General features: G+C 33.3%; 5 protein-coding genes and 5 long non-coding RNA genes across 16 annotated transcripts in view; 5 read left to right on the forward strand and 5 right to left on the reverse strand.

Annotated features, from left to right (window-relative positions):
- Window positions 1-1092: 1092 nt before the first annotated feature.
- On the reverse strand, window positions 1093-65923 carry LOC128678838 (lachesin-like). 4 transcript variants are annotated; one of them, XM_053760689.1, is made up of 9 exons: window positions 65663-65923; window positions 53852-54044; window positions 31223-31356; window positions 27084-27269; window positions 26675-26867; window positions 19448-19576; window positions 11797-11916; window positions 3582-3752; window positions 1093-2660 (listed from the first exon to the last, which is right to left on the reverse strand). In XM_053760689.1, exons 2-9 carry the CDS (start codon window positions 53961-53963, stop codon window positions 2431-2433), a joined length of 1275 nt encoding a protein of 424 aa, XP_053616664.1. In that variant the 5' UTR covers window positions 53964-54044; window positions 65663-65923; the 3' UTR covers window positions 1093-2430. The 4 variants fall into 4 exon arrangements, with proteins under 4 accessions (XP_053616664.1, XP_053616670.1, XP_053616653.1 ...); XM_053760695.1 differs by having other exon boundaries at window positions 31250-31356; window positions 53852-54047; XM_053760678.1 differs by having other exon boundaries at window positions 53852-54047.
- Window positions 29982-34371, forward strand: LOC128678852 (uncharacterized). The gene is made up of 3 exons (XR_008405694.1): window positions 29982-30040; window positions 32071-32116; window positions 33171-34371. It is a non-coding gene; the product is annotated as an uncharacterized LOC128678852 (long non-coding RNA).
- Window positions 43565-44288, forward strand: LOC128678856 (uncharacterized). Its single transcript, XR_008405695.1, has 2 exons — window positions 43565-43662; window positions 43791-44288. It is a non-coding gene; the product is annotated as an uncharacterized LOC128678856 (long non-coding RNA).
- LOC128678847 (uncharacterized) lies at window positions 49270-53193 on the forward strand. The gene is made up of 3 exons (XR_008405693.1): window positions 49270-50274; window positions 50444-50595; window positions 52802-53193. It is a non-coding gene; the product is annotated as an uncharacterized LOC128678847 (long non-coding RNA).
- A 9518-nt stretch (window positions 65924-75441) lies between the features above and the next one.
- Window positions 75442-76577, reverse strand: LOC135309983 (uncharacterized). Its single transcript, XR_010370255.1, has 2 exons — window positions 76501-76577; window positions 75442-76204 (listed from the first exon to the last, which is right to left on the reverse strand). It is a non-coding gene; the product is annotated as an uncharacterized LOC135309983 (long non-coding RNA).
- Window positions 76578-86554: 9977 nt separating this feature from the next.
- On the reverse strand, window positions 86555-105900 carry LOC128679610 (lachesin-like). 2 transcript variants are annotated; one of them, XM_053761983.1, is made up of 9 exons: window positions 105734-105900; window positions 101183-101301; window positions 100995-101101; window positions 100479-100664; window positions 98445-98637; window positions 97771-97899; window positions 96719-96838; window positions 89371-89541; window positions 86555-88365 (listed from the first exon to the last, which is right to left on the reverse strand). In XM_053761983.1, the coding sequence occupies exons 2-9, from the start codon at window positions 101250-101252 to the stop codon at window positions 87974-87976; spliced, it is 1368 nt and encodes a 455-aa protein (XP_053617958.1). In that variant the 5' UTR covers window positions 101253-101301; window positions 105734-105900; the 3' UTR covers window positions 86555-87973. The 2 variants fall into 2 exon arrangements, with proteins under 2 accessions (XP_053617958.1, XP_053617966.1); XM_053761991.1 differs by lacking the exon at window positions 105734-105900 and adding an exon at window positions 101459-101557.
- Window positions 94316-95339, forward strand: LOC135309956 (uncharacterized). Its single transcript, XR_010370228.1, has 2 exons — window positions 94316-94685; window positions 95015-95339. It is a non-coding gene; the product is annotated as an uncharacterized LOC135309956 (long non-coding RNA).
- Window positions 105901-107979: 2079 nt separating the features above from the next.
- LOC128679623 (NADH dehydrogenase [ubiquinone] iron-sulfur protein 3, mitochondrial-like) lies at window positions 107980-108962 on the reverse strand. The gene has a single exon (XM_053762004.1). The coding sequence runs from the start codon at window positions 108884-108886 to the stop codon at window positions 108092-108094; it is 795 nt and encodes a 264-aa protein (XP_053617979.1). The 5' UTR covers window positions 108887-108962; the 3' UTR covers window positions 107980-108091.
- A 595-nt stretch (window positions 108963-109557) lies between these two features.
- LOC128679603 (sodium-dependent noradrenaline transporter-like) lies at window positions 109558-111551 on the forward strand. The gene has a single exon (XM_053761970.2). The coding sequence runs from the start codon at window positions 109625-109627 to the stop codon at window positions 111485-111487; it is 1863 nt and encodes a 620-aa protein (XP_053617945.2). The 5' UTR covers window positions 109558-109624; the 3' UTR covers window positions 111488-111551.
- An 18749-nt stretch (window positions 111552-130300) lies between these two features.
- Window positions 130301-144179, reverse strand: part of LOC128678456 (monocarboxylate transporter 12-B-like) — a 14530-nt gene continuing 651 nt past the window's right edge. The window contains exons 1-8 of one of the 3 annotated variants that reach the window (XM_053760031.2): window positions 141852-141986; window positions 136615-136822; window positions 134745-135015; window positions 134263-134465; window positions 132938-133229; window positions 131676-131839; window positions 131217-131382; window positions 130301-130984 (exon numbers count right to left, since the gene is read on the reverse strand). In XM_053760031.2, coding sequence (XP_053616006.1) covers window positions 130635-130984; window positions 131217-131382; window positions 131676-131839; window positions 132938-133229; window positions 134263-134465; window positions 134745-135015; window positions 136615-136743 — 1575 coding nt within the window. In that variant the 5' untranslated portion in view covers window positions 136744-136822; window positions 141852-141986 and the 3' untranslated portion in view covers window positions 130301-130634. Of the gene's footprint in view, window positions 130985-131216; window positions 131383-131675; window positions 131840-132937; window positions 133230-134262; window positions 134466-134744; window positions 135016-136614; window positions 136823-141773; window positions 141987-144179 lie in introns of those variants that run through there. The other 2 variants (XM_053760037.2, XM_053760041.2) reach the window with 2 other exon arrangements.

The raw sequence follows: 144179 nt of genomic DNA on the forward strand, positions 1-144179 counted from the left end.
GCCGGATATTCTAGTGTGTGTTGGGAGAAATTTAATATTGTTATAGATTTTGGTTTTGTCACAAATCCATACTAATATAAATAAAATAGATTTATATATTTGTTTGTATTTGTTTTAAACTCAAAAACCATAGGACTGATTTTGATGAAATTGAACACAGACAGACAATACCTTCAGGAGTTTCACTTATATTATAGGCTTCTTTTTAAATCATGGTTTTACCAAGTTAAACGGGACGGGCCTCTAGTAAATAGTAAATTGATTGATCTAAAACGGAATATATTCCCGGTTGCATTTCCGATCGTGTTGCTCCTAAGCCCGGAGTAAGCTTAAATTTAAACTTTGAAAATTTGGTTTTAGTTTTACGACCGATCGTCTGCCTGACATCGACCCATGGAATTAGTAGGTACTACGAAGTACTTACTAAATCCATGCATCAGTTTATTTTTTTAAATAACTTGATAAGTATTCGCATTACTCGGTAATTTTGGCGATGAGGCCGCCAATTTGCTAAATAGAATTTACAGCATACCCAAATTATATTCCTTACAAGAATATATGAATTAAACAAACTTGTCTCAATCAACAAGTGTCCATTTAGACCAGAAACTCCGTGCTTATTGGTTGTCGCAATGAAAATAATAGAACCCCAGGTAATTTCGCTAATGCAGCGGTTACACTCTGTCGGCATCGCACTTACCCCCACGTCGCCCGAAGGTGCCTATTAAGAGGGTCGAGACGGGATATCGTCAGCCCTTTCTCCAAATTGTCTATTTTGACTAAGTGTTAAATTAAGGCACGAGCTCTGGTGGCCGCAGTCTTCAAGATGAGACATATATAATTGAATTATAAGTAAGAGTATGTTCCTGACCTAATAATTTATAATTGCATGTATATAGAGATATACATGCACTATAAAATATTAGGACATCGGTGAGTATCGTGGACATTATGAATGGAATTAACACGCATGACGTTTTCCTTTACCGGATATATATTTCTTATTTTTTTTTAATTTGAACAATGTCACTAAACGTACAGTAAGACAACATCGAGCTAAATCTTTTGGAACCTTTAAAATAAAACATCATAACATTATTTCGTTTATATTTGTTTCGCAGGCAATATCATATCGTACATAAGGCTGTTATATAAAAAATGACAGACTAGTTACAGATGTGTTACATATGGTAGATATTAAATTATATTATGTAACAAAATACCTACTCCGAATATTATTTGGAACATTGTATAGTAGGTATTATTTTGAATACACACTCAATATTTTTCACATCTTAGAAATAATGATCATAAAATTCAACAGTATTAAAACATTAACAATTTACAATTACCCTATGTATACATTTTAACGTATTGTTAAAAATTTACATCCCGTACGAAAATTAAGTAACGCAATATTCGAATTGCAAAATATGCAAAGTAAACAAATTATTGGAATACAGTTTTATCAAAATAATGAAGCAAATATTTTTTTACTTGAATATTTAATAAATTTATGGCTAAGTTTAATATTTACACGTCAACATTTCATAATTTCGTTAAGTATACAACATCACAACAAATACTTTTGCTAATCTTGTCCTCATTCATATAAATTTTGGAACCATTTAAATTATTTTAAAGTAGGTAGTAACTTTTCAAATTAACACGGCCTTGATAGCATTCTATTTTAGAGTAAGTAGGTAAAAAAGTTTAAAAAGTTAAAACTTGTTTAAATGATCCGCACAGGGAAGTTTGGCGAAATCGATACAGTTCATATAAGGATACATTATGTGGATCTAGATAACAAATAAGTTAGATTAGTTAATTACATAGAAGGAAAAACTGCTTCAAAAATATATAATAAAAAAAAAAATTGACAAAAAAACAGATTCTGACTAATGTTTGGAAGATATTAGATATATATACATTTCTTTTCAATGGTTAATATTGTATAGTCATTTACATTACTTATAAGCTTGGTTCGATAACTGTTTACTATTTTTATTTTTATAATGCCACAATCACTTTAAATTTGTCCATACAGCGATAAATATGTATTTACTTCATTACTCATTATTTTTCATTAACACTATTTGATATCTACTCCATTTAACGTCCATTCAGGATTATTTTCTCTACTGTTTGCACTGTACAAAAAGCCATGCAAAATTTTACGTATTCTTTTCCGGTGTATTTAATGTTATATTCTCATGCTTATTTTCCAATGAAAACAATAAAAACAGATTTCGAACTTTTCTAAAAATAAAAACGTTATATACAATAAAATCTGTACGATATTGAACATATTTTTTTATGAATGTCAATATCGCAACGAGAAACTCGTGTTTGGAGTTGAAAGAACAGTAAACATGCGATATAAGCGTTTCTTTACAGAAGTTACTTTTGGCATGGCTTTAAAAACAAAGTTTAGAATGCGAGTACTGCTGCTGTAACCAAGAAGACTGTGAGCGGGGCCCGGGTGCTCTGGGGCCCTGCGGATAGGGAGGGCCCGCCGCCGCCGAGGAAACCGGCGTCCTCCGTTCGGGGCCCTCCTTCTCGTAAGGAACCTTGGAGTGTGGATCGCACGTCATTCGTTTCTTCTAAGGAATCACTCCGGTCTTCGTAGTCCCGGAACTTACGATTTGGTAGTTCCATTTCTGTGTATTGAAATGAAGTTTGAACAATATGGTTAGCAAAATACACATAGTAAATACGCGAAGTCAGTAAACATAAATCATAATCACAGTCATGGCTGTGTATCGTGATCACCAAGTAGCTCTGGCTTTTTTCTTTTCTGATACCTCCAACTTAATCGGAGTCTGTTTTTACTATTCTCAGTCTCAGTTATTCCAGTTCTCGCATTTATGCTCTGGCTATTATTAAGTAGCTCTGACTAGGGTCTTCCAGGTCGAAGGCCGAAGGTCAGCACGATACACTTAGGTTTAACAAATAAAGCCCCGCTGCACCTGGGTCTAGCTGAACATCAACAGGTTACAGCTACTATTAATTAAAATTGCCTAGTTGTAATTAATTGAAACCTTGGCCTAGCCGGCTTAATCTAGGTATAGCCGCACTTACATATAAATGTAGATATTTTTATTTATAAATATATCCCTATATAAACGAAGACGTAATTTTATTTCAAAAAGTTAATATAAATATCTCATTCAGAAATAATATCTAGCTTATAAATATTTTACTACTTATACAATTACAATTAATGCAATTAATTGCAATTATCAGAATGGCGAGGAATATTTTAATTTCCATAAAATTTACGCCAATTACGATGCGTTTGTGTCTGTTTTTGTATAATTGATAAGTGACTTAGGATATAAAGAATAATATCAGTAAAAAAATTATTACTATTTTTTTTTACTTTAAAGCATACAAAAATGTATGTAGTGTAGCATAAAATGCAACGAATGCAAGCTCGATTGTCGCTTTTTATTGCTGGCTCAAAAAGATTACCCCTTACCCCCATTTAAATGATCAAACAATCTCGACAAATCTAAATTTAATCGACTTCTTCGAAAGAGATTTTTATAATATGGGTGAAAAAATAGGTATATTCTTACCATATAATCTAATATTGCCCTCGGCGTCGCCTATGGAGTTCTTGGAGATACACTTGTATCCTCCAAGGTCGCTCCTCTGTATGTTCCTGATGACCAGCCTCATCTGGACACTGTACGCTGAGCTGTTGATCTCGCTCATGTGGTACTTGTCGTTGGATATTATCATCTCACCTGCGCACATAATATTTTATTAGACGATTTTGATATCGACGTGAGCCAAGTTCTATTGAACTAGTGAGGGTATTATAGTTTATTTCTAAATCGCGTTTTGAATTAGTAAGTAGCTTGCTTAGTTTGATTTTATAATATGTTCTAAGTATGAATTTAATTATGTACATAGATTTAGAATATAACTTGTACATAATTCTAAACTCATAAGTCACAAAAAATCCTGCTAGTTTTTTTATTAGGAAAAGGTATATCAATGAGGTAACCAGCTACCTAAAAAAATTTTAGTATGCTCGTTAATTTAAGGGAATATGACGACTTAGAAATTTAATGTGAGATTTTAAAAATGTTACATAACTTCAATATTCTATAATATTTATGATCCTAAACCTGCTGAAGATTCCGCTGGTGTTTGGAAACTACCGGTAAACAATATAAAATACAAATAAAATCCGCTAAGCGAATCAATCGTATCTAAACTGTTGGTGGCTTTTAATCTATTTCAATATAACTTACAAAACATTTGGCGAATTATCCCTACACGAGCGAACTCGTAACACTCGTTACATCTTCGTTAAGTAATGCAGTTATTTGGCCCACCTCCGATACGAACCACCATTTATATTCGCTCTCTTCCGACCGTTGTCCCGATATCGAATTGAAATATGTTGCGTCCACGTCGGGGCCCTACCACCCAAACAATAGCCTATCAATATGTACTGATACATAAACATAAAAGCAGGTTGAAATGTATTCCATTCCAGCCTTGTTGGTGTTGCAGTATTGGTAATACTTTTATTAAAACGATTGGTAAAAACGAGATTGTTTGGGAAAATGTACATAAGTTTAAAAAAAATCATCAACACGTCTCCTATCTATCCAAATAGATATTGGTTAAAACTAAGTGATTTATATAATTTCTGGTATTGTATAAGTTCTTGGATTTTAATTTTTAAACAATTGACAATCTGCTCGAGTTGTTAATATATATTTTTATGTGGTCAGCGTTGCTCATTGGTCATCATGCATTTCAGCCTTCGGTCGACTACGTCTATATTACAATATACTAAAATGTACACATTTTAGTATTTTTTTCGTCTTCATAATATTCATTCATTCTCAAATTTCAATTTGCAATGTGGATAGACCTAGCACCGCGGATTCCGGATAAAAATTGCTCAAAAATAGGAGAACAAATTGGATCTAAACTACTTCATGAGTCAGATTGATGATGGTGGTTACAAAATCATTTGACACGAGTTGGATTCAAAGTTGTAACTTTTCAACGCAGACAGTCTTCACCACTGGATCACCTCACCTACAATTATGTTTGTTTATACGATTATAGTTAAAATTAGTTAATCGTCTTCAACGATTCGGCCAAATTTGCCTCGTTGGCTACATTATAGCGCGCGGGTCACGTCGCTCGCGCCACATTAAAAATTGCTTGCATTCTTCTTTCTCTGCTTTATTTTGCGGGAGCAGTTTTATTTTTATTTTCATCCAGCCACCATGGTTTATTCCGCACAAAGATATTTAATTGAAATTTTTTGGCTGTAGCTATTTCATTACGAGATTCTTGTAAATTTTACAGTGCAGTGTCTATTCCAAAATTCTTTGATATTATTTGAGCTTTCATAAGATGCCTAGTTAAGATTAGTTATAGTTTTAATATATTTTATATACCCATTTTATATTTATATTGATTTAGTAAACTAAATAAAATTATACAAAATATCTACGGAAACAATCTGTAAGAAATATCTAATGAAGAGATAATTTCAAAAAAATTTTTTAGAAAAGAACAGAATTTTATTAATGCCCCTGGAGTAAGAAAAAGAGTCCTTGTGGAAGACAAATACAACTGGCCCAAAACGATATAATAGCATGACACAACAAAATTGCATTATCATCTCCCGTCCTTTAAATAATAGACGTAAAAAACTTATGTGAAATGCGTTTAGAAAACTTTAATAAAATTACAAAAAGATGCTCGAAATTGAAAAAATATTATGATCACAGAAATGGAATATTTTAAAGAAATTCTCGGCTCTGATGCCCCAAAGGCAAAAATTTTAAATAATTAAAGAAAATTAAGAAAAAAAATTATTTTTGACATCATACCTCTTTTTCTTACATCCGCTATGCAAATTTCCATCCCACTTACGTACTCATTTTGACAAAGAAGCGGAAAGGGATTGCTTGCAAGATATGGTTGCACATAAACGAAAGGCTAAATAATGGACAGCCCGACACAAATTCAAAAATAACCCACTGTGCTAGCGTTTGCCGCAAACGTGACTTTTATATTTTCCTCTCTTGGTTTCTAAATACATTGTCGCACATCGTAGTCTATTCTCAGAAAATGCGAGATAGTCGTCTCTACTATCAAGTTCCTTGCAGCAAATTCAAGCGTATTTTTGGTGGTGTTAGTTTTATTGTATAGACTTCATATAAAATACTTCGAATTTTTAATTCACGATATAATTTAGTGGAAGTATCGTATAATCTGTGTTATGACCAATAGCGTATTTTGACATTGACAAGTCTTCAAAAGCATGAAGCAAAATTAACTGGTGCATCATGGTAACGGGTGATTTTTGTGCATGTTTCTGTATGTATTGTACGAGAAATTATATACATAGGTGTATATAATTAGTGTAATTACTAAAGTACTTAAGTATTATTTTTAATTACATTCAGAGTCGGTCGACGCTACTTTCAAGAAAATTCAAAAGTAAGAACAAACAGATCATAACCATTAAGTTTCAGATTTATCTCACTATAATAGTGATAGTCATTAATATCTGTCGCGTGCTAAAGGGGTGGTCAAGGGCCATAGTCCTGCGTCGCGCCGGCGCCGGCCACGGATCTGTGGTCACTGGACCTGACACCTTGATGTCACCGCAGCCACGCCCTCTTTTGTTTATTGCCTGAGTTAATTAATTCGTATTGTATTTAACAATGATTGTCTAGAATTATTCAGCTTATTTCAAATCGGTGCTAATTTGTATTGTATTTAAGAATAATTATCTAAAATTGTGATTAAACAAAAGTTTAGTAAATTATTAAAATCAATGTTTTCTTTCTTCCTAAATAAATCTTCAAAAGTTTCTCATCGTTACTTTATTGTTGTTAAACAAAACAGGACTGTTGACAAACTGAACTATTTAATTTAGTTTCTGTAAACGCTTACGAAATTGTATACTCTCTCTCGTCTGAGCATGTTCCCGGTTTCTTTGTCAGCCGTTTAGCGTCGGAGCCCACGGTCCATTTCCTACATTTTCGTCTCCACTTCGCATCCCTGGTTGTCAGACCATTGGCACGCAAATCTATAGGTATATTATGTAGGGTTACTGGTATCAAACGCAAAATCTCCTAAAGACTACTTGGGTACATCAAAACAAGCAACTTTTATTCTACGACTTTTCGTGATTCGTAGTTTTTTTTTATATAAAATAAAATCTAATTTGTGATTCTACACATCTTAATTCTATGTAATAGAATATACAACACGAGACAGTACAGTAGCGTTATGTAGCGGAATCGAATATAGAGTTAACGTTTTATAGAAACGACATTAAAACTAAAAAAAGGACAATGTATGTGTAGACAAAAGTCGTAGAACAAAAGATGTTAGTCTCTATGTACCTTATGAGCCTTTGGAATATAGATACCAGTAACCCTGTATATATATAAAATCCTATACTATACACAAAAGTTTATAAATGTGTCACATCGATAAACGGTAAATATATTTTAATTAGAATTTGTTATTAAAATGGCAACAAAAACATCGGATCGTGGCCGCCCGGGCCCGGTCACTCCCCTTTCGTGTCCCGGCTGGTCCCCTCTGTTGCCCGCTCGTCACTGTGTATTACCTAATTTAATTTGTACTCTCCACAATTTATGGTCACAGCCTACACCCTCTATTTGTACGTCTGGCTCCGCGTGCGCTTGATTGAAGACTGAAAATGTTATTGCCTACGCTTAGAAAATGGTTGAGTAGGTACATGTGTTCGAAAATTTGTTGAATACCCAGTGTTTAACTCCTCCATTTTTTATATTAAATATTGGCAGGCTGAGTAGACGCGTCCGTTAAAAATATAATTCTATTCGTTTTCGTTACACAGTAGTTTTGTCAAGTAAAGGTATTGTCGTGGGTAATTAAGGGTAAGTTCTATGGAGAGATACGTTAAGATATTCTCAAGTTTGTATTGGCTTTTCATGAATGAATAGACCTAGATTGTTAATACTGTCAAAATGATCTTAAGTATTATAGAACTATTAAACTAGATATTTTTCAAAAATGCTTTAAATATGAAAGTAAATAACAAGCGTATCTAAACCATAGAATTGGAAAATATTTTCCACTAAATTAATGACTAAAGCGGTCCAATATTAGCGGACGCGTTGCAGTTGCAACAAGCGTCGTGTCGTGCGGGGCGGGTGGTTAGGCGACAACGCGCCACCACTAAAGTCGAGTTAGGATCGGATTTACTGGCAACCCTGCCGGCGCGACATGTGTGAGCGCGGCCGCAGCTGCCGGAATGCCAACAAAACGAACAAAACTTTTTCGCAATGCGGTCTTTAAACTTATATTTTTCTGTGGTCTAATCGAACAGTTTATGCGGTCAGTGTCGGCCGCTTCTAAGCTGGGGCACTCTCAAATTAAGCTAGATGCGAGCGTGTGCGAATTGTGTGCAAAAAGTACAAGGAAATCTTGAAAATCATCTAAATTTGAGGATTATTATGAAGCGTAAAAAATTAAAATATTATTTCTATCAAAGTGTATTACAAAATTACTTTCAAAAATCTAGAGATGAGGAATACGTTTTCATAATTATATTGAACGATTGTTTGCAGACCTGAATTATAAATGTCAATACAATATTTTATTATTGTCAGAGATGTTATTGCTTTCGCCACGTGAAAAAAAATAATTTCCATGGTGTAAACCGTTGGGGAGTTTTGTCATCGACAGCTAATCCTAGGTGCTCCATTAGGTCATGCATGCCATAATAATAATACATCGTCATCTAAACTAAATGTGTGTACAAGATTGCAATGTTGAACTGCTGCTCAATCAAAATTCAAAATTCAAAATTCAAATCATTTATTCAGAAATTAGACCTTCACAGGCACTTTTTCTCGTCAATCTTTAAATTTATAGTTATTTCTCACAAGCTAGAAACTACTGGTTAAGTAATCGGTTGAAGATATCTTGTTTCAAGATTAAGTTGAAAAATTCCACACAAACAAACAAATTTACCATACATACATGATTACATACATTACAAGTTAAATAAAAGCTTGAACATATTAAATAGTATTTACCACATTATAATGTAACTAACAAGGTAACTAACCAAAAACAAAATAAACATACGAAACAAATGACATTATTAATACAATTAACGTCATCGGATTACCGAATAATGCAGATATATAGCCGGCAGATTCGGTTGCATTTACAAAGGTGCCCCGGGCGAGTGACCGCGCAAAAAGCGGACCAAATTCTATTACCGCCTGATATGCAACAAAGACCACTGGCTGCCCGCTGCAAATTGCTTTAGCCCACAGTCACTATGTATTTTACTCATGCCCACCTATACAAATCAAAACTCAATTCAGTAGGTGAAGTTTAGTCCGGTTACCGTTTTTATGTAACATAAATGTTTGTAACTAGTGGCATCGCGTGAGAATTTTGATAATCTGGATGGTTTAATTACTTTTGTACGTATGAAATGTTTGGATTACCAAACCAATACTATTTCTTTTGGTTGATTAAAGTACTAGTGTCTAGTCTTATTATTAATGTAGTAATCTGAATTTTTTGTAGTTCAAGTATCAAAACTTTGCTGGTTTAATATTATTACTAGTACTTATTGTAAGAAGTTGTTAAACCTCAATAGTGTAGTACTACATTGACAAACAAACGAACAACATTTTGTATAGTTTGCGTCTTGAAAGAAATTCAAATAAATTTAGGAATTTGTGAATTTAGGAAGATTCAATAACTGCCTAATGACAACATGGTGTTGGAACCAATGCCATTAGTCAGTGAACGCAATAAACAATAATGATTAATTAACTAATTCGACGATTCCACATCGATAGGTTTATACTATACTAATCGTCGAATACGTAGCAGTTTACTATCTCGGTCATAATGTAATAATAAATTTAAACAAGAATTTTGCTGAAGACAATTATGTCAAATATTTTACTTATATTCAATGATTAAATAATATCCCCTAGCTACGAGAGCGTACATTTTTTGGATCCATTTGTGGAAATTGACCTGTGACTTAAGCCATAGTATGAGTATTGATAAGTATTTATCATCATCTCAGCCACAAGGAGTCTACTCTTTCTATCAGTCCACTTCCGGATATGGGCATCTCCCAAAGACTGATTAAAAGTATCTTGCGTCCGGCAGCGTCTATATACAATATATAATTTATTCTTATTTTTGTAATAGGTAAACTACTCTAACAAAAGGAGACATCTTAACGATTTTATAAAAGCTTATGCTCATTTAATCTCTAAAGTTATAAAGCCAATGGTTTTAGTTTTAAACAAAACGATTTTCCTTTCATTAAACACGAGACTCGTTGGAGTTTGAACTTTCCAGAGTAAATATTAAACGTGTCTCCACTCGGCGCCTTTACAAAGCGAGTGCTTTGTCCATCTGTCACCGGACCACTAAATAAGCAACTTTTATCCCGGAGGTGCCATTTTAATGAGAAATAATGAAGTAGCCGACCCCTCGGCCGATGTTTTGTTAGGTTAAGAGTCTTATTTGTATTAGTTACTACGCGTTTTCATTGAGACCGTTTGTTATCTTTAATTCGTTTTTTATTACTTTTATTTCGCTTTGAGATATACATACTCAGATAATAGGTTACAACTGCCTGTGGATAACAAAATCTAATGACTTTTTGGTTGATTAACCAATTAACCAAAATCTATCTAAGAACTTCTAGTAACTGCATTCAAAAGCATTTTTTTTATTGGGAGCGAACTATCATGGAGAAATTGGGAAGTTACAGTTAATTCGATTAATGGTTTAAATACGAATATGTTATTATATTACATGTGTTTCTTAACGAGACGATGACACCTATCACACCGTTGTTATAGAGTTTCACTTAAGGCCTTTTCAGTAGCAACCTTTCAAGTCATCGGACAAATAGGCACGCACTTAATTTTTTTCTGGAAACATAACTCGCGATTTCCTTTCATTAATTCCGAGTAATATTTTACGTTGTCATCTCGGTAATAATTATGGGGTCGTTAATAAGCCGTAACATCGACGCGGTATAATCAAAGTCAAAATAAATCTTGGGAAATGAAAAACGGACATGAAATAACCGCATAATTTTTCCCTTTAAATACAACCATAAAAATGCCATAACTTGTAAACCACTAGCGCCAGTGGGCTGTCGCGGCGGATAGTAGAATTATGAATAACGACCAGTTTAATGAGTGCCTTAACGCTTCAAATGTGCTTTATGGATAATGAAATTAGTTGCTCATTCCATTCTTAAGGTTCGTGCTTGCCCCTTAATATGGTTTGTGAGTTACAACCTCGTAAACATCATTGCTTTTGCAAAGCCGTAATCAAAGATTACAGAAAGAATATTTATTTCATTGAAATGGTAGTGATAGTGTTGTCTCAGATTGTATTAACTTTTTGTTTCAGAATTGTATCTATAATATTTGATTAAGTCGTTGATAAAAATGTAGACAAAGTAAAATCATTATTTTTACAAATTGTAGAAGATTGTTCACAATCTTTGAAATGTTAATGTTAAAAACTCACAAATTTTCGCATTGTATTAATTAGTACTAGCGTCCTGTCACGGCTTCATTTGGGTAAAATCAAAATAAATTATTCACATAAATTTTCCTCAGGAATCACACTATAAAAAACTCGTATCAAGATAAGTTGCGTAGTTTTAAAGATCTAAGCCACACATAGGAACAGACAGACAGCGGGAAGGGATATTGTTTTATACTATGTAGTGATGAATCCTCTCACCGTTTTCTCTAGTCCAGTAGTTGATGGCTTTTGGTGAAGCCTCCACGTGACATTGCAGCGTGACATCCGTCCCGCTGGGCGCCCCCACTAGCTGATTTGGCACTTGTACTAGAGGATGGACTGTGGACGAAAAATGGCTTTTAAAAATCAAATTTCACACATGGAGTCTCAAAATGACTAACTTATGTCTGCACTGTCAAAAATTGAAATCATAAAGATTTTTTACTAAGTAAATTGAAATTAAGTAGCGAGCGACGTCCTCATGGGGTCTATATGTTTATTCCTTGGTATACGTATTTATGTTGAAAGAAATGAATGATCTACGTAATATGACATACTTTTATTTCAGGAAATTACTACGTCTTCACTTATGAATTAAATGTTAAGCTAAAATGTTTTCCCATTTGATAAGCTTATTTTTTTATATATATGAACATTCAACTTTTAAAAATTAACTCGAATAAAAACAGGGAAAAACAAACGTCTTATCAGTCTACTTTTTATCATCTAAAAATATGGAACATTCTTACTTGCTTTGCTATATAGCTTTTGTATTGGCTAGATGGCCTTACTTAATAATAACTTTTTCATAGTAGTATTTCTCATGGTTGAGGGTCGTGGTCATTACGTTGAATGAAACACATACAACGACTTTCTTGGCTCTATTAATGGAGTGGTTTGTTATTGCCTCTCCCATTGCACACACAAGTTGATAGTCAACCAGAGTGCAGGATTTTTCACCATATTTTTCTTAACTGGAAAAAGTGGTGGTGTATGAAACACAATATGGTATACAAACTTATTTGGCACGAGTATTATTCGAACCTGGGACCTTTCGGTTCACAGGCGGTAAGTTATTATTGAAGATGCTGGTAAAGACGCCCGTCCTTACCAGCATCTTCAATAATAACTTATCGTCTCATAAAACACAAAGTACCTGCTGTACTAATTGATTTTATATCTTTTATCGTAATAATTTATACAATAAATTGTTTATTGACAAAAAACAGCTGCAAAATACTGCTTAATTGCCAAGTCCTATGAACCAAAACAAATTTGAAATGTTTAAACAGTTTTGGGATTTATTGTGTAAAACATTAATTGCATTGAACTAATTTTGAATGGTTGTAGCCCGGTGGGCATTAATTTGCGGATGTGGGCAAACGTTTCACTTATATTGCAGTTTCAGTTGCATTTTGTTAACATAACTTTCAATTTGTGTTTATTACAAATGGATTTTTTTTTGTTATCCCAGTTTAACCGCGTGTAAATAGCTATGCAAACTGTGCTGAAAATAACCTGAATTTTGATGAATTTGGTAGAAACCAAAGTCACTCTATGCTTAAAAATGTATTTTTTATGTTTTGAATTTTTACAGAATGTAAGTTTTTATTTGTATGTTATCCAAAAAAAGACAATGTTAATTATTTAATTACCACGTTTTTATATATTTTATCCTAATTCTAACTAATATTTAAATGCTAAAGTAAGTTTATTTGTTTGTTACCTTTTAAGCTCTATCTACTCGACCAATCTTCTTGAAATATTGTATACGTGTAGTTTAAAGTATGGAGAAGGTTATATTATAGGGTCTAAGGACTTTTCATTCCGGATAAATAACAGTTTCCGTAGAAAATTTACGCGGGCTAAGCCGCGGGTAAAAGCTTGTTCATAATAATTAAACCAAAGTTGATAACTAGTTCATTATGTTCTTTATTGAATCAAGTTTGAAATCCACAAATTCAGTGGAGGAGCGGTATCGCATGTTTGTTTGTTTGTTCGCTTCACGCCGCCACTTTGGCGGGTGCATTGCTGTGACTGTCAGGTGTTTACTCAGAATATTATCCCAGAGTTGCATACTTGTGTTTGTACTCGCTATGTATCGGACTGTGTTTGTCCGCAATTAAAGTCGAGTTAATAGTACTTACTACCAAAACAAATGAAGACGCAGTGGATTTTTGGATTTTAGTCAGATTACACGGATTAAGAACTCAAACGCTAAACATAGCTCAATACTATTTCACAGAATATAGGTATGTTTTAATTTTTGTACTTTTTTTCGTGCAATAAAGTTAATAGAAACGAATAATATAATTAAATATCCACGGATTTATTGTGAAAATTTTCCAATATCGAATAACACCAATGCACTATCTAGCAAATCTTTTTAACCATAGACTACTTTACTAAATACTACTAGGTACAAATAAATTCAAAATAAACAACGATTAAAAAAAAGTCTAATCTGATTTAGGGAAATAAGTTCATACTTACATAATTTTTGTTTAATTTCTTGTTTTCTAACAGACTGACGAAGACGATTTTCTATATCAAACATCTGTCTATTAAATCGTTTTATCCAAAACTAAATACAAAGGCGATCAAAGTCAGAATTTAAGAAAATCGTTTCGTTTTCGTAATATCTTAAAGTAACAAGGTTTGGTTTAACACAAAAGCTTATGAAGAGCAAACATCAAAGCGTTAAACCGTCGCCTTTAAAGAAACAAAAGCGTCAAATTGTTTCTAAAAAGAACGGATTATTTCACAAAATGTAAACAATCGCACCAGCTCGAGTCTGCTTAGGGTGAATTAAGGAAAACGGAATTTTCTTACTCTGCCTTAAATCGGAGCTTATTTGCGGTTATTCTCTTTGACCGTCGTTAAGTTCCTTTGAATAGCTTTTACGAGTTCGAGTGGCCAATTTAGCGAACAAAATCTCAACGATCAGAATTTTTGTTCTAATTAATAATTGGACAAGCGACGCAAAGCGTTTGCTTATTCAGCAAATCGGAATATGTATCGTTGGGATGTAGTACCAATAGAAACTGCAAAGCCGTGTGGAAATTTACTAATATAGTAACTTCTCAAAGTAAAGATTACGGGAAGTTCAAAGACGATTTAAGGAACGTGATTAAGCAATCTGTAAATGTATAAGTAGGTAGGTATTCTCCACAGCAATCAAAAGTTACGGGGAGTTTTCTCGGGAAGGATTCCGCGCGGAATTCTTGAAGTGACAGTTTGATTAACCGAACGGCGCACACGCCTCGCCCGTTTTCGGATTTCTTCGCGTTTTATATCTACTTGCCTTGTGCTTTAGTTATTTCAACACTCGCAAGTGAGGAATTTCGCACACAAAATACTCTCCCCTATTTGTTTTTTAAATGTTGTTTGCTTTTAATTTAAGAGCCGTGATAGTAACGCAACCTAAAATTAATTACTACAGCAGCAGGATTCCCAACAAATAGATTGCAATTTGTTTACTCTGTACTTGTTAATTTTCTTTTTTGTCTAAATTCAATTTACCGTCGCCGTTAAAAGAAACTCATCGCATTACGAAGCACTAACTGTTACAAATGAACTGTTGACTTTCTGAAATTCTTTTTATGCTGCCACCGCGGTCACAAGTCTCCGGCAGTCGCTGTTATCATTCGTTTTCGGGGAAGAAAATTTAAATTAAATATTTGAGAGCGTTAATTTTGTCTCCTCATCGAGCGAACGCGACGCATTCTTTGTGAAGTAATTAAACTGAGTGGAAGGGTTTCAGACGGCAGTAGTTTGTTTGTTCGCTTCAAATTGCGTTTCCTATGAAGTGAATTTCTCTCAGTTGTCGTCGCTTCCTCGAGCCATTGTGTCTATAAGTATCTGCTTTATGGATATTTAAGTTAATAACTTAGGAATAACTTAACCAACAGCGAATTAATTTTTGATTGTTCGAACTTTGCTTTCGTTTTGACAGGTTTCATAAGTAATGTCTAATTTTAGATTGATATTGGAGGAATTTTTTTTGCGTTGGTGAATCATCTTCAATAAAAGTTTACAATTCCAACAGAGTGATTCAAAAATTTGTTAGAAATGTTGACTTTTTTCTTATCAATATATCACTGGTGTTAGATCTTATTCATCATGACTTTTACGAATACCGTCATCTAGTGACAGTAGACACATACATGTTGTGAAAGTGAGCAAACATATATTTATCCAATCAGTGGAGTGTTTACATCGGAACTGCCAATAATCTGTTATTGGCAATGCAATGCAAATGCTATCTGGACGCTGTGCATCTGGCGTGTAGTTGGCCACCAAAAAACTTTAATATTGAACTCCAACAGCGGGGTTGTTCGATTCATGAATTTAGAACTGTTAATTAATTTACAAAAACACCCGTGGGATATACTTCTCAGAGACCACATATGGTCTTATTCTGGAGTGAAACTACACGCCTCAAAAACATTATGTACTATGCAGTACCCATAATTAATTAACAAGAACAGGAGTATACTTTACTTATAATCAATCAAAAAGTGAATTTGTTTTTGAACAATTATGGATCAAGTATTTTATTCAAATATCCGTTAACACTTTGATAAAATAAGGATAAATATTTATATAATAATTGGCATGAAGAGCTCAATGCGCAGTAGTTCGTGAGTTCGATCTGCGATTTGCAATGGTTTGGCTATGTATTATAAATAAGTAATTTTTTTGAAACGGTGGTGGTCTAGTGGTCAAAACCATCGGTATGTGATCGAAAGGTTCCAGGTTCAAGTCCTACTCGTGCCATGAGTTTGTATATTAATTCGACTCGTGTATATTTTTCATAAAAACAACCACTTGCTTCCAGCGAAGGAAAATATCGGGAGGAAACCTGCATACTGGTTGATAATTTAAGTTCACTAGTGTGTATGCGATTACTTGACGGGTAGAAGGTACTTGCGATAGGTAGTCGATACAAGTCCCCACCGACGGGTTCCCATCTTGTCGCGTTGGTGGGGCTTAGTAACCGGGGGGGCTGGTCTGACACAACCAGCCACCCCGGTGAACCAAGAGGAACCCAAGGCCAGAGACTTTGCTAGGTGCTTTGGGCGTGGTGGACGGTCCCCTCGGTAGTACTGCCATTGGCTGGTGACCCGCCACCAGCCTTTGGATGTGGAAACTAGAGGGGACCAGAGGTGGGGTCGCGGGGTTTTGTCCTCCGCGACCACAGCGCGGCCGTGGCGCTGAACACGGTGCGGTGGGGCCGCAGGGGAAGAGGAGAGTTGGTATGTCTCTCGACGATCCCCCTGTCCTCTGCGGCCGAAGGGTGGCTGCCTCTGTATAGGGCGCAATGTGTGGGTGTCACCTGCCTATCACCTCTTGCGCCCGTACAGAGGCAGACTTGGGTGCCCTGTGGCACCCAGGATTTTGTTGTGTGTGTCCTATGTGTGTTGTGACCACTGGTCCCTTCAGGACCAGTGGTCGGTCATGCCCGCTCCCCCGTCAGCTTTCTGACTGGTGTGCGGAGTGGGCTTGATGGTCCACGCCACGCTCGCGTGGCGTAAGGGGCGGGTGGTTAGCACTTGTGCTTGCTGCCCGCCCAGGTCGGGGCCGGAAGGCCGGCTGGGGGGCGTCGCGGTGTAATGCCTAGCGACCCCGTGACGTCTCCCATAACGGCAGCGTGAAAACGCTCTAGGGGTTTAGTGGGTAGGCTGAGCCGACTAGCGGCCCAGGAGTCCCACACTCAGTGCGTAACAAGCATTCCCCTGGGTAAATAAAAAAAAAAGGTAGTCGATACAAGTCATGTCAGATGCCTTTAATGACTTAAATAAAATCTGACACTCGAAAAGAAAGAAAAAAGTGAAATATTTATATAGGACAAGTTAGGTACATAAATTAAGTTAGCCGTAAAGAAAGTTTGGGGCTGTTATAGGTAGTAAACTCAAGTATACTATATTTGTAATGATAAGCCAGACCCAGGTCAAAGTGAACAAAATCATTTTCCATGTCAACGCAATTAACTCGAAGACCATACTTTACTAGATGTAACATTACTGGTACATTGTAAGTTTTTTGGTGCTCCCAAAATAGCGTGCAAACAATAAATAAAAAAGAAGCTGGTATAGAAATTAAAATATAATTCAACAAATCTGTTACGGTATAAAATCCAAACAATATATATTTTTAAATATTGGTAAGTTAGTTGCCAAAGACAATAAACAAATTCTGAAATTAGAGTTTTAGATTCATGAATTGTTGCAGCGACAATCCCCACGGTAAAGCACACAATATGTGCAGATGGAAATGAGCACAACAGATTATAATACTACTAGAAAACCGCCCTGGCTTCGCACAGATGCAATATTATGCATTTTATGTATATGGTTTATACGTACATACCTCTCGAATCACTTTATTTATAACAAAACAAACAACGAATTAATTTCGTTGCGTAGTTTTAAATATTTAAGCATATGTTAGAGGGACAGACAGCGGGAAGCGACTTCGTTTTATACTACGTACTGATGCTAGTATATAGGTAGGTATAATACACTTGTCAAGATATATTAAATAGTGCTAGCTCTCCACTTATATTATTTGTGTTGTAATTAAGATTCATAACATAATGCAGTAAAAACAAGTGATAACAATTTTGACAACTTAAATTGTAATTTTAAGTTTATTGAAACTATGTTTTCATAAATCATATGAATAATTTCATTGTGACTATAGTCGAAATCACACAATTATATGCTATTCTTATTTATTACTAGCAGTATATAAGTTTATTTCTATTAAGTGAATGCGATGGGAAAGGGGCATATAACCTTGCCGCAGACTATAGTATGATTTAAAAGTTCTCCAAAATCCTAACTTTCTAAAATTTTCCAAATGCGGTAACGAATTCTGTATTTACACCGGATTGTGGTATTGGTGAACACGAAACTAATTTGTCAGAGTGGCCGGTTATCAAAGAATCTGTACGTGCACTCGCCTATCAGTTTGATGATTTATCCACAATAATTACATCCACTTAATACGAGATGAGGCAATTACAGCACACCTAGATGTAAAACAAACTTACTAGAGTAAAATTTTAATTATGTAGCAACCAATTTTTGTATTGAATTAAAATAAAAGAAAAAAAATAAAAAAATATTTTTTATTATTTTCATACGTACATATCATGTATATACAAGCTAATTCATTCTAGTTGTCTTCGTGACATGCAAATGATGGATTATGAATTCACGGCGCGGCTCAATTCAGCCGATAAAGCGCTCATCTCACAGCGCAAAAAGCGACATAACGCTCACTTATCTCCCGATCTCGAGACTAATTTATAAGCGAGTTATTCAATGCTCGGTTAGTGAGGAGCCCGCGAACCCGGCCCCGACACGTAAGCAATTGGGAGATTTTCGTGTTATCACGTATCATCTTTGGCGCGTGTCCCGCATCTGAATTCGACGCCGTCTGTACTCGGCAAATGTTTAGTGAAACTTAGTGACTTGTTGACTAGCCGGGTGTTCTGTTTTGTTTGGTATAAGCTGTGTAGTATTTAGTAATTGATATGCTACACGAATAAAGCAATCGGGTGATGTTATTGTCAGGTAAAACTGACATTGCGCTTTCATAGGCATTGCTCTTGGTCCTAGCTCAATATGATGTAACCAATAAGAACATAGATAAGATTACGAAAAATAGCAACCTGCAAATAAAACAAGGGGTGGTAGCCCTATTTACCTAAATAACTGATCAATTCACAAAGCATAATTATATTCATGATAAATGGCGGCATTCTAGTGACGGCTATGCACATGTATGCGCTTCTTATCATCAACTTCATTATAAATAATCATACAGTAACGTCACTAATAAAAAAAGCAATTGTACTCACAATGCACGTGGAGCATTATCCTTTTGCTGACGGAGGGCGGTACTCCATTAGCGGCGATGCACAGGTATGCACCCATCTCCGAACGGGTCACCTTCGTCAGATTCACTATATCGCCTTCCAGTGACGTCACTGGGAATGAAAAAATCAAATCAACATCATCTCAATCTTCCATAACCGTAACTATTCTGATGAAAGTAATGTTCAATAAAATCTTCAGTACCTATTTTATAATTTATGTATTCAGTAGTCTTGTAAAGATTTAATTCAAAGAAATCTGTAAGTAAAACATTAATGTACAGCGATTAAACAAAAAGAAGATAAGCTATTTTTCATCTTGTTTTATAAATACAAAATAAACGTAAAATATCTACTCCATCTATCTTATTCTCTGGAAAATTACAAAAAATCTACTTTAATCCTTAAATATCATAAAATGAAAACCAATGTGAAAAACATCACAAAATTTTACTAACAAATGGTATTAAAAACTGGAATTCGTCGAAATCTGAACGATAGTATTAATTGCAGTTAATTGTATTAAACGAATTTCGATGTAAATATTTTGGAGTCAATTTTACGAAGAAATATAACAGTATTTAGTTAATTAGTAAATTTATACATGTAAATTTGGTAATAACATCATCGCAACTCGTTTTGCCGCAACATTATGTGCGGAAATTGACAAACTTGGTGTTAATTCAAAATCATCTTCGAGGACGTGAGCCAAACTGTATAAGCGTTTTATATTTTGCCAACAAACTTTGCAAAGTCAACTTAGAGCCTTTTGCACACTACAACCCGTTCTAGTGCTTACTTTACATTTCCCCAGAACTGTCGGAAAACACTTTCAACCAAAAGTTGACTGGTTTTATAAACAAGTACCGTTAGTGGTTTGAACTCGACTTGTTTTCATGACACCTTTCCCGGCACCCAGTACGTTTACAGCCATTATTCAAACAAGAGGATAAAAAGCTAGGGCAATATTTTCCGAAGGAGCTGAAGGTTGATGCTTTAAAGTGTAGGGCTCTCGAGCCGTCGGTTCGTTAGCAAACAATGCCGAACCAGAACTATGGAGTAGTGTTGTAACTTAATTAATTGGCAATATCTTAGATAATATATGAAGTGTTTTCAAGTAATTGCGCTGCGAGATTTAAATAGTTTAAGTACTACTTATTCGCTTCTAAAGTGCTGGCAGTTTCTAAATTTAAATGTATGAGCGGGCAAACTATTTTGTATAGTAATTAAGCAGCTTTATTCGAAAAACAATCAAAAGATTATTTGATTTTAATGGGTGGTTTTTAATCAATCACGCCAAATTTGTTATACATAAGTATTTTCATAACGAAATTCCTACGAGGGCAGTTTCGAAGTGCAGCTAGTACATTACCTAATCTTTACCAATTGATGATAATTATGAGAAAAAATAATGATCTACAACAAAATGGATCTCAATTAAGACAGTAGTTTTAAAACAACAGTTAAAAAAAGTTTGCTACTCTACGTTTTTGTGCGCTAACTTCGGGTGGGCCGTTGAATAAACTTGGGCTGTCGATGTGTCATAAGTCAAGTGACGCTCAGGCAGCGGACTCTAGTGGTTGTTTACCGTCGACTTAAGAAATAAACTATAACATATTTTGACTATGCGAATATAGGAAGTTCAGGAGTCTTTTTTTGCACGTGGCACGCCATATTACTAAAAAAAAAAACATTATTTTTATCGATGTCAAAATGTTGTCTACTTATAATATTAAATACACAGATTAAAAATGATAAAATATTACACCTTTTCGACTAATACCTAATACTCGTAGACAGCTTCCAAATGCCATAAGTACTAACTGTTTTACAACAGATGATGTTATTGTGTATTTTGAGAACGAGAGTTTACAAAGGCGTGGGCAAAATCGAAAAGCCGGTCCTGGAGTGTCCTCAAATGAATTGAATAACAACACTCCCGTCACTTTGTTTCAAAGTTAAAATTTTAATTAAGAACTTGAAAAGTGTTGTACTGAATAGGTAATTATTGCTTTCTATTAGGGTGGGCGTAGTCTGAGAAACGCGAATTTAATAAAGCATGGTAACAGATAAGTCTTAATGGACTCTGAGTTAATTGGGCCGGCCATGAATACCTTTATCTGATTCATGCAAACATTAAAGTTGTTATTAAATATTAAAGTTATTTAATAATGGGGATTAACAAGTCCGGAAAACGGGGAAGCACCTCAGTATCTGTTGCCAACTTTGTAGATGAAAAGCGAATAGAAGATGGCGTAGTTAATTTGCATCAGTCTGCGACTAAGTTCCCGCCATTCTACCGCTTATCTGCATAATTTGGTGTAGAACATGAAACAAATAGGCATGCGACACGCCGTTGTCAACGAAACATGTTTTATGCGAAACAATAAACGCGAATTTTGAATAATACCCATTGTTTGTCGACGGTATTATTATATTGTTACGTTGCTGTGTGGATTGTCATATTATATGTATATCGTGTTTGGTGATGCATGGTTACGATTTCTAGGAACATATTTTATATAGAATTAATTTTATTTATAATAAAAATTGCTTTTTTTTAATATGTACATATATGTGTATGTATTTACAATTATATTTAACGGCGGTCAAAGTTGTGCTACGAGAAAGAACTACGAAAATTTCGTAGCGGTTAAAAGTGCTACGAAATTAATTTACCTGATTCTTCACTACGAATATGAGTGCATATTCTATGCTACGAATTTTCGTTTCCAACTTTTTACATAGTATTTGTATTCAGATGCATGATTATATTTCTAGCTTTTACATAAACCCTTAATATGAGTCTCTAAAAGTTTACATACATTTTTGCGTTATCCAAACATAAGTTCTTATAATTATCATCTAAATGCACTATCCCATTTGTAACTGGAGATACATTGTGTCGATTAATTATTACAAGAGCTGAAACTTTAGCATCATTATGTAGTCCGAGAGGGTACAATATATTAAGATTAAACACTTCCAGTGGAAATTGATTTATGAAACGAAACGAAGCAAGTCGAAAGACCCTGTTCATTAAAAAACTATGTTGACTCGGATGGCCCCAACTTTCCTCATTGGAATATTAAGCGAAGAAACAGTGGCCTACGTAATGGATAGCCTGTATTGTTTCCTCAGATTTATGGAGGTAACTTGTAACGGCTTCTTTAATTAGACTTCTTCACTCAAATTGATGATTGTTATTGATGTTAGTTAATTTAAAATTGGAAGTTAGGCTCCGGGTATACGCAATAAGAATTAGGTACCAAAGTTAGGGACGTACATTGAATAAATTCATACTTTTATTAGATTCGTGCGCGTGTGCGTTTTTAACACTTTTGTTATTCAGTTCAATGTCATATCATAGCGAAACTAGCGAAACTATCATTTTACGACTAGTTCAAATATACCGAATTCGAGGAATAAAAAATAAAATATAAAAAAATAAATTTTTATATCGAAAATTAGGCAGAAATTGTAAATACCTGCATAAACACATAAGCAACTTCACGATTTGCGAACCAATGCATAAAATGCTAGGCGATAGGTGGGGAACTTACATCACTGATCTTACTATTGAAGTGGCAAGCCTTTGGGAAAGTCATTACTGGCAGTACTTTGTTAGCTTAATGAATTGACTGATGGCTCGAGAAGGTTTCAACAGTGGTGGGGTTAAGAGGGGCTGCTGATTAATCACCCTGTCAGTAACGCTTCCAATTGCCACCCGTCACGAACCCTTGTACTATAATTTTTCCGCTGACACTTTATAGTTTTATTTTATTGGAAAAATATTTCATACTTTTTTATAATTGGATTCGCGACGCGATGGGTCGAAGCCCAGGGTTCGTATTAAAGTATAAATAACCATATAAATGTTGAAGATACAGCTGTGATTTCATGACCTGCTTGGCGTCAACCCAATTGGGAATATTGTTGTTGCTAATCCTAACTAATATTATAAAAGCGAAAATAAGTTTATTTGTTACCTCTTCACGCTTTACCAGCTTATCCAATTTTCTTGAAATTTTACATATATGTAGTTTCAAGTATGAAGATAGGACTAGGTTAACTTTTATTACGGAAAAATCAATGTTCCCGTGTGAAAATCATGCGGGCGAAGCCGCGGGCAAAAGCTAGTTAGCTATAAAGGCTTTATTTTCCTTATACGACATCGACGGATGGATATAAAATGGTACTTTTTGAAGCAGTATCCACGCCCTCCAGTCGATTATGGTAAAGAAATGGATGGGTAGATGTAGTACCTATCTATATGTATTACCTACCTTTAATTTTAGAACTTCAAAAATTAAGTTCCAAATCGTAAATATTAATAATAATATTATTGTTTATTACCTTTTCACGCATTATCTACTCAACCAATTGTCTTAAAATTTTGCATACATGTTTGAAGTACGGACCTACCGTACTTCAAACATGTATGCAAAATTTTATCCTTTTATCCCGGAAAAAACTACTCCCGTGAAAAATACACGCAGGCGGAGCCGCGGGCCGGAGCTAGTATATGAGAAACTAATTGTTAATTTAAACATCTTTATCAGTTTATTTGGTGGAAGTGAAATACAGAGATGAGTAGGTAAGTAAGTGATTATTCCCGGACTGTCTAGAGGTATAGTAATCCAGTGGGATTAGGCGGGGCGGTGTGAATGGTAATAGCAGTTGCGGTGTGATTTACTGCTAAGATTCAATAGTGAATATTTTAAGCCGAGATTTATCTTACCCGTTAGTTAGTTCTTCAAATAACGCTTGTTAATTGTATCGCTGTTCGGAGAACGTTCAATCTGTCCCGCTTCACGAATCGCTGATTTAGCATCTGTTTCGAAACTTTCTGATAAAATATAATATTGTAAAACTAACAGATAAACTGAGTAATGGATAAATCTGCCTGAAGTTATTTGTGCGTTGCCCTATCCAGCACTTGTAAAACACAATTTTTAACGCTATATGTTCGATACATTGCTTAAAGGCAACTTTATGACCAACCTGTGAAACATGTCCTGGAAAAAGCCAGCAGCCAGGAGATAACTATCTACCATTTTGTGGGTTTGCTGAAAGAAAGTTACCAAGTAAAAGTCCTCGCTGGCATCGAGGAAAGACGATATACCAGTATCTTATTGGCACGTTTTGATTCAAAGATGATAAAAAGCGAATGTATGTAGGTAAATTTTGGAGGTTTATTATACCTTAATACAAAATCGACGACTGAATGTAAAATTACATACATACAATCAGTTGAAATAATTAGCGGCCGCCGGTGACTTTGCATTCATGCAGCATTTTTTTGTGATAAAAAGTAGTCCTACTAAATGTCTAGTTTTTCTCTGCGTCGAATTTCATAGACAATGATATAGTAGTTATTGAATTTATTCGTTACAAATATTTAACTTTATTATTTTAGCGCTACAAATTTTTTGTCAGATTTGAAAAAAGTTGGTTACAAAAATAAAACCTAACGGAATATTGAATTTGAAACAGTGAAAAATAAAAACAAGGAAATTCTCCAGTGCAGATTGCAATGCTTTGTATGTTTTTTTCATATACTAGGAATCCATACTAATATTATAAAGACGAAATTATTTTTATCTTTCTGTCACGCTTTTACGGTTAAATCGCTGGGGTTTATATTTGAAATTAATATAGTTTACTCGAAGGCTTACATGAGCTACCACGTGCAGAGTTGCGGGCAACAGCTAGGATCATATAATGTTTCCATGATATTGGTTATTGTCACTTGATGAGTACTGCATATCAACCCGCAGTTCCACTGGACTGCGGCGGCATTTAGGTTAAAGTTAAGTCAAAGTTGACTGGAACAACCGCGTCTAAATCATACCTTTGTCAAATTATAGTTATAATAATGATAACTTAGAATAAATATTATTTAATCTAGACCAATGATTGTGTTTTAGTGTGCTCTGTCTGCTGCTAAAATAGATATTTGTTACTCTTTCACGCAAAATCTACCTGGAATGATACATAGGGTACTTTTTGTCCTGAAATTACCATGGGAGCAAAGCCCCGGGGCGCAGCTCACAAAAAACCGCGTAGAAATTCACGAAGAAATACTTTGTACTTAATTTTTCTCATGTTTACAAAATCAGTTAGATTACTGGTTTTATCAGGCGAATTACGGTAGTAATTATTGTTGTTAGGGCGAGTGCAGACTCATTAAAGTAAATTATACGGACATGGCACGCAATCGTTAAATAACTTCAATGATTTCTTCCATTTTTCAGGTAATAAATACCTAAATAATGTATTTTTTTTTAATAAAATAAAATATTATAGGTAACTTTTTTGCTACTAGTGAAATTGATACTGTATTAGCAACTTTGTTGGTGCGCCGGTAGTAGAAGAAAGTAGTTAAAAGCTGATTGAAACTGTTCAAAGAATAGTAAAATGTACAGTAATATACGGTAAGGTGTGCTAAAACCTGATAAGGCCTGATAAGGATTTTTTTACATCATCAATACATATAATAAAACAGTAGAAAAAGAATCCTGTACATTGAATATAATTACAAAAAAAAAAAACAAAATTAGGCAATAGAGTCATAGTAACAGAGAATTGAGCCTGATGAGCATTTTCTGTTGAGATATAAAAATCGAAGATCTGGAACACCTGATGTAAACCCATGATTGAACAGCTAAACTATAGGATTATAGAAATAACGACTTAACAAAAGTTGTTCAGCCTGATGAGCACTCTTTCTGTTGGGGTAAAAAAATCGAAGATCTGGATTACCTTATGCAGACCTATGATGGTCCAGCAAAACTATAGGAAATATAGAAATGACGTCTTAACAAAAGTTCAGCCTGATGAGCATTTCCTGTTGGTGTATAAAAATCGAATATCTGGAACACCTGAAGAAGAGTCATAATGATCCAGCTAAACTACAGGAAATATATATTTCAGTCGTATGAGCATCTTCTGTTTTTCTAATAATTTTAACTCTTTACCAAAAATTTTTCGGCCACGCGAACGAAGTCGCGGGCATCAGCTAGATAGATATAATACTTGCTAGTAATATTCTAACATGTAGTATTCTAATATGCTGGTAGTATTATTATAAGTGGCAAAGTCTGTCTGTCTTTCTGACTGTCTCGCTTTGACGGTAATAGATAGCTAATGGACCGTCTTCAAATATAAGCTATCGCGGAGGTAAGGCTAAGTGATATCTAAATATAAAACCTTTCGTTTTTCCCTGTGGTCCTCCCCTGGATATGATGTCGCCTCCATCTTCTCTCCGCCACACGATTTTCGGAGGAGGATACCCTCGCGCCTTGCAGACCAGCTTGGCTGACCCGCCTTCAGGCACCATCATGTCTCCCGACGTCTCCTCGTAAATTATGTCTGGAGGGATCACGACCTCTAGGAATGCTGTCTGCAATATATACACATGTGAGATTTTGAACATATAAAAAATAAATAACTGAAGAATACATCACACAAACTTATTTCGCATCTGTTAAAATATGAAATTTTACTCCAAGAGCAATAATTATACCAGTAATAACAAATTCGTTATTTATTCACTGTATTCCCCGCGTAAATTTGCCGCAGGTATAATTAAAACAGGGGTGTGGGGGTAATATTTTACCTGCATTTTCATGGGATCTGTATTAACTTGGCACATATATTGTCCTCTGTCCTCCCTTTTGACCCCTCGGATGTTGAGTGTCCACGTGTTGAAGTCATTGTGGGTGACGCTGAGTCGGGCGTTGTTTGTGATCACGTGTTCGTGTATCGCCAGGATCGCCTTAGTGTCCGCCTTGATCCACGCTACCTGCGTCCCGACGCGACGCGTCAGCAACACGTGATTTGACATCCCAATGAACGCATAAGCAGAAAGGTTAGAACACGAAATTTATTAAAAGAATGCCTAGTTATATTGTTTTTTAAGCTTCGAAGATTGATAATAAATAGTTATTTTTATAGGTCTGATTGACAGTCTGATTCAATTTATTTTTTCAAAAAATATCAATGTGCTAATGCAATTACACAATAGGTACCAAACTTGACGTTAAATGTTTTCGCTATATCAGATCACAAAGAACTGGCACAGTTTGGCTGCACAGTGGTGTTAAAACGCCTCATTCCCGCCGCAATAATCGCAAATTGTGCAAATTGTGAAAAATTCCGATGGAGAATTTTAGAGGCGAACAAGTCTAATTACAAGCGGAGGCTTCCCAGGAGGCAGTCATGGCGATAGCTGCAACACTATCTTGTTGTGAACTCCCCAGCAAAATGCTCGAGGAATTTTTAATTACATTTTCGTCTGGTCGCCGCTATGAGCCGGCACGGGCGTTGTGGAAACGGCACTGACACTGAATACAGAGAGCACAGAGAAATACTTTGTGGTGGTAAGGTTAATTCTACGTATACTCAAACTGTTTACTGGCGCTCGTAATTATTTAGAGCATAAATAAATCTGTAACAAATGAAGTATGTACCAGCTATGTTAAGAAAAACACTTTACGTAATATTTCCTTTTGAATTGATCTAATTTTATTATATTATAAAGTTGTTTATTTTTATTTTAAATAGATAACATTTCAACAGGAATGTGTTTTCCTTCTGTGCTTTCAATATTACGTGACATGAGCGTTGTGAAAACGGTACTCGTTTCGCCCGCTTTACCAAAAGCGTCGACATCGCAATAGAAGCTAATTTCCTGCATAGCGCGTAACAAAAAAGGAACAGAAATATGGCGTTTTATTCTACACACTGGTCCGCTACATACAACTTGGATATTAAAACTTTATTGTTGAAAATTATATTCACTTGCCTGCGAAAATGTTCACGTTTATTTTCATCTAAAAATATTTAGTTTTGAAAAATATATCAACAAAACTATCATAGGAATAATTAAGATTATTATGCAAATCTAAGGTTGTGTTCGAAATATAAATGATTACAGTAGATATCATAACACATATATTTTAAATACTATTAGTATTAGTAGTATTAGTGACTATATAGGTACGAATAATCATGTGCAAAAATAACACTACAGAAATTTTCTTGTGCAGTTCAAGTAACATAAACCGCTACGAGTCAACAAGAGTTTTATTATAGTGCTTGTGCAAGAAACAACACTAGCTGTGTGTACTAATAGGAGTAGTGGAAGTTAACATTTAAAACATTAAAGTGCGGCATAAGCGACAGAAACACTTTAATGCTTATGTTTTGTTATCAAAAGACTTGTTACCCTTTCATTTTTGTTCTAAACTTTTTGCTTGTTTGACTTCATTTTTGTTAGGTACCTCATACATCAAACGAAAGGATTACAAGTTTAAATATTACGATGCAATTTCACATTTCGGCAAATATTCTTAAATGTCATTAGAAGAAAAATGTATAGTAGTTTCATGTAATCATATATGAATTTGCCTCGTAAAAAGAACACGAAATAAAATAAAAACGAAATGAATAATAGGAAGATATAGTTACCAAGTTTGAACTCATCCATACCAGCGGTGCATATCGAAGTGAGGTGTTTCTATTGATAGTGTATTTTGTGCATGCGATTACTGTGCTATTAGAAATATACCTACTTATGACTTGGAATTACTATTGGTATAAATAAGAGATTAAAAGTCGAGTCCCTAGTGACTACCAACCTAATATATAAATCTTCCCAAAGTCGGCACTAGGGAAAGAAGCACGTCCCAATATGTTATTAGTGTTGTGTAATTACTTACGAAAATCGATATGTGAAGCAAATAAGTGACGATATAGTGAAGCCAATAGTATATCAGAGGAAATCGAGTGACCGCTCTAACGGCCCCAAAGAGACTATTATCGAATCTTGTTTCTTAGCGGAACGATTCACTATTGCTATAAGTATTTATCCCTTTCGATTCGTACTGTAATAAACTTGCGGATATTTTCCTTTCCGCTTGTGTTGTTATTATGTTAACATAAGTTGTTATGACGTTATAACAAGAACTGAAAGAAAATATTGACTGTTGTAATTAAGCGAAATGTTTCTCGTTTTCATTTCAAATAAAAAGATACAAAGTGTTATGTGAAAATGTCTTCTTCTATATTTATATAGGTTAGAAGTCGTTCAGAAATAAAACACGAATAATTTATAGGTTGTCGAATCGAATGGTTGGAAGATAGTGTTCTAGATTAACTCCCGGGACAGTTTGAGAGTCCTCTCGAAATGATTGAGCGGGGACCGAGGGGGTTTGCCCCGGCTTTATTTTAATTTCCTAAAGTGACTATTTGGCAACTTAAATTCCTTATTTAGCGAAAGTCGCCTTTGTGATTTTATCCGTACTATGACTTTGACAGATTAGAATATTATAAAAAATGCAAATTTTCTAAATTCTAATAGTCTGTTCAGAAAGGATCGTTTATTGGTTATTATTTATTGGTGCAAGTATATAACATGCTTTACGTCAAACGATAACATTTATTGTGCATTGGGAAATTCAAGAATATCGCAATATTCTACTCAATATTCTCAAATTTTAGAGCTAGTTAGTATCTAGTGCACAAGTGTAAGTCGGTGTGCTAACTCTACAACACTATTGTGGACAAACTTAGGTACAAGTTTATTGTGCAAATATTATTATTGGTGTACTCTATGCTAGGATAGAGATAGCCTAAGTGCTCGTAGGTTTAAAGAGTGCTTAAGAAGTGCATTGAAGGTTGTGTGCTACAGAAGTGTGGAAGTCAGTGCAGAGGTCTAGTGGGAGAGATCTATAATGTTGACACGTAACTTATTACAAAAATATACTAAAGTTACATAATTTTTAGTTCGATTTATATTTAACATGTTGTTAATGAGTTTCATTGTTTTAAGTTTTTCTGAAAATATATTTTTAAAATCAGTAAAGATAATTTGGTCAATTAGATTATCTTTTGTGTGAATAAAAGATTACATCTTTATATTTCGGATTTTCCAAAAAGGAACTACGATGGTGGTGGATTTATAGATAATTGGTATTATAGATAATAAATAGAATTATCTGTCTGTCATATAAGTGCAGTAAAACAGCGGCTAATGATGCTACGCGGTAAGCAGTGTTAAAATGTAACATTTCCGACATCCACAATTTTGAATATTGTGCTTACATTTTGCCAGTAATGTAGCTAGGCGAATTTTAATGCTGCTGGTTGGAATTCTGAGCCAAAAATGTTTCAATATTTTAGAGCATAATTCATTATTAATATGTGTTTAGGATATTTATCAATAATTTATTCATTTATGAATAGACAAGGGTACGAACATTTTGATATGGTCCATTTAAATTTATAAATGTGAAATGACTACTAGTAGTAGTTGGTGGTAAAGTCGCTCGATTGGTTGATATCAGCAAAATAGCTTTTTGTAAAACAACTGACAATAAACATGATTAACAAAAAAAGGGAAATATGTAGAAATATTGAGATTAGAATATGAATCCTAATTTACTAATATTTGTTGACTTACTTACGCGCCTAAGTTATCTTAGACAATTAAATTGCTGACCAATTATAAGCTGATTAGATGAAGATTTTACTTTTATTATATTTTATTTTGTTGAACAAAAAAAAATTCTAGACAAAAAATTTACTTTATGCTTTAGAGTTAAAAATCTAATTTTAGGCGGTTTAAATCTAATAATAATTTCAAACTTTACGAGCATATGAAGTGAAAATTTTATATCATTATAGATCTCTTCCCGAAAGTGCTCAGTGGAAGTGCTCCTCTATCGGCTAGTTGTAGATCAGTCTGATACACACCCTGGCAGTGGCGGAGTCGCCACTCACCCTGTAACCCCCGAGGTTATTTACCACGCAGGTGAACATGGCGTCCCTACCCTGGGCGATCGTCACATTCTCCAGGGGATAGAGGAAGTCTGGCTCCAGACCTAGGGCTGGAACAAAAAAGAATATAATACAAAGTTATTGTTACACAAAATGTAATAGATTTTACACTAGACATTTGACACAAAATGTCTTTTTGAATATAATTTACGTGGCTTATTAGACCTACCACAATTTTTTATATCCAATGTGCACACTGGCCTTTTTTCTATGAATTTGTTTGACACTACCTCTACGTAGGTAGGTAAAACCTTTGTGATCAAATTCTGCTAGTCTAGTGGAAATGACGTAAAAAACCTGTCTGTTTTTAATGGGAAGTCGAATAGATCATTACCATGTAGGTAAGGTCCAATAATTACGATGGGTCAGTGGATACTAGACTATATTTTATAAAGCGGAGGTTCAAATATCAGTCAAATTAAGGTCACTAGCAATCTCTGTTCGGTCTAGTGGTTGCCTGGTAGATAATGTCAAAGCAATCGTAGATAAATTTATCTAATTTTGTGCGATATATTTTATATATAGACTAATTAATTAATAAGAAGGAGATCTGGCTAGATTGAAATGACTATTAAAATTACCTCAAGCAGAAATATTATGTAAATTAGCTTATTATTTTAAATTATAAATTGATAGCCGGCATGGGCACGTAACACAATCGGATATTAACGTAACACAATTGCTTGTGAAGTCATACATTGTAACAGCACAAATATTGAGATGAATAAATAATCTCTTTGGTTATTTGATTTTTTTGTATTCAGGAGGGTTCCCTGGCACTGAACGGGATATCGCTAGCTTACTGAAGCGGTAAGTGATTTTCGTCCGCCACCGTCTGCGACGATTCAGATTTGCATAAATGGCGCGAAGGAAGTTCGGAAACGACTGCAAAATATTTTAGCGTGGATTTACCAGTCGACTTTGACGTTAACTTTAACCTGTGCAGAATAACGCAAAGTACACCATTTTGTCAAAATGTCGGTGGCGCGCAGGTTAAAGTCAACTTTGAAGTTGTATCGTGCAATCAACTCTTAATTTCATAATAATATCAGTTTCGAAAGCCGAAATATGTAAAAGTAGTGAACTGAAAATGTTAATTTTGTTATAGGTATATCAAAATCAATTTAGTTTTAAATAACTTTGTTTGTACAAATTTTATAAAATTAATTTTATCATTGACATCACGACGACATCGCATCACAACATTTAATATATATTAATAAAGATAAAGATTCTTTGCCAACAAATATTTTGTTCACAAAAGTCGAGTTTTTGTAAAATTCGAATAGCGCATTATCAGCAAATGAAATCGGGCGGTCGCATTATACAAAATTCTTTACGGAAAAAAACAGTAAAAAACAATTGTAGGTAGCATTATTTTTTGTTATGATTCAGAGGATGTTTATTTAATACTCGAATTTTAATTTTCGATATGTCTGATAATTGGTTATGTCCACTGAAATCGTATATAAACTGTGTGCAGACAAATGGACCTATATATATATATATATATATATATATATATATATATATATATATATATATATATATATATATATATATATATATATATATATATATATATATATATATATATATATATATATATATATATATATGAGAAATTAAGTTTGTAGAGGTACATTTGACGGACCTAGTTCTCAACAACTGCGAGAAGATTAGAATTGGAGAAAATATACGAGTACATTGTACATTACAACATTCACAGCTTACCTAACTGTTAGGAGGAAGTAGCTGTATACATTACAGGGCACTTAATTATTCCTTTTTGAAGAGAGAAGCTCTTTAAGTGGCCAGTAATTATAAACAAACAATACTAAGAATTTATTTTTCAAATACACAGGTCTCACCGTTGATTACAAAGTAGCACTGTAACTTGGAAGCAACCCAACAAAATATGAGAGTTCCAAATAAAAATGTGTCTTTGGACTCTGTAGGTATTGTCGCGGCAAATGGATAGCTGGGGGCGTCAATATTCTACGTGACCAGCTCCTTGCCGTCCAAGGAAACATGTGTCGGAAGTGAGGACTATCTATTCGTTCGTAGAATGGCGATCGTACTATTCGTACTACTGGTAGTACTAAATTATTGGTATGTACGAACGGCGCGCCAGATTGCATCTGCATTCACCCGCTTTACCGGCCAGATAAGTAGCGTGATTTATTTATTTGCGATGTCGTCAGTACATTACTGTCGTGTAATATGCGAAATGGATTTTATTCACGCAATTTGATAATATTGGTATTATGTACGCAATTTATCGGATATTAACGTGTTTTAAGTTTTGACGATCTCTATAGCCAAATGGTTATCATGCCGGACTGTTACACTGGAGGTTACTTCTGTTTATGAAATATAATAAAAAAGAAAAAAGGCTAGAGGCTATAAAGAATCCTTTAAATCCCATGAGAGCAAAGCAGTTCGGACAGCTAGTGTGACATGTTTTGACGAAGACAAATGGATTGAAAGCTGAAAATAAACTCCTTCGTGTAAATAAACACTGTCTAAAAGCCTTGCGTTTTACGGTGCGAGTACTTTCGAATGAAATGGTTTTTGGGATTGCAGTGAATATCAAATAACCAGACGGTTCACACTAAAATGGGAGTAACGTGATCCTTTGTAGGTAACTAAAAGGCGAGTTGTTGCTAAATTGACGTAGTGTACTCGTAGCAGCATATTTGCGGATGCTGGCATAGATTATTTTTATGCCATCATTAGCATAATGTCAAATTCGAAGTTTCTGCGTTTAAAAGGAAGGTCTTATAGCAACTCATAGACGAGAGCATGTTATAAGAGGCTCTAACGATTGGCAAGTGAAACTAACAGTTATCAAACACGGTTCCGTACTCCGGAGAGAAGTTTCACACACCAACGCAGTTTGGAAAACATATCTACGTACGGCGTTTTCAAACGGCCGCTTTATAATGACTAGTAATTTAGAAACATGTTTAATTTTTTAGATATATTTGGGTTTGAATGTTAAACTAATGTACAAATATTATTTACTAGGAGCTTATAATTCTATTTAAAAATACGTCCAGAAAAAGAAGATAGATGGTAACAAATAAAACCCAACACCAGAGTCCGCAATAACCTAAGGAAATATACATATTTGTATACAGTTTCTGTGTTTGGATTTGTAATTTATAAATAAAATATATCATATATATTAACTAAATGTTTAATAAGGTTACAATTTTGTGTATTCCCTTTAACAGAAGTTGCGGGTAACATTTCAGCGGAACCAATCACAGTCGGCCGTCCCTGGCACCGCTTCATTTGCAATTTGGTTCAGTGATTCGTTCGGCCTCTCTTGCCGGCTTCGAGCATACTGAATTATGTTCTATTGTTGTAGTTGCACTAAAAGATCGGAAAGTTCTAGTATTAGATTGCAGACCAAATTGATGATTATCTTGTTTCTCTTATTCTTTAATATAATATGATATATCATATAAAACAATAAGAATATAATCTGATATTCTTGTTCTATGAATTAAGATTGAGAATATGTTTGATGTTAATAATTTAGTTTTAGAAAATAAATACTGTAGGTATATATAAGAAGTAAGATCGAATAAGATTTTTATATGGTATACGTCACTAGTGCAGAAATGATTAAAATCTATGACTCAAATTATAGTTCACATTTAGAGCGAGTTCGCAAAAGTTTTTTTACAATAGACTTACTTTGCACCACTGTATAAATGATAAAAAGTAGGAGTTCCATTTTATTGAATAAAACGAGTAGGAACAGATAAATAATTCACAAGATTAAACCAAATCGGCCAAATAAACAGGGCAAAGTAAATCTGTGGCAATTTGCTGCGGTGGTGTCGATACCGAACGCGCCGTACGGTTACCAACGACTTATATGGTATAGACAGCAAATAAGTACACGCATATCGATAAAGTCAAAATGAGAAATTTTTGAGTTAACTTCCATTACCACTTTACATTCCACTTTACTTAAAAGTAAATTGTTCTATTGTTCATTAATGATAATAAAAAGAAAAACACTGTGGCATATTAATACATGTATACCACAGAGGCAAACTTTTGTTGATTCAGTAAAATCACGAAAATCGAAGTTACAAAAAAAAAAATACAAATTCAAATAACGAAATAGGTACGTAAAACATCTTACATAGATAGTCATATATGTATATCTATAAAAGTAGAAAAAAAAAACGTTGATTCATCATTAAAGCGATTATCCACAGGAAACTTCTTCTGGGGGTACCTAAGTTAATCGTCTGCGAAATTCCATTCTGGTTTCCTGATATATTTAGCTGGTCATCAAAAATCAGATGTAACATTTTTTAAACGTTTGTTGTATTCCAATAATCGCATACTGGTTATAAGCGACTACTTGCCTTTAGGCAATTTGAATAAAATCTGACACTAGTGATAGCTATAATATACCTACACTAAAAAATCCCAATTGGTCTTTCAAGAATAAGCCGATTACCTATATACTTGGTACCACAGTTACAACATTTTTTATATCTCATAATTCATACCAGTTTAAAATTTAAATGAGCTTTCGCCCGCATTCAGTACCTTAGCGATGGAATCTAAAAATCCTTTCGTTTCTAGTTTTATTTCCTGTATTAAATAGATTGTGCGCATAATAAATAAGTAGATTGTACGTGAAAATACAACCTCATTCGTCCTAAATGGTTCTTTCTTAACGAGTGAAAGAAGATTTAAGATTCGCAGACCCGTTGTCATTGACCCATTTGCCTTAGCAAATCACATAGCTTGCTTCGAAGTTGATAAATTATCTTTCTTACTGACCAGACTTCAAAGTAATTCAATGTTTGCAGTGTCCTAGCCAAACTGGAATTCACCCTACAAAGCGTGCGATCTCCAAACAAGACCGTCTAGATTGTACCACAAATTGTCTCGCATCTATGCATAAACTCGGGTGCATTCGGGGCTGTGATGCCGTGAAGCCCGCGTAAGCGTAAGAAGAAAGGAGCGTAAGAAATAACCATAAAATTTTGAACATTCGGCCTCCTGCCTTACGTCCATGCTCATCGGGAACGCTATTGTTGCCTATCAGCTGCCTAGGCTAGTGGGAAGACATATAGTGGTCCGATTCTACGGCGGAGCCACACGACACAGACTGTACCACAAACTACGATCGCAGTGTAAATAACTTAAAAGGTAATAAAATCAACGCGAAAAAGAACTAAACGCTCTCTTGAAAACAAACTGTTTTACAAAACAAATATTGAAATGGTCGTTTTTGAAGTCGTTACGTGGAAGTTCTCCGTGGCGAAGCTGCACTTCACACTAGTCTGCCCCTCGGCTTTGCCCCAACTAGTTAAATGTTTGAACTAACTTATTTCGGACGCAGTCGAAGATGTGCCCTTGTTATTGTTGTTTGAGTATTTTAGGTAGAATCAGCCTTCGTTGATGATACTCGAAAGTTGTGTTATTATAATTTGAATACCAATTTCGTGTAGGTTTTGAGGTCGTAATGATATATCATTAAATTGATCAACAATTCTGGTATTTTTAAAAATCTGTCTGTGTAAAATATTAATCAAATTAATTTAAGAATTGGCGTTAAAACAGACTTGAGTAAAATGAGTAAAAATATATTTTATTTATTAGAAGTAGCTCTAGTATATGGTAAAATTCTAGTATGGTATTGAATAAAAAATAATTCAGCAGAGTTATGTCAATTTTAGATCAACTTATTATTAAATATTTAACAGTAGAATTATAACCTGTAATGTAATATTATCATTCGAATCTAATATATCATATAATTAAATTTACAGTTTCCCCAAACTAACTCTACTAGATTACAGCGCATTGCATATACAGTTACAAATCTTAATAATGCGAAACAATAACTACTAACAGTTACATAGTGTGTGTAAGCGTAAGACAATAATCTAAGATATATAATCTAGTTATCGACGATGTTTAGAGGGAAATTATTGTAGATTTAAAATTTTATTGCTCAAATGTAGTTGTCAATTTTACAGTGCTTTTATAGGAATACCTTCTGTTAACATGATGACGCAATACAAGTATATGTTCAATTCACAGTGACCATTTATTGACCATTACTTTCAGATATTAACAACTACTAAGTACAGTATGCATACTATTTATAGATAGAAATACAGATTTTTTAACGTTCATTTTATAAATACCTGTTTAATTTCTTTTAAAACTGAACCATAAAAAATATGTAACGAATTCCTAACAATATCAAGTGGGCATTAATAACAGAAAAATTCCTCGGGCGGAGCAATAAATGAGAAACAATTCCGAGCAAAACCGACAATCCTGTTTGGGGTTTCCAAGTTCACTTAGAGCGGGGAATTCTTTAACAACATTGTTTATAAATTAAAACAATCTCATAATTGCACATTCTCCAACTTCTTTGATGCAGTAGATATTAAGAGGGGATGCTAGAGGGGGAAGAAGATCGCTGGGTAAGTTTTGAGGCGAAGTTAAGCCGATTAAGTGTCATTTCCGCCACGAACTAGCACTGTTCATTAAATATTTCGAGTGACTTAATTGCAGGGTCGTCTGCTAAGTTTTGAAATGTGAACAGATTCTGTCCTCCTAATTTTTAGAAACAAGAAATTTAATGCGACGAGCTTGTCATATTAATGAAATAAGAACCCCTTTAAATTCGTTGTACCGTATAACTAAAATTATAGTAATAAGACTTCCTAGATTAACCCCTTTGTTTCTGTAATGTAACGTGAATATGTGACATTCACGGAAAGTATTGTAAGACCATATTAGAATTTTTATATTTATTGTGTTTTTTTCAATCGAAATAATAATTTTTAATGTACGATTACAGGTTATACACTATTTACAGTAACGGGCAACATTATATAGTTAGACACATCATGAGGCAGATAATGTAATATCCACAGCAGGATGTGGATACAAGAAATCCACGTTATAGAGAAATCTCTCATAAATTCCACAAAACCCGATCTAAATCTTAACAGGTAGGTAGACACATAAATGTAGTAATTTAAATATGTCAAATTTATCATAAAACCCTGAAAAACTTCAACGGATGTTTAATTTTTCAAAAGAAACTTTAAAAGTAGCAGTAAGCCGATATGATGGAGCCACCGCATTTGTGCGGACAGAAAGTCCATTACAGTAGATTCGTCGGGACGTGGCACGTGTTGAAACTATTCTCAGGGGTAAACGAATTACCTGCGCTGGATAAATATAAGAAACTGCCGATAAAACCGAATAACAATTAAAGCTGGGGAAAGAAAATTCACGGCTAGTGCATTGTCTGTACAAAAAAACAAAAGCTTGGCTTGCCGTGTAAATGTTTTTATATCTGTGGCTGTGTATAGGTATGGTGCATCGAGAACATTTGGTAAATGAGGCTTTATGGAACAGATTTTGATAACTACATATATTATGTTTTCAGTGTGAGGAGCTTAATGTTGCGCTAAGCGCTGTATTTAGCGCGCTCGGCCTGTGATAGTTGAGGTTAAGACACTCTCACAATGTTCGGTCATTGGATGGGTGATCAAAATTATCTTGAGCTCTTATGTGCTTCGAAAGGTACATAGAGCCGTTGATCTCAGTTGTATTTGCAGTCGTTAAAACCCGCCAATCCACAATGGGCCCGTGAGGTGGGCCATGGCCCAATCTCCTTTTCATCCGTAAGGAAGTCCAGTGCCCCAGCAGTGGGGACATCTAAATGGCTATTGATGATGAGAGTGCCTGATACCAGTATACTTACGTATAATTATAGCATGATATTTTGTCATCATCATTTCAGTAAGCTTTTTTTACGCCCTTTATTAAGCTTTCATAAGCCTCTCTTCTGTGATAATTCGTGTTTATTACATTGTCTCCCTCACTCTTCATACCGGAATGCAAGTACTGCATAAATAAATGCAAGTTAGGAACCCACCCACACCACGACCTTTGAAACAAGGTCTTCCTCTGAAAATATAATACCTTCACCTGGTTCTATATAAACATCTACGCATTTAAATCATTTTTTATGATAACTACCTACGTCAAAGATTAAAAATATGTACGTCTTCTTTTCTAATTTGCTAGTAGTAAATAGTACTTAGCAATAAGGAGATAAAATGTCAAAATTTAGAACTTCCCTTAGCAAAAAAGTATAAGCCCGTAATTGAATTTAATCAAAACGGATTTATTATACTTATATAATGACTTAGAACTTTCAATGAAAATATTCCTAGTATTTTTGTATTTTTGTAATTAGGCACTGTTTCAATGAAATAATGCTCGATGAACAAATATATATTATTTTGACAATTATTTTTGGCAAAGTAACTAAAAGTAAAAAATAAATAAATACATAAGCAGTTTTATATTCTTTGAGTTATATATACGTTATATATACGTTAAAAATATATTACGTTTACAATATATTTTTAACGTATATATAATGTGGCTCAGTTTTGCGCATATTCTCAGTTTTAAGTTGTTGATGCAGATTATGTTTTGTGCGCACTAAAGTGCAATTAATTGTTAAAAAGTATTTTTGTTAATACAATTTAAGAATACATAAGATTGATTTTCATTATGACATATGAATGGTATCGAAACTTGGATATCCCAAAGGATTTTATTTCTAAAATAAAATAATTTCACATGTATAGATTTTGTGATATAAAAAACAACATTTTTATTCCTCAAAATCAGATACTAAAGCAGATATTCGTATTGTGTGGGGCGAAGCAAGTGTGCCCCACATACGTGATGCGGATTAAATACATGTTTGCGGATATCAAACCAATTTTCCGCCGGTTATCATATTAACAGATAGCCTAGTATGGTTAGAATGGATTTATAAGGTGGATATATTATTCATTGACTTCTGCTGTAATAAATACAAGTTAATAGAAGTCTCGCCCAAAACAAGTTTTGTCTTCCGCTTTACTTTCGCGAAAAACATGCACTTTAGGAATTTATAAATTATAAATTCTATTTAGCAAGGGTTTAAATGATGTCGAACACCATGAGAAGTGGAGGAGAAAAAGTTGGAAAGCTAACCCTGGGCTCCGATCCTCAAGGGCGGAAGGAACCGGGAAAACGTTAAGATGAGAGAGAGATTTATAATTAAGTTTTTAAAGTAACTCATCACACATAATGTAAAAGTTAATAAATAATTCGAGTAGTTTGAGTTCGAAAATATCGGCAACACATGTATCTCTAATATACTACACATTATAGCTATCGGTCGGCCGGCCACTTTTTCAATATCCAGGATCTAATGGCCGCCAGCTGGCAAGTTGGGCAAAGTGATGCTATCAAAAAGCGATAGGCTGCGGTCGCTTCGGTTATCGAGCACTTTGCGCTTCAACAGTGACGCGGGTCAACTTATACAGCATGTTGTACGTGTGTTTCGTCGTTTCTATTCGATTATAGTGCCATTTAGAGTTAGTAAATATAAATGAATAAATAAATATATGAAAGTAAGTTCTAGACTTGTGTTATGGGATATTAACTCAACGATACTATATTTTATAACATATACATAGATAAATGTCGAAGACCCAAGACCAATCAGAAAAAGATCATTTTCCATCATGACCCGACCGGGGATCGAACCCGGGACCTCTCGGTTCACAGGCAAGCACTTTACCACTGCGCCACCGAGGTCGTTAAAGTAATTAGAGCTGTCTTGAATAAACGCTCGGGAAATACTTAAGTATATTAAAATATTTTGGTAACTAGTCTTATGAAAACAGAGTAGGCAGATGATAATCATTTTGCGTGTGAATCAAGTTCTTATAGTAAATTCATCGATGTAAAATAAACAGACATAGAAGTATGTGAGAGTATTAATAAATAAAAAAGACCTATAAAATATTTCTGTAATTACATTATTTTATGCTCTCACCAAGTTATGTTTACTAACAAACCCTTTTAATTTGTGTTAATTGTATTTACCTCCGCACGTGATTGCTGCCCGTCTTTGTTTTTTGGGTTAAATTACAAGATTACATGATAGCACATACTATTTGCATTGTTTCAAACGCTTTGTCCTTTCGGGTTTGAGAAATTAAATTGCAAAACTTATGTACGTTACGTGTTAGAAATTTAGTATTATTATAGGTACGCAGTCAATTTAGGAGTTAATAAACTGAATAGGATAAAACAATATGATTAATTTCATCAAAATACGTTAATGCACAAATATTGGTCAAAAACACATAGCGTGTTTTACCCTAATAAAACCGATGAAAGTAATATCAAAACTATTGTAGTTTTTTTTTAAATCAGCAATACAATTTTCTTGAAAATTTTAACGCAATTTCACTACACACCCGCCAGGAAGGCCGTCACGACGTGTGACGAGATGAGGTATAAAATTTTGCTAAAATGCTGCGCGAGCACTGGATATATAAATGTATTATGTACTGTACTCATTCATCTTGAGAAAACTATACTCAACATCTTCGTCAATAATTACGCGAATGTTTACTTAAGTGGCATCAGTTAATAAATAAAATCCTTCTAAATGTTGAAAGCAAAAATTTTAGGAATTCCATTTCTACAGTGGTAAAAAGGGGCTTAGAAGTTTGTATGAGACCTTGTCATTTTTAAAGTGATACATTTAAATACGAAATTTTAGGTTTAGGTCTGTACCTGCCTGTATCTGTGTTTGTCGGAAAACCATACATTGGAATTTGAACATTACACCTTGAGGGTGAAAAAATATGGTTGAATAGTTCATCCAATTTATAATTAAAACAATAATGTGCGATCAATATTTAGCATGTAAATTGGACTAAGTCACTAATGGGAATATAAGTATGATTTTTTCTGATAAACTATTCACACATGAGCTTGAGTTTCAAAGATTGTAGTTAGCAATCTGCGTTTTCATAGATTTCTTTTGTGTGACTTATGGTGATATAAAAGCGTGGTTTTAGCGCGCCACTGCATTGTTATTCAGTCGACGAACTCGCAGGCGCGCACGCTCCACAGCTTATCGGCGGCCCCCAGCCGTTGTAAATTAAATAAATATACACCTAATGAGCGAAAATACAATGCATGACTAAGCTAAATAATTGCTTCATCTTATTCCCGAAATTACTTTAGCGACTTACAATCTGTTTCGTCATTTCAAAGACGGTTTTGCTTAGGTTTGGTCATATTTTATAACGCGTAAAAATATAGGAAGAATATACAATGGATGACACCATTGTATGATTACTTGTGATTATTTGGGATAACTGTAGTAAAAGGTTTATCAAGCATGAATCTAAACTAGAAAAAATATAGGAAGTTATTTAATAACTAAAATAAATAGTTTTTACATTATGAACTGAGCATAGATGGTCACAGTTCTTTGCACAGTAACTGGAAATGCGGTTGAATATTACCCCTCGAGCGATGAGTGAAAAATAGCCTGAAGAGGAACGATAGTTACTGTTTTCCTCAATGTATGTAAATTTATTCCATCCGAAAAAGAGAATAACTACAAAATTTATTATTCGGGCATCTCAATTTTTAAGTTATTCAAGCGAGCTCCGAAATGTTTGCATAAAATATCATATTATTTATTACTTTCTATTATGACTCTTGTTTAATTTTTATTTTTATTCAAAGCAGCGTGAGAACATGAAAAATATACCTAATATAGTTTAGTTCAACTCTTACGGTATCGGCATAAGTTATGATTAAAATGACTTTGTACGGTTTCATGTAGTGGAATGAATACTCGCTTCAGATCGTCTGGAAGTCATAAAATATTATACTAGATCCGCATAATGTTTTTAAGTCATATGTAATTCATTTTTTCAGTGAGAAAAACGTTATGATTGACAGAAGATTTTGCTCACCAAAATCACAGCGCATTGTTAACATTATTATAGTTGATACTACACAAAGATTTTAGAAAAGTCATTTTAATATCCTCAATGTTTAGGTAGCGACCTTAACTTACAGTTTGAGAAGGTGAGGAGTATTTGGCAATGACTCACCACATAGAATCACTACAGATTGGCGAGTGTCAACATACTCCATAATATTTTGCATTATTTTGTATATAGGAAGTAAACAGCCATAAATCCCAATGTTATCGATATTATAAACAGCGCGTTTGTATTCAGACTATGGTAATTTTAAAAAGTTTCCACGCGATTCTAAAAGTTATTTCGATGGTGGTTAGGCGATAACCGCGTGTATTCTAACAGGTTCAATACTACATAAATTCTGTGGTTAACAAAGCCTAGATAAAAAGATTTACTTTAAAATGGTTCTATTGTTTTATTTACGTATAACATATATAACGTCTGCGTAGTTTAACCTAGCGGCCGTCCCGACTTCGCTCGGTAAAAACATAATAAAATACACCACAACCTTCCTCAAGAATCACACTATCTCTTAGTGAAAACCGTACCAAAATCATGTATGGTTTTCACTAAGTCATGTAGTTTTTGAGTTTATCGCGTTCATACAGGCATACGTGAAACGGGATTTCATTTAATACAATGTAAAAAAATCAAAAATAATTTTTTGGTGATACAATCAAAATATTATATTAAACCACTGACACACTGATCTTTCAAGTAAGTTCACTAACAAAGTAATATAATATAATAACACAGAGAGAGCATCAAAGGATGACTACGGAAAAACATTCTTTTATCTGGTTTATTTTCGCGAAGCCTCCAACAGGATGATATAATATGCATAGAGTCTTTACATATAAGAGGCCCACGGGCGCAGTTGAGAGCAAAGTGTACATAAAACGGTATAGAATAGCTGTAAATTGGTTTGCTCGAAAGAGTTTGCAGTAGTGTGTATTTGAAGTTGATGCTCGCCGGACGGTGCATAGAAGTTAGAGACCCTAGCAATATTATGACTATGAGAGTTTGTTCGCATGTTTGAAATTTAAATCCGGAGTGTTCTTTCATTTCATCTGGTAAACAAATAAACTGTGTCACGGAAACGTGTTTATTTATTTATTTATTTTTAGTGCATTTAGTATAATATTTACCCAGTCTTTTGATCCCGGGCTTCGTGGTATCACAGTCCCGAACGAAACCGGATATGAGAGAGAGAGGAAAAAACTCATTTAGAGATTAAACATTTTCTAAAAAAAGCCCTTTTTACCAATAACAAATAGATATAAAAATAAACACCTCGAAGCAAAACCAAAACAGTGCTGACGCCAGATAAACTTCAACAAACGGATAAGAAAGGGTGTCTACAAGTGTCCAGTTGTAAACAAGATCTCGTACTCTACAGGAACGTACGCAATAGGATCGCGCTTTGGTACCGTATACTGATCCGAAAGCGCACGGAACATCCTTTGAGGGCTGGCCTTTGATCGGCCACTGCATTTTGATAGCGGTATTGATTTTTTCCACTGAATAGAATTTTACTCTACTTCATGTGTATATTCAAGTGTGGACGTTATTTAATAGGAATAAAAATACGTTTTGATCATAGATAAAATAAATAAATACTTGTGGATTTACCACTTTATTTCTTTTGCATAATTTAGTAGCATCAATGATAAAATGTTCTAAATGTAGACATTATCCTAATGTTACTTACACTTTTTACCATCATACTATGAGAGATTTTCACAGAAATAATTAAATTAAATAGATACATTAGGTCTAATATATTATTACTTTTAATTTTTCCAAATTAATTTTCCGAGAATAGTGAAAAAATCCGGTATACGATTAAACAAACATGTGACTAAATCAAAATATTAGTAACACTGTTAATATTGTACAAGCGAGCAAGAAAAATTATATTTGATCACATTAATCGAACATTCAAATTGTCTTTTGGCTCCTGACCCCATCTAGCTGAAGGGAACGTTCGAGAATTTCAATTTAGGAGAAGAATGTGCCGACATAACGTGTTGCCCGAGATATTTTGATAGGACATGTTCTCCGTGAATAAATTTCTTTTCACATATTAAAACTTTTGAACGCATATTTATTATCAATTTACGAGCAAAATCGAGATTGAAAATCGACAGGCGACACGCGTAGTGTCGCCGGGTCATTAATTTCTGCAATATTTTCATAAATGAAGCGATCGGTACCTATGTACTTTATAGTGGAAAATAACATGGATTTTATGGTAAAATGTTGATTGTCAGGTCAAGTATACAATATCGTTACATGTTATAAAATAAGTTAAAGGATTATGGAAATAGAGTATTAGTTATTATTAATGAGAGATTAGAAAATTAATTAGTACACGTTCTGCTTTTATCTTTATCGTATAATTTGATGAACAATTATGTTTCATTCATAAAATATACGCTGCACATACTTTATAGTACGCCCTTTGGAATTTTCAATTTGATCAGGGAATGCGGCCGACGAGAAGAAAGGCTGAGATCTGCATGGGAGCTACCTACCCGCATTTACAGTAGCGTAGCTAGAATACCATAGGCTCTAGTGTAAAACAATTTGAGACACCAACAAAAATATGCTGAGCCTTGAATACCTTCGAATCTGTAGAGGCTTTTATTGCTTTGACATAGGCACAAGTGCTGGAGTCAGAATTAAGGCCCTCACTATCATTTTGTAAAAACACAATTTTAGAAAAGGAAATAAATACATATCTTTTTTTACTTGTCCACTTGGTGCAGAAAAGGTCAGACTCCGAATTAAGCCGTTTAAGCTTTGTTATAGTGTTACATTGTAATTAATTTGATTTGGGAACGAAAGAAAAATATAAGTGTGCTCTTCGAGTTTCGAAACTCTTTCCTCTACTACTCCATAAGAAACAAAAATGTGGCTATTTACAATGTTATAACTGATACATGTACTTCGAAAAAAATTCAGAGTACGATTGCTTCTGAGCATAGGAAGCCTATGCACAGCACCGTCTAACCCTAAGGCAGCTACGCCACTGCACACATCGTACCGCCAACCGGGTTAGTTTCCAATTTATTGTATCAATTCCGAAGGCACCTAGCTAGAATAGGCAAGCCACGTTTGAAACTCGACTGCCATAAAATGTCGGATTCTAGAATTCCAGATCAAAAGATTAATTTTATTGAACGAAGTTTTATTACAGAGTGTTTTATTGTGAGCTGAATTGGATTTGTAGTTTGATATTATGTTCCCAGCTTCATTCGGCCATGTGACACCGTGAAAAACAAGAAGAATCAGCTGTGATTTTCCAATCCACCGGCTGCCTGACGTTAAATCTCCTTAGGAATGCTGTTATTGTCTATTAGGTGCTAAGGCCGAGAACCGTATAGTGTGGACTTGTTCTAAGTCTAAGATATACATATATATATATATATATATATATATATATATATATATATATATATATATATATATATATATATATATATATATATTGAATAAATAATTGTATTGAATGTACGCCGCTGTGTATTACTCGTATAAACTCTCCCCAATAAAAACAAAACTGATAGGAGAACTATTTTAGTACACAATCAGAAGCAACTACTATTTGGTTAGCAGATAAGCCTGTTTTCATAAACCATATCAAATTCATTAGAACAATAAACTCCAAAATATATTTACGAGGGATCACGTCATGAATAAATTTTGTGAACGGAAAGTTTGATGCGTAAAATGGCGGCATTTACTTAGACAATGCTTTGTAAACGCCCATACGAGTTCGTGCTTTTGATAAAGTGTGAATTATTTTTCCAATATGTATATTATATAAGTTTTAGTCGTAAAGTATGTTATTTTATGCGAAAAAACATTTCGACATGAAATAATATTCTTGGAATTACTTTCATTAATGTTCGTAAAATATATCCCCGGTGGATGTAAATGTGTTGAAAATGTATTATACTGAGAAGCGAAGAACGAATTTAGCGTCATCCCGGGAAAATACAGGCAAAGTATAATTTTACAAGTTAATTCATCGGACCGTTTTCTCAAGTACTCATTAATTACAGTAGTTAATCTGAGTTTTTGATAAATTATTGTCAATGATGAAACAATTTTCAATAATAATTTCCAAATAATTAAAAAGAAATTGTAGTTGTCTTCAAAAAAGTACATAATATAATAAAAAGTACATAATAAGAAAAATTATATCAGCTTCTGTCAGATGTGCAGACATGAAAGCAAGCGTAAAGTGACCTCAGCTTCAAGATCTCATAAATGTTCACTAGCACTATAAAATAGACCAATAAAATAATATGCGCGTAGACTGAAAATTAAAGATAAAACATAAAAGTTTACGTGTAATAAATAAACAAAGCTGGTTGGGTGCGCGAAGTAGATAAAACCCTTATGGGCTCGGACGACAAGTGATGGCGGTCACGTTTTTAATTACTACAGCCTCATCCGTAACGTGTCACTGGGGCTGAATAGAACTAGGCACAAACACCGTATGGCTTCAGTTATTGGTTGCAATTTTATTAGGCGTTTAAGAACTTTTGGAACAACGAATCATAGTAACTAGAAAGCCGAATATCACACCAATGATAATGAGATTTTAGAACATTAAAATTACTTCATTATGGTAACGTAGACTTGGTCATGTTACCCTACACGGGTATTTACTACGGTGATAATTATTTTCAAATTTGCAGTGAACTTCTGTAGGTATTCATGTGCTGTTGACTAAGTACATTATTTTTTACTTTTACTGATATATGTGATTTGTATTTACATTTTGATAATTTACTGATGATTTTATGTATGATACATTTTGATTATACATTTGATGGAGGTATTTTAACTTTGATAGAATTCCTCATAAAATCCTAAATCAAAAGTAACAGACAAAGAGTTAGATAAAATCTCGAGCTCTAAGAATATTACTCCAGTTCAACTTAACGGCATTTCATTAAAGCTATTTAGCTGAACTACGACTAACAAGACAAAGGCCTTCAACTTGTAAAACAAAATAGACTCTTCAACAAGTGCAGTACAAGGGAAATAAAGCATTAAATTGTGCAACTAAACGTGTTATTATGATCCGAGCGGGAAACTATTTTCAAGATTATTTGTGTAACTTCAAGGTTGGAAGTTGTTATGAAAGAAGTTACAAAGTTACCGCGCTTGAAAATTTTAAAAGCTTTTAAATTTCTTAGCAGGTAAGGTACAAAGTTGTTTACAGAGGTACATTTCTTTACGACTAGGCAGAACTCAGAAGGTGGCTGCTTACAAAATTCCGAAAGCCACAGATGACTTTGGAGTGCGTCAGGAAAAAAAATTTAAAATTAGATGTAACAATTTTTATCCAAAGTAAGAATTTTATCTAGAAATCATCACCTGTGCTTGCTAACATTCTTGATTACAAAAATCTGTGTGTTATCTCTTCTATAGTTTTAAAGATGAAACGTTGGGAAATTCAATTTTAGTAAATGGAACAACAGTCCCAAACCATTTGTAAACCATAACCACAAAGTGCATCCATCTATTATGATTGCACCCTATTTTAATATGAACTGGAAGCAATCTCTCACTTGAGATCTGACGCCGAGTCAAGAGGGTAATAAATAAAATGGCTCCCCTTTTTGCCCAATTTTACATAAAAACGCGTCCCATCCGCAATCTGCATGTTTATGAGCAAATATTCTATAAACAAGTCGGAAGGCAATACGGCTTATAGTGTATGCTAGAGACAGCAATATTCTGAATTACATGCAAATACGATAACAGCAATATATACAGGATTTGTCTCTCAAATGTATTCCTCACGATTTCCTTAATGCTTAGATTTTTTATGAGTTCTTTGAACCGACTTTTTGCATTTTTTATTTGGTATATTTTGCGCAAGTTTAAATGCTTAATTGAAGTGAAAAAATGCATTTCATTTGTATATATACGATTTTATCTAATTTAATATTTATTTACAAATGTTTTTCTTGATTGATTTTTTGTTTATACCTAGAAGAGAATACTTCTGTTAGTACATAATATTTTCAACTTTTCGACAAGAAAGTAAAGGAAATATTTTCTCCGAGCTTACAATGGATAAGTAGAGTCATCTTTTAATTATTTTAATTAATTAAATTCTAAAAGGGACACCTCTGTCGCAATTTGGTACAATAATACTTAAGACAACTTATTATTATCAAAAACGGCACCAAGCCAGAAGGGAATATAAAATATTATGTTCTAATTTTTCCTAACGAAAAGCTTTCAAGCTTTCATAATTATTTGCTTCTGTCAGGAAGTCGCAAGGGAAGGATTATTCATCCGCTGTGTCCAAACAAAATGGCTCATTGACTCGCTGATTAATTGCAAAGCAAGCCGCAGTGACATTCTGATGCAGAAAATATTCTGGGGCTTTTTTGATGGTTTGGGTCATTAGAATAAGAATATCCTTTTTTAATGTAAGGGAAAGCAAATACGCAAATGTTACCCAATACACTTATTCACCTTTTAGAAAAATCAGCACCATACCGAACCTAGTGCGATCGGAACGCAACCCCGACCCTCCAAATCCTAAGCTTCATCATTCTGCGTCAGCATGTATTTGTCATTCCAAGTGGCTACAAGTGTGCCATGTTTCACATAAGTAAGGATTTGCAAAAAGGTGGTAATAAGGTATGCAAGCCCTCTTCCCTTTGTCGGCCAGTCCGACGTGAGGGGAATGGTCGTGCGAGAGATTTGGCAAGTCTATGCGAAGAATTCTCCAGTAATGTACACGTCGTAAAAGCGTTTATTTATTCATACATTTTCGCTTTTATTGTTGGGTTAGATTGCTGCGTTGTGGAATAGCGGGTGAAGTAACTAGGTCTACCTATTAAGTATTTTTATTTTATTCTTGAATGATTCAAAGATGACTAGAATCTGGAGAAATGTTGTAATTCTCTTATACTTTTCACATACAAATACTAAAGTCTACGTTACGAAATATTTAGTCTTAGAATATTTTTAATTGAGCGAAAACCCCTTTCTACTTTGCAGGAAGAATCGGGATTATGAGTCACTTTGTTTACAAACGAGGCTGACCCAAAGGTATACAATACACATATTCCCCGAATAATACTAGTACGTAATCTCATTTGTTATAGAAACTGAAATTTGTATCGTAGCGTAAAGGTGGGTGTACATGGAGGTCGAGCGGCCGCAGCATTGTGGCGCGCATACAATGCCGGCGTTGTGACATTTTCGCTAATGGTTTCAGGGTAGGCACAATAAAACGACAATACGACGGGAGATAAGGTGGCAAGTGAAAATTTCACAACGAGATTAATTTAATTCCTCTGTTCCGCCGCGATGTGACTAGACGGGTACAGGGATGAGTTGGAGGACATCTCGTGAGTTCTTGGACTTATGGTAGGTACTTTTGTATTATTTTAACTATTTGTTCCTTGAATTTGGTACAAATAAAGATTTCTTTTGTAAATTTTATTTTTTTAATTTTTGTTTGTTTGTTTAAATTAAAAATGATTATTTTAACTGATTGGTGGAGAGTAGTTTATGAATAGCATTGGCTATTTGACAATTTCAGATATTTGAGTGAGCTTACATTTTGTATGCATATGTAATACGGATGACAATAGAATATTATTATGAAATGGAGCTGATCAAATGATGGAGCCGAGAGGTGGCCATAGGAATACTGTAATAAAGCATAGTATCTGCACTGACTTTCCACACATATAGTTCATCTTGATGAAGTATAATTCATCTTATATATAGGATAAGTATAGTTCGCCTTGATGAACTATATGTGTGGAAAGTCAGTGCAGTATATCTTGATATACACATAGGCCTTTGAGGATTTTTAAAACATTTTGGCTATAAACTTGTTTTTGCCGTAAAAATATTAAAGTCTTAAGTCTGTCTCTATCACGAAAAACATTCTTCTGTATCATATTAGTGTGACAAAATAATGTGACAGAAAGTCCGCACTACAAGAAACAGACGAATATGAGTACATTAGAGATGATATAAAAAATCTGGAATTACGAATACGATATAGTATTTTTAACACAATGACAAAAAATCCAGACACTCTTACGTGTAAAAATAGATGGAAATATTTACAAACACGAGAATAGACTCCCAGGAGATCCAGCCAATCCATCTATAACCTTTTCATTGGGAGACACGCGTGTTTTACGGAGCGTTCTGACATTTTGACCCACGGGTCGTTTTTCAATGAGGATTCCACGCGACGCTTCCACTTCTGAAAGGGTTATCCATGTTACTCTGCCTACGCTTTAATATTTTTATCATCGCCGAATGAATTACTTTAAATGTGACTACAAAAGATCCATCTGAAAATTCGTCCGTCTGGACTTATTGTGACTACTTTTCATATTTTTTATTTTATGTTTTATAATTAGTTTTACTAACGCTGTTTTCAATGGTAACGTAATGTTACATCGAGAATATTTACCATAACTATGATCTAATCTTTACAATGTCTATGATTTTTATGCAAAAGTACATTATTGTTACGTTTGGATTTGTTTCTTTTTTCTTCTGCTGAATCTCTGAACACATCAACCGCAATTAACATATAAATATTAGACCCGACATCTAGTTGGACCAGCGAACTAGATCAAAATCGAAATTTTTAAACAGTTTTTCATTTATATTATAACATCAACATTAATATGTCAATATCAATATTTTATATTTAGTGTCATTTGTGTTGTCACTAATGTTTTTTTGTGCTAATAAAAGTCCTGTAACCTTTCTTGTAAGTTTTGTAAGTTTTAAACCACAAGCAGGCATTACTGCCGCCAAATACAAACGTTTGTTTACAATGTAAATAGCATGTTTGGTGTCATGAGGACTTATTCACGAGAATTGCGAAAGCTTGCACTTTGTGAAATGAGACCCGATGCAAAACAAAATCGTTGCGGACCGTGGACGTTGTAAAGGCGACACAGTGAAATTCGACTATCAACGAAATTAGACTGTCCGGCTTTGAAATTGTTTCCAATATTACTTGACTGTTGAACAGACCGTATTTTAGCTCCGTGTATTACAAACTACACGACTTGGGCTAGGATGTTTTGGAAGATCTATTGTAACATTACTACTGTTGTGTGATTCGATTATTTCGTGTAGTCAAATATTGGAATACTATTTTGTGTATCGTCAATGTTAACTTATTGTTTTGGAGTGTACTAACTGTCTGATTGTTGCACGTTGTTTCCGTCTTCATCAAACAGTTTTGTTCATATTTTTATCTATATGAAAATTTAAAAAAATTAAGTTTTATCTATATACAATTATATAAGTCAATCTGTCAGTCTAAAGGCCTCAATTATTAAATTCAGAAATTCATTATATTATTGGATATGAGAGGCAAGCTATTATCTATCCAAAAAGCTAGTAGAGTCATGAATTAATTAATCTTTGCTTATTGATATTATGCAGGTAGTACTTATTTAAATAGACGAATTCAACTTAGAGCGCCTAGCTGAATAACACCTGGCGAATAGCACCCAGCTTATGGAATCGCACAGTTATCCTTTGCACGTGGTCTTTGTCGACTAAAATGTATTTTTACATTTTGTTCCAGGAAAAGCACCTTAGATAGCCTGGAATAGCGCTGGAATTTAGGTTTTTAATTTTTTTTTAGATAGATAGATAGATTATTGTAGAAACAACAACACAATGCAAAACCAGACTGAAAACACAAAATAAAACACAGTATTCACAAAGCACAATTGAAGAGCAAGTGTACTGTACTAATTTTTATTCTAAAAACATATAGATAAAAATCTCTACAACTTTTGCTGATTTAAAAAGTCATTTTTAAATCAGCAAATGAACATTATATTTTATATTATCACTGTTAAGATGAACAATAAAAAATCCATAATATAAACTTTTATTTTTATGGGTACGAGTCTCACTAGAATTCAATATCTCCATTATCTTTATATAAGTAGCTCTTTGAAATACTAACGTATCATTATGCCTTGGAACTTGACTTTACTCAACATGTTTTGCGGTTCATACCATGTCTAGGCTCCGACGTCGTGCCCACACAAATATCTTCTGCCAACAGTCGCTACACCGTAATTTACTTAATTCTACGATCCCTGATCAACATTTACCAGTACTTGTCACTGTATTAATCAAAAGAGTCGTTATTTTATTTTATTTTTATAATGCCCATTGTTATTTTCAGTTTAAATTTAAAAGAATTAATTAACGATATTTCATGAAAAGGTGCGCAAGATTTCCCCGCCATTTCCCCCTTAGTGAGTTATTGTCACAAATTTCTGAAGTGGTCACCGTCCTTTGTTTGGAAATATCTTACAGAGAAAACGAGTAAGAGCCATGTTCCATTGCTTGGTCGTGTTCCGTTAACATGTAACACCGCGACCACGAGTAGGCGTACAAGGAGATAGCCATCCATGGAATCGCCGTTTTATATTGCCCCTTAGGTCATTGTCACTTTATAAAGTTATTATCACCTTCTTTAAACTGCAATTTCGAGTAAGGATACCGCCAAACCGCGGGAGCGCCATTTTCCTTCGACGAGTCACGGACATTAATTTATGAAGTGGTAATCACTTTAGAGTTCAAAGTGTTTATAGACTACTGCTGTAAAATATCTCACCAATAAAATTAACATGTAGAACCGCGAGCACGAGAAGGCGCGCAAGGGGACCGCCATGCCGCGGGAACGCCGCCATATTGCCCCTCAGCGGGTCACCGTCCTTTGCTGCCATCCGCCATTGTTTCTTATCCTTCTTGATCTTCTCATGTTTATTGCTGTATTCTTCTGTGGTATAAAGTCATGCTTTCAGATGCTTCTGAAACAAAAAAAGTTCAATTTCAATCGAATAGATAATAATCTTAATTTTAGACCTATTATAAATATACTTAATATTTTTAATGAGAATAATGCTTTGTTTTAATTTGAAATACCAACTTGTAATTTAAATGTCCGCTGTAGCTACTGATTAAGAATAAGATATCGTACTACTAAACTTATAAACAGGAACAATAAATTCTTGCAGTATCTTTTCCGTTTGGAGAATGGTAAAATATTCGTATTTTATTCACATACCATGTGCGGGAGTAGAGAAACATTCGAACGTTATCTAAAATATGAGTGGTTGTGAAGTTACGTGCGGTCGGGTCTAAAGAATTTGATATCAAAGATTCTCCACAGAGCGCGCTTGCTTCGAGTCCCGAAGTATATATTAAAACAAGAATCCCTGTTTTCAGTGACATGTTTTTTCGTTTAATTTATGAGCGTTATATAAAGTTTAACCTTGGAACCTCTAGTATTAATAAAAATAACAAGTCTATAACTACTACTTACGTTTAAAACTACTTATTTTTTTATGGACCTTAGTAAAATTATGAACTTACATACTCAGGCTACAGAAGTGCCATTATATTTTGAGCTCTATGAATACTCGATGTTAAGGGTTTCAATATATAGTTTTATATTATAATACTGCTTGCATGGAGTGTATGATATAAGATGTGACCTATAAGCCTTAATATATTCGTTTAGCGTGCATGCCGCGTGCGCTAGCTCCTTTTGCATATAAACGCATGTTAGGATTATTCGGAAGTACTAAATATACAATGTAATTCTCTTTTATATTTTAATATCTTACTCCATTAAGACGGGTGGTATAATATTGTTGAAATATGCTGAATCTGTGAATCCATGTAAAGGATGTTGTCAGGGTCTCTGTATAGGTTTTCAGTTTAGTTATTAAAATCCATTGGCCGCAAATAAATTAAAAAATAAGAATATAGTTTAAAAAATAAAAATGACATGTAAAAAAAAGAAGTATATTTTCCCGTATATTTTCGCTAATTTTAGTTCTTTGTGATCAATTGAATTGTTACATTTTCGCTCTGATTTTGGAAATATATCGTAGTTCTGTTAACTTTTGCACTTTTGGAGTTTTATTTAATAGTAGCTTATGCCCGCGGCTTCGCCTGCGTGAACTTCATAGCAAAATCTTAGTAATTTTTTTATCGCGTACTCTGTAAGACTGGTAAACATATATGATTCAAATTCTCATTTTTTCTCTCATCTTTAGTTCAATTTCCTGTTTCCCGCTGCGTGTCTCGTCCCGCAAACTCGCCCAATCCCGATTTCTGCTATGTAATGTAGATATCCCATAGCATTTCCTACATATTGTACCATCATATTTTTCGCAATGTGTCCCGTCCCGTTTCCCACTACGTGTCTTCTTCCCATTTCCCACTCCGATTCCCAATCCCGCTTTCTGCAACGCGTGCCGTCCTATTTTCCATGACGTTTTACGTCCGGTTTTTTTATTAACCACAAACGTAAAATAAACATTTTTGTATTTACTATTACTGTTTACTACAAAATTTAAGTTTTTTTCATCTTTTTATCTTGGCAATTGTACTAAGTCCCAATACAATTTTTTACCCCCTTTTTGAAGGGATTAAGGGTTGATTTTCAGAAAAATCTAAAACACGTATTCATTTCTTTGTTGTAAACAACTAAAATCCAAATTTTCAAGTCGCTAATTTCAACGATGTAGAACTTTTACATTTACAGTTTTTCACCCCTTTCTCGCTCACCTACACGCCAAATTTCAGCTTCCCGCCCAGCAGTTTCGGGTGCACGTTATCTGTCAGGGAATCAGTCAGTCACTCAGTAACGGAAGAGTTTTATATACTTATATAATATATTGATACATACTGCGCCCACCCTCTTCTGTTATCCTCTTTCACTACCCAAAGGCTGGCTGGAAGATCTGGATTATGGTGCCAATGGTGGGCCTATTGCTTAGCATATGTATGCACAATTGTATTATTTTGTACTAATATTGTTTTTATGGGCAATAAATATAGTTTGTATTGTAATGTAAATTTAGTTTTAATAAAGAATTAAATAAAGTAGGCAGAAAAAGTCGTTCTGACAACTGATAACAATTTTTGTATGAATACAACGAAAATAAATAAAATTACCTTGTGCACATAAATATCAAGTAAAAATCTTACGATTTCGTGCGGGCTATGACCGCGCTCTGCGTTACACCGCGAGCCGCCGTCGCCGCGTGCCGTGTTCAACAATATAAAAGTATCTACCTACTTCAAATAATTCGGCGTGCGTATTTTTTAATTTCACGATATTTCAGAATCTATTAATCCAATTTATGTGCTGTAAAGGACAAAATTTATCTTCGTGAAATTCTCTTGATGATGAAATAATCTAAATACTTACTCAATACTCTTAATCATAAGGATTAAGAATATGCTTGTGTAATAATAATTATAAAATTTCACCTTTTACAATATTTTTACATATAAAATGCCTTACTTAATTATAAAAGATGGATAGTATTGTGTCGCGGACTTTTTTATGGATCTACTAAAAACTTATATTTTTGTAGTACATTGTATGTATGTATAATCAATGGTAGGGCCAGTGCACGAACGTAAAGATATTCCTTAGCGCTTTTTTTTTTTCGAATTACTTTATAAATGTTGATCGATCTGGCTGAATACTAATCTATTTCAAAATAAAAATGCCTATAACAATTTCGGATAATGTAGCTCTCTAATGGCGAAATAATTTTTGAAATCGGTTTGGTACCTTCGGAGATTACCCGCCCTAAATATACAAACTCACAAAAGCTTACCTCTTTATAATATTAGTATGGATTTATGAGAGAGAAACCATAGCGTGATTTAGAGATTTAAAAGTTTTAGTGGCGCCATCTAGTGATTTATTTCGGAAGTATAATTTATATATACATCATTTTGTCCGAGCGAAACCATAGCTCGTTTTAAAAGTCTTGGTGGCGCCATCTATTATCTTTATGTTCAAAACTAAAATATAACAAAATTATATTGAAAATTGATACCTTCTAATTATATCTATATCAGACTTTCATCGATAAAAAAATTTTGTTTATAATTATTCTGTTCACACCTTTATACAAAATTTTAAAGTAAATCGGCTCCGTGGATTGTTATTTTAATTTTCCCACAGGACCCTCCTCATTTTCCGGGATGAAATGTCTATAAGATGTTAACCCGGAATTCCGAGGAATTTTTGATTCATAATTAGTTTTTCAATTATCCTACGGGAATCTGACCATTTACCGGAATGAAATGTATTTAAGATGTTAACCCAGTATGTAAGGTACCTACATACCAAATTTCAAGCAAATCGGTCCAGTAGATTTCGAGTGATGCGCGTTCAGACAGACAGACAGACAAAAATTTCCAAAACTATATTTTCGTAATCTATATCAGTAACTAAGTATATTCCATGAAGAATAAAAAAAAATATCCAATGTACAAATTTGGCCTTTCTTCAATTTTATTATATGTATTGATGATGATGATTTGAAATTCAGTTCACTGGAAAAATACTTATTTTTACTTAGTTATTCGAATATCCAGTCGCCATGTAAAGGAAAGGATATGATATGACATGTATAACAGTGGTTACTGTAAAAATCTTTTACACTAATCGTGCTGCCACAGAATGTTACAACATGATATGACAGATGTTATCTAACAAGATAACACTTGTGGTATCTATCATATATTTAATTAAAAATGTTGAAGAAAAGTGTGGGGAATCTATAATTAAATTCCGCGACATATACTATTTACTACACACGCTGTAGTACGCGAGTGTAACTTACATTTGACAGTATTATAGAAATTGATATTAGCTAACTTTGACATTAAACACTAAGGTTGCAGCGTTAACTTTAACATGCGAAGAAAAATTCAAAGTACGCCTTTTTGTCTAAATGTCAAAGGCGAAAATCAACGTCAAATTTCAAGGTGCAATTCACCCTTATAAGTACGATGTCGAAGATAAGACAACAAAATAAAAAATATTTCTTTCTTTTTCGAAGTTGGTAATAGAACGTTGAAGTAGTTAGAAACTGAACTGTTAAATTGACCATTGTACAGACACTGGCTAACGAAATAATACCCCTAATTAATAACGAGTTAACTTCGGCGTATTACTAGAAAAAGCTTTTAACACAGAGCACATTGAACTATCCATTTTTAAACTATTCAAATTAAAATTGATGTTTATTAGAATTCTAGATTGAAAGAGAATACGTGGCGATAATCGATTCTATCGAGCTTACGAGTATGTGAGATCCAGGGGCACTCATTCAAATCCTTACAACGATCAATGAGGTTTCGAATCTTTCCTATGCCACATGGGTTTGTACCAGTCTGAATATAGTAAAGTTTTCATAGACCTTCTTTGCCCCCGTTTATGGAAAAATCATCTAGAGAAAATGCTTGCCAATTTGCACTTGATAGTGAAAAATATCACACTTGTCCGGAAACACACTCGATAAAAAGAACTTTAATGGGACTAACCGAATTGTAAAAATAACGTGTAAAATTATCTTCTAAAAATAAAATAAATGTCTAGTGATAATGTAAATTATATTAATTACAAGCTTCTATTATCTTACAATGTCTTATAAGTTGTGGTCAAAATAACTAAGTACCTACTCTTACAATTTTTTGTCATAACCTTAAAATATTGTTTGCACATTTTTACGCTTCAATGTGTTTGCCATCGGTTCACAGGGTTTTTATAACAGAACTCGGGGTTTGGTTTTCATTTGTTTTTATAGTTTTATTACCAGTTTCCGCGAATAAACAAGAAGCGCTATGGCTTTGCACAACTGCCAGTTTTGTAAATTAAAAACTACCAAACCTCATGTTTTATTTTCTGTATACCTACAACTACACACAGGTTTTCCTGGCGTCCTATAACAGTGACGAACGCTGGACGACGCGATGTGTAACTTTGTTTATTAGTCTTTACGACCATAGCACAGGTCATAAGTAAATACCTATATACAAGAAAACACGCATCGTACCGCGTTGCGCTCCCTTACCGCTTTCGTCGCTCACCTAGGGCGCTGGTTTAAAGTTATGCACCGAACCATAGTGAATTATTCCAATTTGCAAGAAGCGGAATAGTTTGTAGGGAAGTTTTTAGGGTTGTCTCGCTTGACTTGCTTTTGTAGAGGGCAAAGACGGCCTACTTTGCTAATACTTTCGAGCGAAATAAGTGTGATGATTAAAATTCTTTGAGTCGCTACGTGGCGTGCCCTTCGAAGGTTAATGGATATATAAACGTTTCTTTTCTAGCTATTTATACAAACATATGAGGATTCATATTTGATGATAACATTAAATATAAAATGAGAATTATAGTATATCCATTATTTTTTTTCATTTATAGTCGGCAGTGTGGGAGAGTTAAAAAAGAAGTCGGCAGATATAACAGTTTGTTAAAGTAATGTGCTGATTGCATAACGAACCAATACGTGTAATCAGTCATCAAATGAATCTGCACTTTAATCAGACAATTGTCAGGGCTGACAATACTCAAATTAATGAATACTCTCGAGCAGATATATGTAGGTTTTGCCCCGGCAAAAATGTTTCTGCCCAGTTAAACACGGGCGCAAGCTCATTGATGAAATGGTTTGTGCCCGGGCAAAAGTTTTATGTCTCACCACCCGTAGCAACAAAAATTAAGTGCCTTACAGTAAGGTTTAAATCTTTATTTAAAATGATATAATTAATTTTCACTCATTGAAGAATAGTAAAAAATCCACAACACGCGTCGTCATAAAACTATTGTTTTTCTTTAATAAATTCGCTTTCTATATCTGGCATTGAGTTCATTTATAGGAGCACCAATTATAAACTATGTAATCACGATACAAAATATTTAAATACATACTAATATTTTGTAATTTTGTGATAGAAATAAAGGCTATTTTGATTTTATTTTATCATATTTTTATAATCAGGTCACAACAACTGATGCTGTCCATGATTTCGGTGCAATCAAATCAAGTGATATAAGCAGTCGATTCATCCCGTTGATTCCATCTACGTGAAAGCATTGTGATTATTTAATTGAATAACTCAAATTTATTTATTTGCAAGAAATTTGAGTTATTTAATGATTAGTTACAAACTACCTACGTTTTTATTTGAAATATGAGCGAATTAACAAGAATGTTTGATTGAAAATAAAAATAAACTTAAACTTTCAAAGTCTAGGTACGATTTAAATAAAAATGTTATTGTTTGTCTCCTTCGGAACATTTCAAGGTATTCTCAATAATAGGTACTTACAATAGAGAAAGCAATAAGAACTTTTCTGATGTCACTCTTTTCCACCAAGTTAAAAAATGCTATAACAATGTCCTCCAGTGGTGGACAACGAGAATAGACGCCTGTAATTAAAGCGGACACAACGGATCCTAATGAATGGCTGATGTGCCATGGTTCTGTGTCATGCAAAAACTGGCCCGTCATACAACACTGGGAGTAATCTTATCCATGTGAGCTTAGGGCGAGCACACACATACACATTTACATTAGAATATGACAGTTCGTTCTTTTTCTATGTTTTCCTAAGGAGTGTTAAAGTAAAAAAATTACAGTTTTTTTTTCTTTAGCTATTTAAGTTCCACAGTTGGGCAAAAGTTTATTAAACATTACTATACGTACAGTCGACAGCATATTAGTATTTCGAAATTAATAGCAAATATGCCGATAATACCCCTCCATAGAGATCCATGTAAGTGACGCATGACGTACAGTTCACTGTACAATCAACCGCATGTCAACTCTGCATCTGCACACGATAATAAAAGTGAATTTTAATGGTTTTATGTGGTTTGATGTGTACACGTTTTAAAGATAAACTAAAAAAAACAAAATTAGATGCACATAGCTGTAAAATACCTTTACAAAAGGTTTTCAAATATTACAAATTAGCGCGTGCAACTTTTATCCCGACTGTTCTTAGCCATGTTTCATGAAAATCGGTTCAATCGTTCAAAAGTTGTAGCGAAATTAATATTGAAAGTCAGGAGATTTTAATTAGTCTAACAAATATACTTGCGACATTATTGTATCACTATTCACGAAAAACACAATGAAATGACGGTATGACTTGGGTCTAACTCCCACGGAACTGTAGATGTCAAAATGATATTGCACATATTGGCTGGCTATATCGATTTTCGCCGGACACTGACTGAAGCTGCAAATTTATTTACGGTGAATCAACTTTATCGACGCGCTTTTTATTTTCAAAGTATTTGGCGTTGAATATTCGCAGTTTCTCTTGTTGAATGGGATACTGTATGATGTATAATTCTCTTAATTGTTAAGTCGAATGAATGTAATTTAAGCCGGAGCGCGTGTTTTGAGCATAGACCAACAAAAAACCGATCAAGTGCGAGTTGAACTCGCTTGAAGAGGGTCCCGTACGATGCCAAAGTCGATGTTTTTATTAAATTACTAGGTTTTACCCGGGACTTATCCCACCTGAATCTACGTATATTATGCTAGAAATTATGTTTATTATTCTTTACGTTTAGTCAATTCAATAATATTCATCAACATCGTCAGAATCTAAGAGCTAAGAGCTAATTCTTATCGGTGGAGTTCCCTTAAATTTCACCATTAAATTATATCACATATATATTATTTGATGAAAATACAGAACACTACAAAACACCAAGTTTTAAAATTATCTAGAACACGAAATTCGAAATTAACGCGATCAGGAAACGTTAAAAAACAATTAACATGCGTAACAGCGATTAAGGTGATTTTTATCCTTAATCTTAATAGTGTGAGGAACAAAGTGGTTCTGTAGTCAGGACCGAGTCTATGTTTCCTGCCCTGTGAGTTATTTAAAGACGGCAACCACTGATAACTGTGAGCGCATCCATTACTCCAGCTAGGGGGTGCTCCATAAATTATTAGGAGGAATACTTACTCTGATAGCAGTATATTATCGATCGTGACTATTACTTTGGTTTTGCGTCGCATGTATGATATTATAATACTGGATCGTATGCAACGTGAAGTATCTTCCATATGTTGTGGTGTAGCTGGTCTTCTAGTTACTATATAGGTATAGTTATTATTAAATAAAAAGTTTAATTCCAATCAGCCCGTACAATACATTATTAAAAAGTAAAATGGAACGCTTATTATTATAGAAAATTCTAGACTTAAAAGGGACAGAATTCGTAAATAGTTTATTTTCGGATTAAAAAGTTGTATTATCTTAATACTTAACTACTATTTTAAAATATAATCCACGTAGTTTATGTTTAGTATAATTTTTAATAGCGTATTGCAGCGAGAGACGTTATTATTCAATAATATAAAGATCACTTTATCCTGAATTTCCTACGAGAGCAAAGCCCAGAGCGTATATACATCAGTAAAAGCATTGAAACACGAATATATATAATTTAAATTACTTTATTAAATATATATACTTACCTTCGTATGAAACTATATACATATCATATTGTTCTATACCAATTACTTTATTAAATGAAAATAATTCTCAAATACGGGCAGAGAGTAATAAAAAGCCCGCAGCATTTTATCAAAGCTCTCAAATTTTTCGGTACACAGAAATTCATACAGAAAATGAATAGAATATTAAATTATGTTGGTCCGCATTTTGTAAAACTGACGAGGCTTCTTGTTAAGCTTTCAAGAAGCTTTTAAGTTAATGAACAACTTAAAAATATGTATTGACTCTTACGTGAAATCTGCCTAAGATATTAATGTTAAAGAAAAAAGAGAAGATATCATTAAATTAATTATTTGAACATAGAGAAAATGTCAAAAAGCTATCTAAAAGTCAAATAAGTAATTATCTAAAAGTTTTTAGAAGCTTTAAGATGCGCCTGTGAATTGAAAGGTCCCAGGTTGGAATCCTACTCGTGCCACATGAGTTTGTATGCAAATCTGACATTATGTATGATAGTTTTCATCGAACCGCTTCCGGTGAAGAAAAAAAATCGTGAGGAAACCTGCACATTGGTGGACAGTTTAGTTCACTAGTGTGTTTGCGGTAGGTCATGTCAGATATTTTTGGGCGACTTGAATAAAATCTGACACTAGTTTTAGCAATAATACCTACTCTCGATATGATTATGATGATCTATTGTATCTCGATTCTCTGCGATTGACGGGTTATTAATATGTTGGAAGGCTTTCTGACGTCGTCTGTTCTCACTGTCATGATATCTCCATTTACGTTATTGATTTTGACATTTGGAAAAATTGTCCGATTTACTAAGGTGAGGTTTTAAATCTCGAATGCAGGCATCTGACATGATTGTTAAAAATATAACCACCAGATGGACGCTTTTGGATCTAACAGTTTCCTCGCGATATTTTCTTTTGCCGGAAGCAAGGTGGTGGTCTAGAAGTCAGGTTGATATAAGTCATGTGGCAGAGGAGGAATCGAATCTGGGTCCTTTTCACGGTTTGGACGGTCATCTTGACTCGGCTGAACTTCTGCCGCTTCGTCATTTATAATTATGGTTAGTAATTCCTACCTACACATAATACTACTAATAGCATAATTCCGCATGTAATATTGCAAAACAGCGGTTCAGGTGCTTTTAAATTCAGCTGGATTATATCAGACTTATTTATGGGTTGCATTCTGCACCGTTGATATTTTATTTTATTTGACTGCAAAAATAAAATACATACACTAAATAATATAAATATCGTAAAATATACTTTATGCTTCAGACAACATAATTTTATGGTGTGCTAATATAGTCAAAAAATATATAATGCTGAACTTAATAATATATTTTAAAGTTATAAATTAGTATATATTAAAGTGAATTATATTATATTGATAATATTAAATATTAAGAACAATAAACTAATGGTAGAAGATCTAAACATGCAATTATCATTAATTAGAAAAAAATGCAAAAAATGCGTTTTAGAATTTCATTTTATTCAAAAAATAACAATTAATAAGAAGCACGAAGTTGGATATTTAGGCCTCTAGAGGACAAAAAGTTAAAATTAAAAGCCTTATTAATCTCGTGGCATACCAGGGTACCAGCTTAATTATCACATTTCGAATAAAAATAATAATAAACTACTTTTGTTCAAAAAGGTTAGATTTTCGATCAATATAATTGAGTTACAATACAAACATAACTAGCCATTTCTAGGGTTCCGTGTTACAGATCCCTTATGGTTTTGCCAGTCTTTCCATCCCCGGTCTAACTCAAAAACTATTACTAGTACTAATGTAATTTGGTACAGGTATACCTGCACATGAATCACGCCGATAATGTGATCAAATGAAATCAAAGTTTTAGGGGAACCTCCCCTACACCCTGAATTGGTAATATTCTTTTTTATTTTCATCCTTCTTATAGTGTTGGGTGTGTTTCGATAAGTATTTAAAAATAAATCCTGGAAGACCGTCATTCGACTAAGTAAACCGCGCGTAAATTATTAATGCTTTAAAGTGTCAATTTTAATTAGAGTAAACCCCTTTGAAGCGGCTGTTATTAGGAATTCAAATGACACGGCATTAGTATACGTATATAATGTAATTAGAAGGAAAACTATCACACACACACAATTGGCTTTGTAAGTTTACGAGTGATAGTCGACCAACTGTATTTTACTATAAAACAACTCCATGAAAAATATTTACACTTACTTTCTATTATCCATAATATAACAAAGTTTAAATTAAATTTATATTCAAATAATCTTAAAGTTTGGTAGTTGTAGTAAACTACGGAACCCTACACTGTGCGTGGCCTGACACGAACTTGGCCGGTTATTGTACCAGTTTAAATTTTTTTAGTTTTAAAATTGTTTACGTCAGTTTTTGTCCTAATATTGGGCAATGGCGTCCCTGCTTGGTTTATTCCAGGTTATATTATACCCATGTACCAAATTTCATAACAATTCGTCCAGTAGATTTTGCGTAAAAGAGTAACAAATATAACATATGAGATGCATCTCACAAACTTTCGCATTTATATAGTTAGTAGGATTTTTGTTTTAACCAATTAACCACACAAAACGCGTGGTTTGTTTCATCTGGTTCCATAGTAAATAATCCGGTTTATAAACCACGACTTTTGTGATTTATTTGGTTTTTTTATTATGGTCTTTATTATGGTTAATTAACTTTAAATTTTATCCTTTTTTTGGAATAAAGTAACTATTTATTTTTAACTTTTTACTATCGATAGTGAGATGAACTTTTTATTGCACCATTTTACAGAAGAATCATAAGTTACAACTGTTATTTGAATATTAAATGGAATGTAATGTTCCAAACAAAAATTACATGTTTAACCAATGCAATTTTTTAATTAATGTTTTAACATGCACAGATAAAGTTGAAACGACAATGTGCTAATAAATTTTCCATTATCATTGGAATTGAACTTGTGTTTTAATTACTCAGATATTGTGTTTCGACAGTTTAAAACTGATTGGCAAACTGAAAACTGGCTAAGCATAAATTTCGTGCAATTTGTTTTTTAATTTTTAACAGTATAAGTTAATATATTGTCTAAATAGATCTTACCTCAATAAAATATATAAACAGACGATCATCTAAACGTGTTAATCATGATGACACGATATGTTATTTCCACAAATCACACAACAAGTTTTTCACCCAGCATCCCGTAACCGTTAATTACACTCCGCAACTCGCATGAATCCCACAAAGTTCGCCGCGAATTGTTATTTGCGTTTTCCAACACTAACTAGACTCGTGAAAGCGTACAGGAAAGTTGTGTGACGTAGTGGTACAGTCCTTCACTGAGTCGCAGTCAGTACTGAGTTCGCAACGCGCGACGGAGCGACTTCGCTACGGCGATTCATGCGCGGATCACAGAAGGAGGAGTCTCTAAACCACGCCTACCAAGGAGCTACACATTTCTTTTTCAATATGTGTAATTCAATTTCGCTTATGTCTTCGCGGGAAAGTTGATGCCCCTTTGTCGTTCAACACGATGTTTTTATGTAAACTGTAATGTAGTTCGTGAACCGAGGCGGCCCGCGATGCTTCGCTCCCTGTGATTTTCCCTTCTCTTTTTACGTTGTCAATTTCACGTGCTGTTGCTTTTTTATATTCAGTGGAACAATACAGTAGGCGAATAACTTTCAAACTTCAAATTAAATTGTAGTTTGAAAACTATTCGAAATTAGATTGGATTTAAGTACACATGCAAAAATGTTTATTCTCAATAACTGATTTTTGCAAGAGTGGGCGAAGCGAGTAAACCTTGAAATTTAAAGGTTTTGACTTCTGATTGAGGAAATTAGACTTCACAGGCCCTTCTTATCTGATCCCCTATCAGTTCCTCGGGATCAAACCGAAATAAATCTTGTTTACGGCAAAATTTAAATTTTATAGTATTTCTCAAAGTCTACTGTCGAGAAGATAAGGAATTTCAAAAAAATATTTTTGATATATGGATGTCTCTTACCTGATCTTCACGCAAAACGTCTTGACGAGCTATGGAGAAATTAAATATATATGGAGAATAAAACTAGGAGTTATTACTCGTATTGATATTATAAAAGTGACGTAGGTACTATTTTCCCAAAATTCCCGCACTAGCGGAGTACAAAGGCGCAGCTAGTAAGTCCATAATGCAATCAAAAACACGCCGCAGTTCGCCCCAGCCGACGTCTGCGCAGGAATTCACTAAATTATAACAGTAAATTTAGCGGCAGTTTCATTTGCCTTACAAAGTGAATTATGTGTCGGTGTCTTAGTTCTGTCACCACGTAAGTTACTACGGTTCAAAATTAATACAGTGCCATAAGCCAGTGTTAATACCCTGCGCCCTCAGACTCCTATTTACCGTATCAAATTTTAACTAACCGCGCACAGAAAATTACACTTTATTTAAACAGACATAAGGTTTTTATTACCTCAACAGCATAATATACACATTGGTCGTTTTATCAAAATTCAATCATTATTAAGTGAACACCTATTTGTTTGGTGTCGTATGTAACAAAGATCCTAATGACGACTGACATCAATTCTATAAATTAGATACGTGTACCGATTTGCGTGTTCTGACAGCAAACAATACACCTTAGCGCATATTGTGATGTGAACGTTATTTCGAAAAAAATGTGATGTTTCATTACATAAATTTTAATGCAGTGTATTTGTTTTTAAGAAAAATATTGTTTTGTGCTCCAATGATAAAAAAAACGTGCAGCTCTGCATTCCACTATCTACGGCCGTAGCGTAGGCATACTTGGCGTAGCACATCGTGTCTTCTCTCGTAGCACTGCTACAACCAGAATGCTACAGTGGTTTACATAGAATTTAAAAAGAAGTTTTATCTGCAAGGGTTTTTATCTATTCCATAAGTAGTTATTTGGTGATGTTTGATTTCTAAACTTCCGTGTTCTTATTATTATTATTTTATATTTGCCAAGTTTTTATATTTGTCCTTCTAGGTATGGAAAGAATAAGCGTTTTACAATCTGATCAAACACTATTCAGATCTGTGAATGAAGTGTAATTTCAACGTAACGTTGCCTAATCAATATCATAAAAACCGAATAAAAAAACTACATATTTAGTAGCAAAAGTTAGACATAATAAATCAACATTCCTGTAAAAAAGAAGTACATCTCGTCGATTTTCATAAGAGCCAGTCTTGAAAATAGCTTTCTCCAACGAGGCCCCAGGGAGAGCCGTGTCGTTTTGCTCGTGGCGCGAACCTAAAGACTGGATTACACCGACCTCCGCTGCTCTATGGAAACGAACCGTTAAAGAGGAGAAACTTTCTACTTTTTTTTACAACTATTCGTCAGAAGTTGGGCTCTGCTTTACTTTCTAGTCAGGAAACTGATGACTGCAATAATTATTTATTGTGACAATTAAGCCTAAAAATAACGCCATTATTTTTAGGCTAACCCTATTTTTTTTTTATATTTTACAATTTGGTAATATATTTGGAGAGTAATATTTTAGTTTAATGACAGATCATAAAAAAGTTTAAATTGTTATTAAATCTATATATAATTATTACACGCATAGAATCTGCTTTTGCTGACCTAAATACTATAATACCCATAATTAAGAAGAAATGGAAAAGTAAAAACGTTTAGTACTCCCTAAATATTTAGGAAGTTCATACCCAAAGACAACTACCTACTCTTCACAATAATTTCAATAGTAACACAAAATTTTTGCTCATATCTATTACAAATGATAAAAGTGCGTTACTATTAAAATATTTACGTTGTAAAATGATATCGCTCAAGATACAAAAAATTATGACTGGCCGAAAATATTTCCTTTTTCACTAGTTGCGATAGGTTTTTTTTATTATTGAAACTTTATGAGAGGTTTCTTGAAAGGAAAAAAACACAAATTAGGTAAAAATACGTCGATACTATAGAGAGGATGAAAGATTTTCACCTTTTTTTGTCGGAAAGTCAACGAGGGAAGCCTGGCCATTCTGCCCCATTAATCAATCAGGTCCACTCAGACGCTAAGCCCCAATCGACCCTAAAAGATTAGCACCTTTAATAATCCTCTTTGAAAATGTTATAAGAACACTATTAAAATAATATTTTCATAACGTAATTTGTATTTAGGTCCACCTATTTCCAGTATCCACTTAGTTTTAATTTAATTACATGTGTTAAAAGACGTTTTTGGAAAAAACGCTGCGGTGAAGTTTTATGTGGACACGCACCGTTACTTCTTCAACTGCGCATTGAAAGTCGGTGGTAGACTTAGGGTGGGTTGCATCGTCAACGTTGACGTTAAGTTTAATGTGCGCAGAAAAACCTAGAAAAGTACGTACGCCATTTTGTCTAAACGTTAACGGCGCGCCGGTTAAAATCAACATCAAATTTGAGTGTGCAATTCACCCTTACTTTTAAATACATTAACTACGGAAAAGAAGGGGTTTTAGGTTTCTTTTCCTTAGCTAACTCAATGTCGTACAGCTTTTCATCAAGAGTTTTAGAATTGTCAAAAAAATTGTTTTGTTCTGTAAATAAAACAAAGAAAGATACTCAGTCAAGCATTATTAAATAGAGAGTAGAAACTTAATGATTAACATATTTTATTTCCAAAAATGTTCACGTATAATATAAGGTTCTCTATAAGATAGCGGCATATACATTCTCAAGTAAGTAAAAAGAATACGATATGCCCTCATCTACAATCCCCAAGATATTCATCACCGCAAATTATCCTGTTACTGTTAATCACCGATCGAAAAATTATTTTCGAGTGAACATTTTCCAACTGTCAACACAACGAGCCAAAACAAATGAATTGGCACAATACGTCATATGGCCGCGTTCCGAAGCAATAAATAAAGCTAAATTCTGCACAACGTTTGCAAAAACTCGGGCAGTTTAGAATTACGAGCGCAGAATAAAGTGGATATAAGAATCTGATGGAGCGATACGTTAAGTGTAAAATGTTATCAAAGTAACCATTCTCTTTTGCAGTTTAAGTGTCGATAAATGCAAAATAAGATTTTTGAGGAGAGTACCATAACGCTGCTTTTTTGGTCGGTTTTCCTAATACTGCTTCAGTGTGACCACTGTTATGTTCCTATATTTGGCGTTTTTCACAAAATAAAAAATGGATTTGTTTTGTGAAAAACGAAAATTAATAGGGAAATGACAGTGGTTACTCATTTCATTAATTTGGATGGATTGTTTTTCACATCGATTATGTTATTGCTAACACTGGTGCGAAATTTTATTTAAGCCGCCTAAAAGCGCCTTAATTATTACAGTCGGGGTTTTCATATGGTTGTGTAATTAACTCATGGCGTGTCTATTGAAGTATCATAAAAACTGAAAATATATAGTAATATGTGATAGTATCTCGTTGCTCATGCATAATCAAATATCTTTCAATTCAATCAAATATACATCATATTAATTGCAACTTCTTCTCTGAATAAATATGTTATGCATTTTAATCCCGAGTAATTTGAGACTTGGAAGAGCAGCCAGCATCCAGATTGCGTTGGCAAAAACATGCATAATATATTAAAATCAACTTGTGTTCTGCTCTCATCCGTCTCATAATTTTATTTGGTGAAATGCTCTTGCTTGAAACTTTTTCCTTTTGCGCACATGTGCTATGCTCTATAGTATCTGCTGTATTTAGGTAAAGAAATATTATTTTACTTTGTTGTCTTTAGTTTTTTTTAATCGTCATTAGAACCGCTCAATAAGCCACAATTGAGCTAAACACTACTGTATTTTCTAAGACTTCACATATTTCTTTATTGTATTCAATCCATGGGACAGTAGACCTACAATTAAAAATACTATAATATACGTAATTAGTAAATTAGATAAAGATATAAATATAATATTGTAATAAATAAATTAAAAAAGATAAATGAAATTTGCTACTTAACACTGTGATATAACACAGTCAATCGAAGCAAGTGATTTCTCAGACCACCAACATAATAGCTATCAAAAGTTTAAATTACACCGAAACAGTTTCGCAATAAAAACACAGACGGTATCGAGCTAAAGCATCTAATTTGAACGACGACGGACCAAAAACGGGAAGTTCCCCAGTTGAAAACTAATAATGTAACTTACGTGCCACTTACGCTCCTGCAGCGGTCAAGGCAACAAAAAGAGTACTGACTTTCATCTATTTCCGCCATTATTTCTAAGAAGAAATGTTTTACTCGGAAATTGAATTTTACAAGCATTTATTTGTCTTGCAACGTACGTATGTATGTCATGAAAAACTTCCCAAAAATATACTAATAATAATATATTAAATAATATCCTCGACCTCCGTGGCCTAATAGTCATCACGCCGGACGGACACTGGATTTCCGGGGTTCCGGGTTCGATCCCCGGTCAGGTCAACATGGAAAATGTTTTTTTTCAGATTAACTTGGGTCTTGGATGTTTATCTATTTATTTTTCTGTTTTAAAATATAGTAACATTGAGTTAGTAACCCGTAACATAAGTCTCAAACTTCGTTTGGGGCCAACTCAATCTGTGTGAATATATAAAAATAATATTATATTTAACCCATTAGCGATCGGTAGTTTTGTGCCTCATATAAAATACTAAAAGGGGTCGAAAAGCCCAAGACAGTGGTTCAGGAAGCGAACGATACAACTTCTCTATCGAAACGGGTTGGGGCTGCTGCCCCTTGATGTAAAATAAAAATAATACAGAAAAATTGCAAAACAAAATTACCTTTCTTCATAATATATAATCTATTTCTCAATCATTTTCATTCTTCCGCAAGGTATTCAAAATTATATTCCAACCGTTCCTAAATCTTATTCCAATTAGCTTTGTATCCATGACTAGCTTTTGCCCGCGGCCTTGTACGCGTTTATTTCATGTTTTATTATTATCTATATCTCGGGTTCTAAGCCATGCCATTGCGATGCAATCTATACCAGATTTTAAGCTGGACCTTCGTTTTTATAACTGTGAAACAGCTTCGAATTCTATCGAGTAATTTTTGTGTATTGCACGAACAGAGAGAAGAAAATAAAAAAAAATGTTTTGGTTTCTGTTATCCCCAAAAAGACCCCCCATAATATATATTTTTATATGTACAGATATAGCCTACTTACACTTTTCTTATATGTATAAATAATCTTCTTTATGTGAAGCGTCAATTCTGTTCATCATTTCTTTATTGCCCATACGAGGAGGTGCCCCGTCGCAATTAACTTGATTTATTCCAAGCGTTTACTTATTCAGTACTACGGTTACTACGCCACGCGGGCACGCAAACTCTGCCTGGTTGAAAAATAACGTAAACATAACAAACCGTTTTAAACCTTATTATTTAGAACACTGGGGCTAAAATTTAATTACATTCGTTTATATTTAAAGTCTCGAAGAATTCGCGTAAACTATCTCGATAGATATCCTACGGAGCATCTTTTAACATGCGACCACTCTTAATATTTTATTTCAGAATAAATCCAGTTTAGTTATGATGTTGTAAATTGTATAACACAATATTATGCTCATCAAGTACTTTATTGTTTCTGTGCTATATGTACGTACGGTATGTTTATACTATCTATCTATGCTTTCATCACAATTTCTAAGCTGTATTAGAGTTATGCCGCATAACGATTTATATAATAAAAAGCACATTGACAACACAGCTGTTTCTTATTTTGAAAACTAAGTTATAAAATAAAAATAAAATATCCGCGAGATTAATCAAACATGTTATACGAAATCGACAACAACAACAACCGGCTCCAGTGAGAAAGATGCTTTATATAAATGGTATTTTTTTTATTAGTTAGGTACATGAAATTTATAAAAAATCATTTAATTTAACACAGCCAATTTTAAAAACAAAAAAAAATTGAAGATTTATATTTCAAAAAAAATCAAATTTCGAACAGTATACATAGCCGAATTCAAAACTGTGAACAGAATCTGAGAGTGGCGAGCTAGGAGCCATTAAAAACGTGTAAGCGTCGCCTCTGGCGAATTTGTCAGGCGTCGCGAAATTAACACTGCGAACATAAGTCAGTGGCGGGCAGTGCTGCAATGCTCCCTAGGGACTTTTTTTATCGATGTCTCCTCAAGTGTATTTTGAGTTGAACAAACTTATCTCCTTGAAATCACGAATATTTTTTCATGATACTCATTTTATCAACGAAATTGCTGATTGGTCTAGAAGGTTTGATATTTTGTGAGGTTAAAAATTTCAGATCGGTACTTAAGTTTAGTGACAAGATTTTATTTTGCCATCTCGCAAAATGGGTTCAATTTGGGCTGCACCGAAGAGCCAGTTAATATTGTGTAAAAATATTATTGTAAATTGTTATGTGTTGGACAAAAAATTATTGTGATTTCTTTGAACGATAAAAAGTTAAAATAATATTGTGTGTTATGTGTCTCACGATAAATGTTGTAACTTATATAAATTACATCTTATATTCGTATTTTTTGTGCCAGTAGTGCCATAATCTGAATCAAAAGAAAAAGCTACAAAATTTTAGCTGATAATTTATCTCGAATGTTCCATATAGTTCCCGGAGATAACACCCCACTCTAAACGTTTATATGAAGTAGTAATAATTGCAGTGACATCGCCGTAGTAGACGCGATGTTATTAACTTGAACAGCCATAAACGCTATGCAGCTTATTGCGTTGTGGTATCCGGGATACCCGAGAGTACTTCCCCTTAACACTGTTTATTATACAATATATATTTTTTGTTCAACTTCGATAGTTTTGTAGTAAAAAAATATCTGTGTTAAGGTAAGATGACACACACAGAATCAATAATTCACTAAGCTTATTCAAAGATGTACTTTTTTAAACATTACCGAAAGTGAAATGTAATCACGAGTAAATTACGATAAAAATAAGTTATGTCTGATTTAAACCTTATTTTGTACTAAGTAAAGACTATGTTCATGAACGTTAATTATTTTCTACAAAGAAAGAGATATTGATAAATAATAATAATATCAGATGGGTCAGGACAGTGGAAACAAAGAGAGCCAATTTCCCAGAGAATTCCTATCTTACATAGAGCTAGTACGTATAAAACCTCCATCGCAGTTATTCAGCTTTTCACAGGGATATTTTGAGAGCAAATAACTCTAAAAGTAGAAATGTGCTCAGAGATATACGGCGTGTTTATTTCATAGTTAGACGAAGATTTATTTTTATTTAAATAAAATATGAGGTTATTAGTAACCTGAGAAAAATAAGCTGAAGTGAACGTAGAAAAAGCTATAGAGTAAAATGTAAAATTATCACCGTGAATTTCAATAAACTTTTATTAATACTTATCTGTTTGTAGTGATCTTTTATAATTGTATGTATAGTGTGAATTAAATACTTTTCTGTATTTATTTGTATAAAAAAACAACCTAATTTTAAACATATTTTGAACCATATAATAAAAGTTAGCAAACTATTTTAACAAGTTTATATTTCAGACAAATTAAAAAACCCTCGACTTTCAATATTCATTTCGTAACAACTTTTGAACGGCTGAACCGATTTTGAACAAACATATCTAAGGGCCACCGCCTAAAAGTTATCTATCAAATTAAAATAACCGCATCCAAATCGGTTCACCCGTTGATGAGCTATGGTACAATGTACACAAACAGACAGATAGACAGACACACTTAGCGTGCAAACTTAAACACCCCTCTTTTTGCGTCGGGGTTTAAAAAGAACATAGGACAACATAAGTATAACTCAATCGATTGAAACGTACTCTTCCCAATGCGAAGCAAACATCTGTAAAAACTTGGTTCATTTGCGCGAATGCACCTCGAATTTTAATACTTTTTCTTTCCGCTGAACTTTACTTGTTACCTTTTTATCCCGCATTTCGATTCATCGGCAGTCGACATTGTACTCATGCTTTATTATCAAACTTTTAGAGTAAAATTCTAATTAAATCGTATTGTCTACGATTTTTCACTCTTTCATCACTGAAATTGTAGTGTATCCTAATACTAACTAATCCCAACTAATAATATTGTAAATGCGAAAGTAAGTTTATTTGTTACCTATTCACGCATTATCTACTCAACTAATCTTCTTGAAATTTTGCATACATGTAGTTTGAAGTATGAAAGAAGGACATAAGATAGGGGAGACCGGGGATGGTTGACTAGTTTTATGTTTGAACCTTAATAACTTTGGAGTTTTAAGATAAACATACCAAAATACAGACTCACATGATTAATTATATATTCTTCTAACTAAAAAAGTTTATTTCATTAACATATATTATTATTTAATTGTAAATTTATAGATTTTTTTAAGAGCCCTTACCTTTAGTCTATCTACCCCAAACACGGGGTATGTTGACCACATTAAGGGGGTAAGTTGACCTATGGTGCTGACGATAATGATTTATCAAAACAAATTAAAGAAATCTAATTTAGAAAAGAAAATAAAACAACAAAATTACGAATACTTTTTATTTTTTACAACAATTAAGAATTAACTTATCATCTATTTTTGCACTCATAAAACATTAAATTGCCTTTTGCACATATTGAATGGGAAAAGAATAGATTCAGTGTATTTACTGAATCCATTCTTCACCAGGCGGACTAACAGAATCAGTGCATTCTATACAAATCGTGTCATCATCATCACTTTCATCTGAATAAGCTGCTGCATCATTATCTTTATTTTTAGCTCCTCAGATACCGTTCTTACCTTTTCCCTTAACCTTAACCTTCCCTTTACATTTTTCTTTCCCCTTTTCCTGACTTTTAGATGTAAGTTTTTCAGTTTTTTTCTACTTCAAATATTCTGTACACGATTGTTTCTGTTTTAATTCCATAAGTTTTTCTTTTTCAGGCATGTGTATAAATAGTACTTTTACGTTTGCGTATATTTCTTCGATTTTCTAAACAAGTTGAGAGCTTTCGGAAAGGGCATTATGTCTGTTGGATGAATAAAAGAAGTAAAAGGGGTTTCAGAAGTTGAAGGCGGTGGAGTCACTCTTTGGTGTTTTTCCAATTGATATTCACTTTCGGGTGTTTGTATACTGAGCTCTTCTCCTGACTCATCTGTTCAAGAATTGAAGGTGATTCGCAATTAGTACTAGTGGATCTTGAGCGTAATGGCAAAGCAGTAGTCGATTCACTTGAAACAATTGGTTCTTCTGCAGTAATTTCATTATGATGATCAGAAGTGTTGACAATGTTAACCATATTATTGAATATATATACAGCAGAATTTGGAAGGGTGATCAAATGTTCAGCTCTGGAAGACCCAGCACTGTCGATATTCTATTCTGGCACTGATGGTATGGCATTTACGTTCTGATTTATGTTCATCCTAGCCGTCGAAGAACCAGCAACATCTTGTGATACTGGCACTGGCCTATCCATCACATAAGCTCCACTAAACTCCGATTCGGGAAATATGTTTTCATTGAGTGGTGATATACCGGATATTATAAAACCAAACTGTATATTTTCAATGGTAGCAGGCTGAGCTTTCTTGGTTTTGTTTTACTTTGGACACACATTATGGCAAGCTCTTTCCACTATGTTTTGGGGTACATCAGATCTCGTGGTTTTTCTCTTATATGTTCTCATTTTCTGTAACAAAATAAAACATACAAAATGAACACATTATGAATTTGTTATCTGTTAGGTATATAGGGGTTGGTTGACTTATTAGTCTACCAGCCCCAAAGAAAACTAGTCAATCAGCCCCAGACGCCATTTTAGATTTTGATCGCATATATATTCTAAACAAACATGCTTAACAGAAAATAAATCTATGTATCGGAAAGAGATATCCTTAAAACTATCTGTGAAATAGGAACAATAAACTTCACAACGTATTTATACACGTGACAACAAAAAGTGTATAGTAGGAAAATAATACTTACGTAGGTCAAAATTCGTTATCTGCGCACCAAACAAAAACGACGCGCGTCGGCTACACGGCACTTCGTACGAATGAGCGGGGCACAGGGCTCGTTCCTTGCGCCTGATTGAAGGTCACGAAACACGTGATGCCGAAGTGTTTTCGACGATTAGTCTACCTACCCCTATAGTCAACCATCCCCGGTCTCCCCTACCTTTCATCCCTGAAATTTAACGCGGGCGGAGCCGCGAGCAAATGCTAGCAATATATATTAGTTGCCATAAGGTAACTAATTTTTATTTATTACATAACAAAGAATCGATTTAACTATTAAATGTTGTATTTGAAAGAAAGATTAATTTTAGTCATCTTAGTCTTTATGGTTACGAGTATCAAAAACTTTGATACAAGGTAAAAAAAAAAATTATAAACAATACAGATATTCAAATAAAATTTCGTGAATACGATTGTTTTCCTTTACGCTTCAAAATAAAGCAAATTTGCCAGCGAAATACCAGTAAGTAACTAACTAAGTGATCGACAAACGCGACGAGGCAGCGCAATAAAATCACATAAAATGTAACGTGTGTCGTCGCCGTGATAACCCAAACCCACAGCGTTGTATCGCATCGTGTACTGTTCAGTCGCTTAGCTAGGACGGTGGTTGACGACTTTGAGCCCGGGGAATAACTCAGCTCATGATTACAATATTAAATTTGCAAGAGTTTATTGCATTAAACTGAATTCTCTCATTTTTTGAATCGTCTGGCATTTCTGTCTTTATTTTTGTTGAAGAATTTATTTGTTTAAAACATTTATATATGTGACTATTGCCCGCAGCTTTGCCCGCGTAACTATGTGCGTAAATGAAAACCGCATTAAATTCCAACCAGTACTTTTTGCGTGATGAGCGAACAATTCTAAAAAGAAATGTTTTGGTTTCTATTAGTGCTATAATGACTCACTATAATTATTTTTCTATAATATCTGGTATGAAAAGCTCTCTTCCCCTTTTATTACAAAGTATAAGCTTTACAATATTCCGCAATGAGGATATATATTATGTAGGACCAATTTAATAAGTCACATTTGACATCTGTCAGCCTATAGCTAGAATTGTCAAAAAATGTCTTCTTTTGTTAGTATTATTAATTTCAAAGATTTTGGATAAACCCCTTATCTTTGATTTTTTGTAGTTCTGATTTTGTAACAATAAATATTGTATGCCCTCCGTTACAAGGTTACATTTATGAATTTGGACGAAGTGTCAAAACAGGTCACCTGTTAAATTGATCCTACTTTAGTTATAATACCTACTTAATTTTGTTTTTTATAATCGTGGCATATTATAATAAGGTTTTTACAAAAAGATTTTCTGTGTGTATGGATCAAGAACGTATTTATAAACGTATCTTTAAATATTATAAATAAAAAGTAAAAGAAAGAGAAGTCTGTATGTAAGAACGATGTGAAATCAAAAACTACCGGACGGATTTTTGTACGGTTTTCACGAATTCGAAAAAAACGAAAAACGCTTAGGTGTATTACATATTATTATGATTTTACTCGATCAATTTCGGGATTGGCCGTTATTTAAAAGTTAAAAAACCATCAGCATTCTTGTCATTTTATTTTACCGCAGTTCGAATTCCATTTACATTCGAGCTCGATTTCAAGAAAACGAAGTTATATGCTGCAAGCCCTAGTCTAGCCGTAACTTCTGATTAGCTGAAACTGAATAATGCAAAACTTTCATTATGGCCGCGGAGTGAAAATCCGCGCTCTAAGTAATATTTCCCTATAATGCTTCGCCGCGACATTGCATTTTCCTAGAATTACTTTTTGGATAGATTTGCGAATTTTAAATTTATGAATTCGTGTGAAATCAAATATTTACAACGTGAAGTTGGAGAGTAGATAAAAAAAAACTTAAAAACTGGAATATGAAAGCGTTGAAAATTTTCCGTATTATTTTCATTAAAAGTCTGTTTCTGGAATTAAAATTGCAAATGAGACTGAAAAAAAAATTCGACGCAATGCACTATCAATGGGAACACGTTGTAATTGAATTCATTTTGATAAGCGCAGTTAAATATTTTTGAGAAAGTAATTTTTTTATCGTATAAGGACATCTATACATTTTAGTTTTAAACATATGAATAACAAGAAAGCATACTAAATGCTTCCTATCCCGGTTTCGATATCCTAGACACAGGCAAGAACCGTTTTTGCATTATGTAGTTATTTAAGTAAAACACAGATGGCGTTTGTTCTAAATGACTGAGAAAAACTGAACCAGCCACTAGTTGGCTTAATTTCCAAAAGTTTCTGCTAGAGGGCATTGAGCCTTGAATAGAGAAAATTATTTCTTTTGACTACAGAAGACTTTAATATCGCGTGTTTAAAATATGTTCACTTGCAACAGATCTGTTATAGATCTTTTTGCCTGTTATATGAATATGAATGCAACTACGTATTAATATAAGTGAATCTATTCCGTAGTTGCATTCCAAGCGGCGTTACTTCCTCAACCGTTAAGCGTCGGAGTCCAGTGAGGGTATTCGTTCAAAACAATATCATATGTGTACTTCATGAAATTCTCAGTTTACAAACAGACGTTACTTGGTCTGTCTAAGAAAGAAAATTCAGACAATAAAATATCCACTGCCCAATAATGGCGATAAAGGAATTGTTCTCCGTAGTTACCTACGATATTTTTATCATACCGTAGCGTAGCTCGTGTGATGAAACTTACCTAACTCCCGTATATCACTGCAAATTTGAATTCCAAATAAAACGTTGTTTTTGTTTGTCTTGTGTATTATATAAATTTTCCTGGCTAATCCGGGGGTGTGACAGTGCTCACGTATCGTATTAGCATACGGGAACAAATCCAATCCGCCAAACACGGCGGCAACAAGACAAGGGAACTTCCAGGACTTGTCACGTGGATGCGGCGAGCTGTACGGTCTGCAAACAAAGACACAATATTCCGACGATTATTTTTTTCTTGACTTATTTAGGTTTACCACTTGTTTACGTTTTGTTTAAGATAAATAGGATAGTGCAAGCCTATTCTTAGTATTAGAAGTGTTCATATTCTTTATTTTCGAGTCTATGCTACGAATATATATGAGTTTAGGAAGCTTGTAGATCTCCTACAAAATTGGTAGCTTGCTTACGAGGACGCTACGTGTCACAGAATTATATCAAATAGCAAATATTATATTTTATTGGGAACAACATTTTATTTTCTAATCGAAATTATAAATTTATCACTGATATTTAATTTATCTTATTTTACCTGTAAACTTTATATTATTACCAGAATTACTTTATCTGACCGTACTAAGAACTCCAAACTACTCATACCGAGAGATACAAGCGTGGAAGAGCAAAATAAGTTTCTATTACTACGTAATAAAGGTTTAACATTTATAATATAAAAAGTAAACCTAGCGGAGCTTATATGACCAGTTTTACGTAGGTAGTTCAATTGCTGTGTATTCAGTTTATACTAAAATATTATTGACAAAAAAGGTAAGAAACAATCCTTAATATCATTATAATGATGCTTGCGCAATGAGCTTGGCATAATAAAAAAAATTAAAAAAAATATATTAAGTAAGTATGTATCGTATAAAAAACTTGTAATAATTTCGCATTAATTTTTTTCAAATATATTCTAAATTAGGATTTAACAAACATTAGGTATGCTATTATAGATGTTGGTATTTATGATATTTGCTATAATAACATCACTAGTGTACATGGACATCGCTTATATATTTAGGATTTGAATACAAAACAGTCTTTGTTACAATGGAATACAAAACATAATCGCTAGAATGGCTCCACCGCGTTGCAATATGCACAAAACCTCGACATAAGCGTGTAAATTGTTAAAGTTGGTAGCGGTTACAATTTTCGCAGCTGTATAAAATATTGTCAGCAGCAATATTAGAGTTGGTTTAGACTGGAGTAGTGATGGATGTGGGCTTGCTTTTTCAGTACATTTCAAATTGATATGATTAAGTGGACGGTCGTGAAACGATGGTAGTCAACCACTTGCTTTGATTGAAGAAAAAAAATCGCTGGGAAACCTTATGCCCGCTACACATTAACGCCGAACGCGAGATGCCGACGCGAATGAATAAACATTCCGGAGTTTATATGACAGCTTTTATTTACCACAATGGAAAACCAGTAATGTATGCCGAATTCGCCAAAACTTCGCGAGCTGTGCAGCGATAGTGTACCGATGTTAATTCAGCCGGTATATACTGATGTGCATGCTAGTAATTGCCACAAGGTGGTGGAAGGTAGTCGTAAAAGTCATACCAGTTGTCTTTTTGTGACTTTGACACTAATGAAAGGTATGTACATTTGTAAAATACTACCTCGAAATATTACATAAAGCGGATACTTTTTATCTCGATATCTCCATGCAAGCGGATGATATTATATAGTTAAAGCCATATAAGGCATAGTTTAGATTGATCCTTAGTTGCAGTCTAAGTTGTAAACTATTTAGCGCTACGTTCCGAATTAGGTGCAGCTGTCAGATTTAGGCAAACAGTCCTAGCTTGCAGCTCGGTCGGGACGGGGCAGGATCCGCTCCGTTTCTCGCATTACTTCAATCCCGATGAATTGCATTTGCTTGGCAACAGTTCCGTTATACGCTTAGAATATATTTTATGTGAATTTGTTCCTTACAGTTATTATTTATTATTCTTAATATTTTTTAATAGCATTCCTAGGTCTTTTTACTCCCATTAAATTGTGTATGTTTGTTTTGGCAAAATCAGCTCAACAGATTTTCATGAGACGATGTGATAGTTCATATATTCTTTTCTCAAATTTTATTGAAATTTTGCATGATTATACATGCAAACATTCACCAACTTTCTATTAACCACTGATTCATGAAAATAAAAAAATAAATATATTGGGACAAATCACACAGATTGAGATAGCCCCAAAGTAAGTTCGAGACTTGTTTTATGGGATACTAATTCAACGATACTATATTTTATAATCAATACATATATAGATAAACATCCAAGATCCGGACCAATCCGAATGAATGACCCGACTGGGGATCGAACCCGGGACCTCTCGGTTCAGTGGCAAGAACTTTACCACTGCGCCCCCGAGGTCGTAAAACGAAAACAACGAAATAATCCATTTAACAATACAAATAAGAGTACTTGCTACAAACTTCTTACAGAATTTTGTTTCTTGAACTCGCGGCGATGTTCCGAAGTTTCCCGACGTTTAGGTTATAGAAAATGATATCAGAACGCGAGTGTGGGCTCATCTAATTTCATAGGTGTCGTACGTCGGGACATATTAATGCAATTACCTGGTAAAAGGCCCGCTTGTGCCCGGGGCTTCATTCTCAAAGACGTCGCCTATTGAAATATAATTGTATAGAGATGATAAAATCAGTATTTCTGGCAACTGGCCGACGACCGTGCGAAGTGGAAAAAAAAAGTACATAAGCGGACCCTGGGATCCGATGCTTAACAGTTGTGGAAGAAACCGGGGAGATGTTCAGATGAAAGAGAGAGATCAAACAAAATTATTTAATGTTTCCACATTAAGTAGGTAGTTATTAGACAAGATAATACACAACGATATCGACTATACCATGGCTACGTGCGGCGTGGGACGTATCTGTTTGGAATGAAATAGACCAATTAATTTCATATCCTTTTTCATTGGTTTCTAATTAAATAACTAGGTACTTAAAAATAGCATTTTTGATTGTAATTTTCTATGCATGCTAGAATTGTGTGAAACCTTTAAAATTGTAATTAATTATTAATTTAATTTATTATTTTTAGCCAACTCACGTTCTTCTATCTGCTATAGTTTCGGAGATAATTTTGTGCAAAATAGTAACTGTCGGATTTTTGGCAAAAACATCGTGACTATCAATATTTGTCACGTTGTAACCCCTTTACGTAATCATTCAATAAACTATTTTTCGTGCTCAGTAATTTAATTGTCATTGTATTCCATTTCACATTTTATTGTTCAAGACATTTATCGAGAATATTGATGTATCTAAAGTAATATCCGTTTAAACCAAAATATTTTGTGCAAACAAATATAAATACAATTGTATCTAAAATTCCAACTAATTCTAAAACTATTAGGTATGTAGAACAAATTTTGTGCTAAATGATCGAAATCGTCGTGTATATCAGATTATACAAATTCAATTTAATAGCGCTACGTAATATAACTGTACAAGTATCATTTATGACATAAATTTTGCACAGAACTGACGTGTGAACAATAAAGTAGGAGTACAACTCACAAGTTTTTCATGAATTACTTTTGAAACATGTATATTTAACAAATATCGAAATGTATAGTTAATAAAAACATTTTACTCTACAAAACAACGTACTAAAGTTGATCCTATCCCATTCAGTTCACGAACAAGAATGTTTTAAATCTTCTTTTTGCTCTCTTGTAAAAATATGAATTTTCACTTGTATCACCTGTCACAGGAGGTACAGAATTATTTTTCTAACAAGTTATATCATCTAAAAGTATTTCCTCCATATATATTCCAAGACCGTTCAACTCCGTTAAGATTTATTCAAAAATTAAACGACATGTATTCACTTTCAGTCTCCTAGATTGAACCTGTTAATAAGGTTCTTGCCTTCATACCAAAATGTTAAGTGTGTTTAACGGCCAATTTGAGCAACTTGGAGCTCATTTTGAATACATAAAGGGGAAATAAGGCAATTTGTTTCTTCCCATTTTATTCGAATCTTACGCGAGAATATCGATTGTCCCTATTCAAAAAGTTCTAATGTGTGTATAAACAAAACATATTTTAATCATATTAGGCCTTTTTGCTTATAATAAGAGGGTAAATAAAATTATTTCGGTTTATTATCTCAATCAAAGATGAATTGGATTCTGATGGAACTCCTATTGTTTGAACACTTCATATATTATTCTTGATGTTGGAAGAACATTGTATTGCGTTATTGATGTCTAATTTACCTGGAAATATTTCTCTATTCTTATTGGCAATTTGTTTTGATAGATCATCTTGTTAGATCCAGTAACACATGTTTATGCCTCATTGGCAATCACTCTTTCTGAAAGGAATTAATTATTATTATTTATTGTATCAATTTATTATCTTATCTTATAATTTTATAACAGTTATCAACCTTCATCCGTACGACTACCTTTCGCCTTCAAGCTTTTTATCTTCGTGTCATTGCTTAAATGAAATCGCGCGATAAGGTTTTTCTTTTACGGATTTTCTTGTCACTTATTTAGTTTTAAGTTATATGTACAATACATTTTTTAATGCATATTAATAATAATATGCAATAAAAGGTTATTTTGTTATATTGTAGAATTTACCGGAATGTCGGTGAACTATTTGTTATATACTCATAGATAAATCCTATGTAAACACTTATTTATTTACCTTTTTATTAAGTGTATACATGAAAATATATAAAAGAAAGTGTATAAAGTGTAAAAAATACCTTCATAAACACTTAATAAAAAAATTATTTATATAAGAAATGTTATGCATTTTTTATTTGTCATAGCATAAAGTATAAGCATAGTCAAAACATTTGACTATCACTCGTAGTTGCCTAAATCGAGTTAGCCAAATCGATTTCAAAACTTATCAATTCCGCAGACATAGCAGTGTGTTGTTGACATGGTCTGACATCGTCTGCAATATGACATAGGCTGCACTTCACTATTTTCATCGATCCCAGAAACAGATACCACAAGCCACAAGTAATCGAGCTGGAACGTCTTTGATGTATCGATTCTTTTATCGGATTGGACGGACGCAATAACAAACCGTTGATTGCTTCCATGGCTTGGCAGATTGATTATTTTCTCGTTACTAGTAAATTGTTAAATTTTGTAGTTTTTTCTTTGATTGTCGTCGCTTGCATTGTCTTAGAATTTTAAGACTATAGGTTCCATTCCAAGAAAAAGAATAACTATGGAATTAGAGCTATCAGCTTTTTTATACTTATTGCATTTGTGATAATGAATAAATAGTAAATGTATTCAAAAACAAAATTAATGTCTCAGAAGATATCTCACAGAATTATTTTTCTAACAAGTTATATCATCTCAAAGTATTTCCTCCATATATATTCCAAGACCGTTCAACTCCGTTAAGATTTATTCAAAAATTAAACGACATGTATTCACTTTCAGTCTCCTAGATTGAACCTGTTAATAAGGTTCTTGCCTTCATACCAAAATGTTAAGTGTGTTTAACGGCCAATTTGAGCAACTTGGAGCTCGTTTTGAATAAATAAAGGGGAAATAAGGCAATTTGTTTCTTCCCATTTTATTCGAATCTTACACGATAATATCGATTGTCCCTGTTCAAAAAGTTCTAAACTAATGTGTGTATAAACAAAAAATATTCTAATCATTTTAGGCCTTTTTGCTTATAATAAGAGGGTAAATAAAAATTAAATTAATGTCTCAAGATATCTCACACTGATACTAATCTCAACTATCCCTGATCTCAAGATGCAATGTTACTACACATTACTATAACATTCTACGTTTTCTGTATTTCGTATTTCATTAGGTAGGTACAAACGGGATAGATCCATCAACGCTTTTTCTAAAAAGGTTTTTAACAATGGTTATCCACAGGCAGTGTATGTTTATGGCCTTAAATCGGTATTGCTGTAAAAAAAACAAACATTAATGTGAAAATATTGTCGGTCAAGCGCGCGTTCGTCGGCTGGTGGCCAAAGCTCATAAATAAACAGGGCGCTGGATGCTCTGTCGAAAAGTTTCGGAAAAACTCGCGATTGTAAAATTTACAACCGAGAATTCAGATGAGTTTTAATTAACTGTGCCACAGGCCCAGTTACTGAACCCTTGGTAATCGTATGTGTTATCGCATATCATTTTAACTTGGGTTATTACGACTTGAGAAGATATACATACAGCATGTTGAATAAATAAACTAGTATTGCGCTATTGTAGTACTGCGAGAGAATTGGGTTGCTTTTACTTGTTGAGTTGATATAGATAAGTTAAAATATATTTGTTCTAGAACTACTTATACTTACTTAATCATCTTGCAGTAATTAATGAAGATAAAACACCAAACTTCAACAAACGCCTAATAAATTATAAAGAAAATAAAAAAGAAATTAATTAAAAACGACTTGGCATTCTTAGAAACACCGCATAAGTCGACTCTGCAACAGTGGAGGCGGTGCGGTTTGTACCAAGTTTCTCTCCCGCGGATTACCCAACATCTTCACTCATCTTCATTATTCGGAAACTTTGCCATTTTCACACGCCCGACTCCCTCAAGCCGTGTTGCTTGCTATGTATGCAAATTAGTTGAAGTTCACAAACAAATACACAGCTTTTTGCTCAACGTTCGTTAGATAGCTCCATATTTATTGTTTCATTTCTTGGTTTTATAAAAATATGACAATTTATTGATGAAAAAGGATAATTCCGTATTTAATCTAGACTCGCCAGATCAATCAGACTCCAACGGTGAGTCGATGGAAGAAAAAATAATGTTAAAATTGTAATCTTTTAACTAGCTAAGGGATTACAAATACGTCAAAGGCTGCACGTTTTTTTAAATATATGCTTTTGGGCCTTTGTTTAGGCAGTCTGAAAATTTTGACACCAGCATTGTTGGGCTATTAATGTATGACAAGATAAATTCGATTGAATGGGCAAAATGGGTATGTAGAGAACAAAAATATTCATAACATTAAAATAGGTTGTGTTGGAATGGCTGACAAGTAAATAAGGGATTTTTTATTTATTCAACCAGTTGTTCCACTTTGACCAACTGAAGCGACTCACTGAAATAGTTCAACTATCAATCATTCTTTACGGAACAAACACACATTACACAAGAAAAAGTTAACAAAAGTAAAATAGTAAAATATATGCCACATATAAAACTCCGCCATTTTAACTTTATTACAATAAATTGGTAAAAAATAACAGAATTTATTAACACAAAAATAAGTAAAGGCAATATAAATTTAGAATAATTTATTTATAATTTTTAACAGTATATCATTCGATATTTAGTAAAACACTGATCTAATCTATATATTATATAAATCAAATATAGTTACACTAGATGTCAATATTTGTGATATACATTTTCTCATGTGTACAAATTTTTAAAGTAATATCAGGTAATGTTAATTTATGAAGACAATTATTGCAGCATACCTAAATATTAATATGTTTCATATCCTATGAGTGACTAAAAATATTTATTTATAATATTACTAGCTGCGCCTTGGGGCTTCATTCTCGTGGGAATTTTGGGGTAAAAAGTATCCCATGTGTTTAAACTATATAGGTTATATTCTACGAGTGTACATAATTTGTCATAACAATCCGCCCAGTAGATTTTGCGTGAAAGAGTAACAAATATACACACACACACATACATCCTCACAAACTTTCGTATTTATAATAATAGTAAGATAAAATAATATGAAGTTATGTACTTACGTACATATTTTATGGTTATTTATGGTTATTTAAACTACAATACCAAATTTTGAGATTGGTAGTTTGAGTTTATTCAAAAGTAAATTATATTCGCATTATTATGAGATCATTTTATACTAAATAATTTAAAGCTTAGCACCTATTCCCAGATATTCGGCGCTAGTATCATAATATACAATTAATTTTATTTACTTCGATTAATGACTATATAATGATAATATAAAATTGGATACTAATCATAACATGGTTTAGCAATTTGTAATTACTAACATTATATTAACTTATATATCGCTCGGGTAAAAATATAATATGTTATACTCGTAAACCTTCTTCAAGTACCTATCACTCTATCCATTGTTGAAAACCTCATGAAAATCCGTGCGGTAGTTTTTAGTTTATCTCGAACAGACAGACAGACGCGGTAGGGGACTTTGTTTTATAATATATAAGGATAACCTAGCCAGATATCTACCCAGCACACTTCTTTAAATTAATTATCTGCAATAAGTGAATTATATTTTTTCTATATGTAATTAAAAAGGGTGTAATACAAGATAAAATCTATAGTGCAGGTTGAATAATAAGGTCGATAGAAAGTCTGCCGAGGAAGTGGCTCATCAATATCAATTTACGTTCACTTCAAATTCTCCAATTAATCACGTTAGCCGAAGGTTATTTTGATACCATTTTACAGATATTTTTAGTCGACATCGTGGCACAATTTACAAATTACTCGATGGACGTTGTTGGAGAAATAATTTATTACCAGTTTGTGAAATGTGTTTTTATTACGTACTTTATTCTTGTTATAAGCGCGAGAAAGTTAGCTAACCTTCAGCACGAGGAAAACTTGGGTGATTTATAATTTTTAAATCGTAATGAAAGGGCGAACTGGTATTGCAAACCACTATAAAAAATACATTTATTTAAATATTCATTGATCATAGATGCATTTAAATTAAATATTCCATCATATCAATCAAGATAGTTATTGTTAAAATGTTACGTATTCTCAATATGTTTTGTACTTCGCAACCATTATTTAACTGAAATTCTTCAACTAGATCAAATTTATCTATAATTTTTCGAACTTTATTGCTAAGTTTATCATCATTAATCAATGTATTTTTGCTAAGGCCTATAGTTTTATTTTTGTTTGTTACATTATCAATTTTGTGTATGATCTGTGGTTTCTCAGTTGCGTCATTTGTTTCGTGGTCATCTTCATCATCAGAACGATCAGCAGAGCCAAATTGATTGTCAGGGCCTTCTATGGGCGTAGAATACTTGTCTTCTTCTTTTTTGTTTGAAGGACTGGTGCTTCTTACCGTGGAACCCGGGATTTCTGTAACAAAAAGTTATTAAATTAGCCCGCATTTACTCTAGTTATAACTAATTACGTAAGTTGTATGTACAATGGTCTGTGGTTTTATGTACTCATTTACGGGCTGTCAAATTGTGTGTGAATATATTTTAATGCTCATAAAGAGTATTACACTTTCTTTCACACATCCCTATAAATTTTTATTTTCATTGTTGTATATTTTCGAATCCTTAAGTATTACTCCAATTCCTTCTAATACAGCTTAGGGGTCGCGAACAATATACTTGAAGCGACTTAGCGGGGCTCTGTCAATAGATGGGGACTCAAAATTAACTCGCAAAGTCTTCGTCTCAACGAGCGGTAAGAAACAACTCTCCGAACCTCACATCGCGTTTTATTGTTTGTAGGGTGTACACGACATATATGAGAGTTTTATATCTGTTCAATTTATAGTATCGTCAAATGTCGTGATTATGTATGTTCTAAAATAGAAGTACGACTTTGATAAAAAATGAGTGAGGATTGTAAATACCTAGTATCTTGTTAACACTGAAGTGATAAATATACATTGACAATGACGATTGTTAATGAATGTGCCTCAGCGCTCCATGGAAATGTCACCGATATGCTTCGTATTTGTTTGTATATACTTTTAATTAAATTTTTATTCACTTATTATTATAATTTCGATACTGACGTACATTGAAACCCCCTACTATGTCTATGGTGTGCTGAGGATGACGGAACAGTTGGACTTGGCTCTAACAGTGTCAATTTGCGGCGCAAGTCGAATTGCACCAGTCTTGAATAAGTTTAACACTACAGTCTGACGTTTTCATTGATAATTACACGTGAGTGACTAAGTGTATTTTCGTTAGCAAGATTTTAAAGTTATAAGATTAAAATAAACAAGAAAAGGACGATGCATTTTTCCCGACGTAAATACATGGGAAAGTTCAAACTAAATAGTATAATAACTGTGTGTAGGCAACAGTTTAAATAATTTTACTAAAAATAATAGCTTACCATAAAGTCTGATAACGCTGTCGACTTCTCCCAAAGAGTTTTTGGCAACACACCGATATCCGCCGACATCAGCCGGTGTAAGTCGTCGGACAGTCAGAACCATGCGACTCTCGAACGAACTCATTACTGTGTTGACTACCTCGTATTTGTTAGACGATATCACCATTTCATCTGTAACAAATGTAATATACATTTAGATTGCCTGAAGAAGTTGTATCGACACCATCAATAAACTCTTTTAAAAATAGACTTGAAAAGATAAAAGTGATCAATGTACCTTTTTTGTTTAAAAATGTAATTATAATCAGTAGGTAAATGGATTAGAGTGGATGACGTATGGCTGCAGATGAATTCACTTTATAAAGTCAGATCATGATGACTTGACTATTGAATTGGCTGTTGAACTACTACAATTCAGCTACAATGTAGGTAATGCACAATACCATTCCAAATAGAGCCCATCTGTATCATTAATTGTTTTCGTTTTTAAGAAACATATAAAAAAGTAAATAATTATGAAAAAGTATATTAATTTTATTCATTTAATTAGACTCATTATTTGTACTACTTTTGGGCATAGAAATGGAGAGATAACTCCATTCTTTCAGTTCAGTCTAGTCATGTGTTAAAAAGTAGTAGCGTTTTATAAAAAGTATAGAAGATCGAATTTTTTACGAAGTTTATAAAATATCTCTTCAATATCTTTGAAGAGGGATGCAGTTCATCGTTTATCATTTGCGAACGAGGCACTCGCTCCACGTACATATTTATACATTATACATAAAAATCTGGGTGAATATAGACGTATATATATATACGTCTATATTCACCCAGATTTTTTGGTAAGATTTAAAATGGGCAGAGCTCTAGAGTTGTATCGTGGAATCAGGATAAAATTTCTCTCTCTCATCTCCGCATGTTTTCGGTTGCATTCGAGACTGTGACACCGCCAAGGCGTGGTTAGCGTAAAAAATAACCTTGTAATTTTGGAGATTCGGCGGTGCTTTGAAATCACTACTGCTGCAAATACTATTGTTCATCAACTGCCTACGTTATGTGTCCCTTAGTCGCCTCCTTATTCTAGGGCAGAACCCTATGCCACATATTTCAGGATAACTTCTTATATATATTCTTGTTGCAGGTTGTGCTTGGATTAGAGAAGAATAGGACAGAGGAGGCATAACCTAAGAGAAGCCTCAGCATTAAAAGCTGAAATATTTTTTTTTTTAAATGAAATCAAAATGTTATTTGTAGATTTTTCACCCTAGATATAATAAAATATTTTATTCTGAACTACTATTTATGTATTTATTTACTTATTTATTATTTATTTACTTATTTATTTATTAAATTTATTCCAAAAAAAATAACAAAAGGTGGATTTCATGCTAGCATACTCTGCCAGCCAAACTTTGGGACCAAACTGAAAAATGCAAAATTTTAATCATTATTTTAATATTCCAATACTGTGAGTATTGGAATATTAAAATAATGATAATAGATAAAAGGAATAAATGTGAGTCAACATCAATTTCACAACAACTTACTAGACAAAAACATTACAAATAAATCGATAAAATATTTTGACTATTGGCTAGTAAGAAAATGTTATGGTGTCATTAATTATCATATTTATCATTAAATGAATACCGCCTGTTGGATTTTCGTAAAGATGTTTTTTAATTTCACCAACAAAAAATCCAAGACTAAACCAATTTTTTCGGCATACCATAATAAGCAACATACAAAACAACCCGCCATCAGTCGAAGAATATATGGAACATAAAATATACTTAATAAAATACATTTGAACGCGGCAAGCCGTGCTTGTCCACAAATGATAAAGCGAATCGCTTTCCTAGGAACACACTGGCTCGTGTAAATAGGGGCTTAGTTTGTGTCGACTGCTGTTATTGAAGACAATAAGAGCTGGAGTATTTTTATACCAGTAATATCTCTGCTTGGAGCTGCGGATGCAGTTAATCTGTATTGTTTGTCAGTTGAGCTATAAAACTGTCTCTTAGAATCTGGGGGTCAATTTTTTGAAACTATTTAGACCTTTTTGTAGTTGACTTTTTTTGGATTTAACGATATTTATTATTGAATGTGTGAGTATGTGGTTTTATTTAATTATAATGACGTGTATACTAATTTTTGCTAATAAATATGATCATTAATGACTATTAGATTGGCTCTTAACAAAAGAGGCGGAATTTATAAAATGATAATTTTTTACACTTGAAAGTATGTTATTTTCAAATTTATATGTGGTATGTTTAGGGCACCAATTCTATTCCATTCAGTGCACCGAGTGCTTTTCCGGGAATAAATTAAAATGCGATGCTTCTACAGTATACTCATCTAGTTTCAATGGTGAACTAAAAGTGTTGATTAATATATGTATATTTTCTTGTATTACATCAGCAACCATTTAACTCTTACCATGAAAATATAGATGTGCTTATATGATTAATTGCTTAATATGCCCTGGAACATATCCATCACTACATAGTTAATCATGTTAATTAATAAGTCAAACATGGTTACATAAAATTTACAGTTGTTTAAGCTAATAATATTACCCTGTTACATACCTAATAATTTATAACTGCACGTTATGTTACCAATATATTACATGAATGATATTAAGTCATAGATTTATATGAACTATTCTCGGCATCATAAGAAATAGAAAATTTATTCACAAGTCTATACAATGTTTACACAGAAATCGTTAGTAAACGTAGAATTATAACAACATAATTTTAGTGCAGGTTCCCAACTTCACAAGGAAATGATAGCGCCAACACCGCCTTTTCTTATCTTAATTTCCATCGAAACTTAACTTTGTTAAGCGAAGTATGTCTTGGTATTGCGACTTACAACCTTAGAAGAAAACCCGTCGCCATTTCATTATATGAAGAAATTTCATCCCAATTAATATCTAAAATAATAGTATAACACTCTTAATTACTGGAGTGAGGACTGCTTAATTAACACTTACATGTCAGGGGGCTAACATAGATTGATGACAAACGAAAATGATGATCTTGTTCAGTCCTGTTCACCCTTTCGGGTTGATTTTAGCACTGTGAAAGCGCCAGTCACTCGGCAAGTTTGGGAAAACAAAGGCAGCCTCAAAGTACATTGTACTCCACGGATCATAACGCAGGCGTAAAACAAGTTGGACCCTAATGCGTTTTAATAATTAGCGCCCGTGCAGAGTGAAAATAACTCGAGCCGAGCAGAGTTTTTATTGCTTTTGTGAATTGGAGTAACGTAAACTAAATATTTCTTTTTAGGAAAAATATGTGCATATGAAATAAAATCTTTTACTTTTAATACACTGGCTGTTTGTATATATGGATTTTTTATTTCAACTTTATATTAATTCTTCAAACCCAATTTGAAGTAATATTTTTGATACGCTAATATTTCTATATGAAAAAAGAAGCTAATATTTGTATATGAAATACATGAAACTGAAGCACTAAAGTAGTAGGTACTTGAGATCTTATATACTAAATTAAGGATCTTCATAAAATAACCCTATAATTTTCTCAAGCAAATCTGCTGATATTTAGCAAAAATACATCTCAAGTTTTACGATAGCTCTAATATAGCTTGCACAAATTCAACTCTACAGAAACGATCAAAATTTCTAATCAAAATTATCAAAATTTCAGGATTTTTTTTCAGGAATTCGTTCTAATATGATCCAGATTCGGTATGAATCACCAAACGTTATTTATTGGTCGCTATGCCAACATATACACGATATACTACGAGTGGCAAGAGTTCACCTCGTTTGTACCGTGCCACTATAAACTTTACCTCATAAAATACTTAGAGCGTAAAAGTGTGTAGTTTCTCTATGAAGCTTGTGTTATAAATTGTACAAGGAACTATTTTTATTACAAGATCTTATTTGCTTTCACTGCTAATTATATCTGACAAGTTATTTTCACCCACATTCTTGTTTCTGATGTCTGTTTGTGAAATTTCAAAATTTACTGGGGAATAATAATACCTATTTTAAAGTACTTTTGAATAGTCTTATGCACTAATAATTTGAAGCAAAGTAATTTATAGTCAAACACTGGATAGATTTCATAAATATTTAAGTAACTCAGAATCTCATTGACAAATGATATCGACTTTAAAAGACACAGGTATCAAAGTTAGCCACCGCTTCGTACGAAGTAACTAAGTATCCCTTTGAGAATCTGACAGAGCTCTTCAACCTTTCAACATAAAAGAGCCGTCATTCAAATTGTCAGCACTACAAAATCTACATGCGAAACGTACGTGGTATTTCTACTGCGTCACGTATTCGGATGAGCGCCAAGCATAATGTGGAACTTGAATTTTACAGGAGCTCAAAACTCGGGGTTCCATTGAAAATTAACTCGTAAATTTCGCGACAACTGCCGAGTGGAGAAGTTTCCGAACCGCCGACGGCTGTGTGCGGAGTATGGGGTAACAGCTAGTATCGCTCCATCCAGCTCATTATAGCTCGTTGTAGTAGGGCACGGAGCAGCTGCCTCTTGCGGATTTATCAGATTTGTCATTGACGGATTAACTCTTCTCCAAGCGTGTAATTGGTATAAAAGTGTTTCGTGTAAGTAATGTATTACACATATTTTTTTCGCATCAAAATGATGTTATATTATTGGAATATTTAGTTTTATGTAATTTGACTATTGGCTATTAGATAGCTTTGAATATTTAAGGTGCATTATTATAATAATGAACACGTTGACGTGTTCATTATTTGTGAATAATGTTGTCCATTGTTTGTGAATAATGTTGCCTGATTATCTAAATCAATAATTAACTAGGTATCACTTATATGTGTTGCTTTTATGTGAAATTTTAAGCATAACATCAAAATTTCTGCACTACTACGATCTTATTTCACGTACAAGTTAATAGTATTTCTCAGGAAGCACTTGCGGTTTTATTATGATTCGCCGCTAGTAATGTTTCTAGTTTCCATGTTATTGGAACGAATTTGGTTTTATGCGACGGAAATACGAGCTGCTGTTCACGTGACATATTCGACTATTGCAAACAGAAAATTGATAATTTCTATGCACTGTTGCAACTCCGGTGTTTGGCGATTCCTTCCAAATTGAAAAATAGATTCTTTTGACCGAACACTACAGAAAATCAGTTGTGTTTTCATTTGAAATACAGGTATTTTTACACCAAATATCAGCTAATCCAAAGCTGATTAGGATATCAAAATATAACAGCTATCCAGAATTCTGCAAAAAACGATAAAATACAAATAATTTTTCGTCTATTATCAGGTACGAATCTTCCCCTATTTTTCTCAAAGAAAAACTGTGAAATTATAAATTGTAGTCAGTCGAACACACGTGAATTATAATTTTATAAAAAAACTAATCACTTCATTATATTTTACAACTCTTATAATTTCATCACAATTTCTATGAAACTTCCTTGATAAATATTTTTGGTAGGGTAATTTTTCTAAAAGATCATGCCGAAGACCTCAAGTCAGTAAATTTGGCAGTTCTTAACTAATTTATGTTATTATATAATATTTTTATCTGTGGAACCAAAAATTTATAACATAAAAAATATTTTTCGGTACATTATTCTCATATCTGTGAAGAATTTTATATGAAATTCACCAAGAAGCAAGGGAGATGGGCTCTCACCTTATACGTGGCAATATGAATAAAATATGGATTCATCAGTTGAATAAACGAACATTTCGTGCTCGAATAACTGTATTCACACAGGCCGTATAATGATCACTTGGGTATATATGAGTTTATTTGAAGATCTGAAGAGCATTGATTTGTTTTACGCTAAAGAAAGAAATTGAAAACGGATGCTATTTTTGTGAAAGTACCTACTAATTACGTCAAACTGCTCAACTGCTTGTTAAAAAATAATGATAATAGGATATAATATATGAAAATATTTTTTTCTTATACCTGCTTGATCAATTATTTTACTGATAAATAAATCATATCATGGTTTTTGGATTCCAAGTCCATTCCCATTTCTGCCACGGTATGCATGTTTTAGTAATAAAATATCTTTTCAAACAACAATATTAGTAACATAAAATTCTTTCGATAAAAAAGTCCTATAGATTTAGGTCACATCGATTCAGCGAAGCCAAATATCCAGTGGAAATAGTAATAACAGAGGACGGGGGCAATATCGCACATCCTTCGGAGATAAATTATGAAAGCATTGTTGAAAGGCCGCAAGGCAGTAGTCGCTTGCCCACGTCCACTGGGACGGAACTAACGCGCATTGTCTTTGCGCACAATAGGTCAATTTCCTTAAGACTCGACGCACTCATAAATTAAAACCTAATATCTCATTACTTGCAAGATTGCCCGCCTACTACTGCCGAAAAATGCTGTTACCCACAAGTGACGATTTTCTAAATTTGGTTTCATATTTTTGGATAGCCGTTACGTAATCCTCTCATAACCACATCGACTAAGCTCACTTTTTTCTATTTACCAAATATGAATATTCAATTTGGATTATTGTTTTAATTTAATTATATACTATTTTATTATTGGCTTTTGAAATTCATGGCAATTCTGTATGATGATTTGCCGATTTTAACGTATTGTGGACTAACCAGACCCACCAATTAAAGAAATATTATCAATCCACAAGAAGCTACATGAAAATCGAAGAAACTGATTGTCAAAGCAAAACCATCTAAGATCTTACAATCAGTATTCTATAGAGTTCATGAATAACAGAAAACACGCTACTACAAGCAAAACCAAAGCGTGCTGAATTCCCCAAGGCAAGAGTTCAGTGGTTGTAACTGTGTATGAAAACTATGCAGTGTGTATCTGCTCTAATTTTACATATTTCGGTCTTCTAGTTGCATTACTTGAAAACGTAGATATATTAAAAAAAGTCCCAGCTTCGCTCGGGTAAAAACACAATAAATTATATACCTAAACCATCCCGAAAACCACAAGAAACTTCATTCTGCAGTTTTTGAGTTTATGTACCTACCCAATTATGTAACGGTAGGGTTCAATTTCATTTGCTTTATGCCTGTTCTGCAACTCACTGTTTGTTTTAGTCTTTGCATATTTGTTTTTGGTCTCTTTGACGAAGTTATCAGCAAGTCTATTTTGTTTGAAAATAAATGATTGAGCCAACATATATCTATAGATGGGGATGTACTAAAGACGAACATCGCATTAGAAGAAATAAAATTGAACGCGCAGTATTTCTCATATCCCGTTCTTCTTTTTTATGTAAACTAACAAATAAGGATAAGGATATAACAATGATAAGAAAACTTTAAATGTACACATAAACTTACTTGAATCTCGTACCCAGTAGTTGATAGACTTCGGCGAGGATTCAACGTAGCATTCTAATGTGACGTCCGTGCCCAATGGAGCACCCACTAGCTGATTGGGCACCTGGATTACTGGGTGAACTGTTTTGAAAAATAAAAATAAATTATGATTTTAATTTGCGAACTATCACAACATTATTAAAAAAAACATTTATTACTTCCTAAATGTCCAATAGATGTGTTCATTAAATGGGGCAATGATGGGGGCTGAATTTAGAGAAGGGGCATTATATATGTATTTCATATAAGATCATTATTGTCTAATCTATCGCAAATTGTTCTTAAGGTAAATAGTCAAGTTACTCTGCTGCATAGACCTTTATGCAACGGCAATATTATTTCGGTGGGTTGATGTGCGTTTGTCTGTACTGACAAAATGTTTACGCAATATAAGAAAAACTTTTACGGAACAAAAAAAAACGAATAAATTCTCAGAAGTTTTAGATAATTCCACGGAGATTGTAAATATCAATATTAAAGTTAAATCTAGCATAAAGCGCAATGCCCAAGTAGACGGGGGACGCAAACAGTCTGAAAATAATTAAAAGCTAGTAGCTACTGGGCGTCATTAAATAACACCATTAATAACAAGAAACCTCTGAAAGTTGCCAAGATAAACAACAATTACGCTGAATTTGCTGAGGACTATTTCGTCCTCCGACTCTGAATGAAGTTGCACAGAAATGGCCGCGAAAAATCGTCGTTATTTTTAGGAGACTGCTCAAACGGAGAAGGGATTTTTGTTTTTTTTATTATTTTATATTACCCGACAGGCTATTCTTTATTATGATAATTCTGAATTATCATTGATATTCTCACTTAACTGATAGCAAAAAAACAAAAAGATCGACTGAGAAGAAACTCTGATGAGATTAAAGTGTCTAATTGCACTATTTTGGTAAATTTTCACGACTTTCGTTTTATTTGGAAGGTGTTAACTCTTCAACATAACTAGTTGAACAGCTTGGTAATTCTGATACCAGTAAAGTATGCAATAACATTTACATACGTACAATGAACTTTGATTTGTATCCTCTTGCTGACGGTGGGCGGCACTCCGTTGCTAGCGATGCACAGGTACGCGCCCATGTCTGACCGGGATATCTTCGTCAGAGTCAAAACCTCCTCTTCGAAGGTGGTCACTGTGAAATTAAATATTACTTAGGTCCTTGTTCTGACTGTGTAAGAACATGGCACGGGAAAATCTTTTGCGGCGATGGCCGCTTTTAGTAAATAATGCTGAATAAGATAATTTGGTTGGTCATTAGAATCAGAAGAAGAAGAAGTACCGGCCATAGCGGATAATCCACGTACATTGTTTGGTTTTACCTAATGAAGTTAAGTTTCATAATTAAATTTTATTCTTGGAGTCAAAAATACGTTCACAAAATTATCACTGCAAAACTATTTTCGTGCAAACGCTTTCGTAATAAAAATTATAAATTTGCGATATTTTCCGAAAACATGTCATAAAATCTACCTATATAAATATTTTGTATAAAAACTTCATAAAAGTATTCAAACAATATTTTTTTACAATGAACAAAACTTTATCCGTTCGTTTTTAGTGAAAACCATTTCATAGTTTTCGCAGTACGACAAAAAACTAGGTATTCAAACAGAAAATTTGTTTTAGTTCACAAACTTTTTCATTTGAGTCTTAGTAATCTTTAGTAAGATTACAAACCTTTAGTTTTACCACCATGAGCGTCTCTAATAACAATGTCGGTGCCATCTTCTCTCCTCCAAATTATCCTTGGAGTTGGCATCCCTCGCGCTCGGCAAGACACCTTCACGGTACCTCCTTCTGGGACCATCATATCCCCGGACGTTTCCTCTGAGACGAAATCTGGTGGAATCACCACATTTAAATAACCCATCTGCAACAAGGATGAATAGTTTTTATGTTGCTGTAATTATTATTCACATACATAGAATAAGCAGAGGACATCTCACTGTTCTAGTCTGTCAAATAAATTGCTAGCATTCCTCACTCCTATCTCTACGCAATTTACAGTAACTGCACATTATTCCTCCTAATCATTATTTTTGCTAACACTGATGTCATTTAACTCGCCTAAAGAATGACAGGACGGCGATTACTCGTCGCACATAGCGCCACCTCACATCTTTATTTAATTTCTTTTATTTCTTAGCGAAAATGAAAAAAAAAAAACAAATTATGCCATACTCTATAAAGAATTTAAGTAGAAAGTATTTATAGATAGCAATAATATAACGTGGTCAAAGTAGAACTAAAAGGAATTAGTGGCCACCGTTTGCGATTTAGTCAAATAGTTGACTAAAGTAGTTCCATTATATAATGTAGTCACAGGACTACATTATATAATGGAAAACTATAATAATTTATATTAAAATTCTTTTTTACGTAATCGTCTATTTAAAAGGGATTTGGCAGCTGGCCTTCCAAGGGTATATTTTTTCGAAAATGGAATAACTGACGTTCGCCCAGCGGCGTCATGCTGCGCCGACGTCACCGCTAGTGCTGTCGCCACTGGCGATTTATGTCGTTATCAGACTGGCGTATAAATTGCACCGCGACGCAGTAATTTAGGACCATTGTCACAGAATAAATATTAATGTACACGAGGACACTAGTGTTCATAATTGTGTGGTATTGCGTTCCAATCCTGTCCATGTAGAAAACTTTTTCTTACAATTTATGAAACATAAATACGTTTATATTTAATAGTGTATAAGAAAACATAGCAATCGAAGAGTTACGGCGTCGCGCTATTATTGCGATACGTCAATTTTCTTGAGACCGTTTCCAAATTCAATCATTCATAAAATTGCCATTATCCCAGTGCATATTAATTAAGTGCTAAAATTCATTTTTATCTTTGTTAAAATTTGAAAAGTTGTAATGACAACTCGGTCGCGGCTTTCGTAACGCTCTATGAATGAGCCTACGGCAGTATTTCTGACGAAGCGTCAATCAGATCAACTCAAAGTTAACAATCGGATTTCTACGCTTATCGGCTGCATTTAACAGTAGCGGAGCAGATAAGTTTGCCGACAGAATATACCCCTCGTGGGGTTCTGCTCGCACCTAAATTTGAAATGACGCTCATCTGCCTCTCTGCACGAATCATTACCCGCTGTTCCCTGCGTGCAGTTTAATTCACTTTATCTCCCCAATGTTTACCGTAATTGCAATTTAATTCGTGGATGCTATTACGGACGTCTGGCAGCTTGTTGACCACCCTTGATGGGCTCCATGGGTCGCATAGCAGCCGTATATATTATTTTATTAGAATTAAATACTTTCTGATTATTATCACCTACGAATACAAGTGGTCTATGCCTATGAATCGCTAACTACATAACTACTTACATACTACAAATTATTAGCTTTTTATTTTAGGTACCATGAAACATTTATATTTTATTTATTTAACTTACTATTACGAGAATTAAATAAAATAACAGTATAAAAGTAATCATGACATTATTCAATATTTATTTCCTACTCCGAACATATAACAATCTGAAACAAAAATGGTATTTGTTTGGACTATTTCAAACAAATACCATTTTGTTTCAGAAATAAATTTGAACATCGAAAATACCAGCGATATTAGTTTTTGGTACTCGATTGTTGTCACAGATAAACAAAAAAGAAAATGAATTGTAGAGTAAATAAATATAAATTTCGAGTTTGTGTCAAAAATGGATTTACAATAAAAAAAGTACAAACCTGACTTTTCATGGGATCCGTATTGATTTGACACATATATTGACCTTGGTCTTCCTCTTGAATATTTTTAATATGTAAATTCCAGACCGACTGACCGTTGTGAGAAACTCCAACCCTATGATTATTTGTTATCACGTGAATATGTATTGCTTGTATTGCTTTGGTATCCGCTTTCACCCAACCCACCTGCAAAAAAGATAATTAATTTAAAATTTAGTTTTTTTAACATAGCGTTTTTATAACATCTACATTTGTCTACAGTTGTTATTAATATTGGAGTATGTGGTAGCGAAGTGGTACACGCCCTAGTCCTGTAATATTTGCCGTTAAGCAACTTTTACTATGGCCAAAAATATTATCGTGCTTCAAAGGCATGTTATGGTATTGTGTATTTACATTAATAGGCCAAGTGGAGATGGTGGGATGACTATAACAAATTTTCAATGACCAGTTGTCGTGGACAGATACGGATGACGGAATACAAGTAGTATGTAACCTTATCATACTATAACTTACTCTGTAACCTCCAAGATTCTGAACTAAGCAACGGAAAGTCGCATCTCTGCCAAGTGGTACCGTCAAATTTGTTATTGGTTCTGCAAATTCTGGTTGAAACGCCTCACCTAGAATAAGATAAATATTGTATAAAACTAAAATACACTTCATCGTATTTTTGAGAAATCCATAGCAATTATTTATCTTACCCACAAGCTTAGAATCGAGACCGAACATGAAAACTGCCAGTAAACATAGTGGCCACAACGGCTGCTGCATATTTCCTCTCTTGTTTTACTTCTCTTCAAAACCCGGGGTGTCCATGAGTCTGCACAGCAAATTTTAGAAATTACAAATTTTTAATTATTATGCCTTTAAATTGTACTGCAAATACATATAGCTATATATTGACAATAGATAAACAGGCACACCGCAATTAGGAGGCGTGGTGACACGATACATAGGAAAGCTATTTGGGTCCCTACCGCAGCTCATTTTTGCGATTTCATCAGTCAATGAGTCGACGTCACATTACGTGTGTATCTGGCACTTTACTTCACATGGAGCTGTTATAGAGCATTGAAAGCAGTGCGGAGGCGATCGCGCACCGGTAACTACTTTTCCGCAAAAGTACGATAATACTCGAGAAAAATTCGGAGCACATAGGCGGCCATTTTGATACGGCGTCAACATATTGGACTTTGTTACGTTTTTGGCCATATCGTTTTTGAAAGCCCGCTCGTTCTCCAGGGACTTGGACCTTTTCGTATTCCCACAAAACGTGGAGTTTGAAACCGTATTGTAATTTGTTCTGTAATTTGAATTGTATCAGATAGTGCTGATTTATGGTATAAATTGACGTAGGTATGAATTACCGCAACGTTGTACACTGAAGTATAATACATTTAGGTATATAAAATTTACATGGTGTTTTTTTTAACACCAATACTATTTCGTAAAAAAAAATATATTTAAAATGCTATCGCATGTTACAATAGTAATTTTGATGGTGATTTTGGTAAAGAAAGGTATTTTGAACACACACCACACTACTTCTGTTTCTACTATGGAAATTGTAAATTCTATAGAGTAAGAACGAGCAATATAGTCGACAAAAGATATCCAGATTGTAAAAGATAAAATAAAAAATGCAGACGTTAAGTCAGTTTTGTATCCAACTGAAAAGGCCAATTTCGAATTTACAAAACTATATTTTTTAACATTTTTATATACAAAACACATTTGTCGAAAGTATTGACAGTACATGAATACATTTTAATGGCTGCACATTACCATATATAAAGACGAGGCAAGGTGTGTTTGTATTTTTTATTACATTCTTTATGAACTCCATCAAATCTGGATTCGGTCTATTAAGATTACATAGCTATCTCAAAATACAACCAATATATTAATTAATCATTTTTTGTGAGATCTACGAACTTCTTTTGACCGATGATGATGAGTAAAAAGCTCATTACACACCATGATTTTTGCCTTCCAAATAAAATAACATTTTCAAGTAAACTAAAATTTTAAAAAGTTGGGTAACTAAATTTTTTTCAGTTCTAATAAAAGTACACACAGAATATGGTAATATGGCTAAAGATATTGTATATCATCATGTACGGCACCCATGAGTCAATACAAACAGCCGTGTTTATTATGAAGATAAAAATTGCTGTGATTAAAATTGCATAAGCCCATTACCAATACGTGTCACATTCATATGACAGTATTAATACAGAATGTCGATTTCGAACATGATGGCATTAAGGCGGGTCTGCTGCGATATGTTTTGAACAGAACATTGTTCAAAAATATTTTTTTTTCTTGTAAAACACGTTCGGCCACGCCCCTTTTTATGTTTTTGAACAAATGTTCTGTTTGGCTTTACTTATAAATTGTGCCGCAAATACTCATAATAACGTCTTTCGTAAATTAACAGGCTCTCATATTATTATACTTGATATTAAAGTATTTAAAAAAATTAATATGAAACGCGGTAATCTTTCTTTTTCTTATTTATCGGCTCCCACTCACACTCCTATATTTCACAGATAGTGCAAAAAATACCTACATCAGCTTCTTTAAACGACAACTGCGAAACAAGTTTTTACAAATTTTCACCGTTTTTTAAATAATAATTTTTATGTTGGTGAAAATTTTAGAAAAAGTGTTTCGTATCCTACTAAAGAAACTATCTTTAATAATCCCCATTTATTAAAGTACATGATAATTTTAGTAACAAGTTTTACAAAATATAGTAACTTAATAGTTATTACATATGATTAGTTAAAAGTACGCATGATCTGTGGTTAAAGCACCTAAAAAAATAGTACCAATTGTACCTAAATTGATGCCGTAAGCTCACACTAAAAATAATACCAATAAACCCGGTATTGATATTCGCAACAATCCTACAAAACAACTATACAAACACCGTCAATAATTCTAACGTAGTGCATAACCTCGACGAATATCCTTGAGTTGTGCCAACTCGCAGTACAAGTTCACAAGCGTCGGAAACGTACCGGCCGTCTAAACATTTATACAAAACAGAAACTTAGAATCGAGTTAAGGTATTCCTCGTTCAATGTTCATGTTGAGATTTCCTTACTATGCATGTTGTTCTAGCTTGCAAGTAATAGGTGCAGTTGACTAACACATACATTTTTGTAGCTTTTCAATTGATATGACTGTTTTATTAAATTAATATGAATGTGGATAAAGACGGTAGAAACGAAACAAGCACGGTTACCGGTTAAGTCAAAAAATATCGCGGAAACTGAGTGAAATGATTCAGATTTGGAGGAATTCATCTGGTGAAGGTACTTGCGCTAGCTAACTCTCCAATTAAGAAATAATGCTCATAATAAGTCAAAATGATTAAAAAATACTTGTTGGTCACTCAAAATTATTGACACAAGCTGGGTGCCTCATACCTAACACTTTAGTGAACTTTAAGAGGTCAAATACGATCCAATCCAAAAATAATTTCCCCTCTATTTGGATAACTCGTTCTAACATGGTTTGGAATGCCTGCGCAAGTTTCAAGATAAAGCTTTATAAGCGTTAGCTTTAGAGCTTTTGCCGAAGCTCTTTGGTAATTAGTGGGCTTCAACAGGAGGTGTTAAACACCGAAGCATTCCACTTCAGCAAATATTTGAGAACCTATTATGTACAAAGAAGGTTCTGCTTAGAACACGCTATTCGAATGTCGTTATTTTAAATTTCCAAAACCCGTTACACGAAATAGAACATTTTCAAAAATATAACTGTTTATCATCTTTGGGTCTATCAAAAATGCCATTTATTTTTGTTAAGCTTATAGATGTATATTAAATTGACAAGAATACTGACCGGTGACTGGGCCTATGAGGGAGTCGCTACTGTCTGTCTGTACTGCTTTAATGTGACAAATAAAATTACATTTCAAATTGACTTCTGTTGATCTCTGCGTTATAATGCAACTTATAGTTTCTTTTGAATTTTTATCATACATTAAGAGAGCATAAATGACGACCATTAGGTATGTTTCGTTTCACAGTCTGTGCAGGCTTATAGAATTACTTTTATGTCTATCTATACAATTTGTTAAATTAATATGTTGTATAACACAATCATAACATTATGAGGCACACTCTAATGTGAAAAATAAATTATTTATAATCATGCTTTCGGGGGTAAGATATAAATTATTCAAACAGTTTCATAAGCTGAACTAGTGTTCATACTGAGAAAATCCGCACGCTAGCAGCCACCATCCACCATTTTTAATATTGATTTTATAAAATTAAAATTTATTTTAATATTAACGAAATCAAGAAATACTAAACATATTGATTTTATTCGAATTTAAAATCATTATATAAGTAAAGTAGCCAAATAGACAACGGTGGTTACCAAAATCATCATTGTAAATTGTGGATATATTTTATAAAATGGGAAACTATAATATTATTTAATAAAATTATTTATATACTGTAAATAATCTTCTGTGATATTTTATAGTTTTCCCTGTAGATTTATAGAAATTTACATAAATGTAATGGCGCCACCACTAGTGAGTTAGGAGTTTCTTCATCTTAACATTAAATACTTGAAATCCTTAATAAAAAATACTTAAGAAAAATATACCGGACTTTTATTCCACTCCTTTCATCAAAGATAAAATGTCTAAGTTCATAGCTTTCTTATTGAATAAATTAAAGAAAATCCAATAAAGTAAGTTTGCCACTCGTTTTCCTTTTATGCCACAGCAATTATAAATCTAGTTTGGTTTTAATATAGTAAAAAATGTAGATGTAAAAAGAAAACGAAGCAAGATATACGCAGTCTTCCAATAACGTACAAAAAAAACGAGATTTTTATGTTAAAATAAATATACAATATTATTTTGTGTTGTTTCTTAATACTTGATAAATTTACTACATATTTTCTTATATCTGACAGGCATTATATACTACCTAATTTACGTAATTATATTGTATTGATTATGTATATTTTTTACTATTTCTTTGAATACAGTGCTACTTAAGTAGAAAATAATAAATAATAATACATTGTCTATTTCCCGCAACGAAACGAAAAACAAGAACACAACGAAGCGAAGAAAGTTTACAGCAGCATCAAAAAGAAACGAGTACACTTATTCTACACGTGAAAGCGCTTAGCAAATTATACTTAGTCTACAAAAAATATGCTCAATCAACTAACGAGAAAGTTTACACAAATGTGTGAGAGGTATAAAAACTAACCTTCTGTAAAAGTTGTGCATGTGTGCTGAACTTTATGTCGTAAAGTTTAAAACGTTGTATTTAGATTAATAAGCGTTGTTTATTTTTTCGTTGATTTGGTAAAGTTTTTCGGAATAAGTTTCCGAAAAGTCCCGAGAGGGCGCGCGGCGTGCGCGGCATGGGCGAGGTCCCGGAACACACTGAGCCGATTGTTCATTCAGTCCTTCTCTCCATCGTTATTCTTACGCAGATGTCAGTATGATGAAGGCAGATATGAGCCGATAGGATTTGGCAGGCTGTATATAACTTTTAGCTGGTTTACTATATATAACATTTAGGTATCATGTGTTTCTTATTTATTTTCGTGAAGAAACTGAATCTTTTGTTTAATCTTTCCATTTACTTCTAACTGGGTATATTTAATTTAGTAGAATTCGATACAAAGCTCGATAAATTTATATTCCAGCAATTGACATAATAAGATAGTAGAAATTAATGTTTCGTACGAGAGCACCAAAATGGAATACTTTGTTGAATAACAATCACACTAGCTTAGAATTTTGAACAACTTTCAGTATGATCCTAATTAATATTCATCGTAGGAACAAAATTATACAGCACCATTTCGGATATAAAATATGTTTGTTACTTTCATATACAAAACAAACAAATTAATCTGTTTCATGGATAGCTCATTTCATAAATATTTTAAATGTATGGCCGGCCACCGTTGGTAAGACAAAAATAATGTATTTTTATGATCTTGACACTGGTCGCTAACAAAATCGGATCCTGTTGAGACCGTCGGACCTTTTTACTCGAGGGTCAACTAACTTAATGAAATGGAGATAGAATAATTAGCTTCTCGCTAATTTCCAAAGTTATTAATTGAACTGTTAGAAAGGGCCGTCATCTGCTCGCCTATGAACGTCGGCCATTGCTTCCTATACATATTATAAAGGTTTAGTACCCTTGGCCTTCGTTAATTCGCCCATGTCTACAAAAATACCCATCCTATCAAAAACTTGGTACTGGAACTTGGTAATATTAAAATATGGTTTAATCTTGAATGTTCAGTGATACCAGGAATACCAAAAAGGGGGCTAATGGGCATATTTCGTCGATCGCGAATAATCAAGACACAATACTGCGAATACAATTGCATCAGGCCACCGCTTAATAGGTGACGGGCTTAGAAAAAAAATAGCCTAATAGTGCGAGGTTTCTCAACCAAATCTTCTTCATAGTCGTATTCCTCATGGCTGGTTATTACGTAGAATGAAACACACACAACAACTTTCATTGGCATTATTAATGTATTGGTTTGCCATTGCCTTCTCCATTTCACACACAAGTTAATAAGAATCAACCAGTGTGCAGGTTTCCTCACGTTCTTTTCCTTCACTGGAAGCAAGTGGTGGTCTATGAAAACTAACTACTATACATAAGTCAGATTGGTATACAAACTCATGTGGCATGAGTAGAATTCGAACCAGGGACCTTTCGATCCACAGGCGGGCGTCTTAACCATTACACCACCATCGCTTCAACCAAATACTGAGGTTTAAATAACTAACGTATACTCCAATCTAGTGGGTCTTGTAACTGAGGACCAATGGGTACTAGAGCCTGCCATCGCTTCCTATACATATAATGTGCAAATGACGTCATCCCATTGTGCCTGGACAAAAGCTCATTAGCAGATAAATTATTCAAACTATAGGCTTTAGCTCAGTGAAGCTTGCTTGATTTCTTCCATGTCTACTCGAATGGAAACTGCACTTCAGAAATTTCTTATATTACGAATGGGAAATATATTTGACATTATATAATCGTTTCCAGTATGAATAGATATTAAATATAATAAGTTGTCTATTCTCCAACTATATTCAGTAAGTTATGTAATAAGATAATTGTGTCTAATATCAAAAACAGAATTTTATTTGTTTTTGGAATCAAAAAGAATTTCTAACATTCTTCGATGAGAGAGAAAAAATAGTAAAACTCATAAAACATCAATAAATTATCGTGTTTCATTATATGTACCGGTGTTAGTTCATCATTGTAAGTTTTTATCCTAGCGCGTTCGCTATATCTCAAGTTGAGCAAGTTGTACACTGTATGAATACCTTCATACATTTTTTTTACCCAGTCAAATACGAGTAGCTTATTTAATCTGAAAATTGACTCGATACTTGGATAATTCAAAAATATTGTTCTTGCAATCTATCTAATATATTGTGTGTTGTCAATTAAAACTTGCTATATATGCACAAGCACGTAACTTTTAATTCCAATTAATAAAACTAGAAACTATTAAAAAACAAAGCATGCACAAAAGTACATTCACTAATGGATCTCACTTTCTAAAATAAATAACTACGCTTTTACCGGTTCTTCTTTTGGGTTATTGTATCCTTCATGGAAATTCTTCGAATATCCCCATGGAGATTGTAGTTTAAAACTGCGATATTCTTGTGCGAATTCCACTGGTTCGTACACCAACTTCTTCAGTTCATCGTCGTAACGCACCTCAGTGTACCCAACAAGAGGGTAGTCTTTCCTCAACGGGTGTCCTTTGAATCCGTAATCAGTTAAGATCCGCCTCAAATCCGGATGATCAGTGAATATGATCCCGAACATGTCATATATTTCTCTCTCGAAATAGTTGCAAACTTTCCACAGAGGATACGCGGAACGTACCGGCGTTAGTTCATCAGTGTAAGTTTTTATCCTAGCGCGTTCGCAATATCTCAAGCTAAGCAAGTTGTACACTACTTCGAATCTGTACTCCCTGGTTGGTACATCAACCGCGGTGCAACTGGAACAAACGTTAAAGCAGGCGTTGTGATGATGAGCCATGAAGGATTGTACCTGGAAGAAGCCCTCTGGAGCGACTAATATCTCAAGTTCGTCGCTATGTTGCATTTGCACTTTCTGTACAAATTTGGGCATGCATGCAGCTACATACAAGCCAAATTCGTATAGCCTCTGCCGCCTGCAGTTGTTATGTCTTCGTAGAGTATGGTTGTCGTCCTCAGAACCAATCGGCTGCAGACAGAAAGGATTTCCAATTAGCATTTTATCTTTCTGTGCCCCAGTGGAGCATTTGTAAAAATTCCTCTTGAAAAGAAACGATACTGTTTTCCGGGTACATAATGATATGAAATTCATTTTTCCTCTTTTATTTTGTTATGGTTTTATAAAGTCAAAATTTTGACGATTTTGACTTCCTTTGTTTGACATTCAATTTGTTTTGGCAATACCTGTGTCAACATCAATGTAAAAAAGTTTACTTATACTTTTAATACAAATATTAAGGTAAGGTTGAATAGAGAAAATCTATTCGCGATTCAATAAACTTATCATTGGGGAAGTCTCTAATTTTATAAAAATATAAAAGAATCAAACCTTGATATTTTTGAATCAAAAATTCCGACGTGTTTTAAACTGAATATAACGTGTTTTAAGCAAAGTGTTGCGCTCATTGTACGTTGGTTTAGAAAACCTTTTGTTTGGTTTTGCTTTCTATACTACATGACTTTCTACATAGGTGTAATCATAAAGCAAGACATTTAGAAGCCATATATACACTATTCAAGAACAGGCTTCGGCTGAAGTTTTCAAGAGAAAGTTTCGACATGTGTTCACGACTTTAGAGCTGTACGTATAGGTACCAATGCAGAGGACTGCATAGGACAATATTGTAAATGGTTGTGTCATTCCCTCTTTTATTTATTAATCATAAAATAGAATTCATTCCACTTTAAATTTATGAACTTGAAACTAAAAAATAAAACCGGATTTTGTAATAATTGATAATATAAAAAAAATCTAATGTCTAGTTGGTCACGATATCTATTGAAATTAAATTAGAAATTCAATACCTATATTGAATATTCAAAGCTTGTAATGAATTCCAAATATCAACCTGAAACTAAATGCCGATGGAAGTCTTACCAGATCTACCGGCTCGTCATCTGGGGGTGGATGATGAACGAAATATCAGCTGTGTTCGGCCCCGCGGACATGTCCCACCATGGGTACTATATTCATATGATGTTGTATACAACTGCTGCAATTTTCATTGGATTGCCATTGGTATACTCAGAAGTATGTATCGCCCAATACACAAACTGTGACAGCGTCAGCATTTGGAATTATTTCCCTTTATTACGCGGCGTTGGATATAGCTCCATCTTCTTAGTCCTACTGAAAACAATGTACGTTATGGTTCTATCAGTTTGGTACATAGAATACTCTTTTTATGCAGCTATTGACATACCGCCGTGGTTCACATGTGCAGATTTTAATGAGACTTATTGCATGGTGAAGAGAGTCAACGTGTCCATTTTTCAACATTGCCTAGAAACACAGTTTTTGTTCGATGAAGATTGCGGAATGCGAACAGCAAGCTATTGCTTCTTCCAAAGGGAAATAGGTGATAATAATACATTAGAGTCTACAACTTGCATGCACCCATGGAAGCAGATTGTAGCAAGCAGCACAATAAGCTTTTCTATATTTGTTCTTTCGCTAAAGAAGGATAAATTCATACAAATATATGTGAAAATCTTGGCCATGCTGATTACAGCCAGTGTTTTTGTGCTTTTGAGTATATCATTGTCCACCAGTGGATCTTGGTATTCCGCTAAAACAATATTGGGTTTGGATTGGGACACTATATCTTTAAGTGACAGCTTGAGACCAATTTCCTTAGGATTTTTGTCTGTGGGAACAGGCTACGGCATCCTCAGCCACATCTCAAGAGACGTCCCATTCAGGAGTCCTGCAATGATGTCGGTCATCAGTTCTACATTATTTTCTATATGTTTTAGTATTATGATGGGGTTAGTTATTTTTAGTGGCATAAAGTCGATGTCATATTATCATGGCGAGGAGGAAAACGTAATTGAGTTTGGAGACAGCAGTTTTTTTTCTCCACTAGCATCTGTGTCTGAGATTTTAATTTATTTTGATGCGATAGCAATTTGGTCATTTATTTGGTATTTTTCAATTTTGTTGTGTTTATACTTCATTATTTGGCTACAGTACTTATATTTAAGGTATTTAATAATACATTACGTATCTTTTGCACATGGACATTTTAAACTGGTAAGCGTTCTAGTTGCATTATCAATGACCATGTTGTCTTGGCCATTTTTATGTTCAGATTTAACTTCTTCTCTGAGTGATTCTATAGAAATTCTACAAATCTGCAATAGTTTATTATTTTCTATTTCATTATATTGGATATACGGGTATCAGAAACATAGTGTCGATATAGTATTTATGATCGGCATCAGATCGAGCTATTTTTGGAAAATTTGTTGGTTGCTTAATCCCCTTTTAATTATTTTTATTTTATTTGCAAAATTAAATCATTGGGCAGGTGGAGAATACGAGGATTCCTATGAATTTCCATGTATTGATTTGAGATGCGATGAACTTGTATTTTATATAATTTTTGTGGCTCATTTTTCTATTATACTATTAGGTGCATTATGTGAAATATTATTGTATTTCAAAAATGATAAGGTTCTGAACATATTTTTTCCGTCTGAAGAATGGGGTCCTATAGATATAATATTATATAGAAGCAGGAAAATGTTTGTACCTGAAATAATGACCACTGAATTTTTGTACCGACAAGTAAGAATACATAGATATACGAGAAAATGTAATGAGAATAAAAAATGTGGTCATTTAGATGGCGATTTAGATAATCAGTCGTCAATAGAAATAGGGCAATGGAGCGCGTTAACATCAAATTAGTACTACTTAATGAAATAAAAGTTTATATATATATAGACTATGAGCTTTACATTAAAAATTTATAAATGCAAAATTTTGTTTTTTATTTAAATTACCTGCTTTAAAACTTTTAGTACAATAGAAAGATAAAACTAGCTAAATTGTGAATTCGTCATTACACCACCAGATAGTCACCGGATATACAATCCAGGTATAGGTTATAAACTGTTTTGAAACCTAAGATATAATAAAACAAGCATTTATTTTAATTATTATTCAAAATTATTTAGTTTATATGAACGTTTCTAGTTAGTTTCTCTACCTCGACAGCGCATCAACCTACCCAAATTCATAGCAAATTCGCCACTGTTACAGCCGCATAGAAGTATATGCTCTTTATTTAGTCTATGCCCCTGCATAGACTAAATAAAGAGGTATTTTGAACCTCTGATTTCAGGGGAAATAGTTTACTCTAACTTTACAAGAGTTAGAATGTTTAATAAACATAATACTATAAAACTATTAATATAGAACATACGTAAATATGTTTGACTAGTGAGAGATAACTAGCATTATTCAACTCACAATATACACTATCAGTAGAAATTGCCTAGTCATTTGCAGGAACGGCTTTATTTTTACTATCAATATGGGACTTCGTATTTATTCTTTTGGATTAACTTTTCAAATAAAATTTTAGTCTGTCAAGATTCTTTAAAAATTAATCGAACTGAAAATTAAGCTTTACATCAAGCGAGAACGTACCCATTTATCTTTTACAGTTCCATACATAAAACAGAGGCTGCACTTGATTCAGTGTTTCCCGCCGCTCCGGCCAACTCCAGATTGTGACCCGCAACACCACAACTTCCGTTTCCGGAACGCATGCGCTGTTCCCGTCCATGACGTCACACTACATCACTTCCGGATGGAAATGCTACGCATTTTAAACAAATTTGTTATTCGGACTGAAAAAAATTGTAATTATAAAAATAAACATAATTTTTCATTTAGTGTGTTAGACTCAAAACTTGTTATATTGAAATCAAAATATTGCTCAAATTATCGTTAACAAAAGCAGTATTTCACTGGTTCGTGTTTTGTACCATTTTGTTTATTTTAATATTCATATATGTAGAACCATAGGTATGTAGAAATATTAACTTAAATACTTAAGTTTCTTTCTTATAGAAACTTCTCTTTTTTCTTTTTTCACTTTTTTCTCTTCAACGTTAGTAACGTTGAAGAATTTATTTAAAACCATTATCTCTTGAACTACTACCTACCTACTAAATACCTACTACTCATATTTTAATTTTTTGTGCAAGATTTTGTGTGAGGACTTTACATTTTCTCGTATATCTATGTATTCTTATACATAAATATACGAGAAAATGTAAAGTCCTAAAGTAGTAATAGACTAGAAAATACAGAATCCCGAAATTCGAATCAAACACAAGTAATTTGGAATATCTAAGTATATAGGTACAATATTACTAATACATAACTCATTCGTTAGAAGATTTGAGGTATAAATTTTAATTTTCATCTAGCATAATCCACTTCCGCCGCCAACAGTATGCCCCGTAGACTTATGATAGACTAGATACCTCGTCTTCACATAATACTACAATACTAAAGAACAGAGTGTCACCTTGAGCTTGCACTTGCCAAATTTTCTTATTGATGCAACTCAAATGTCTTTATATTTTTGCAATAATGATAAGCAATTGAATAAATGAAATACCCTAATATGGCTAAGCAACTTTTGTAATGGTTGGTCACGGGATGAGAAATCAAATTTATTATCTCTAGCTTATTTGGAATTGTATACATATTTGTAAATTCTATATACGCATGTGGCCCGCATCATGGCATCTATTCATCCCATGGATCTTTTCATAAAAATTTTGGTGATAATGAAAAACAACATTTTATGAAAATATTAATATTTTCAATTACAATATCATCATTATAAAATATCAGCATTCATTTAAAACTTGATATTTATGATCTCTTTTAAATTATCGGTCGATTGTTTCTACACGCTTTTTCGGTCGACATGCGGTGTCTCGTCTTATTTTAATCTACAACATGTCCCGATTAAATATTCAAAATGATACTGAGCGGTTTATGTAGCTCAAAACTTGGTGGAATATTCCTTTCCGGTCGCAGGACGCTGACTGGTTACGGCCGCGAATTTCTAATCCGAATGTTCTTTGAAAACGTTAATATGGCAGAATGCGGTTTTTCAACAGGGTTTAAATTAGAAATAGATTAATTACTATGTGTATGCTAGTTTTCTGTAAGTTATTTTGTGTAATTGCGAACTAATTACTTCCCTGATTTAGCAATTGCTGAATACCATTCGAGACTAACGACTTAAGTTGCCTTTTGAAGTAAATGCGGAGCCATTTGCCCTATTGATATGAGTTTCTTCTGCCATTGAGCGTCGGAGCCAAGAGTCCGGTTTGGAATGTTTCTCCGTTACTTCGAATATAATTGTCACTCTTACAATATTAAGGCAGTGGTAAAACCTCTAATATTTAGTGACTCAAAAACTCTGTTATATATTCAAGATTTTCTTTATTTATATGGATGTATTTTTGTAATTTTAAACACTGTCTATTGCAAAAACAAATAATAATTTCGTTGTGTTAAATATAATAATAATCAATGTAAATTATTATATTTCTTGGAACACATCACAACCCAAATGTTTCTTCCTTTATTTTTCGAAATATAACTTTCGAAAATTTCTCTTCCTCTGAACTATCCGACGGCGCAATCATACAAAAATGGAATGTTGATTGCTGTTGATGTGCACGGGCCTTACGGAAAATTTCGTATGTTGTAAATAAAATTCAATTTGGAGCATATATTTTAGTACAGTTCATATGATACGGTGTATTTCGAATAAACAACTGAGACATTCACACAATTTATGCCTTAAGTAGGAACTTTCGTCTACAAAGTTGGTCTCGGAAGCCTTAAATATTCGCACACGAGCAAATAAATGGTCAGCTATTTTCAGCACATTTTATTTTTTAAAGTTACATCATGTCTCCTGACTGTACATACGTTAAACTCTTTTATCTGTCAACTGACATGCAACTTGCAAGCCACAATAGTCTTACCTGGAACGCATTACAAGATATTTTACCGTAAATCAGTTTGAAGTATACAGCAAAGTAGTAATCCGTAAGTAAGCTTGGTTTACGTTTTCACCTTAATATAGTATGTTATCACGCAAGCTATGCAAAAATACAAACTATTATCTTGTAAATAAAGATGCCTACATGTTTCTTGGAGTGGAAACGGCGGTAGGAGGGGGTTCTAAAGGGGTAATTTGTTAATGGAGTTGCCGCAAATCTGGTGTTATCTGATGCCACTGCGACCCGCCTTTTTGAAATTCTTTTTTAGATTCCGTAGTTCAAGAGGTAAATGTAGAAAAATCACTTTGTTTTCCAATGTCTGTTTGCCTATAAAGAAGATTCTTCAAGAACGCTTATTGGTAGGAAGATATCAAATACACTCTGTCTACAGTCATGGTCACTTCAGCTGTGGAAAAATCTTCGCGTTGACTTCGAAAGATGTCATATCTTTCGAAGTCAACGCCAAGTTTCAAAGACATTTATGTCATATTTTTTCCACAGGGAAATCAAACCTGTAGTTTTCCGTTGGCTTAGAATCATGTTATAGCAAGAAGTGTTCATCTGTTAGCACATTTGTAAAAAACAAATCTGAAAATCGTAATACATAGGTACCGAAATACTTTCAAAATTATCTTATTCAATTTATCTTGTTTAACCTGTGTCTGGTGAGTGCCAATCCGGTGATTAAAAAATAAAGTTTTCGGAACCCTAGGTACGCGAGTTCAACTCGCACTTGGCCGGTTTTTGAAATAATGTTGCGGCGCGGTTTGTTTACTACCCTTCTGCGATAAGAACTCTTAAAAAGATATTAAGGGCTTTTAAAGAAATTGTCTTCCACAGTTTACTAAAGACCTCGATACGTTTTCTTGTTTATCCGAGTTTTAGCATCTCTGGGGGTTTCCTGGCATGGTTTTGATAACAATATTTATAAATTAGTTTGCTCGAACAAACGGACCGACATATATTCAAAAAAATGTATTGGCTTTTATTAGTCCCATAATTATTTTTATTTAATATGAAAATTTTAAAGGAAAATCTCTGCATAGAAGCATACACCGACATGTATACGCCACTTACAAAATTGTATTATTCTACTAATATTATAAATGCGAAAGTTTGTGAGGATGTGTGTATGTTTGTTACTCTTTCACGCAAAATCGAATGGATTATATAAAATAATCTGGAATAACGTAGGATTAAGTCCCATAATTCCAACGGGAGCGAAGCCCCGGGGCGCAGCTAGTATGTCATAAGTGGAAGTGGTGCACTTCGAATACATCAGATGTTGTCGAACACCATATTAAGGCGAAGATTTAACTCGTTCACACGTTTTTCTAAACCTGTCATCGGTTCATAATCAAAACGCAACGTGCGTTTTGTTTACGCTATAACAACACAAGCCCTCCGTTGCGTTCTGTTTGTGTTGAAACACTTGTAGGGTGCGGCTTAACGGTTACAAATAATAAACAATATCATTAATTTGTTATAATGATAACTGTTTTCGTTTTGAATCTATTGGGAATTGATCTTTTTGTAAACAACTATATCCGGTGCCTGAAATTGGGATATCAGTAAATTGACGTCTTTGAGAAAAAAAAAATGGAGCCAGTAAAGAATATAAATTATTATAATAGTACTTATTACACAAAATATTTAAAGTAATATTATAAAGTTGGAAACATAAGTAAGATTGATAGGGGGTGGTCTTCGGTAATACTTCATTGATTTCCAAAATAATTTTACTGTTTCATAGATTACTTTTGATTGAAGTTGGATGGAAGGTTCAAGATTACTTTTTATTCCGATATTCCCACGGAAGCCTCACTATTTTAATGTAAAAAAAATTGCGACTTTTCTTGTGGTTTTGATTATAAAAAAAATTAAATTTAGAAAATCGAACTTTCGTACATAGAAATTTTAAATATTTAATTAGTAACATGTTGAAATTATCCAGATAAACACAACAACTGAAAATGTTCATTTTTCTGCTCGTTTGTATAAATTGCCGCGAAATTTCGTAAAGTGGCCACTTTGCGCCGCGGATGAAGGAGAAAGCTTCCGATGGTTTCGCGATTACTGGCGTGAAATAAGTGTTTCTGTGGAATGCTTGCCTTGTGGGATGTCAAACCATTTTAATGTACCTAGTTACGTTATAGTCATTCTGAATGTTTTATTTTTTACTTATTTAACGCCTTTGGAAGTCTTAAGCGATGTTAGGTTATGTCTTCATTAGTAATTTAATTAGAATAGTGCTAATGAATGATTTATTCTATTGAATTAAACATTTCAAATTGTGAATCAACAAAAATTTGGTTACCTAACTTTTAACAGAATTTTGATACGTTTTTCATCTTAATGACTTTTTTGTGAACTTTACCTAAAAGTTTAATAACAGGTAGATATTGTCGGAAGAACTCCACCTTTTATTATTAAATCTGGTCACTTTTACTTTCACAAATTATGATTTTACAACTAGAACACGAATCCAGTAAGCTAACTTACCACCAGACTATAGCAACATTTACAAAAAAATTACTTAAAATGCTTAAAATATAAATCACTCTATTTTAAAAAGTAAACGGTCACGATCAAAAAAAACTCCTACAGTGAAAATACGAGCGACGAACCGTTGGCTCCGGAGTCGCCATGAATAATCCTTGCCGTCAACTCCACGCGAGCTCACTGCCCAATTAAAAACGTACTCTTTCCACGACTTTTAGCTTAGAATATTGTATAATAAGCCAATAAAAAACCCCACTTAACGCTCCGAGCGCCAACGGCCGTGAAATATGCACTTTTCACCCTCATTATCGCGAATTGAAATTAAATACAAGAACTGCCAACTCGCCCCTCCGAGTTCCAGATTATCAGTTATTTAACTGAAATCTTTTGAAAATTAATTACGATTTTTGAAGTCGTTTGTGTATTCATTTGCTCTTTATGAGTGGACAATTCTAATATATGAGAAAAACATAAATACAAATCTTTTCTCTTCATAATATTATTATTATTTTTCTCCTCTTTTGAAAAATAGTATCACCATACATGCGGGCCTAGCTTACAAAGTAACAAGCTTATAAAGGAGAGATCATTGGAAATAAACAGTGGAATATAGTCTAGATGAACTTAAGAATTTTCGGGTGATACTATTATTATTTGTATAGTATGAACTAGTAATGAAATCACATTCGTGATTTCACTATAGGGACGTCTGATAGTGGAGTCGAGACTACAAGACGCCAACTTCGGAGGAACGACCAGTCAATGGAACTATACTACCAGTGGAGGACTGATACACAGTCCCTGATTGTATGTATTCCAGTTACTATTTTAAGTTTTATTCTATATTTTATTATGAAAGTGGTTTTGACTATTTTAACGATGACAAGGTATTGAAATATTTATACCCCTTAATGGGTGCATTAACTTTAAGGTGCGCAGAATAACGCAAAATGCTCCATTTTGACTGAAAGAGCGGTGCGGCGGTTAAAATCAACATCAAATTTGACGGTGCAACTCACCCCACGTGTAACTGTCAACTTTGACGTTAACCTTAAAGTGAGCAAGAAGTAACGCATTTTATCTAAACGGCAGCGGCAGCGGCTCAAGACAGTAAAATGCAACCCACCCTAAGAAATGAAGATAGATACGAAATCAGATTTTTTTGTTTTTATTTATAATTTAAGCTTATTATAATTTAAGCTTCAAATTTTAGTAATGTGTTAGTACTCACTCATAGACATACATAATCTTTCTTCTCTCCAAAATTACTCCTACTATAAATATTGAAAATGGATTAATGCTACAGAGTTCACATAGTGTGGTCCGTTTGCCGTGTACTGAACCTCAAGTAACAGGTCAAAGAAGAGGAAGTGCGCGCCACTCGATGGGGAGTCCAATATTTCCATTGCATACAAGATAATGACATTGACTAATCTGTTCCAGAGATCGCAGACATTTTCCTTATTCATCTCTATGAATTTTCAAAAAATATATAAATAACTGTATTTCTTTTATCTATGTAAATAATCGTAGAACTATTCGTGTTCATGTTTAAAATTTAATGTAAAAAATATACTGAAACAATTATGAATTTGTATTTTATAAATAATGTTTTTTTTATTAAAATGTTATTTATCAGTCTTTAAATTTATGTTTTGGAAGAACATGTTCATTGATAAATCTAAAAAAATGGAGCATTTTCAATAAATTTTGAAATGTATTTTATCTCCCATTAAAACTTGTAATATGATTATGTTATTATATAAATATATATACTGACAATTTATAATTTCCGAAAAAAAAAATTAAAAATAGTTTGTAAAATTAAATTTAAAATTTCCAAAAAAACATCAACTGTATCTTGTAAATAAAAACCACTTGGCCATCATTTTTACTATATATAGTAAGTATATATGTGTTTAAGAGCCTATCGGATAAATCAGAACTTGCGAGGCTTGAAGGGAGCTAACTAATAATACTCCATTATAAGCCTCATATCAGACCGAGTGTTCATAGATGTTCCAATAAAGTTTTGTCAGAGGATCTTTGCCGGCACATAATAAAGTATTACAAAAGCCAAAGACCGTCATTGTTGCTGGTGCTTCAATCCCGAGCGTCGAGGGAGCGTTAGCATGGGCAAGCGTACTTGTAAGTAGCAAGTCTAGTCGTACGATTACATCGATACATCTCCAATACAAAATGTACTTATAAATCATTTTAATATTTTTATAGCTACAAAATTATATTTGACATTGATTTAAATTAAGGTTTTTCACTACATATTCCAATCAGTCTTTAAATACCCCCAGATCGTCACTCCACGTCTTTCTTTTTTTTACTCATTTTCTAAATATAATTGTTTGCATTAATTTTGAAACTAATAATTTTAAGTTCCCATTAAGGGAGGCAAAAATAAAAAAATAAAAATGCGATGAGATTAAAGTGTGTTATACTATAATGAAGTCTTTTTGTTTTCGAAATATGAAATCAAAAACAATATTTATTTCCTAACTTATGTATCTAATCGCAATTTGTATGAGTGAAATTCTATGAAACATTTAGAAAGATTGATTATAATATTTCAAACATGCAAGCATAAACTAACTCGTTGACTAACAAGTTACTTTGAGTTTGCATGTAAAAATGAATTGTTGGTTATAATCAGCATACATTATTTAATATCTGTAAGCGCTTTAAGTAGTCAATACTTTTGTTAGACTTATTTTTGTTTTGTTAGACTTTAAGTACTCTAATTCCAAATATTTCAATCCACCTTCCTTTGGTACAAAATTCTCTTTTAATCTTTCTTAAGAACTTTGTATATTTATATTATCTATATTTTAATATTATCTGCTACTTTTGTAACTCTTATAAATATATTTAATATGTGCTTTACTGAACAAAATATAAAATTATGTTAAGTACAGGGAATATGTTTTATCTTTTATTTCTTACCACAGAGCTCCAAGACATGGTGGTTACTTATATTATAAACATGTTGTAAGTAGATAGTTAAGATTTCATTATTAAATGTTGTTTTAATTAATATGTTTTCAAAATTACGATTTTAGCACATTCATGGGTTTTTAACATAGGTATGTAAAAATAAAACTAAGGTTTCTGCTCAACTCAAACTTTTTCAAATCAACAATTTGATATTTTGGATATTCAACTTCACTCGCAGTGGTTTTGTTGGTCTCCTATAAAATGATACACATACTTGTACATGTACTAAACGCTAAATACAGCGATTACCTTGCAAGTAAGTAAATCACAGTGAACGCAGCACCAAGGGGACAGATAAGGTTTTATGAGCCCGCCACGTCGTTTACTCGAATGTGCACTGTTGGTTGTACAGAAAACCAATTACGTCCTCTTTTATTTATTTACTTCTTTCATTTGGTATTGCTAATAGAAATTGATTATCTTCTGTATCTATAGGCTGGTTTGGGGAAGAGAACTTAATTATATTGATTTGACATTAATGCCGTAATTATGTGAATTCAAAGATATTATCACTGTATCTATGTATAATTTAGCGCAATAACATTTTTACAAAAATGTCATTTTTGTAAATAGTTGCGTTCCAGATATTTCAAAGCTTCTCAACCGACTTTTAATCATATTTTGTATGTAATGACATGTAAAAATAGTACGCTATAAGAATAGCATTGATATTTTTGAAACAATAGCTATCCTTTGTCTACTTTCCTATTTTGTACACAACCACCCCTAATAATGTCCATTGTCCTATCCACTGCCCCCTTCCCTCCTCGCCGCGTGTGAGTAACCTGCGCGTGACGTGTACTGTTCACAGAATTCAGTTTCCTTTATGTTTACCATCTCACTCATTTGTTCCAGCGTCAACGCAAAATTAGTTTGAAAATGAGGTTTTGGCTACTTTGTTCGATAATTAGCTATGCTTTTGTTGTTGTTTCTTCGTGAATTCGTTATTAGGTGTAATTTACGGCGCTACATCTTGCACACTAGGGTCACCATCACTTTTTTATTGAGTTCTTTTATTTCTTATACAAAATAAAAAAGAACAGATTATGCCACAGTAGACAAATAATTTCAGTTGAATAAATCGAAAACGGTGGCCAACAAAATCAGACTGTGGCCACCAAAATCTGTTTAGCCAACTGTGACCATATTGTATTATAAAAAACTAAAATAATTTCTACTAAAATTCTTTATTTAGTGTGGCATTATTTATTAAAATATATTATTAATTTATTGATGAGATTGATTAAAATGTGATGGCGCTAATGAGCGTTGACATAGCGCCTTAATTGGTTTTAATCCATAATAGGTATAATTGGCTAACGTCGACATACTTGCATGTGTATTTATTTGTTAATCCATGCCGATATATTAAATGTGGTAGTCTAGGTACTTGTCATGCTTTCACGTATAAACTACTGGGACTGATTTTGAAGAAATAATTATTATTACAAAATACTTAGTTCGAGGTCAACCATAAGATGATGAAACTGCTAACTGATTTTTTCGTATTCGAAACATAAAGCCTTCTTAGAAATTTCTACTTAAATCAATCTCACTTTATAAAATCCGATCCAAGACTAAAAATATCCAAACATATTTACATGTATTTTTATATTAGGAATTATCTCATAAACCGGTTTGATCTGGATAAATCCTTTCGTAGTGAGCATCCTGTCGGCGCACGCCGCGTGTCACTTCCACGCCAGTAATGGGATTCTCATGCTCAACGCTGACGGTTTGCGGCATAGGCCAGGAGACAGAGCGTCAAATTTAAAGTTTTTTATTATTATTTCGAAATTTTATGAACTTTATGAAAGGTAAGAAGTTTTATACAAAACTGTCTCCTATTTAAACTTTTAGTGTGAAGTACTTCGCATGTATTGAAATTATGATTGATTATTATTATTCAAAATGTGAAATGAAAATAGGTTGGATGGCACCAACTTTGAAATTACTTTGACGCCTATTATTATATGTATCATTCGGAATGTCACATGGACGGATAGACCGATGAATATGACAAAATTATAAGAATTAATGGATTCGTTGTTTTTATGTTAATGACATTCTAGCATAATAATTACTAAAGTAGAGTACGTTAATAAAAATAGTTTGTTAGTGCGGACCACACGAAGAAATGTAAAACGCAAACTTTTCGCTTTAAATGTTTGTGGCTGATTGGATTTGTTTCGTTCTCCATTCAAACCGATGCTCCAATAGGCGGGGAATATTCTGGAAAGAAGCAGCTAAATAGTTACCGGAATTTAGGAGAAAGATTATCCTTTATATTGCCATTGACAATTTATAATAATAAAGTAATAATTTATTTTTAGATACGATAGATAGACACTTTATTTTCCACATACAATAATAATTTGATACGATAATGTTGCCATGTTTGCCACACAGTACCTTCATTCAGAATTTGTAACTCATAAGTATACATAACCGAAAAAATATGTTTACGTATCAAACAAAATGTTCACTAACTCTTAAAATATTTACGGACAAATCCAATCACATAGCACACACAAAATATCTATCACAATTGCGACATTGATGGATTAAATATCACATCACCATCTTGCTTCACTTACTTCACTTTTTATGGAATAAGGAGAAATAATGAACCAAACAAAACATTATGAAAATTACAATTGACTATTCCCATGGAATTTCAATATTAGCTCGAAAAGACTAAAATGCAATTATACATTCACAAGATATATAAGATCATTATAGGTAACTCGGCCTAACATAAGATAGTACTGAAAACATAATGTTATAAATAACCAATATAATTAGCGACCTAAAGTGAAGTGAGTTTTTAGAATCAACCGATAAACTGTGTTTGGTAATACAACCGTTTAGCCATTGAATGTGAGCCGTTCACATTATGCTGCACACTTTGCCCCTTCCTTTTATTTGTTTCTTGGTTTACCACCCTCTTTTTTGAAAGTAATTATTTTTATCTCCCAGCTGTGAACGGTAATTGTGTTAAAAATAACAAAAGACAAAAGTTATTAAGGTTTTCGATCATTACAATTAATGTTTAAAAACCTTTCTTTCTTTTTATCTTTTAAGTAATATTGTATTATTTAATAAAATATATTTTAAGGCTTTGATTTAACTTTTATTTTTATAGTATTAGAGAGCACGTACAAGTAAGCGATTCATTCATACAATTCATCCTAAGAATCATCTGTTTTAAACTAACCACAAGACGAGATACAATTTTACTGCATTAAGCTAGCACTTTCCAACTAGTCAAGGGTGAATTTCACGAGCGTTTGCGTAGCAATTCATTAGTGTCCGACATTTTTTTGAAAGAATAAAATATTTTTTATGATATATTTATAAAGTTACTTTACTTATTTATAAAATTAAATTGATTACTGTCTATGGTAAAATTTAATAAACACTAATGCCAGCCCGCCTCGGAGGTTAAAACGCTCGTGAAATTCACCCTCAAATCAAATACTTTTTCTAATATCAAAACTAAAACAATACAATTGTATTGTTTTAGTTTTGATATTAGATAATTACATAATTATAAGCAAGACTACAAGTTTAGATTAATTATATATTAAGTATAGATTACCTTGCTTGTATACTTGTATACATTACTGTACATAAGTATATTATGTGACAAATATAACTTATTAAAGTGACATTTCCTTATTGTGTTTGGATATTTAAATACCTTTATATATTTACTTTTTTCCCAGTCTAGTAGCTCTTGAGGTTCACGCTAATTGATGCTTGACATGGTGTACTTAATTATATTTTAACAAAATAATTAACAAAAAGGGCATCAAATAGTTCATTCATCTCTAAAACAATTTGTTTTTTTTGCCACAAAAAACGTATCGAAGCATTTCAATTAAATCTTGAAAGGTTTCTCTTGAAGGAATACTTCTCGCATAGACAAAGGACTTACAAAGCCGTTTCAGGTAATTAATCCTCTCTGAATTCTTTCAGATGTTACCAGTCAAGGAAAATAATCAGAAAGACCGCAAACCTTAACAAAAGATCAAACAGTATTTTCTTTGTTAAGGATTTACCTTGCTGACATTTAAACGCCACTTCGCATGTTATTTACTGAATGTACTGCGTGACCCTCTGATGATACAATTTAATAGCCGTGGGTGGGAGCCATACAAATTGACTTTTAAATTGAAGTATTTGTCAGGACTCGTTTTATGAGATTTGCAGCGACGGTAATTACTGGAACTGTTCTCAAACGTACCCTTATCTATAATATAAGTAACTGTAATTAGCCAAAAACTTATATATTCAGAATATTTATATTTTATGCCTAAGGTGTCTAACTGTTGGTCAAAGGCTCCCATTTACTTCGCCATATTCAACTCCTTCAATTCTTATTTCTTGGTTGCAGTCAGATCGTCCAGAATCCAGTAGATAGTTAGGTTTTTAGGTACACAATCCTGGCAATAGAACAATAAATACAGATACAGTAAATGCATCTCAATCACCTATAGGTATTGATAGTATTAGACATGCAGCAATTGCAAGTGGTTAGGCGACTATTAGTTCTATTATAAGTTTGTAATCTAGACTCGCTCAGAAACTACAAACTATCTCGATGGGTTATGAATATTCGAATAGACTATATTTATGCTAATTCATGTACGTTGTTCTGTTTTACTCCAAATTGGGAATCTCAAACTATATTAGAAAATAAATTACATTCACATGATGTCCGACCTCATGGATATATTATGTTACTAGCTGCGTCCTATTCGCTCCTCGAGAGTATTGGTATAATACTTACCTAATGATTCTCAGAGATAATATAGCTCCCAATTGGCGAATTAATTTTATTTTTTATCATTAATATAGGATGGTAATTTTTCTTATAAAAAAAAAGGTTTTGGGACTTTTGGTGGAATACCAAAGCACAAAGTGGAATACTCTCAATTAGTCTTAGGTGAACCACAAACAAGCAACTGTTTTTTTTGTCTACAGCAAAATTAAGAAAGTAGTAAGCTTGGCACCGACTTTACATCATTAGTTTGGACCAACTTCAAACCGATATTAGCAGGTAGGACATGCCAAAGAGTTTCTCTCTGTGGTACCTAAGTACCTCTTTTATACCTCTATTTCGTCCAAGGTTGTAAGTTAGTTTAGTTTGTAATTAACTTGTAATGCTAATTATATTTTCGCGGAATTGTTTATGCTAATAGAATTATGAAAATTACTTATAGTAGCTATTTTCGTCATATTATTTTATTAATGATTTTTTCTTTAAATATTTGTTTGCTCAATGAACATTCATAATAATTTATTGAATGTGAGAAATATCTTTCAGGGATTAGACCGCCTTTGTACGCGTCTCTTTTTTTAGATAGCTTTCTTTGTATATTCTTTCGTTGTGCAATAAAAAAGTTTACAAACAACAACCCTAGATGACAAGTTGAAACCATATATCAACAAAAACGAAAAAAAGAACTTAAAGCATAACTTGTAGTGACTTTGTAGCCATTTTCAGTAGATATTCGAAGGTGTTTCGCAAATCGTAAAACGTGAGAGCACAATAAGATATTACCCTTACGATCTCTTAAAATAATATTGCACCTACTGACACCCCGAGGTCTGGAGCATCTTTACGTTACCAAGGAAAATAAAAGCACAGTCAAAAAAACATCAAAATCTCATTAGTTCCCATTTCATGCCGAGATGACACTACGGAAGCAGTATAACTAATGTACGGTAATAAACAGAGACGAGGAATGTCGTATTTCTTTTTATAACTTCACTGTGCCATCCATTTTCAGTTTTAAAAGGTATATGAGGTCTGACGTGCAAACAGTTGGCAACTGCGTATATAGTATGGGACAAATAAACATCAAACGACAATCTTTAAAACTGCTTTTCTAACTCTTCTTATCTGAGGAAGTTCCCGATTTCATTCATGGGTTTCACGCAGAACTCAAAAACTCTGTGAAAAAAGCAGTTAATTAATAAAAATTATGTATTTACCTATCAACTGTCTCTCTTCCTTCTCATCCGTTAAGCGTTGGAGTTCATCGTCCTGTTTCCTTCTTGTCCACTTTGTACGGGTAAAACATCTTTAGTAGTAGACCATTGGCATGCATCGATCCTTGACGATATCGAGGCAGCAGTTTTTCGCGATTTTCGGACTTATTTACCAACATGAATGAGTGAATATAAAACTTACAAATAGGAAACTAAGTACAAAGGTACACTTAGGTATTTCCATAGAAATCTCTTCCAGTAAAAAAATGTGGAGTATATTTTTTTTCTTGTATTGAGTAGGTTAGATATATTATAATATCTTGGATTGTAAATAATATATGTATAATAAATTAAAAATTAAAGTCCTCAACAATTCCTTCATATAAATATTTTATAAGGCTTATCATTGCAAACTTTGAATTTGGAATCTAGTTCAATTCTCAGATTAGTTTAATTAGCTGTACTTAATTAATTTCCTACTCTTAATTGTTCAATGCCCTCTGAAGATCTCAAACCTTTTGCTTGATAAATCTAACGTCTAGTTATATGACGTACATTCCTTTGTTCACAGGCTGATTTATCCTATACCACTAACAACCGTAATCGACTGATTACGGTTATTGGTGGTAGAAGCTTTTGGTTGAATTGGGTTGAATACCTGCTAATTATCATATTGTTTGTATACTTGATAAATTAAACGTTTTTTTCTTCGATTATTTACATAATTTCACTAGATAAAACCAAAATTATACAACGAAATATGTAATCATGAATTAGATTTATTTATCCTTGACGCTTCCATCAAATATCACTGAAGGATCACTAGAAATATAGTCACAATCACACAAATACCAGTCCAATTGCAATACATGTGCAAATACAAAAAGCCAACACAGTATTATTTTTCGAAGAATGATACAATGAATTTTTTATACTGTGATTTTTTAAGTTCAAATATTGATGTCAAAGACGCAACCTCGTTCTATGGCCAACTGGAACAAACTAGTATTATATTTTGTGCTTAGAACAAATAAGCTTAAACAGCTTTTTTATTTGACTAGTCTGTAAGCTGTTTATGAAATACCAGCTTTGCCCTTGGCTTTGCCCGCTACAAAATTCAGTACTACATTACAATCACATGAAATAAGAAATGAAGTGATTCAACAACGGCACATCAATTTATATTCAGATGCACACAGAACCCGTTGGCATAGTTTTCACTAGATGCAGCGCAACATTATCCTAACAGCTACATACCTAAATGATTTAGACATACCAATTTAATTATCAATGCCATTAACTTTGATCCTGTTTACTTTGTTGTACTCTCTATTGCATACAAACAAACACAATTGTATTATTCATAATTATTTACAATTCTGCGTGACTGTTTAATGATGTAACAAAATGTACATTTAAATGTAATTGCGCATCACATGATTGACCATTCTCTGTTCTGATATTTCAACAGATGTGGACCTTGATGGGTACCGCACTCTAATTTTTTTCTGCGACCAAACAGCATTGCTTGCGGTTGGAAGGGTGAGAGAGATAGTGTATATACAGGGTACTGTGGCAAAAGATCCAAGGCCACTAAGAAGGCAACGCGTATGTGACACCCCTGGTATTGCAGGCGTTGATAGGCTGTAGTGTAGTGACCGCTTATCATCAGGTGAACGGCATGCCTTGACAGAACCATATTGCAATTACAATTACTAATATAAAGTAAAACTTATATTCTCATTTCGCCTTATAACAATAAAAAAGACACGCAGAGATGTATTTACTCCCAATATTTTCCAGACTTGTTTCTACAGTATTCACAAGTACGGTAGCCTACGGTACCCTAATAATGATTTTATATTTAATACTTCCATACTTAGCTCTGTGGCAGTTAGCATACGTAGCATTCTAGACAAAGAAACAATATATGAGTGTTTACTCGCAGCGCGCTATTTCGTGTGATCCGCCCCGGGCACACAATTCTTCAACGAATATACGACTTTATTTGTTGACACAAATGTTATTCATGATTAGAGTAGTGTATAGGAAAGTTGTTAAATAAACCACAATTTCCTTAATGGCACATTATACTATGAAATAAATATAACAGTTATTTTTGTATACTTTAGTTATTATAACTAAGGTAGATAATTAGGTAACTCAAATGGTTACCTACGTATCAAGAAATAAAGGAAGGATAAGTTTAACTTCGATATAACTATGACCATATATATAAAAGAACAAGCGGTTTTTACTAATCATCGCCTAGCCTAAACCATAGAAGCTATAAACGCGAAATTTGGACAGTAGCTTTAGGTTATTACGTAGTACTCAGATAAGAAAGGAATTTTCAAAATTCGACCCTTAAAGGGGTAAAAATTGGGGGTAAAGTTTGTATGAAAAATAACGAAAATCTTTACTGATCTACTTGAAAATTAGCATAAATGCTACGCAACAAAAATAATGATTACTTTAAACCCGTGTTTCAGGATTTTTTAACATTTGACCTTTACATAGAGTAGTTAAATGAGAATCCCATTCAAAATTTTGTCAACAAAAGATATGAATAGACAGCTCAGCGGTAAATACCATTGAATTCACATTGTTTCTGTTGATGGTTCGAATTCTGAACTTCAATTATTTTGAACTAAATCTGATTATCTATAGGGTGATTTCAGTGAAAGTTTTATTATTGTTTTACTCGAGCGAAGCTGGGACGGGCTAGTAAAAAATATACCTACATCGTACATACATTGTATAGATGTCTCAACTAAGAAGACATTTACAGCCAAACGCATGAGTAGGTACTCTGCAACAATCTCTATGCCATGGTAATAGCGACAAATTTCAAAAAAAATTGCCACTATACCAACCTAAATCATACTTATAGTCCAAGCAAAACCAGAACATGGGACAAGTAATCCGAGTTATCCCGCGGATTTCGAGAAAAGGACCCTCCACATTTACTCTGTTGCACTGCAAATGAATTTATTTAGCGTCCACGAAATTAAATACAAATATATTCATATTACGCAAACAAATGTTTATTGTTATTCTGACTTTATCTCGGAAACCACTGAGAGGGGAAATGAAACATTAGTCTATTATTGTGAGCTACAACACTTTTAAATATATTGCAATTGTCTCTTAAATGGCTGCAACTGGGTAATAAGATTTTAACACATAATTTTAAACGATTGTGTATATTACCAGTTAGTTTTACACTAGACTAGACAATATTATTTCCTAGAAATTTTTAGTCTTATGTTTTCTTTTTATCAATTGTTGTTTTACAATTGTTGTCTTCAGCTTGATTCCACCAATAAGCCTTAATGTAGCCTTCGAATTTTGCGACTCTTAGCTCTGTCTATCCCATAAGGAAGAAAGTCGTGATACCGTGTCTGTATTATCGTTGTTTTAATGTCCGAAACATGAAGAACCATTTTAAGAAAACTGTCATTAACAAGTATAATCTGTCTGTTGACTTGATACATTTATAGATAAATTGATATATTTATAAAAAAACGTCCTATAGTACATAAATATCTCTTTCATCCTCTCGTATATTTATACGAGGAGACAAGTAATAAAGATGATAAATGACAGCTTTCCCAGTCCGGAATCTATCTTTAAAGACAAAGATTACACCCTATTTGAGTTGTCACGGAACCCATGCGCGTTTCACTGGAGCCATGGGAAAGCTGAGGGTTTGAATTAAACATGAGATTCGTGGAACTTCACTTTATAGACGTATTCGAATATATATTTTTTCTCGAGTTTGACATAAGTTAGACCATTTTTGGGATTCCGTAGCCGAATAGCAAAAACGAAACCATTATTAAATTCACCACTTATCTATCCGTCCTAAAATTATTTTTTGCTGACAATTGCTGCTTGATATTTAAACATGGCAAGATGAAGGCTAAATTTTTGAAGTAAATTTGAAGAAAATTTTAAGTATCTCACATTAAAATCACGTAATTTCACTAAAGGGTAATTAAATTAATAACAATACATGCATTAATAATTTTACCTACTTACCTATTTGAACTACCAATTTTCAAATAAATACTTCATTCAGATGTTACTGTGATGTATAAAACTTAAGGTATTATTTAGTATAGTTCTAGCCTCATTTCAAATGGAAAATTGGGTAATAAATAACAAATTAACAGACAAAAATATAATTTATTAGACTAGATCAAGCTATTGACCACTGCTTAAACTTAATTGGATTTACTCAAGTATAGTCTTTGTTCACAAGAGTACATTTTCACTAAGTACTTATTATTAAGATAACTGCATACTGGTATCACTTTATTCGTGCACATCTTTTTGCACTCACAGCCTTTCAAATTCATTATGTTACACCACATTACTGTTATAATTATAATTCCGTAGCACTGTAACTGCACACTGCTAGTTTCTTTCTCAGCCATAAGTTTTCTTCCCCATTCGCCTTAATCCTTAAATTGTCAGACCAATAACGTATCACCGTATAATTAAGACATTTGAATTTCTTCAAGTGCCTTCTTTTTTCTCTTGTCTTGCATATACAAAATTAGCATATCTGGTATCCACATGACTAATAGAACGACTAAGAGCATGTTTTGGGCAGTGATGCATATGACGTAACTCTCTGTGAAATCTCTAATCCATCCTAAAAAGTAGCCAGCCGGTGGGACGATGATGCCCATAGTCAACATTCCGAGACCGACGGCCGCTGGAACCTGGTCCATACGACAGTTTTCAGATATCGCAATGTTTCTGGCTACGACGATCATGCTTCTGCCGAAACCGTAAATGCAGGACATTAGGATCAAGATCGTCAGCTCCGATTGATACGCCAGAACTGAAAGAAAGTCGCAGAATAAGAATTAAAGTCATGTATAGGTAAATAGATACTGGATATTTTATTGGAAGACCACTAAATGGATCACTAAGGTTTCTCTCTCGCCTCAATCTTTTCACTCCTCCTAGGAATCTTTGTATTTCAGTGCAGTTTTCACTGTTAAATGTTAAAACAGCAGCGGGTAAATTAAAATTTCTGATGGTAATTATGTATTTTGAAAATTTTTACTCACTTTGTCTAGCCACAATGAGCCAGACGCTGGTCATGATGAGCATCCAGCGTGCCCTTATCTGGAACTTGTCCTGGAAGACGGGCAGAATGAGACGGCCAGAGATATCGGCCGCCGCCACAGCCGACATGCAGATCGCGGTCTGCTCTTTGTTCAACATTACTGATTTCTGGAAAAAATACGTTCACTTTTGATTTACATCATATAGAATTGAAATTGGTGAATTTGTAAAATGAAAACTTATGGAAGCGAAAACAAAAATTTATATTTTTAAAACTTTTGGTTGTTTGTGTGTTTAAATACGCATACATACAATAACTCATGTTTAGAATATATATCTAAATCTATACTGATTTATGATTAATAGTTAGCCTAAAACTAAGTCTTTCCAGTTGTTTAGAAATAAGAATGGTATTGGTTACTTAGAAATACATATTGAAAATACTTAGTTGCCTATATTACCTGCAAGAAGAGAGGGAACAGCATACTGAAGTTCTGTATGGACGTGACAGCCAGAGCAGTTCCAAGCAGGATGTTCAAAAAGCGCGGGCTCGAGAGAAGGGATATGTCGAACAAAACAAAGATTTTGTGCAGTAAACCGGATTTTGGCTTCTTTTCTTTTGTATCTGAAAAAAACTATACGTGTCACGTCAAGAGTTACACATACATTGTATAGTGTCTTGTCCCTTACGGACTAGACAGAGCCGTGAATTGCGAAATTCGGATAAATAAAAAAGTAGGATTTTAAAAAACCATTGTTTCAAGCATCATAAGAAATATGCCTCTATATATTGTAGTAGGTCCTTAAAAATATGCAAGAGGTCAAAATACTTTTATCCCCCTACGCAATGCAAACAAAGATAAGAAAGTTCGACGTGTTTGTTTGTCTGTATGTCAGCCTGTGGTATCGTAACTCTCAATCGGATCAAAATGGTGACGAGTGAATTTTGTGATCTTCGTTTAATCCAATTAATTTAATATAAAATAACTAATATACAGATACAGAATAAACAAGTGAAATTTTTGATTAATTTCGTTTAAATAATTAAAACCTGGCCATGAAGAAGCATTATTTTGATACATAATTAATTAAAAAATAGTTTTTGTTTTATCAATTTGTGTTACATCTGAGCAAACAACGCAATCGAATGTACTCTGAACTTCGATAACAAATTGAAATATTGCTTTCGATTTCACAATATGTTGTGTTCTAACCTTTTCAATGTTATATTATTGTTTTTTATTAATTAATTAATATGACTTTGAACTTTCTTGAAACAGATACATATTTATTTATTTATTAAAAATAATAAATAAATAATGACGCTATATAAAATATTTCTAATTCTCAATTTTGGAGAAACCATAACTACATCTAAATTTAAGAACTGCTTACATGTACAATAGTGATAATTATTTATTTAATAGGTAATTTTTGCAAACAATTCATCCATTGAAACAAAATTATTTCGTATAATTTAAAAACGACGGCAATTTTTTTTTTGTAATAAGAACAATATAAATAATATATGTTTATATATCATAAACTTTGTGTTTGATTGATAACAAGTGACTGTTAATCCTTACTACTAATTATAATATAAATTTTTGCAGACTGCAAATTCTACCATTCAACATATGAAGGGGACGCCCAATAAAGTAAGAGAGACAGAAATTATTGATGGCAGCGAATTCTGAAGACAATTTTCAGAACAGATACTCACCAACACCATTTGCTTTGGACAATGTAAGTTTTTCACCATTCAATTCTTTATGGCTTTGCCATTGCATACTTTTCTTATCCACTGCGCTCGGATTTTCTTTGTCATTTCCGTTCAGAGTTGGCTCAGTGGCTCGCCTGCCATTATTCAGTTCTGCGAGCATCTTCGAATCTCTTCTTATAACTATATTTTTGTGTTCATCTTCTAATAAATGTAACTTTTCGTCTACAATAACTTCTTCCTCTACTGTTTTCATGTGCCATTCTACAGGCTGAATTAATAAGACGCCGCCAATCTAAAAATAAAGATAGGACAAATAAGTTTTAAAATAAATTTTGAGATACCGAAAATCTGTCTCTCTCTTTCATGCCCTCTCTCTCTCTCTCTCTCATGATCGCTTGTTCCTGGTACCATTCGCGGCTGTGACGCCCCAAAGCCCAAAATCAAAAAAAGTTGAACCACCGGTTAAAGTTTTACGATCAGTTTTGGAATAGATAAATTTTGGAATATAACCGTTGTTAAAAACAAAAATATTTTTATATTATTTATGTAATATAGGTATGTAAAACAAGTTTAATAAAACAAAATTATTATGTCTCACTATTCTATTGATACTTAAAGAAGTATTGCATTATTTAGTTACACCCGTTTCTCACCGAATATAAAGACGACCGTGTACGATACACTACACACGGTCTTTATATTTAATCTATCAGCAATATCGACATTATCAAATATGTACAAAGGTGAATATCTGACATTTAGCCAAGTCCATTACGCACTCATTCTAACACAATTCTCGGCCATATTAATGAGCATTGAGCGCTTTTCGTTGATTATTAAATCAAGCGGAGAGGCAGCAACATCTCTGCGAAGAAAGACACGTGGACGTCGCTCACTGCTTCAAAAGTAATGGTCAAAGTGCTATATCATCGGTTTTAATTATTAATATTATAAAGAGAAAAGATTTATATATCTTTGTTTGTGAATAAACTCAAAAACTACTGATTTTGATGAAATTTGACACAGAGATACATGAAACTTAGGAGAGTAACATAGGCCATTTCTTTTATTATGATTTTACCCGAGTAAAGCCAAAGCCGCGGACCGCTAGTAATATTATAAAAAGACATAGGCTAACATAGGTATTTTTTCACTATAGTTTAACCCGAGAGAAGCCGAGACGGATCGGTATATCCCTATAAGAACAATTTTTCATCGTTGGCACCTGGCTGAGGGCCTATTAGAATAGTGGGGAATGACTGGCCTATTTCTCTCTTCCCTATAATGATATAATAATAATCGTACATAAATAAACAGATAGTTACCCCATGAAGGCTCAAGCCGGACAGGATCAGACAAGCTCCTTGAAAACCGTAATGTTCCAAGAGGTATCTCACTAAGTGGGGCATCAAAGTCTGGCCCACACCTGTGCCCACATTCGCAAGGCCCACTGCCCTACTCTTCTTCAATTTGAAGTAAGCATTTATGGCCACGAATGATGAGTTCTGTATAAAACCTAGACCTAATCCTGGAAATTATTTTAGGTATTATTAATTGTGAATAGTTAGAAAAATGTTATGGGTTTATAAAAAGAAAAGCGAAACGTAAAATTTGATTTTTAAAAATGTATTCAGAAATATTTTGTAAATAAAATGTTGTATAAAAAGTCTTTTGTTAAATGATGTTTTGGGGTTTTATTTTAAAGGAAAGCAAAACATAAACTCTTATCGTAGATTGACCTTGTTTTTTAAATATTACTGAGAATTATTTTGAAGAGGTAAATAAAATGTTGTATAAAAAGCCTTACCTAATAAAACACCGTAAGTTAATATCAAATGCACTATATTTGTTGAGAATCCACTTAAAAATATTCCTGTGGTACACGAGACTGCACCAATCAGAGCCACGGTTCTAGGTGACGTCAGCTTAACTACGGCGCCCGCTATTGGTCCGCCAAAATTGGTGACGAATAACATGGTGCTCAGAACTACAGCTGCACCCTGGGTTTTATGACCCATAGCTTCTAATGCATCTCCATACAATAAACTAAAGAGCGACAACATGGACTGATTAAATATCTGCAAGAAATACTTAATATTAAAAAAAATATCGTTCATTCATTCATTTCCCGTAACAGCCTCGAATTCTACACGCGACGATGAGGCTTAAAAGTTCTTGTGTTCTCAAATAAAGAGTTTTTTTTTTTGTTTTTGCCTAAATTGGTTTAGGTACATTTAAAAGTATTCATATTAGTATTGATAAAAAAAAATCTTTACACATTGCAGTAACACGTTCCGTTTTCACTTTGTAATCCTACAGCCTACCTATAAATAAAGGTATGTCCTATATCGTTCACTGATATGTTGACAGTTATTTTAATAATAAGGCAATAAATAAATCGGCCTTTGGGTTAAGTGGCTATCTACAAGTGATAATACTAAAAAAACCTTCATTGTGTTTTATCTACGCTCAATGGTTTCAAAACAAAGACGTAAATGTATATAAATATAATACTTTTCCTTACGTTCTTTTGACACAGAAAAGTCTAAAACACGATAACCAATTAAATTATTGGACTGTAAGTAACTGTCAATTTTCAAACTAGCAAGTGATTAAATCAATTACTTAAAAATCAACTCTCTCCTCATTTTTACATTTCTATGTCGCCCAGGATATGCGTGGCATTGATCTAACAAGTTGTGAGGTGAATAAATGAATATGTACTTTCCAGTAATATTAAAATAAAGTTCCCCAGCTGCAGACATTGCAGTGATATTTATACTATACAATTTTAATCTGAGCAGTGAGCAGTTACTATTTATACGTGTTTATGTTTGTGTAAACTCTGTAGTAATTGACTGATTTCTATTTAATGGCGTGCGAATTGAAATCTTTTTATCTTCAGATATTGGCCAATCCAAGTATCTGTTATGTTTCAATTATGAAGTACAAGCTTTTCGTTAGAGCCAGACCAGACGAGCTTCTTAAGTGATATTAGCAATCTCAGGGTCTTTTACCACATACATTTCAACAACGAAATATTATATACAAGTGTCTGATATAAATTTGAAGCCTAAAAACGTAACGATTTCCTCGTTTTTTTGTCTTCAAAATTATGTACATAGTTTAAAAAATTACCATGGACGATTTTTCTATTTCATCTCCCCATGGTCCCGGTGTGATTAGCTTAGGATTTTGCAACTATCTGCCTCCTTGGGAATACTATTGTTGCCTATCAGCTGCCTCGGCTAAGTGTCCCTTAGTCGTCTCGTACGATATCTACGGCAGGATATGGACTGGTCTTATTCTTGGGCGGAACCACCCTGTCTTTGAGGACTTAAGCAAAAATGTGCACAATGTGTGATATAGAGATTGTTCCATATTTAAACTGTTTTGTAGAAAAGGATTTTGACCTACGTCATTTAACAAAATAATAATAATTAATATATAAACTAAATTTAATTTTTACCAAATGTAGTTTTACTGTACGATATGAAAAATCTATAAATTAATGTAGGTATTTGGTTATTTAAATACCTATGCAATTTATTTTATACCCATTCAAGTAGCCAGTTATCGATATGAATTACATACTAGCCACTATCACAAAAAAAATAAAATAAAAATATCTCGACTGCTCAGTATCCAGACTGATGAAGTCAATCGATAGTACTTACGTTGGAAAGTGCTACCCCTATTAGAACCATCCACCCCCACCCTCCGTCGGGGGGTACTAATTTAGTAACTTTATGGTATTTTTCAGTCGCCATTGCACTTTTCTCTGTAGACATTTTTCGTGAATCCATTTTGCATAATATTTATATTTTGGACATGTGGATTTGGATATTGTGGATATTTGTACCATGTGTTTGTATTTTGTTTTATCTGTAACAAGTAAAAGTATGTTTTTATAACCTGCGCTGGCAAAAAAAGATATATATTGTAGAACAGAAAAAGTACTTCAACAATTATTATGATACATACACACTTCAAAATAATAAATTTGTGTAATTTCTGAAAGATTTTTTTTTTGCTTATATTTCAATATACAGTACCATATTGAAACATAAGCATTAAATTAAACCTCTATATTTTTTTACTTCAACAATTATTCAGAAATCACACAAATAAATTTATTATTTTAAAGTCATGTCAATTTTTATTTTTTAATAAAAAAGCAACAATTCTGTTTGTGAACAATAACTAAACATACGAAAAAACCAAAGGACGCCGACAAATTCTATTTTCTCGAGAATTTCTCGCAAACTTAGAAAACATTTTCTGTCATCACAGTTACATTTTAATATACATAACATATACTCGTATATTGATAAATAAAAATATCTTTATAAAAACAAGGTATCAACAAGATAAAACAACCTTGGTCTGTAGCTACTTTCATTCAATAACATAGATATACCACGCGTTGTTGAAAGGTAATATCAACCCCTTGGCGTCTATCATTGAGCTATATACTATTGAAAATGTACTTTTTAGAGGTAAGGTAAGCTTTGCTAAAAATTATGAAATGATTTGTTCAACTGAATGAAATGATGACTTTCCTCCGTAATTTCTTACCAAATAATATGAAGTAATAAACATTTATTATCGTTATTATTGCCTCATTCTGAGCTGTCGATACTATTTCAACTATCGATAGTTAACGAAATACTATAATGTAAACACTAAACTGTATTACTTAATTAAGAATATGTTTATTAATTCTCAAGTGTTGAATTAAAATTTGTTTTTGCATTAGGCTGTTGACGATATTATTTGATTGTTATGTAATTACCAAGTAGGGTGTGTCAGTCAGCTTATGATAAGTGTTCGATATCTCAGAGTTCAGGATATGGCCCACTTATCTTATGTCAAATAACTCAGGAAAAATATTTTGAACAGATTTTTAGGAACATTTCAATTATATTTTTCTTGTGCTAGCATTGCTTTTTTTTTTGTTGATGTATCGACCTGCAACTGAGTCTTTATTTTTTTATTATTATAGAGATACTTGATTATATAAGTAAAGGCATTTGACGGTTGATATACCCTTAGATCCTGAAGATAATAAAAACAATTGAACAACAATAGGATCGCAATCCGATCGGGACGCGCATGAAGTAAAAGGCTACAACTTCAACCTAGGTATAGGTGATTTTGATTTTATACGCTTAATGCTAATTAGTTTCATTCATTCCTCGAGTAGTATAGCAAATTGCCCACAATTAACCAAGATTTATTTGATCAATAGTACGATGTTTCTTTGTAACGTGGTAATCTAATCATACGCCGGACAGCTCACCTTACTTTATTAAAACTTTTTCTTAAACCACTTCTGAAAATAGATTTATTATTTATCAATTTATAGGAATGTACTTTACATTCCTTAATTATTTTGTCATTAAATCAGTAGCGATATATTATAAATAATAAATATTAATAATAAACAATGTAACTCAAACAAGCACATGTATTTTATTCTACTTGTGTATTTTCTTTCATAACAGATAACACAGATTATTTCAAGTGTGTGGTCAAAGTTCGGCTAATATGAATGTAGTGTGTGATGTACTTATTTATCGCAGGGATAATATCTAATCCGCAACTAATATTAGCGAATTTTTTTTGGTAATGATATCATAACAAGTAGGCACGTGGTACACAGGGCTCCGACGCTAATGGCTAAGAAGTACCGGATTACTCAGATAAAAAACAGAGATATCACTAAAAGTGACTTATACTAATTAATTATTTTGGAATTATTAAAATAATTGTTTACTAAACTTCCCGTTAGTCCACGTAACTGACACTGATGAACCTGTAATCATATTTATTCGGACTTTGTCCCTCTTCCCGGATGGAAAACTACAAAATGGGCAACGATATGGACTACACACAGACAAACAGTTCCCCTGCTACAAAAACCCTTCTAAAAATACTTCTTGATTAACACTGGTGTCAGATTTTATTCAAGCCGCCTAAAGGCATCTGACATGGCTTCAGGTTGAAGTTGAGGTGCATACACGCTAGTGAACTTAAACTGTCAACTAGTGTGCAAGTTTCCTCACGATGTTTTCCTTCACAGAATGCAAGCGGTGGTCTATGAAAACTATACATAAATCAAAATGGTATACATACTCATGTGGAATGAGTAAGATACGAACCAGGAACCTTTCGATAACGGGAGTGGACGGTCTTAACCATTTGATCACCACACCGCATCTATTTGACGTTGTTACAATCAATATTTTTCCATTCTGATATCTAACAGCCTTTAGATCGATATCAATTCACGTTTAATAAAATCCGTGCTACTTCACATGTACTATACACATGCTACCTATATTTGGTGATAATAATAATTAATACCTCTACGAGAAATGTAAACAATTTTTTCCTTAATAAGAAATGAAATTTAAATATTTTTATTGAAAACGTTTCAAATATTTGACTAGTACATAAGGTGTGTTATAAATTAGATACGTATTGAGCTTAAATTAAAATAATAATGGAGAAGAGGAAAATTGAAAATAAATATTTTTATGCCCAAAGTTATATTATGTGGTGACCCACACACTCGTTTGCTTACTATGCTTTAAACAATGTAATATCAATTTCCAAAGGCGCGTGCTCACAACACGTCATCATGTGATGACATTCTGATCATATTCAGGATGTTATTCTAAAGCATTGAATACCTTACATTATTATCTGATGTATCCTACTTAAAAATAAATGTGATAATTTGTTAGAAGAATGGTTAATATTTATAAGTAATTGTAATATTAATTTTATTTTTCAAACTCCAAAGGAAGTCAAAGCAAGTCAATATCGATTGTATTTGTTTTTAAAATTTTAACCAATTTAAAAAAGCTATATAAAACGAACATACTACTTACGTATGCATTTAGCATCTATTAGACGATCTAAAAATCGTATTCAATTAGATACAATTTTTTTTAGATCAAACAATTACAGTTTAACCTATTCCAAAACCCTATTGTAGACCCAAATGTGGTATACTTACCTACTTAGAAATTAATACTAAGCAAGTTATAATTTTACTTTGCATTATTAGTGTTGTTACCAAATTGAGGCATGTTACGCATAATTAGAGTAACAAATCATAAGTACGTGTAGCGTGGAGCGTAAATGTGAAAGCTATGCCGTATCAAATATTATTGTCATAGTAACTGATATATGTATGATGAAAAATAACACGAATATCGTAAATAACTAGATAATAGCCACAATTTATATATTAATAAAATTGGTCCAACTATGTTTGTAATAAATTGTTTTATGAAAACATATTTTGTAATTTAAATATCAACTGATTAAGTCATCACTTTCTTAAAATTTTTTTAAACAATATTTCACGAAAATATTGTTTACACATTATTGCAGTTTTAAATGGAATACATCAATATTTTCAATATCGTTATTCCAACAACAACGAATCTCGAAAAACATAGAAAATTCATAATAAATTCAATGAAAATTGCGAATGATTAAAAACATATAATAAACGAATATACTAAGCCTGTGGTATAATATTTATGGCGATAGTTTGGATAGATGTATTTCTTGTTTCTTAATCTTACTTCGATCAATAAATTGATTGTTCTAAGTAGTTTATAAACACGCTACTGTAAACATCGGACTAAGCTGAATGACGTTTGGAAATAACCTAAAAGATGCATGAAACATACAACACGGGAAGTGAATCATAGTTTTGCAATTATAATAACAAAGGCGCGTGCTCACAGCACGTCATCATGTGACGACATCTGATCATATTCGGGATATTATTATAAAGCAGTGAATACCTTACATGATTATCTGATGTATCCTACTTAAAAATAAATGTGATAGTTTGTTAGAAGAATGCTTAATATTTATAAGGATATATGAACGCGCAAATACTACTAGACGGAATTTGGTAAAATTCGTAACACGAGTAGAACACCTGGAATAGCAGACCATGATATAACATACTTTTCGTCCCAAAATTCCCAATTCCTAATATGCTGCTGACCGTACATGATGATGTATTGTGGTGATGATTAAAAGAGTAAATTTATCTACAGGAAAAACGTTCTGTATAAACCGATTCCGATGACGTATGGTGCAAAGTTCACTTAACGTATTATAATGGGGGTAAATTAGAAATGGTTGATCAAAACGTTTAATTATGTTATGAATTATATTACGGATTATTATAGTATACGCTCCGAGGCTTCATGTCTGTGGGAATATCAGGATAAAATGTACCATATATGTTATTCCAGGTTATATTGTACCCGTGTACCAAATTTCATTACAATCTGTCCAATAGATTTTGCGTGAGAGATAAAACATACACATTATACATCCTCACAAACTTTCGCATTTATAATATGAGTAAGATAATTATTAAAATAGATTGTGTATACTTAATAATCATACCATGCCATCAACCAGTGTTAAGATGAGTTTATGTACCTCGTTAAAATAGTCGAAGTAATTAAAAAAAAGTCTATGATCATTATTTTAAGAACAGATAATTAAAAATTATATAACAATACTGATATTTTAAAGATTGACGTATTCATAAATTGTAAATGTAAATTTAAAGTGCTGTCCAAATCTATCATCAGTTCGTAGATACGACCTTCATGTCAAAGATAATTGGGATATCACGAGATAACGAATCCGTGAATATTCGATAATTAGCCAAAAACATTTCAGGAACTTGATAACATTACAAAATCTTCCACAACGTGGTTACACTCGTGCTTACATTATTAATTTCCATAAAAAAAAAATAATTATACCTACATAAAATAAACCTTACCTGACTATAAAAAAAAGTCACGTTTAAAAAATAAATAATACTGGCATGCTTGTCACATAAAAAAATAATATAACTTACTTAATTCTTTTTTATTGTCACTATTAAAAAAAGATATTCCGTTACACTTTCGTATGTCACTGATGTTCTGTTTTGGTCATCTAAACAAATACGTCTGTTTGCATTGGCTTCTCAGCCATCAATGGACATTGACACGTACCGTTAACATTAGCGCAAACGCATACTGATAAAACTTGTAATTACATAGCTACATATTGTATATCATAATCAGGTAACCATGGTTTTTACCGACAAAAAAGTTCCGATCGTTTTCCTTTTGCTTTGGAAAAATAACTCTAAATATCTTAATGATTTGTTGCAATATTGAATGTCATCAGTTTTTGCTACGTTTTTATTTTAGACACAAGTAAGTAACTGGTTCATAGCTTGCCACGCTATCATGTAAAAAAAAGATATATAATTTGTAAAAAGAATCACAATTCGCGATTGAAGTCGTAAGAAATAAAGACCTATTCTAACTTATACTCACCATATTTGTTTAAAATTCTGAAATTCAGGGGTGCCCTACCTAAAACTTTATGGTATAATACCTTTATGGTAAGAAAAAGAAACAGTTCCTGTGGTTGATTCACGCGGTTCATTCAGTAAGTACTAGTTACTACTCAGATTTATGACATTTCCTTATAGAACTAGTGGAAGTAAAAGCCATTAGCTAGCATAGCTAATCGTATTTCATACAAAAACTTGCAGACTACAAAACAAGTCAGTTTTTATAGCAAGTTCATTTAAAAAACAAATCTCAAAAGAAAACAAACAAAATTCGCCATGTACCAAATTTACCAACACAGTCATAGCCTAGCACTTGTACTCATGAGAATTCATGATATAATATGAGTACGAAGAATAGCGCATGTGATTTCTCAGAGTTACTTTACAAATCAAATTGAATTTTTTAGCTGAAATTCAGTTTCAGTCAACATTCCACCAATAGCATACGCTGAAGGAAAACATCATCAAAAAACTGCTCAATTTGGTTCACTAGTTTAATGAAACTTGCCACTGAATGGTCAATAAAAAATAATTCAAAAATAATATAAAGTTCAAGTGTAAAATCTGACATGTTAGTAATAACGCACTCTATAATTATGAAATGACTAGCTACGCCCCGGGGCGTCGCTCTCGTGGGAATTTCTGAAAAAAAAATACCCTATGTGTTATTCCAGGTTATTTTCTCCTCGTGTACCAAATTTCATAACAATCGGTCCAGTAGATAATGCGTGAAGAAGTAACAATCAAACTTACTTTCGCATTTATAATATTAGTTGGGATTTAATACATACCTAGATACGAGTAGCTTATTCAAGTATCTAGTTACTTTCTATTATGAACATGAACATTGTACCATTGTAACAAGCCGAATACAGGTCGTAGCCGATCCATATAATAATAATAATAATAATATTTACCTCTATATTAAATTAGAGTACAGGAATATAAATACTAAAGTACCTTGTCTTTCAAATTATTTGAAATTTTTAATCGCAGTTTTTTGTAGAAATCCTTTAAAGTATATGAAAACACTAAAACTATTGACTCTATTTATATGGCTTCATTACGGATCTGGAGTAAAACGGATAGTTTCTTACAACTTATTATTTTGCTTTGGGTAAAGAGGATAAGATAACTTTTGTTTTGAATACAAAAATGCGATAAATGTTGTTTTCAACATGTTTTACATACCTAATTGAAAAATAAAACTTTTGTGTGGTCATTAATTACAACTTAATTTTTACCATTAACAAGTTAATAATGTAAGCAATGTTGCATATTTTTTTGTAACTTTAAACTATGTAAGTTTTTTGTTGTGATTCTTAAAATAAAGTCGTGCTACTGTCATATTATTATTTATATAAAATTTAGATAGTCACGGTAATTGTGAATACTCTGTCCTATAATGTTCTCTGTAAAAGTCTGTCCTAACTTGCCCTGAGGACGACACCAGTATGAAGTCGAAACTTGTCTTCTCGATCCCTAGGTACAGTGAGTATTCCCGTATATTTATCATTCTCGGCGTTAAACCTTCAGATCGTAAACATAATACCTCACGGTGATCCTTATGGACAATAAATAGAGGCAAATCTAAAATGGGATTGATATGGGCACGTCACCAGAAAGTCTACTGGGGCAAGCAAGTAATAGACTGGACTCCTCCGATGGAACAATAAAGTATGCTGTCATATATAGCAATGGACCGAGCCTCATAGAAGAAGAGACATTGGCTTTTACTGTGGTCTAAAATGGCAAAGGCCTCCCATTTTTTCTTCCACTCGTCTCTTTCTGTAGTTATTGTAATTTGTTATTTAGTTATCTAGTATAATTTTTGTTAAA

The sequence above is a fragment of the Plodia interpunctella genome, chromosome 2, assembly GCF_027563975.2.
Source record: "Plodia interpunctella isolate USDA-ARS_2022_Savannah chromosome 2, ilPloInte3.2, whole genome shotgun sequence".
Classification (NCBI taxonomy): domain Eukaryota; kingdom Metazoa; phylum Arthropoda; class Insecta; order Lepidoptera; family Pyralidae; genus Plodia; species Plodia interpunctella.

Excerpts from the sequence above, each read along its gene's own strand:
- LOC128679623 (XM_053762004.1), bottom strand. The coding sequence starts at position 108,886 with ATGAATTTCATATCATTATGTACCCGGAAAACAGTATCGTTTCTTTTC.
- LOC128678838 (XM_053760689.1), bottom strand. The coding sequence starts at position 53,963 with ATGGCAGCAAAGGACGGTGACCCGCTGAGGGGCAATATGGCGGCGTTC. Across the intron at positions 26,868-27,083 it reads CAGATCCCATGAAAATGCAG|ACAGCATTCCTAGAGGTCGT; the intron begins GTAAAATATTAC and ends TATATATTGCAG. Across the intron at positions 2,661-3,581 it reads GGGCAATATTAGATTATATG|AAATGGAACTACCAAATCGT; the intron begins GTAAGAATATAC and ends TTCAATACACAG.
- LOC128679610 (XM_053761983.1), bottom strand. The coding sequence starts at position 101,252 with ATGCAGCAGCCGTTGTGGCCACTATGTTTACTGGCAGTTTTCATGTTC. Across the intron at positions 101,102-101,182 it reads TCTCGATTCTAAGCTTGTGG|GTGAGGCGTTTCAACCAGAA; the intron begins GTAAGATAAATA and ends ATCTTATTCTAG. Across the intron at positions 98,638-100,478 it reads CGGATCCCATGAAAAGTCAG|ATGGGTTATTTAAATGTGGT; the intron begins GTTTGTACTTTT and ends TCCTTGTTGCAG.
- LOC128679603 (XM_053761970.2), top strand. The coding sequence starts at position 109,625 with ATGAATTCCAAATATCAACCTGAAACTAAATGCCGATGGAAGTCTTAC.